Consider the following 142017-nt stretch of genomic DNA (forward strand, 5'->3'; position numbering starts at 1 on the left):
CATTAACATTTAATCAGTATCTTAACTCAGACGTAGTAGCTTATTTGGTATTTGGTCTGTTTCTTTTTTAAACCTAGGTTTAGGACAGGGAAAGGGCTCAAAAGCGACTTTCCTTGGCTCACATAGATCCATTCAGAGCTAGAGCACTATTGGTTCCTAGCTCTTTGCTGTGACAGTCCAGAGATCCCTCAGCTTCCTTGGGGACAGGTTTAACTGTCTGACCACTTGACCAGATTTATAGATAATCCATTGTGAGCTGCAAGCTCATACCTAATTTATTATTTGCATCACATGTCCAGTCCCAGCTTTCCCTAGATCCTTTACATTTCCAGGAGTCTGCTGTTGTTCTGGGGCTGCTGCCATTTTTTTCAGGCAGAGTTGATTGATATAGTCCATGTTACAAAGAAATCCTACACTGTACTCTCTCATCGAGACTATCCAAATGGAGCCATTGTACTGAAAGGACAAAGTTGCTTTAAAGTATTGGGGATGGTGGTAGTTCTCTTTCTACCTATCTCTTGAAGCGGTCTAACGAGCAAGTGCAGGATTTATGTATCACTATGTTCTGCAATACCTGCAGCCATGGCAGAGTACATCTAGGAACAAGGAACCCTAAATGTCTTGTCTACACCTGCATGAAGCTCCAGCTATTCTGGGTGCTTTAATGCAGAGACTCCTGCTGCTCCTGGTTCACTTTATGCCGATTAGAAAGCTCTGTTAAAACTGATAGTCTGAGTAGCATTCATCACAATCACCAACATTACAAACCAGAGCACTTAAGTCAAACACTGATACTGCTAGACAGGCTGCACTCTCATTTGCTTTTTATCTATCTGAACTGCACTGAGAGATCTGGATTCATTAAACAACTTTGGTGTTCTGGCTAGGGGATCAGTGACCAGCCAGTGTGCTAGCCAGAGATGGTCTTACCCTAGCTAGGAATACCAAGAGCTATTTTGCCCAGTACTGACCTCCTTTGTAAAGTGGTTTGAGGTCTCCGAAAGAAGCTAGATATTAGTGATTAGTGGAGCACTGCTGCTTGCTATTCCTTCAGTAGCCCTGGCAATAACAGAAGGGCAGAATAGTGCCCAGAGAGTTATGTTATGATGAGACTTACGCTGGCTAAATCCAGTTTGGGTTAGGAGGGAGCTTTCGTGGCTCATCTAGTCTCATTTGATGCATTATCCCCAAGTCATTCCTAATAATACACGGGTGTCTTGACTAGCCTGGAATATCTCCAGTGACGGGGTCACCAGCTGGACGACAGGATTAGGTTTATCTAGATGGGAGCCCAGGCAAACGCAGCTGAGGGTGGATAAACAAAACAAGCATATGGAATGTCCCATAACACTAGTTTTTACAGCTTCTTGCTATAACTCTGACTTGCAGAATAAGCCTGAAAGTTTACTAGCCAAGACCCAGGAAGCCTCCTTGCCGGCCCTTTACCCTGGTGATTGCTGTTCAAGGGGGGGGGATGGATTCAGTGATTATACTCACCCAGCAAGAACAGTCACTCCGGCTGTGGGTGAGATTTTGCAAGCCTGCTGCAACCAGAATCAAACAGTTCCCCCAGGGAAGTTGTCCAGGAGGAACCAACCCTATTTCTTAAAAAGAACAGGAGGACTGGTGGCACCTTAGAGACTAACCAATTTATCTGAGCATGAGCTTTCAAGAGCTACAGTGAGCTGTAGCTCACGAAAGCTTATGCTCAAATAAATGGGTGAGTCTCTAAGGTGCCACAAGTCCTCCTGTTCTTTTTGTGGATACAGACTAACACGGCTGCTACTCTGAAACCTATTTCTTAAGAGTTTAGTTAATGTTCAAGAGCTGACAACGTGTTTCACCTCAAAGGAAGAAATCTAGGAACACGCTGACCCAGTCCTGCTAGTTACAATCTATGGGCCCAATTTTGCTTCACATCATACTTGCCTTTAACTTCATTGGAAGTAATGTTAGGCATGGAACGTGCCAGCTGAGGTCACTCTACATTGTTGCTCCAGGTTTTCTGTGTATCTTCAGTTATTTAGGAGACCTCTGGTTGGAGCAGTGCCAGTCCGTGGGCTAGTTTGTTGTGTCTAATTACAGCCAGTTGCAGGGCGTGGATGGTGGTCCAGGAAAACAGAGAGCCACACCATCTGCATCAAGCCAGGGGGAGGAAACTACTACCTCACCCTCTCAGGCTTGCCAGGTAAAGGAAGGATCGATGGGCTCAAAGTACATTCCCACCCTCCCACAGCCATCGCACAGCCTCCGTTGGTAGCTGGATTCAGTTGTTTAACTGTTCCTAGAAGCGATGCCTAAGGTAGAGAAGGTTGGCTATGCAAACATGTTTGCAAAGCACTAGACACTTGCAAAGAGCAGTGTAGCAGAGAGCCTGTTTGTCCCCTTGGAGATCTCTCCCCGTTTTTACAGCAGAGAGTTGTCTGGTGTTGCTTTCCCTAGAAATACTAGCTTGCATTCTTTCCAGGTCGCATGCTCACTTCTTTCTGGGGGCCACCTCCCTTCTACTGAATGTGTGTAACAAGGGCCACCTCCCACCCCCTGGAACAGCATGAAACCTGGAAGGACATTCAGAAGCAGGATTTATTAAGTAATAACTCCTGGTTAAGTATGTGCATAGAAAGCTGCTCCCTTTAACTCGCTCGCTGGAGGGTACAGCAGAGGCATGCTACAAAATATGAGTAGAATGTGCTACCAGTATACTCCTTACTGGTTTATTGAAAAGGCACTGAGAAGGAAGTGGGAGTGATACAGACAAGCAAAAGGGGTACTGGGAACTAAGAAGGATTCAAAGAGTTTGGGGAGAATGGTTTGTTTCACAGCTTTGGGCAGAAGGGACCAGGGGCCTGCAGAGCTTGGCACAAGCGAACTCTCTCTAGGCCAGCTTTTAACTAAAAGTCATGCACATTAAAAACAGAACTCTTATAAATGAGGGCAGGAGAAGCAGGGAAGTTTTTAGGAGCAACTAACTAAGGTTGGAGCCAAGCTCCTGGGAAAAACCAGTGAAGCCCCCCAAAGGCAATATCTACAGCACTGGAAAATTCCTAAGACCCTATTTATTTCTTGGCTATCTAGTCATAAAAAAGTCACCTTACCACCAGCTTTGTGGAGAAACACAATACTCTCTTATTACAAAATTGATAAAAATCAAAACCACAGCTCAAGAAACAGATGTAGTAGCACTGACAAAATACTGCACTTACATCTCCCCACCCATGATAACAGTTACTCCATCCACTAGCTAGCCCAGGACTAGTAAAGTTAATATAGGTAAACTGAGGACCCTTTTATATAGGTGAATTTTCCCAGAACCCCCCCAAGGCTTAGACAGCCTCTTTCTGCTGGTTTAACTTTGATTTTAAGACTACATTTCCCAGAACGCTCTCTGGGCTGAGTATCTTCCAATCAGGGATGAATGGGGGCTTTAAATCAAGCTCCTGCAAGGGGGCACTTCCCCTAGAGAGGAAAGCAAGGAAGCTATTCATGAGGGAATCTCTTCTTAACCAATGTTATTTAGCCGGGTGTTACTCCAACCAGGTGAGCTACCACCAGCAAATATCCAGTAGCATTTAAGATCCTGTAATGAAAGGGCTTGCAAAGCATGAGGCTTTTAACAGAAAGAATTGTCTTATTGCCTCCAAAAATTTGCAAGCCCCTCATTTTCCCTCCCATTTGTTTCTTGAGATGAAAGAGCCAAGTTTCTGTAGGAAAGGGGCTAACTTCCTTCAGAGAAAGAAAGCGACCCAATGTCATTCCATTCACACTTTGGTTGCATTATTTGCATCCAGTATGGACTTGATTTTTTCCAGTCCTGTTCTGCCTAAAGTTCTTAGGGCTTTATGGGCAGATGGAGTTTGTCAAACTCTCTCTTTCCCTCTAGAGGGGTCTGTTTTCTCAGTGTGCGTTGTTTTATTTTTCTGCCCCTGTCTGGTGTTCACTCACTTCCTGGTTGTCCAGTAATTGATAAAGTGCTGTAATGAACTTGCTGCTAATTCTGCACCTGGGGTTAGTAATACAATAAAAGCATAATCAGTCCTGAATGCCCACTGTGCCCCTCTCTGCAACCTGCTACATTCCTGCTTAGGTGTGAAAGGTGATTTTGTTAAGGGGCAGAACTAGAAGTTGGGGGAGGAGAGGAATCTAGATTTTATTCCCAGTTCTGTGTAGATTTCCTTTGTGAATTTGAGCACACTTTCAAAGGAGCCTATAATTTTAGTTGCCTCCATTTTTTAGTACTTTACTTTAGAGTCTAAGGTCAGGAGCCTCAGAATTATTTACCCCTTGTTTCAATGGGAGTTACAGAAGGGAATAAATACCTTTGAGGATGTGGCCCTGAAGGCCTGATTTTCAGTGGAAGCTGGAGGTGCTCAGATGTCACTAAGAGCTGTGAGCTGAAGGTAGGGTATGTGTAAGCCCCTTCGTTTTCAGTTTAAATTGATTTTTACAAAAAAAAAAAAAAGAAATCCTGAGTTTTACAGAAAGTATCACTCATTTTTTTCTGATTTTCACCCTACTTTTGTGTCATTTGAATATACAAAAAATAACTTGTTTTATTAGGAAAATACAATACATTAGCCTGTGTAGATGCAAAATTGCCTGTTGAAGTAAGGCTATGTATTAGTGGAAGATACACAGAATAAACAGGCACCAAGCTCTGAAGTGTGTGCGCATTGGAACATACTGATGAATCTCATGCCCTCCACAAACACATTCCAAGCTGTTAGCAGATAACAGTTTAAAGATCTGACACACTAAAATGGAAAGAAAACAAAAATCGGTGTCAGAATATGTTTCAGAACGCAAGGAAGTGTTTGAAAGTTTTAAAAAATAGGAGAAAAGGGTGAAATTGAGTGTATGCTCTGCAAATGGTGTGGCCCAATTATTAAATGTAAATATTTATTGGCTAATAGTTCTAAGTCTAGACAGTAAACTGTTTATTCAAATGCAAAGTTTTATTTAGGGATTAGAGATGTACTGTTTTCTTAAACTCAGAGGTGGTGTTGTGTTTTGAGTTCTTAGTTCTGCAGCAAACCACATTAATGCTTTGATGAATGGAATTCAATCTATTAAATACTTTTCCGCCCTGTCCTTCCATCCACCAGAATAAACCCCAATATTTATCCAGACAAATTATTAATAGTTTTTTTTCCACTTATTTTTACCTGGTTTTTGTTGTTGTAGTAATAAACACTGAAAAGTAAGTAAAATAAAAATGGAAAACAAAGGGCCTTAGGTATGTGTAAGGGCCAGATCAGCTGAGTTCCCAACTAGTCACCTGAATAAGAGCCAGATTTGCAAAAGTGCTCAGCACACAACATGCAGAAAAGCTCTTACGAAAAGCTGGCCTCAGATGTCTAACGTTAGGCCCCCGGGACTGGATGCCAGGTTTGAGAATTTGGGGTTAACCTCTTTGTGCCTCAATTCCCTTATCTAAAAAGCAGGTAGTAGTTATTGGTGCCTCCCTTCCTGCAGTGTTGTGAAGCTCAGTTCATTAACACTAGAAAGTACTTCAAGATCCTCTGATGGCCAGTAGTATAGAATTCCAAGGTGTCTTTATTATAAACCCCGTGTGTCAGTCCATGGGACAATGCTTTTATTCAAGCCCATTGGAACGATCTAGTCTAATGAAATTTCGTGAAGCACTGGAGGTTTCATAGTCTAGTGGATAGAGCATGAAGCTGGAAGATCCAGGTTCTATTCCCATCTCCACCACTGCTCTGCAGTGTGACTTTGGGCAAGTCACTACACCTTTCTATGCCTCAGTTTCCCCCACCGCTCTTTCTTTGTCTTGCCTATATAGATTGCAAACTCAGTGCCTGGCACAATAAGGCCCCAGACCTGGGGCAGGCTTCTGTGGGCTACTATAATGAAAACAATCAATAATTAAAATACCAGTAGCATGTATAATCTGTTCTCTGTATCCACTAATTTTATAGCCGGATAAGAAAAAACATTAACAGTCCTGTTTGACTTTCAGGCTTTGTTCTGTAGAAACCCACGCTGTGTGTTGCTGCTTGATATTCTAGATGTGCACAGAGTTTTTCTTTTATTGCTTGGTCTGGTATTTGAGGATAAAAATGCATTTTGTTTGCGATGCTTCACCGTGTTCCTTGTTGAATTAAATACTGAGCTTGTGTCCCATGCATGGTACCTGACTTAAAGATGCAGTGATGCAAGTTCACCTGGGCGTTGCCTTTGCAACCTTTATGCAGCCAGCCAGCTCTTCTTCTTAACAGCAGTGCTTCTGCTTTATACATTTGGTTCGTGCAGCTCTTTTCTTTGCAGATGTGAATTTGCACCATGATGGATAACGAAGATTTGGCAGAGGAGAGGGCCATTGGGAGCCATCACAAAACTGACCAGACAGCATCTTCATCAGTGAAGACTAAGAATGACAGTAACAAGTAGGTGGTTTCCAGCGACAGCAAAAATACACTGTAACTTCGTGAAAAATGTGTGCATCGAATTGATGGTATTAGAGCTATGGACATCAGCTGTCCAACATCTCATTGGCCCTCTCGACCTTTTTGATGGTGTCATATGTTCATTTAACTGTTATTAATAGTAGGTCTGTGATTTCCAGCGTCACTAGTATAGAATACCCTAGCTCGTGCTACTGTCACCTTCTGCTTAAGAATGTAAATGCTCAAAAAGTAGGAAATGTGAAAAAATTAACGTCGAATGTGCCACCTTGACGCTACCTCTTTGCGCATCTGTGCGGTGGTCCTTAATGCTGTGATCACGCACTGTTCCTCACATACAGGTGTTGCCTGGAAAAAGCATTTTCTGGCCATTTGAAAGGCTCTACTAGCATGAGAGAAACCCTGAACTTCATATAGGTAACATGGATAAGGCTGCTAACATCTTACCAGCCAGTGAAGTGTCTCTGCTGTTATCAACAATATGTAGTATGTAAGGGTCTGTCCAGCAACAAATAGTGTAGAAGGTTGAGAGGGTCACCAGCATGGAAGGATGGTCTGGTGGTTCCAGGAGCAGCCTGGGATTCAGAAGACTCCATTTCCTGCCATGACACAGACTCTTCGTGTGACCTTGGGGAAGTCACTTAGGGTATGTCTTCATTGCCGCTGCAGCTAAAATTTCCAGCTCAGCGCGACATACGTGTGCTAGCTTTGATCAACCTAGTGTGCTAAAAATAGCAATGTGGTGTGGGTGGCGGGCGGGACTAGCCGCCCCAACTATAATGCCATCCGAGACCCTAGGTACATACTCAGGTACTAGCCTGTCCCACCACCCATGCCCATCTGGCTAGCCTGCAGTTTTTAGCAGGTATGTGTGTCAGTAATCCATCTGTTAAAATAGAACATAAGAACGGCCATACTGGATCAAACCAATGGTCCCTCCAGCCCAGTATCATGTCTTCTGACAGTGGCCAATGCCAGGTGCTTCAGGGATAATATTCCCTCCAGAATCCCAGGGGTTTTGTGAGGATTAAAGATTGTGAGGGATTCAGCTACTATGGTAATGGAGCCATTCAAGATGGATATCAAACTTTTACCCAAGGCGTGTTGCTAAAATGGCTCAGAGGCGCTCCAGTTATTTACTGTTTTCTTGCATTCTGGCTGTGTTGGCCTGGCTGGCATGTCTGAGTTTCACTTCTGCTTTCCAAGAAGATAGAATTCATGCCAGAACTGTTGAAATAAATTCCTTCAAGGGTTGTGACCTCCGAGGTACTACCCTCTCTTGAAATGCTTCTGCGTTTACCAGGAGTGGGGCCTGATCCAAAGGCACAGTGAAGTCAACGGGAGGAGAAGGAGGAAATGCACTCTAGGGCTGGACTCCTGACCGTAGGCTGTGCAAACGCATTGAGCCTGTAGCTTAGCATAGCTTGGAAAAGAACATCATGGTTTTATTTCAGTTTTTACTATTACACGTAATGCTGTGAGGTTGAACTTGATATTCCTAACAATTGTCATCTTCAGTGTGCTGTAGAAAATAGCCCCAGGTGAGTTTAGCAGCCATCCACATTGATTGCAATAAATAGGGTCATTTCATTTTCTGGGAGGGTATTTAGCTCACTACAACTTAGGAAGGATAATAATGTGGGGCAAAGGTGCGTATGGTCTTTGTTAGGAAGCTAGCTGGTCGCATTAACCACAAGAAACCTAACTGACTACTTTGATTTGTCCCTTCCCCATCACATGGAGGATTTGTCTTCCTTTCCTAAGGAAAAGGAAGAACGTCTCTGAGCAGAAGGGACAAGAACAAGAGAAGAAACCAAGAGCAGACGCTCTGAACAGCCAGTGGGAGGAAGCTCAGCGAAAGGACCAGGTAGGAGGGAACTGGCCTTTCAAGCAAGAACTGATGCGTGTTTTGTTTTTATGCGAGAAATGGGCAGCCCGAGCTCGTGACCGCTTACAGCTTCTCAGCTGTGCTGCGCCTTCTGCTCTTTGTTTAGTCATCTTTATAAGAGAGGTGATTTCTCCCAAACTATATTTGTTGCCGTTAGACTAAAGCAAGTCACTTAGTCTCTCTGTGCCTCAGTTCCCCATCTGTCATATGGGGGTAACAGAACTGCCGTGCCTCACAGGGGCACTGTGTGGGTGGGGAGTCCAGATAGTTACCTTTGTTCTGTTTGTTTTTTCCCCGACTTAGAACAGGGTAGGGAGCATTAAACAGTGGACTCCAAAAACTCACCCTCCCAGCTGTGGGAGGGAGTGCGGCTTATTGGTTAGCACAGGGAGACTTGGAGATAGGATCTGACTCTGACGCCAGCAGTGTGACTGTGTGAGGGTTATGGGGACTTTGGTGTCAGCTCCCGTGGACTTCACTGAGAGTTTTGGATGCCCAACGCTTCTGAAAAATGGGCCCTAACCTATTGGTGGGTCAGTTTCCCACTCTGTAAAATGTGGATACACCTTAAACCCAGCGGCGCTGAGGCGTTGCATTCCTTTCTGTAGAGGGCTTTGAGATCCTTAGCATGCGAGCGTTACCCTCTGCTCAGCCTGTTGTGGCCTCCTGGTGCAAATTCATAAATTGTAAGGGCAGAAGGGAGCTCAGTGATCAGCCGGTCTGACCTCCTGTACAGCACGGGTTGTAGGACTTCCCCGAATTAATTCCTGTTTGAATGCGAGCAGATCGTTTAGAGCCATGACGAATCTTGATTAAAAAATTGCCAGTGAGGGAGAATCCACCACAGTCCTTGGTACGTTGTTCCAGTGGTTAAGGCACACATTTTAAAGTACTTATTTCTAGTACGAATTTGTCTAGCTTCAACTTCTGGACAATGGAACTTGTTTTACCTTTGTCTGCCAGATTGAAGAAACCCTCTGTTACCACATTTCTGTTCGCCATGTAGATCCGTATAGACTGTGAACGTGTCACCCCTTACCCTTCTCCTTGATGAGCTAAAGAGCTGGAACACCTTGTGTAGTCTGGATGGAGAATAATGCCATTCTGTTCTGCCTCTTCACAGCATCTCCTTGTGGGACAGGGGCAATGTTTAGCTCTGGACACATTTTGCCCTTCTAAACTGGGTGTTGTACCAAGTTGTTTTCATGCTCTTTTTTTCCAACATGTAGCCCCCTGCGTTAAAAGAGAAGACGAGGCCGCCGAGATCCAAGGAGAAGCCGTTGCAAGAAAACGTCATAAGCAGGTAACTTTTTTCTTTTAATTAACTTGTCCTGACCTCCTCTGAGGGCAGGAGATGGAGCTCTTAGACCAATGGAATGCTAGATTTGCTCTGAAGCGGCCTCAATGCTCATCAGTTCTTGCCCTTGTCATATCCTCTCCACCCGCTGCAGTTCCAATGCCCAAGGTCTAACCCAGCAGTTCTCAAACTGTGGGTCGAGACCCCAAAGTGGGTTGTGACCCCATTTTATTGGGGTCACCAGGTCTGGTGTTAGACTTGCTGGGGCCCGGGACTGAAGCTGACGCTCAAGGGCTTCGGCTTTGGGGCTCGGGCTTTGGCTTTGCCCTTCTCCCTGCCCGGAGCAGGTGGGCTCAGGCTTCGGTCCCCCCTCTTGTGGTCATATAGTAAGTTTTGTTGTCAGAAGGGGGTTGCAGTGCAATGAAGCTTGAGAACCACTGGAACCTCTAGCATTCTCCAACCCTGCAGTTTTTTCCTTGCTTTCTCTTGAGCAGAAGGCTACAAGTTGGGCTGAATTTTACGGTGGATTCCGAGATGTGAATTACTTTTCCACAAGGGGCTAGGATGGAAACTAGTTCATTTCTATTTGTGATCTCCGCTGGATTTGAGCCCTCTAGCATTGGGGATGACACCAGCTTTTTCCCTCTCATTGGTTGTGTCAAGGAGCGATCAGCTCAGTTTATCAAGCGCTGCCAGATTCAGAAAATGTCTCTTTGTTTGGCTTATAGGCGAGGTTGTTCTACTAATGAATCTGCAGGTTAGCGATGGGAGGTGGATGCTAGCACAGCTCCAGAGGGTCCTAACCTTTAATCTGGTGGATCAGCAGAGAAGATGACAGATAGTTGGGGAGTTGCCTAGGAGAATAAAAATGTCTCTTTCAATTTCTCTTCTTCATTTATTCAAATGCAAAATGGCCTGCTGGTAAAACCTGCTTTCCCGTCATTCTGTCTCTCTTTTTGCTAAGAAGCTCTCTAAAGCAAGAAGAGGCTGCTGAGAATGAAGCCTCCAGCCAAAAACTGGAAGAAAAGTACAAAGTTCCAGAAGAGGAGAAGACCAAGCACAGACAGGTATGTCTCAAAGACTTTGGGAACCCCACGCCTCTTGACATCTCTTCCTGCCCTACATTTCTCTGATTCTAAGTGCTGCTCTAGGGAAATCGGCAGTATGAGATTCAGGGGAGAAGAGTGACATTCCCAGTGCAAAGCTGGCATCCGCTGGAGGACATGATGTGTGTACATTGATATAAATATACAGTAAGTCCACAATACACAGCGGAATGAGTATGTTAATGAAGTGTATGGAGTTGTATCACCCATGCTGGGATCTTGGCAGATCATAGATGCTTGGCAGGGTTAAGCTGAGCCTGGTCCGTACTTGGAGGGAGACCTGCATGGAAAATATAGGAAGTGACATTAGATGCTAGAGAGGAGAGCACTCTGGGAGGGCTTCCCCTCGCCGTCTCCTGGTTCTTGTCGCGCAGACAGAAAGCAGAAGGTCAGAGTCCAAAGGGCAGGCAATGGGGTGTCTAATCAAGCAAGCAGAGCTATAGCTCTGTACACCAGTAGAGCCTTTTCCCCACCTCCTCCTCCGTATCAGGCCTAATTATACCTGTCGTGCAGGCCCCTGCTCCCATCCCTGACAATTTATGGTCATGTTCTGGTTTGGAGTGTTGAGTCTGGGGGCTTCGGTCCCACCTCTTTTGTATCCCAGGCGAGGGGTAGGGAGTGAGGTTGTGTACTGGCCAAGGCCACCTTTTCTTTGGCTTTTAGTGTTTCTTATACCTCTCCCCCATCCCTCTTGTGCCTCCCAGCTGGTTGCTTGACCTTGTCTTGGGAAAGGAGTTGTCCATTCAGATGTCAAACTGCAGCCATATCCAGCAACACGTTAGCTCTATTCCTTATCTTTCCTCATTATGCTGTAAGCCCTATCTGGCTGTGGGCAGATGGAACACCCAGTGTCTTTGTTCAGACATGTTCGTAAGGATGTAAGAATATCAAAAGTCAAATGGGCAAACAAACCCCACAATTCTGTCTCAGGCAGGCCTGAATGCTATATTCCCATCACTAACACACACTACCTTCTGCTAGTACTGCCCCATGGCCCCAGCGTAGTGATCAATGTTCCCTCTCATTTTTGACAGGCCGCGTGGGCAAAAAATTTCTTCTGTGCAAATTTTTGTGCCCGCGGTGTTTCGCCGTGTGCGTGGGGTTTAGGATCTGGGTGCGCGCGCACAGCTTAGAGGGAACAGTGGCAGTGATCCTCTTCTTTCGCATGGCAGTAGCGGAACGGTGGAAGCAACATGACCGCAGGTGGATCTTAAGGTCTCTGATCCAGTCCGGGGCGGGGGAGCCATTTGAACGGCTGCGACACCTCCAGGATGAGCATAGATTGGGCAGTCGTCTGTGATGTGCCTGAGAGTTTGCACTGCGTCCCAGAGCGGGTAGTGATAAGAAGAGCCGTGCTGCTGGACGTGCCATCTTGCAACTAATAGCTAAACCTAGGATCCTGACCGCTTGTGCCACGAAACTTTTCCTGCTGCATTGGAGTGCCCTCCAAGACCCTAGCCGCATTCCAAACTGGGGTACCTCGCGCGTTGTAAATGTGCCCTGTGCTTGCAAGAGGATGAGCTGTGCGTGGTGAGATAAACGGAGCTGCATCTGGTTCGGGGTGTGGTTCCGAAGCCAATCGGATAAAGGTTTCCTGAGTCTCTGTGTCCAGTGGACACAGTGTGTTCATCTGAAAGCGTGATCACTTGGGGCTTGTCTACCCTTAACATGCTACAGAGGCACAGTTCAGCTACTGCAGCGTAGATAGTGCCTACGCTGATGGGAGGGGTTCTCCCATCTGCCTAGGTAAGCCACCTCCCCGGGAGGCCGTAGCTAGGTTGACGGAGGAATTCTGTCTACATGGGGACTGAGGTCGGCTTAACAATGCTGTTCAGGGGGGTGGGTTTTTCACACCCCTGACCAACGTAGTTAAACCAACCTAATCTTCTGCTGCAGCCCAGGCCTTGGTCACTATTTTTAAGCAGGAGAATCCAGACGCTCCCTGGGTTACGCAAGACCTGACTTACGCGAATTCGCATTTACGGAAAAAGCTCCGTAAGCTAGAAATAGGAGCTTTTTTTTGGTTTGTTTTTGGGGTTTTTTTGCGTAATGGTTGGGTATACGTTTCCGACGTATGCGAAACTCGAGTTACGCAAGGCGTTCTGGAACGGAATGATTGCGTAAGTCGGGGAGTGTCTGTACTAGGCTAATGCAATGTTATGATAATTTGATCTATACAGTGCCAATTGCCAAGTCACCCAGCCTTTGCCTTCCCCCCCCGTTTTTCTCCCCCTAGCGGTATGAAAATGGATACGGATAGTGTTAGTAGCTACACTCACAATTGCGTTAATTGCTGCTTGTCGTCAGCACGTTCAACCTTGTACAGAGTGGACGGGGCCCCTGCCCTGAGGAGCTGACAGCTACAGCTCTGATCCTGCAGTTGGATCAGTGCTGGGGGAGCCTTGTGCCTATGCAGCGTCCTGTTGATGTCAGTAGGGCTTTGTGTGGAGAAGACTGGAGTCTGGTTCGTAATGGTGGTGTTTCCCACGTCAGGGCCTCGGAGGTGCAGCCCATTGCTTCAGAGACATGTGGCGCTGTCAGCTTTCTGGTGTTGCTTTTCCTTCCCTTCCTCAGTGCAACCCCAGGTTGTGGTGTTTGCAGGATTGCCACGGTACGTCAAAATGTCTAAGATCTCTCCTCAGTCAATGTGTTTGACTCCCTGTTTGCACCAGGAGCTGGGCTACAGTCTCTGAAGCATGGTAGTTCATTTTCCCCTTATGAACATTCACCGATAACGTTATTGTATCGATGCTGTCATAAATATAAAGGGAAGGTTTTGTGTCTTTTTATACCTTAAGGTTTTGCCTAGAGGGATTCTCTGTGTTTTGAATCTGATTACCATGTAAGGTATTTACCATCCTGATTTTACAGAGGTGATTTTTTAACTTTTTCTTCAATTAAAATTCTTCTTTTAAGAACCTGATTGCTTTTTCCTTGTTCTTAAGATCCAAGGGTTTGGGTCTGTGTTCACCTATGCAAATTGGTGAGGATTTTTATCAAGCCTTCCCCAGGAAAGGGGGTGTAGGGCTTGGGGGGGATTTTGCGGGGAAAGACGTTTCCATGTGGGCTCTTTCCCTGTTATATTTGTTAGACGCTTGGTGGTGGCAGCAAAAAAGTCCAGAGGCAAAAGGTAAAATAGTTTGTACCTTGGGGAAGTTTTAACCTAAGAAGGTAAAAATAAGCTTAGGGGGGTTTTCATGCAGGTCCCCACATCTGTACCCTAGAGTTCAGAGTGGGGAAGGAACCTTGACAGATGCATATCTGTGTCAGTTGCAAATATCTGTATGACCATAATGCCTAGGGTACCCAGTCCTGGATCAGGACACCATAGTGTTAGGTGCTGTACAAACACAGGACTAAAAGACGGTCCCTGCCCCAAAGAGCAGAGATCTCAGCTGTTCATTCCTCCTGAATTTACCACCATCTGATTGTGATATTACAGACTGAGGAGTGTGAATTCAAGAGTCAGTGTGTTTGTAGGGAATGACTGATCTTGTTTGCCTACAGGTATCTTAACTAATAGGCAGAAATTAAAAATATGGCCAATAAGCAGAGCTGTTTCTAAGGAAAACCATGTTCAGAAACATCTGAGTTTGGCAGCCTGTTCAAGTCTTAAAAGAAAAACATGGATGAGTTGAAATTTGTAATTAAAGACTTCACCTTTGGCAGGTGGTGTGTCAACGGGACTGCTTGCATGACAGTGCCGAGGTGTTTGTTTTGCTATGGCACATTGTGCAGAAATCGGCTTGAGACAAACGAAAGACCAGTTTCTCTCATTGAAATGTTGAATATGAAAATACAACAAAGCTTCATTTTCCCCCAGGGGATAAACGTTTAGGGCCACATTCAAGCTGAGCATCATCAAGTTTTTGTATTCAAGGCCCTAGGCTGCCGTGCCCTGGTTTATGTATCTATTTGTCTCCTTTTGCATCTTCCTCCACCTCTACCTCTGTCCTCCCTAGCTCCTGCTTTGACCGCGTCAATCCCTTTTCATAATCTGTTTCCAAACTCTCACCAAAACCACGGCTCAGGCTCCCAATCCCTGTTCCCCGGGCCAACGCCCTGCTCTCATCCAGATCTCTCCTAGAAGCTCGCTTCATCTCTGTTGCCTACAAGAAGGGTTTGCCTGCCCTTAATGGAACGTCTTAAGATATACATGGACCATAACTCGGTTGCTACATTATCGTATTTCTGTAGCCCTGGAATGTAGCTCATTTCATTCTTGATCGTCTGTCCCTCCGACTCGTTGCATCACCTCTGACATTGGATTGTAAGTTCTTTGGAGCAGGGCCCCATGTATTTGTTCTGGAAAGCATCCAGCACACTTCCAAAGTCTGTATTAGCCAAAATAATCTACATTCCAGGCAGAAACTCTCACACACTGCAGGTGCCTCTGTCCTTTTGAAAATCAGGTCATTTATGTAGGCACCTAAATGTGAACTTTTTAGGTCCCTTTGCTTGAAAATGTTGGCCTGCCTGAGAGTTGAAATGGGTAAACTTGGCTACAGGGTGCGGGGAGTATATTGGGTTCTGTGCCCCAGGCTTTAGCTGAGTGGCATCTCTGGTGCTGGGAACATTGTAGCTAATGGTCTCCTTTTCCAGCTCAAAGAATGTGCATTGCTTGGATCCCAAGGTAATAAAATCTCTTTCAGGTGGAGACTGAGCCCATCCCAACCAAAACTCCAGCTTCAGGGCCAGCGAGCGCTCCCAGGTGAGAAATGAATGGTTCGGCATGTGGAGGGGTGGGGAATAGACCATTGCGCAAGTGGACAGGAGAGGCCGTATGTGCAAACACGCTAAACTCACGGAGCAGCTGTTTGCCACAGATGTGTCTACATGGCTGCTGGGAGTGCACCGCCCAGCCCGGGTAGTCAGACTCACGCTAGCTCAAGGTGAGCTAGCTCGCTAAAAATAGCAGTGTGTCGTTATGGCAGTGGCTCGGGCTAGCCACCTGAGCTCAGATCCTCCTGACTTTCCTTGAAGATTTCTTCCAGTGGTATGCAGGGAAATGCTGGTGTAGATCGAACACTGATTTAACCACCACTCAGAGCAGCGCTGGATAAAACGGTGGTAAAAATGCGACTAGCTACTAGAGCTTGCACCAGTGGTAACAATGATGGGAGATTTTGAGTGGGTGGGGAGGACTCTAGTGTAGACAAAACCTAAGTGTTGATTCCTAGAGGAACGTTGAAAGAAACTTACCCTTTGACAATACTCTGGTTTGTAACCTGGGTTTCACCTACCCAAGCTTCTGATGAGACTTAAGCTTTCCATAATCTCTGCGTATTATTTCCTTTCCTATGTTTTCTGCACTGGGAGATTTTTCATATTCTTTGTGGCCTCAGATTTACCAGGGAAATGTTGGAACTTTGCTGCTCCGCAATTTTTATACAAATTGCAACTGTACTGAATTGATTTTTTTCCTCCCTATGATAAGAAACTCTCACCACTCACTGTGGCATTACTCTGAGTAAAGCAAGGACCTGGCTACTAAATTATCACCTCTCCTTTGCCTAGGAAAGCAGGGCTAAGACATCAATTTTCAATGTAATCTTTACATCCAGCTTGGGACCCGATCCAGCACCCACTTTAGTATCCACTTGATTTCAGTGGGCATTTGATCAAGCCCTTAATCCTTTGCTTCAGAGCAGCGAGGAGTAAATATTGAAGGGGACTGTTGATTGATTACACGTACTTAGTAATTACAGTGATGGGCTTTATAGAAAACACTAAGATAAGACAATACGCATCTGAAGTCCAATAGGTTTGTATTTTCTATACATTGCTACGTATTGAGGTTGCACTGTGATCTGAAAGGAAGGAGTTAATGTGAACTTGGCTAATTTTCACTTCCCTCATTTTAGGGTCAGTGACTTCTCCAATGCCTCTTGCTGGGAATGAGAGAGCTGGTGGAGGGGGAGTTAAACCCCTAAATGTTTGCAGGGGAGTCAAAATGATTTTCTCTACCCCAGCGTGCTCTTATTTTAAGAGGAGGTTGGGTAATGAGTCAACTCTCAGCCGCTCACGTGTTGATTTACACAGACCCCAGCTCCCTTTAGACTTAATCAGATTTTAGGAATTTGACATATTTTACAGAGTATGTCAGTTACTTGCTTAATGAGTTTAGCTGAAATTGTGTAACTCTTGGGAAAAAGTCCAATACATTTCCCCTGTCTTGATCTGCAGAATACGCTGAAGCCCATAAGGGAGCAGGGAACTCCGAACCCAGTGGTGGTGCTGAGGGAAAGTCAATTGTGAATAATTTATTTATATTACCCCAGGGCCGATAGGTTCCAACTGAAATTGGGGCTCTGTTGTGCTTGGCACTGCATGTACATTTAAGAAGAGACAGTCCCTGTCCCAAAGAGCTTATAGTCTAAACAGACACGGCAAGGAAGAATTATCCTCTTTTTACATATGAGAAATGAGAGCAGAGTGACTTCCCTAAGATCACACAGGAAGTCAGTCACAGAGCAAGAGTTTGAACCCAGCTCTCTTGAGAATCGCAATCCATTTCCTTAACCACCAGCCCATTCCTCTTCTGAGTATTAATCCTAGGTTTTACTTACTACAAGTATTTGTCTCTGTTCTGTCTGTGGTGTGGGGAGAGGCCGGAGGGTGGGAGAGGGGAGGGAAATGATGCGCAATGAATTATAGAATACCAGGGTTGGAAGGGACCTCAGGAGGTCATCTAGTCCAACCCCCTGCTCAAAGCAGGACCAATCCCCAACTGAATCATCCCAGCCAGGGCTTTGTCAAGCCTGACCTGAAAAACCTCAAAGGAAGGAGATTCCACCACCTCCCTAGGTAACGCATTCCAGTGTTTCACCACCCTCCTAGTGAAAAAGTTTTTCCTAATATCCAACCTGAACCTCCCTCACTGCAACTTGAGACCATTGTTCCTTGTTCTGTCATCTGCTACCACTGAGAACAGTCTAGATCCATCCCCTTTGAACCCCCCTTTAGGTAGTTGAAAGCAGCTATCAAATCCCCCCTCATTCTTCTCTTCCATAGACTAAACATCCCCAGTTCCCTCAGCCTCTCCTCATAACTCATGTGTTCCAGCCCCCTAATAATTTTTCTTGCCCTTCGCTGGACTCTCTCCAATTTCTCCACATCCTTCTTGTAGTGTGGGGCCCAAAACTGGACACAGTACTCCAGATAAGGCCTCACCAATGCTGAATAGAGGGGAATGATCACGCCCCTTGATCTGCTGGCTATGCTCCTACTTATACAGCCCAAAATGCCGTTAGCCTTCTTGGCAACAAGGGCACACTGCTGTGACTCATATCCAGCTTCTCGTCCACTGTGACCCTTAGATCCTTTTCAGCACTGACCACATCAGACATTATTAGCTGGGAGCTTTAAGGGGACACTTAAAGCCCGTCTCTGGAAGCACAGACGTCACTGAAGGATGTCAGTGTGGCCCACCTTTGTGGCCCACCTGATGATCACTTTAGATAAGCTATTACCAGCTGGACAATGGGGTGGGAGGAGGTATTTTTTCATATTCTCTGTGTATATATAAAGTCTGCTGCAGTTTCCACGGCATACATCTGATGAAGTGAGCTGTAGCTCATGAAAGCTCATGCTCAAATAAATTGGTTAGTCTCTAAGGTGCCACAAGTACTCCTTTTCTTTTTGTCTACACTACGCAGCTTTCAGCGACACACCTGTGTTGCCACAGCTGTGCTGCTAAACGTCATGCCGTCTAACCGCTGTTTGTCGCCGCTCCTGTTGACAAAAAACTTCCACCCCCAAGGAGCGGCGTTTGAGAGCGCTCCTGCCAACAACGAGCTGTTCACACTGGCACTTGTCGAGGCAAAACTTTTGTCTTGGGGGGGGAAACACCTCTGAAAGACAAAAGTTTTGTTGTTCAATTGCCAGCGTAGACAAAGCCTGGGTGACTCCCAGTGCCTCCGAATAACGTACCCCATGCCGTGAACAGCTGTTAAATAGAAAATTAAGCCCTAAGCCCGTGTTCTGGGCTCTTCAGCTCACACTCCCTGCTGCGTTTCTGGAGGAGAAAGAGAGCAGTTACCAATGTGTTGTCATCCTCCCCGCCTCTAGCTTGTCTATACGAGCTAGACCTTGGAGTTGCCAGGACCAGTTCAACAAGTTCTTTGCTGTTATCCTCTCCAAGCCCAGCACGCAGGCAGAGTGAAATCCCGAACTAAACTGGATAGACCTATTGCCTTGGGTGTCAATGTTAACATGTACCAATTGGAACTTCGCTTGCGGCCTCTAAGCATTAGTCAATATACGGAGATAGCAGACACGTGACCGCCTTGCTTCCTTTGCTTGAGAGAATCAAGCGTGTCACTGATGGATTTTGTTATGATCATCTAATTTGACCCTCTTGTATAACACAGGCAATAGAGCCTCACCCGGTGACTCCTGTAGGGGGTGGCGTTCTCCTTCTTTGTTATGGGACAATATTGAACCCAGTAACTCATGACTAACTCAATTATACCTGCTTATGTGATGCCAGTGAGCCCAATAATGCATATGACCAATTAGAGCATATCTTTTAGCAAAACGCCTAAAATCCCTTGTTCCAGGCAGAAAACATCCAGGCCAATGGGGCTTTTGTTAAAGACCGAGCATTTTCTGTTCTCCCGCAGCACACGATTATGCCAGCGTGAGTAATGTCCAGCAACACTGGCTTTGTCCCTTTGAATAGCCAGCTGTAATTGAAACCCCTTGAGTGAAACTGATCTATTTTCAGAGCTGCTTCTGTATTTGTTTTTCCAAAATTTTGGTGGCATCAGGTAACCTGGCAACACTTCACAACCCCCTTGCACCCAACCCCCTTGCATCCAACCTCCTCGCTTTGGAAAGCAGTTTGTTCCGAGACTGGAATTCTGGCCCGGGGTATCTCCGCTTGTGACCCTACTTAATTTGTTTGTGGTTGCTGCAAAGGCTGCTAATATTCAGTGTGGATGTTTGTAAAGCTTTCTCCCTGCCCTCCCTGGTGAGAGTTCAGATTTAACAGATCCCACTAATCTGTATTTGACCTGCATGTGCTCTGGGAATTGATGTCAGAGAGAGAAGTGGCAGTCACTGTATCAAATAAGCAGAGGGGAACCAATCCAAAGGGAAACAGCTCCGCTAAGCACAGTTATAAGCTCTTATCCTGTGTCCTAAGAGAAGCTAAATAATTGCTGAAGGATAATTGCAACTGAAGTTGTGCTTGCATCTCTTTCAATACTGGGGATGAAATTGCATCAAGCCTTAAGCAGCAGGGGACGGTTGTCTGCTCTCTGACATTTCAGTGTGGCACGTGCTGCAAGTTAACCTTATGCAAGAACTTTTGGCTCTTTCCAAAGTGACTAGTATTTAATTACTTGGTGCCCAGCCTGACACCTTAAAGAGGCTGATTTCCAGAGGGCAGGAGCTTGGGACATTCCAAAAACCAGACCTCTTAATGTGCCCCCTGCAAATCAGTTATCACTCTTGAAATCTTCTCCCCTGCATGCAGCAGGCCCTGTTGGCAGCGGGGATTCTGTGAAACTGCAATGATAAGGAATTTGAATGAAGACACTTTATTGTTTCTCTGCCGATTCCTTTTCTCATACGGTGAAGCCCTGCCGATGATTTTCTGGATGGAGAGCGGACTTTAAGAAGACTGCATTGAGATCCACAGTGCTTCTTGGCATACTGGAGTTAGTGAGGCAGGCAGACGTTGCTTGCTTTTGGGTTTGTAACTTAATTACAGACCGGTTGCTTGCCTTTAGGGCAAGGTTAGAACGAGATCAGCCCTGGGGCATGCTGGGTATATATCTGTAGTGAGATCCCATCGAGAGTTGCTGTAGGCAGTCATGTGGGTTAAAGACCCATTGTCCGGATGGTAGCTCCCCAGTGACACCTGCAGGCCAGGAATATGGCATGCTTACTCCTTAAAGCTATATCACATCTTCTTTCCCCGCTGCCCATTTGGGAGTGACTCCCTTTTTTTGCAGGAACGGTAGTTAACTCTAGTGACTAATGTATCTGATCTAATATTAGACTACAGACTAGGGACCGAATGGCTCGGCAGCAGTTCTGCAGAAAAGGACCTAGGGGTTACAGTGGACGAGAAGCTGGATATGAGTCAACAGTGTGCCCTTGTTGCCAAGAAGGCCAATGGCATTTTGGGATGTATAAGTAGGGGCATTACCAGCAGATCGAGGGACGTGATCGTTCCCCTCTATTCAACATTGGTGAGGCCTCATCTGGAGTACTGTGTCCAGTTTTGGGCCCCACACTGCAAGAAGGATGTGGAAAAATTGGAAAGAGTCCAGCGGAGGGCAACAAAAATGATTAGGGGACTGGAACACATGAGTTATGAGGAGAGGCTGAGGGAACTGGGGATGTTTAGTCTATGGAAGAGAAGAATGAGGGGGGATTTGATAGCTGCTTTCAACTACCTGAAAAGGGGTTCCAAAGAGGATGGATCTAGACTGTTCTCAGTGGTAGCAGATGACAAAACAAGGAGTAATGGTCTCAAGCTGCAGTGGGGGAGATTTAGGTTGTATATTAGGAAAAAAATTTTCACTATGAGGGTGGTGAAACACTGGAATGCGTTACCTAGGGAGGTGGTGGAATCTCCTTCCTTAGATATTTTTAAGGTCAGGCTTGACAAAGCCCTGGCTGGGATGATTTAGTCGGGGATCGGTCCTGCTTTGAGCAGGGGGTTGGACTAGATGACCTCCTGGGGTCCTTTCCAACCCTGATATTCTATGATTAGTCCTGACAAATCTTAAGAGCGGCCAGCTCTATGTTAACCCTGTTCCCTCCACTTCTAACGTGCTTCCAATACCAGTTGCAGCAATGAACCTTCGGAAGCACTCGTTGCTGTAAAGTATCCCCACTCCCACCCCAGGTGAGTAAATCAAAGCCGAGCAGGGGATTCATCTACACGACTTCCATTGAAATTAACGGGCGTTGCATGGCTCACTCCCCTGGAAAGCCACACTGGTTAGAAGGCCAGATGGCAGTGCGATGGCCCCGTCAAGTTTCGGAGGAGCTGATCTGGTGTCATTCTGTGCACACCAAAAGAATGTTGATCTGTTGCTGCTTGGCCAGCTGCCCAGACCTGTGGGCCTGGATAAGTCTGTTTCCTGTCACAGGCCCTGTGTCCTACACCATCAGGTTCTCTTGTTTTGAGCGGCTGGATCAGAGTTTCAGGGCTGAGCTGGGTCCTGAGTTTAGGGCCCTTGGGTCTATCCCATTGCTGGGAGCCTCGCTGTTGATACGCCCCAGCGAGTTGGATCAGCAGACTCCTGCTGCAGCCCCTCGCTGGTTTAATCTGGTCCTTCAGTCTCCAGAGATTCCAACGGGTCCATCTCCCTTCCCATCTGTGATCACTCTGCATCCTTGGGGCAAGTGCAGCGATAGGCTCTAGGGAAAAGCAGTCTTAGGAAAGCATTTGAGTCTATTTACCTGCCTCTAATGTAATAAGCACGGCTTTAAAAAATCACCAGCCTGCAAGCCAGAATGAAAAATAACTGCTCCCCAGCTCCCACAAACTCACCCCCAGCAGTTTCAGGAATAAGCCAGCAGTGCAAGCTTTATTAGCTGCTGTATTTAATTACAACATATTGTCAATCAACTTGACAGTGATTACACTTAATCTCTCTTGCTTCTGTTACACCTCTTTATCTTTTCTGGCTTCACTCCTTTCTTTTGTGTTATGGATAACGATGCATCTTTCCTGCACTGTCTCGAGCGTCTGTCTCATCTCCTCTTTCTCTCTGTGTCTACACCCTCCATCTCTCATGCCATGGTGATCTAATAGATGAGCACTGGACTGGGACTCAGGAGAACTGGACTCTGTTCCTGGGTCTGCCACTGATTTTCTGAGTGACCTTGGGCAAGTCACTTCCCCTCTCTGTGCCTGTTTTCTCGCCAGCCCTTTGTCTATTTAGACTGTGAGCTCTTAGGGCAGGGACTGCCTCTTACTAGTGTGAATACAGTACCGAGCACTGCAGGGCCCCGGTCTCAGCTGGGTTTCTAGCCAATGCCATAATACAAGTAAATTATATTTCTCTTTTCTAATTGCACACATCAGTCTGTCCCACCCCCACTTCCCTCTGTAGCTGCCGTAAGCAAATCCATTCTCATAAGGTGAGATTCAACAGTGCAGGTATGCAGTTTTTGTCCAGCCCTTTAAAAACAGAGACACAGGTAGTGGGTCTGCCCTAGTGCTGAAGCTGCAGTGTGAAGCTGTGAGATTGTGGCATATAGTCTCTTGTTGCGTTGAAAAGGGGTTAGCCCTCCGCTTGTTGCTTTGGCAAGGGATCAGTTTATAACACATCCTGATTGAGATTCAAATTGGCCGCGCCGACTTTGTTTCAGAGTCCTTGAGATGGCAGCCGACAGTCCGGACTGCAACAGCCAGGAAGCTTCTCATCCGGGGGAGCAGGAGGGTGAAGAGGGCCAGCCCAGGGAGGGGAGCACTGAAAGGTTTATACGCTGCAGGTTTTGTAGCATTTGGAGGAGCATGTTAATTTTCATTGAGGGCATTGTCTTGCCCTTGCTCTCAATTTGCATCAGGGCTGTCTTGCAACCTCAGCTGGCTACAGAGATAGGAGGATTTTACGTGAGTCTTGGGTTTAAGATTCATACCCTGTCATTTCAACTCCTATTAGAAGTGTGGGGGAGGAATCGGTGTTCTTCAGACATCTCTAATCCAGGTGACCAGTGCTTGGTCCCAGCCACAGCCGCCCCTGCACCCGCAGCTTGATTCCACGTCTCGCTGGTCCACTTTGTAGCAGTGCGACAGCCTCGTTGAAATGGCTGGGAAGGCCCAGGATGGTCCCTGTGTGGACGAAGCCACCTGTATGTCTTTCTCAGTGAGCCTGTAGCATCAGGGTGGAAGCAGAGTGCTGGGCTGCAGTGGGGAAGCTTGTGTTGTTGTTGAGTGGAGAAACCAGAGGGCTGTAGTCTCCAAGCGGACCCTGTCTGCTTTGCACCAGCTTGCAGAACCTCTTACTGAGGTTCTCGCTGCACTTCTCCCCACACCCGTCCCTCTACCCATTCCCTGCTCATGGCCCCACGCAGCCCTGAGACCATCTCACCAACTTCTTCCTAGCCCTGGCCGAGGTGGCTGTGAGGCAGTTCAGGACGATGCTAGATGGGAGATTCTCTGACTGTGGGGCCTCTTTCTAGTCTCTGGTCCCCGGGCAGAGTTCCCTCGGGCAGCGTCCAGTGACTCCTTCTCGGAGCTGTGGGCACTGTCTGGGATTCTCTGCTCAGTGTCACCACCTGAATCCCTTGTTTTCATCCTGTGACCTGCACCCCTGTCCCTTTGGTTCATGTTTTTGTCCTCCGCACTCAGTTGCTGTCTGGGTTCTGTGGCTCCTCCCTCACCTGGCGGGGGCGGAGTCTCCATTGCTTTGATGGGCTCTGCTCACCGATCCCAGTCATCAGATAGGTTGCCCGTCACCCCCTTTGAAGCACCAGAAGCAAGGCTCCATGGAAGGGGAGGGCAGCTGGTACCCAGATCGTGGCCCCGCCTGTGCCCTGCCTCACCCCCACTCGGCCTCTTCCCCGAGGCCATGCCCTCACTCTGCCCCACCTCCGCCCCGCCGCTTCCCCGCCCTCCGCTTGTTCCTCTCTGCCCCCTCCCCCCCAGTTGCTCGCCTAAGGCAGGAAAAAGTGATGGGGCCATGGCACCACATTCCGCCCCTGCACCCCCGTTCCGGGAAGGGGGCAGAGAGAAGCAGGGTGGGCCTCGGGGGAAGAGATAGGGTTGCCATTTTGGGTTGGACGTATTCCTGGAGGTTTCATCACCTGACATAATCTTTAACTGAAGATTAACCTTCAATTCCTGGAGACTCCAGGACAAGCCTGGAGGGTTGGCAACCCGAGGAAGAGGCAGAGCTGAGCGAGGGGGGTCTTGGAGGGGGCAGGAAGAGATGGAGCGGTGGCGGGGCCATGGTTCAGGCGCTGATGAGCCTCCCCACTTCTAGGTTGCTGTTGGCGCTCCCCAAACAGAGGACTCCCGCGCTGTCTGGGAGCATGTTCAAAGGCCCAGCTAAATAGGGCCGGTCATCACACAGGCTGGTGTGTTTAAAGGGAATGTGGTGGTTGTCTGAGGAGAGCTAGGCAGGATCTGGCGGTGATCCTTGTAGTGCACATTGATAAGTAATAAAAGGTGCTGTTCGTTCTAGATCAGAGCACGCCCCGAAGAAAGTGAGAACTGGCCCTGAAGGGAAACTCCTGGTGACCGACGACAGAGACCTGGTAAGAAGCATCTTGAAGTACCTGGAGCTGCTGTAGCCTCTGTAAATGATTCAGTGTTTAAACGGTTGTGAGAGGAGATGCCTGGGCACTTCAGTTTCTAAGAGTTATGTGTTCCTGGAAGGTGAACTCGTTATAAGGCAGTTATGGCCTATCCAGCAAGTCTTGATGGATTGGAAAAAATGGGCTGGACTTTCAGCTGGTATAAATCCATGTAGCTCTACCGTTATCGGTGAAGCTGTGCTGATCTACCTTAGCTCCGGAGCGAGCCTTATATTGGTACAGTCCCCTTTGACTCTCACCATAGATTCAAGGACTTGAAGGGACCATCTAGTCTGACCTCCTGCACATCGCAGACCACAGAACCTCACCTGCCCGCTCCTGTCATAGGCCTATAACCTCTGGCTGAGTTACTGACACCCTCAATTCTTGGTTTAAAGACTTTGTTACAGAGAATCTGCCAGTCACTCTATTTCAAACCAGCAAGTGACCCGTGCCCTGTCCCCTTTCTCAGCCTCTCCACTGACTTCCTTCTGTGCATCGCACAACTTCTCGCCCTCATCGCCAAGGCCAAATGTAATCCCATCCCTTTCTGCTTACCTAGCTTAGTTTCTAACCACTTCATCTGCCACTGATGCCACCCTGCCTGCCCCATTCATCCATTTCTCCCACAAGCATCTCTGTCTCATTTTTCATGCCACCCCTGTGCCTGGGACCCCCAGGCCATTCTGCTGTGACACCCACAATGAGCAAGTCAGTTACATGGAATCATGGAAATGTAGGGTTGGAAAGGACTTCCAGAGGTCATCTAGTCTGGCCCCCTGTGCTGAGGCAGAACCAACTATAAATAGACCATCGCTGACGGGTGTTTGTCCAACTTGTTCTTACAAACCTCCAGTGATGGGGATTCCACAGCCGCCCTTGGAAACCTAGTCCAGAGCTTAACTCCCTTTATAGTTCAAAAGTTTTTCCTAATATCTAACCTAAACCGCCCTTGCTGCAGATTAAGCCTGTTAACTTCTTGTTCTATCTGCTGTGGTCATGGAGAACAATTGATCCCCATCCTCCTTTTAACAGCCCTTAACGTATTTGAAGACTGTTATCAGGTGCCCCCTTCATCTTCTTTTCTCAAGCCTAAACATGCCCAGTTTTATTCAGCTTTTCTCATTGGTCAGATTTTTCTAAACCTTTTTATCATTTTTGTTGCTGTCCTGTGGACTCTCTCCAGTTTTTCCATATCATTCTCAAAATGTGGCACCCAGAACTGGGCACAGTACTCCAGCTGCGGCCTCACCAATGCCGAGTATAGTGGGACAATGACCACCCATGTCTTGACATATGACACTCCTGTTAATACCATTGCATCACATTATTAACTCCTATCCAGTTTGTGAGCCACTACAACTCCTAAATCCTGTTCAGTACCACCACCACCTAGCCAGTTATTCCCTATTTTGTAGTTGTGCGTTTGATTTTTCCTTTTGAAGTGCAGTACTTTGCACTTGTCTTTATTATTTCATCTTGTTGATTTCAGACCGATTCTCCAATTTGTCAAGGTTGTTTTGAATCCTGATCTTATCCTCCAAAGTGCTTGCAACCCCTCCCAGTTTTGTGTCATCAACAAATTTTATAAGCACGCTCTCCATGCCATTATCCAAGTCATTAATAAATATATTGAACAATACCGGACCTAGGACTGACCCCTGCAGGACTCCACCGGACACACTCCCCCAGTTTGACAGTGAACCATTGATAACTATGCTTTGAGTACGGTCTTTCAACCAGTTGTATGCTCACTTTGTAGTAATTTCATCTAGACCACATTTCCATATTTTGATTGAGACTGTCTCGTGAGACTGTGTCAAAGGCCTTACTAAAAATCAAGCTATATCATGTCTACAGATTCTCCCCATCCACTAGACCAGTAACCCTAACTAAAAAGGAAATTAGGTGAGTTTGGCATGATTCGTTCTTGATAAATCCATGTTGGCTATTACTTATCTCCCTACTATCTTCTAGGTGCCTATAAATTGATTGTTTAGTTACTTATTCCAGTGTCTTTCTGGGCATTAAAGTTAGGCTGACTGGTCTATAATACCCCAGATTCTCTTTATGCCCCTTTTGAAAGACGGGTACTAGGTTTGCCCTTCTCCAGACCCCTGTCCTACATAAGTTCTCGAAGATAATTGCTAATGGTTCTGAAATTGTTTCAGCTAGTTCCTTAAGTACCTTAGGGTGCATTTCATCAGGACCGGCTGACTTGAATACATCTATTTAAATATTTTTAACCTGTTCTTTCCCTATTTTGGCTTGCATTCCTTCCCCCTTCTTAATATTAATTGTGTTAAGTATTTGGTCACAATTTGCCTTTTTAGCAAAGACTGATGCAAAATAGGCATTAAACACCTCAGCCTTCTTGATGTCATCCATTATTAGCTCTCCCTCCCTGCTAAGTAGAGGGACCTACACTTCCCTTCATCTTTCTCTTGCTCCTAATGTGTTTAAAGAACCTCTTCTTCTTGCCTTTTACATCCCTTGCTCTGTGAAACTCATTGTGTGCCTCAGCCTATATGCTTGTGCTATTCTTTTGTACTCCTCCTTAGCAATTTGTCCAGGTGTCCACTTTTTGTAGGATTCCTTTTAGATTTTGCAGGTCATTAAAGAGTTCCTGATGAAGCCACATGGGCCTCTTACTATTCTTCCTTTCTTTCTTTCGCAGCAGAATAGTTTGCTGTTGCACCTTTACTATTGTCTATGGGAAACTGCCAGCTTTCCTGAACTACTTTTTCCCTTACATTTTCTACCCAGGCGGTTACTAGTTATTTGAGTTTGTTTAAGTCTGCTTTTTTGAAATCCGTTGTCCTTATAACGCTCCTCTCAGTTCTTCCTTCCCTAAGAAGCATGAAATTTATCATTTCATGAGCACTGTCACCTAAATTGCCTTTAACCTTCAGAATTACAACCCGTTCCTCCCTCTTAGTCGAATCCATTCTAAAATGGTTGCCCCCTGGTTGCTTCTTCCACTTTCCAAAACAAAAAGTTGTCCTCAGTACCTTCCAAGAACTTACGGGACATTTTGTGTTTTGCCATATTATATTCCCACAGATCTCTGTGTCTTTGAAGTCCCCCGTTACTAACAGGTCTTGTGTCTTGGATATTTCTGTTTGTTCTAGAAAGGCCTCAGAATCATAGGACTGGAGGGGACCTCGAGAAGTTGTCTAGTCCAGTCTCCTGCACTCATGGTAGGACTAAGTATTATCTAGACCATCCTTCTTCCTGACTTGGTGGTCTACTATGACATCATGTTTGGTGTTTTCCCCCTTTTTGGCTTCGCCCAGCGATTTTCATCTGCTCTGCCTCTCACCTGTTTATGGACCTCAAAACAAGTATCTATTCTTCATGTGTAATGCAACATCTCCTCCCTTTTTTCCCTGCCTGACAAGCTATACGCCTCTGTGGTCCTTGCAAATAATGACACAACTGATTTGCCACACTGACATTATTTATTCTGAATAATTAGTCACAGGTTCTTTCCCAAAACGGGCTCCACACAAGTTTCCCTTAGAAACTTGTCTCTGTCTCTCTGGGATTGAAGTGACTGGCAGTAGATAGTGTAGATTCCACTGTAACCTTACAAAGAAAAGGAATAATTGTAATACCCATAATCATTAAACAGCTTAAACCTATCCAAATAGACAGCCCATGCACCCATTAGGGCCAGGCTAATGGATGCATTTTGTACTTATGCTCTAAAAGATTAGAAGAATTCAGGGATGAAGAATTAGTGAGTGGAGAACCTAAGAAGGCCACAAATCAGTTGACACCCAGTGCAGAGCCAAAGAGATTCTGAGAAAATGGAAATACGTGGTGGTGTCTTATACCCCACATTATGCAGATGTCAGGGATGTATATCCATATTTGTTTTGGTACCCCAATTACCATAAGGTCAGTGCCTGCCCCCGTTCCATCTGTGACATTCTGGATGTCCATAATTAACCATAATCATTTATATTAACAAACCACGTCAATACTGCCTCAATCTTTCTTAATTCTTATGCGTCAGTGCAGTCTAATTGCCTAGGAACCTAACTGCAACCTCCCCAAACCCTCCCATTTTACAGAATCTTGCAGTGGTCCCTCACAAGAACATAGGAACGTCCCTACTGGGTCAAACCAAAGGTCCATCTAGCCCAGTATCCTGTCTTCTGACAGTGGCCAATGCCAGGTGCCCCAGAGGGAATGAACAGAACAGGGAATCGTCAAGTGATCCATCCCCTTTCTCTCTTCCTTAGCTTCTGGCAAACAGAGTCTAGGGACACCATCCCTGCCCATCCTGGCTAATAGCCATTGATGGACCTATCCTCCATGAATTTATCTAGTTCTTTTTTGAACCATGTTATAGTCTTGGCCTTCTCAACATCCTCTGGCAAAGAGTTTCACAGGTTGACTGTGCGTTGTGTGAAGAAATACTTCCTTTTGTTTGTTTTAAACCTGCTGCCCATTAATGGTTCATTTGGTGACCCCTAGATCTTGTGTTATGAGAAGGAGTAAACAACACTTCCTTATTTACTTTCTCCACATCAGTCATGATTTTACAGAACTCTATCATATCCCCCCTTAGCCAAGATGAAAAGTCTCAATCGTATTAATCTCTCCTCATACTGAAGCCATTCCATACCCCTAATCATTTTTGTTGCCCTTTTCTGAACCTTTTCCAATTCCAATATATCTCTTTTGAGATGGGGTGACCACATCTGTACGCAGTATTCAAGAAGTGGGTGTATCATGGATTTATATCGAGGCAATAGGATATTTTCTCTGTTATGATCTATCCCTTTCTTAATGGTTCCCAACATTCTGTTCGCTTTTTTGACTGCTGCTGCACACTGAATGGATGTTTTCAGAGAATTATCCACAATGACGCCACGATCTCTCTCTGGAGTGGTAACAGCTAATTTAGACCCCATCATTTTATATGTATAGTTGGGATTATGTTTCCCAATGTGCATTACTTTGTATTTATCAACATTGAATTTCATCTGTCATTTTGTTGCCCAGTCACCCAGTTTTGAGAGACCCTTTTATAGCTCTTTGCAGTCTGCCTGGGGCTTAACTATCTTGAGTAGTTTTGTATCACCTTCCTGTTTACCCCTTTTCCCAGATCATTTATAAATATGTTGAATAGGTCTGGTCCCAGTACAGAGCCCTAAGGCTTGGCAGTGCTACCCTGTGTGCTTTTGTCACCTGGCCTCTTTGAACCTGATCTTTATATAAAACTTCCCTGAGCCACCAGTGCATGCGCCTGGTTATCTGTGGTTAGACTGAGAAGCACCTGCCATGTGTGTGGGTACCAGAGCATGCCCGTGAAGATGCACTGACAAAATCTAGGCTTCGGTCTGCTAATTTTACCCCCCCCCCTTTTTTTTGTTGGTAAGGTTCCAAGACACCATGGAACAGAAACCAATGGGGTTGGTGATGAGAACGCGGCCTTCTCTGGAGAGCTGGATGGTTCAGCTGAGGAAGTGGACATTATAGCCAAAGGCAGAACAAAAGGGGAAGAGGGGGAGAAAAATACTGAGAGGGAGTCAGGTTCATTCATCCCTGAGGGGCAAAGAGGGGAGAAACGAGTCAAAGACAGGAAAAGAAAAAGGGAAGAGGAAACGGAGAGAGGGAGCAGGGACCAGAAGGAAACTGAGCGGAGGAAGAAAGAGATCATAGAGCAGGGGAAACATGAACTAAAGGAAAGTCAAGGGGGTATGAGTAAGAAAGAGAAACCTAAGAAGGAAAGTGCTTATGGGGAGGGAAAGGATGAGGAGAAGAGAGATGGTTCAGAGCCCAGTAAAGCCAAGAGGGAGAAGGGCATCACTGAAGCCATCTATGGAAAGGCCGAAGGGCTAAAAGAGATGGGAAGGCAAGAGGATCACCCTAGGTTGGAAAGAGCAAAGGAGTCCAAGCAGATGAAGAGTGAGGATGATGCAGAGGGATTGGATGGGGGCGCTGGTGATCGAAGGGAAAAGGAAAAGCGAGGGAGTGAGGCAGCAGGGGAGGTGGAGAACAGGGCCAATACAGGGGAGGATGAAATACAGACAGAAAGAGGAAAGAACAGAATGGAAGAGAGAGAAAGGGCAGAGGGAGAAGAGAAGCCTGCACAACGGCCAGCAAGAGCAGCAGAGGATGAGGAGAAAAGGGAAGGTAAAGACATAGAGGGAGAGAAAAAGAATGTCAAAGCAAATAAGGAAGTGAAGGCAGGAAAGAACCAGAAAGAGAAAAGGCAGGAAAAGAGGGAAGAAAAGATAAAGGAAGCAAAAAACAAGAGGGAGAAAAGGGAAGGAGAGAAGAACAAAGAAAGTGAAGAAAAGACCAGAAGGAAAAAAACACAGAAGGATAAAAAGGTGGAAGATGAGAAAGAAATGGAAAAGGCAGAAGATGGGGCAATAGACGAACAAGAGGGAAGGGATGAGAAAAAGACTGAGAAAAGAGATGATGTGGAGGAAGAGAGGAAAAGAGAGGACAAAAGAATGAAGGATGAAAAAGAAATTAAGGAAGAGGAGGAGGAGGAGGAACAAGAGGGAGAAGGATGGGAAAGGAATGAAAGAATGGGAAGTGAACAGGAAATGGAGGAAAATAGCATTAGAGAGGAAAAGGAAGATCAGATGGAGAAAGATGAGATGAGGGAAACAAAGGAGAAACAAGGAAATGAGACGAACCAGGCCAAGAAAAAAAACAAGGAGAGAACAGCGAAGGATAAAAATAAAGGCACAGAAGAGAAGGGAAGAAAGAGCAAAGAGAAATCCAAGGAGGTGGAGAATGAGGGGGGATCAAGGAAAAGGAAAAGCAAAGAGGAAGGAGACAAGAAGAAACACAAGAAATTAAAGAAGGAGGAAGATGAGAAGGAAAAGAAGAAAGAGGAAAACAAGTGGAAGTGGTAAGCTTTCTGTGGGTTACCAGAGTGTGCTGGTGTTTGACCTGGGGGGAGATGTCAGGGATTATAGAGCCAATGGAATTTTATACTGATATTTTAAAATGTCAAAATATCAAATCTTATTAACTTTTTTTGTGGAATTTTTCCCGTTTTCCAACCAGCTACAGAGGAGGTCACATATTTTTGGAAATCTCAAAACTTTTTGGGGTGGGGAGGGACAAAACAGGAAAAATGCATGGAATTTTTTTGCTACATTTTTCCTTTTTTCTAACCAGCTTTAGCAAAATATACCCATGCATGTGCATTATAGAGCAGTGGGTGTAATTTCAATGCATGGGCATCATCTCATGTATTAATGCTGGCGTGTTTGCCTCACTGCTTTAAGAGAAAAGAAAATGGTTAAAAATAAAAGGGCGTGTGCAAGATAGAGAGATCCTTATACTGTACCATATACACAGGTTTCAGAATAGCAGCCGTGTTAGTCTGTATTCGCAAAAAGAACAGGAGGACTTGTGGCACCTTAGAGACTAACCAATTTATTTGAGCATGAGCTTAAGTGAGCTGTAGCTCGTGAAAGCTCATGCTCAAATAAATTGGTTAGTCTCTAAGGTGCCACAAGTCCTCCTTTTCTTTGTACTTTTCCATTATGTTTAAAAAGCACCTGCTATTATTGGTGTAGCCAGCAGATGTCACTGTATGTTGGAGTTTTGTCACAGGTGGCTAGAATTCAGATAGTAGATCAGTGGTTTTCAACCGGGGGTCCGCAGAGCATGTCTAAGGGGTCCCACGAAAGGTGGTGGTTACCATAGAACAGTGATTTTCAATCTGTGGCTCGGGTCCACAGACACTGTCTAAGATTTCCAAAGGGGTCCGCACCTCCATTTGAAAATGTTTAGGGGTTGGCAAATGAGAAAACCGCTGGGTTAGAAGATAGAGCCATCAGTTGGATGTTGTCAGGGAATTTTTAACAAGTCCCATCTGCATGATGGTCCACTGCTTTCCTTGCAGAGCTGACCAGTACTTCCCTCAGCAATAATTTTGCTGCAGTTCTTAAATTATCTGGAGTCCAACCCTGTTTTAAATGGTATAATTTGCATTCCCCCTTGGTATGGGGAATCTTATTTAGTGATCCTACCTCCTTGAGCGGAGTGTATCTTTTGATTACTCACTGGACAAGTGTGGCTTGGCTGAATGAGGTGGTTGCATAGTAACTAGTTAGCTTGCACCATGTGGTCCCCATGCTGACACATGTCTGTGACTACATTTCCCAGGATGCTGTGCTGCCCTGGCATTGAATGAAGTCCAGCGACCTGCAAATTGTTTGGATAGGAATTGCATTTCTTAACTTTTTTTTATAGCAAGTGCCATTCTCTCAAAAGCAATGCCACGCTGGAGTGACCGGCCTTTGCAGCTCAGCCCAGAGGGAGCTGTGGAGGAAGGTGATGAAACACTTCCACGTGAAAGGTCATGGGATGCAACCCAGCTGAGACTGCTGTTAGCATGTGGCTGGCTGCAGAGTGCCTGGCTCTTGCATGTGGTCGCTCTTACCCATGGAGGTGTCATAGCAGCTTCTGCCATGTGACATGACTGGATTTCGGGCATGTTCCAGCGTGGTGGGGGGCTGGTTAGCCAAGCCCTGGGTCATTTTCACCCCAGTCCTGGCCGGGGCTGGCTCAGCAGCCTCCAGTCTTTGATACGCTTGCAGGTCAGTGCCGCTCGCAAGGGAGTGGTGAGTGGCAAAGCCAGGTAAGGTGGGTGAGGTGAGATCTTTCATTGGACCAAGTTTCTGTTGGGGAGAGAGGCCAGTTTTCGAGCTACCCCGAGCTCTGCTCCAGGTCTGGGCACTGTCCTCAGCGTCACTGCTAAATACAAAGTGTGGGACAGATTGTTTAGCATAAATATGTATTTCCAGGGACCATTCAAGGTGAAATGGCCTGTTCATACCCCTCCAGTCATAGGGGGGCAGGAGGTGGCGAGAAACAGCTGGGGTTATAGATTGTTGTAATAAATTGAGTCTCTCTGTTCGGTCCATGATTTTTAGTGTTTAGCAAAGTTATGAATGCAGGTTTCCTTGGAGGATGAGGGACTGACGGGTCAGATATGGACTGATCGCTTTGGAAAAGTGTTCCCCCACAGGTGATGTGGTATTCTATCATTTGCCTGTGGGCGTTCATTCGAAAGCGTAGCGATTGTCTGGTTTCACCCACATAGTTGCTATTTGGGTCCGTGCCAATTTGGGGGGCCCTGCAGGAGCGCTGAAACCTGGGTAGAAGTGGGGGACCGCCGGCACCGGAACGGTGACCCTGCCCCCTGCTTCTCTTCCCCCTGGAGCCCTGCCCCCCTGGCCAAACCAGGCAGAGATAAGAGCCGCTCAGGGTGCCCGGGCCAATGTGGGGAGCCCTGGACCCTCCCCCTGCCCTGTGAGGGGACTCCAGGGGCCCGAGAGCAGCCCCCAGCCTGTGTCCCTGCCTCGCGGGGCGTGCCGCCCAGGGCAGGTGGAGGGTCTGGGGCTCCCCCACAGCAGCCCGGGCTCCTTGGGCGGCTCTTAGCATGGCCCGGCTCCAGCTTCTGGCCTGGCCAGGGGTGAGGCCTCATGGGGAAGAGGAGGAGCAGGGGGCAGGGCCCCTTGGCAAGGGGGGGCTAAGGCCCACCTTAGCCCCCGCCACTGGGAAGAGTCTGGTGCCACTAGCAGGGGCTGCGCTTCACGGCAGGGGAGCTCATCATGTGAATGTGGTCCTCCTGCCCCCCAAAGTATGCCCATGTTAAAAAGTGGGCAAGCGTGGCCCTCCCACTTTTAAAAGCGGGGGAAGGGCATGGCCCCTTGGCTCCCTGGTTCTGGTGCCCCTGGGCTCCCAGGGTGTGGGGGGCCCTAATGTTCTTTGTGCCCAGGGCCCCACTAAATCTTTATCAGCCTCTGTACGTGGGGCATTTAGTGCACGTGTGTGATAGGCGTGTGTAGGACCCCTGGATCCTGAAAGGTGCTTGTGGAAAGTGTTGATCATTGTAGCAGCGGAGGTATGTCTGCAGGTTTTGCATCTGTGGTTCTGGCAGGGCCTGGTGCCGCTTTGAGTTGGTGGGTCCTGGTCTGTGGGGAGCTTGCTTCTGATGATGAGGTTGAGCGGGGTTGAAGGCCAGAAGAGGGGGTTCAGGACAGATTTCATTCAGGAGGAGGTCCCCATTGCGTGTGGGTTGCATTACAACAATACTGCGTGCAAAGGCAGGTCAGGCATTGGTGATACTGTCAGTCTGGGGTAAATTAAACATCTGTGCAGTGTCTGTCTGTATCATGTGAATTGTCGCAGAGCACAGCTATCGAAGGCTCAGTCACAGAGCTGCTTTGGGCCAGCTTCTCAGCTGGTGTAACTCAGTGTAGTCCCATAGTTCCTGGATTCTTTAGCCAGATTTTTGCCTTGATTGTCTTTCTGCAGACAGCAAACCTGCTGGTCTGATGTGTTCTTCCTGTTCCATATTACACCCCCCAAGGGAGGGGAAAAGCTAAACTACTTTCTACTCCCACCCAAAAAGGCGTGGAAGTTCTCAGCAGGCTTCGGGGGCCTCCTTAGTCATTTTGCTTATTGTGCCAGGGTTTGGCAGGGCAGCGCGGCACATGCTTCGGATTTGCCAGTTTGCCTTGCGCGTGGCAGTGTTTTGGCATGACGGGATGATGTGAGAGCTTGGTGTGTCTAGGTCAAAGTCCAAGGGCACAAAATGTATCTGTTATCTAGATCGTCCTCACCCCCAAACTCCCCTCAATTAATTTTTTTCCATCACAGATGTTTGTTGAAGGATCCTCATTCCACAGCTAGGGTTGCAGCGATCTTAGAATCCTAGCTGATCAGCTGGGGTGGGGGGGCAAACTTTGTTAGCGTGAGGATCACACATGTGAGCAATAGTGATCAGGGTGTCCTTGCCTTGGCTCCTGCTCTTGAGCATAGGTGTGTCATCTGTTTCAGTCCCACAAAAATGAAGCCGGCTGGGGGTGGGAGGGGAGCATAGCAGACGGCATAACCTCCCTCCCTTCACAGCCACTGTGCAAGCCTGAGTCTATGTCCCAGCTTATCAGCTGGGATTTTCAGTCCCCTTCCCAAGCCCTTGCTTGGAGGCTAATGCATTAGGGCGTAAATAAAAGGTGAGTGGACAAATATCCTCCTGCAAGTGCTGCTGTTAGAGGAAACTGCATCACGAAAGGAGCCGTAAGGGTTATGCCGTGGCATTTAGGGACTCTGCATAAAACCAACACTGCGGCTCTGGTTTTTAGTTATGTTAAATGTGGGGGTCTAGAAGTGATTATAACACAGCTGGGTTGTCTGACACTCTCCACCGTATTGTGGTCAAGCCCCACACTGCTTATCCGCCCTTGTCTCCTACCATGCACCTGCTTCACTCTGCTCACCCTCCATTCGACTGCTTCTCCCATCTCCATGCCTTCTATCTAGATGCTTGTGTCACAGCATGTCACCATTACTAACGGATTTTAGACTCACCACACTCCTGTGAGGGAGGGCAGTATTATCCCCATTGTACAGATGGGGAAACTGAGGCATGGGGTGGCTTAAGTGACTTGCCCAAGGTCATATAGGGAGTCAGTGGCTGAGCTGGGAATTGGACTCAAGTCTCCTGAGTACCAGTGCAGCACCCTGTCCGCTAGAGCTAGACCATCCTCCCTAGCCTGGTTCCTTCCACACCATCCCCCTACCCATGGGGTACCCTCCTCAGCTGATCCACAAGCCCTCTGCTCCAAATCTTTTCCTAAGACCCATTTCTCCCACGATGCCTACAGGAAGCTCACCGACTGGGTCCCCACTGTGTCCTGGGCTGGTGGTATCCCAAACGGAGCAGTAGGGAATTGAGGATCTGAGTAATGTAAGTGCTGAGACGCTCCCCAACCTTTCCCGATGTTTATCTCTATAAGGTGGGAAGAGGAGAAGACAGACGATGGGGTGAAATGGAAACAGCTGGAGCACAAAGGCCCCTACTTCGCCCCTCTCTACGAGCCACTCCCTGACGATGTCAAGTTCTATTATGACGGTGCGTCCTGTTTTATCACTGATGCTGCAAAACGTAGCAATATTCATGACACGGCACAGCTCGTAAAATGGGCTGAACAAAGAATACGGTTCATCTGAAGCAGACTGTCGCTTGCTCTGAGATGAGAGCCCCCGTTAACCAGTCAGTTCAGGTCCACGGGCCTGGCAAGAGGCTAATTTTGCAGCCTCTCTGATTGCAGAACGTGGTGTTAAACATTGACTGTTTTTTAAAAGCCAATGCATTTAGAGTAATCCCGGGCATTCAGAAATCATGAGATTGTTCTCCCCCCCCCCCAAGTTGGTTTGCAAATTGTAGAAGAAAAAAATTTTTTTAAAAGAAAATAATAAATGGTGAGGTTAGGGGAGGGGTAATTGCCTTACAGTATGCGAGCCTTTAGGGTTAATTCGCTTCACGCTTTCAAGTGTTTCTCTGCAGCCAGCTTGGATGGAGGGGGGATTCGAGCAGGCAGGTGGCCGATGATGAAGCACACTGTGTTCCTGTACAGGCAAACCCATGAAGCTGAATGTGGCCACGGAGGAAATTGCCACCTTCTATGCAAAAATGCTAGATCACGAATATACAACCAAGGAGATTTTCCAGAACAATTTCTTCCACGACTGGAGAAAGGTACCTGCTTTGTGGGCCCGTAGTCACTGCTCCTTGGCCATAAGAACGCACGTGTGGGGGGCGGAAGGCTATGTCTCTAGGGGGCGGAGCTGAGCTTGCGGTGCATGGCCTGTGCTGGGAACGGTAAGGGGTGTGTTTATGGGTGGAGCAGGAGAGGGGATGTACCGTGAGGAGGCTTAGCATTTTCACGTCATTGCTTTTGTGGGTTTGAGTCAAGAGGTGTTTGTAGCATCCCGGCCCGGACTGCTTCACGTTAGTTTTTGGGTATTAATTGCCTAGGTTTTTTAAAAAAATGTTTAATAGGAGGTGGGGTTAGATGAGAAGGGGGAGGGTAGGGGGGTGTGTGTGTGAGTGAGAGAGAGACAGAGAGAGAGCCGTGGTGGGGGTATGAGCTGGGTTAAGCCTTGTCATGGGTTGAGTTAAACCTCATTGGAACCGGTGTGTGAATGTGTCCTTCACTTAAGAGACAGTTAAGGGACCATGCCTAAAACAAGGCTTAACAGACTGCCCAGAAGCTCGCACCATGTGGGCATGGGGTTCACTGTGTTTTGTTCTGCCTAGTTGCGTGTCTGTGAGTGTGGGAAAACGTTGAGCTGGGGGCAAACGAGGACCAGATTGATTGAGGCAAAGAAAGAAAGCTTAGCAAGAGCCTATAACCTCAGTGTAACCCTGGGAGAAGCGCAGAGAGAGAGTTTGGGGGTCTGGTGCTGGCTAAAGGGGTGTAGGGCTGTAAGCAGAGAAACTAGCCCCTGATTTTGGTTCCTCCTGCGTTTGGAGAAGCAGGACTTTGAGCATTCCTTGTCAATAAACCAGATGGCATCAAATAAAATACCAGATTCCATCCACAGTTTCTGCTCTCAACTGGAACACCACCATGTCTCTGAACTCTGACTAGCCGCTCAGGGGCAACCGTATTTTATCATTCAGCAGCTACACGTAAGCGATTCTATGTTGCAGGAGAAAATCTCACAGAACAGTGACTCCTCTCAGAGCAGGTTTTATGTGCACCTGGCCACTGGCGATAACGTATCCATGCCCAGCAACCCCATGTAGATCGGGCTTGTCTGCGCCTGGCTTGGAATTTCTTCCCTGTCTGCTCTGAGCTGTGGTTTAGTGCTGCTGTTCCACCCCAGAGGTGGTTGCATTGCACGGCTGTATGAAGTGATCCCCATACACAGACTTTGAAGTATTCAGTTTTGATCGGTAAGTGTGGATTTCACCAAACACGCGCAATCCAAAGCAAAAAGGTTCCCACCAGTAATTGAAATTTACAGATAGGCGAAGTAAGAAAAATGGTGTTTGAGAACTTAGTAGAGTTTGGTTTAAGGATATTCACTGGGTAAGTTTTGACATGGAGTGTTGACAGGTTTTGTTTGAACGGTTATAAAGCTTCAACTTTTTGAATCTCAGCAGCAGCTGTCATTAAATAAACATTGTTTGACTCGCCCCCGCCCCAACCGTGAAAGTTTAAATCAAGAAAAAATTGGACAGAATGATTGCAAATAAACATGGATATTATCCACTGAAATTATAAACAAATAAACATTGAATTCTGTTAACCCTGCCTGTACACAGGCCCAGGCTTTCAAAAGCGGCCACTCGTTTAGAAAATAAACGTTTCTGACGCAGCGAAGCCTAGCCTAGCACAGCTGCCAGCCTGCTGCTCGGCAGACCCTCCGGACAGTAAGCTTATTTTCCCCCCATGTGGCTTATCCCCCGTCGAAAATGAGATTTTGCCTGCCTATTCTCCAAGTCTCTTCTGGCTTTTGCTCAGGAAATGACCTCGGAGGAGCAGAAGAGGATAAAGCACCTGGAGAAGTGCGACTTCAAAGAGATGCACAAGTACTTTGTGGACAAAAATGAGGCCCGGAAAGCTTTGTCCAAAGAGGAGAAGCAGGTTAGGAGGCTGTTTCTAATGACTCCTGTGGATGGTTGGTAGATATTTAGTCTGGGTGTGGGGGGCTTAATTTCCCTTATGTCAGCTGGTGTGTTTCACTGTATGCAATTGGAAAATTAATACTTCTGATTCAAAATCCTAAATCTGTTCTCTGTGTCTGGGTAGTCGTCGATAACCTCTTCCTGTTACCCTCCTCCATCCCTGCCCATTTCTCACACTCATTTGCTGCATCTTGTCTTAAAATAGGGCAGGGAAAAACTTATTTTTCAAACCTTTCTGGGTAGAGACATGGAAGCAAAGTCAGACTCCAGTAGGTTTCAATTCTCATCCCTCAAACGCCCATAACATTTGCCTTTTTGGATTTGTGTCTATGGAGTTACCGGCCAATTCTCCAGAAGAAAGAATTTGTTTCTGATGCAACTGCTCAGACTTAGGCTCCTGTCCTGTTGACTTCACTGTGACTCCACACAAGCCTCAAGTTCTGCGAATGTGGATCATCTGGCAGGGTCGTGACTGTTCGAATTCTGTGAGGACACATTAAGCCATTAGTCACATCCTTATCACTGAGCGTACTTAGGCTACCTGTGGGTGTGGGTAATGTAGTGGCTTTAGAGGATGTAATCCTGTCTCTCTCCTAACGGCTCTCCCCAGCAATGATAAAATCCACGCTAATTACGGGCAATCCGTGAAATTGCTCGTTTAGCTCCAGTGCACTGGGGCTTGTGCTTTTCCTGTCCAGGCTTGATCCGTGATCACAGGTGCTGACTTTTATTTCTCCTGGTGGGTGCTCCACCCGTGCTCTGCCTGGAGACCCCGTCCCTACCCCTTCCCCGAGGCTCCACCCATGCCCCGCCTCTTCCCACCCCCATTACGCCCCTGAGTCTGCTCGCTGCTCTCCGCCCTTCCCAGAGTGCCTCCTGCCGGTCACCAAACAGCTGATTGTTGGCCCTGCCGAACAGCTGTGGCTGGCGGGTGCGGTGCACCCTCTATTTTTTGGTCTGTGGTTGCTTGACCCCCGGAGCGCCCACGGAGTCGGCGCCTACCTTCTGTATCTATACAGCCAGGGATCATTTAACAATGTACCGATTAATACTGGTTCTGCCTCTTCCAGTCCCCCTGCTTCCGAAAAGACTTATTGACTTATTTCCAGCCATTGGGTGTCCACTCACTGCCAGTGCTGGTGATTGCTGGCAGTCGGTTTGAAACGCCGTGGGAAGGGGCTTAGGTTTCTGATTCTTAAAGCTCTTGAATTTGTGAACCAGCTTTCTCCTGGAAGACCCGTGGGCAGTGGTAGGCGCAGCACCCGGGGTAGCGCTTTGGACTGGTGTTTTCTCCATTGATTGTTTTTTAAATCAGAAACTGAAGGAGGAGGCAGATAAGATCCAGGAGGAGTATGGGTACTGCATCCTCGACGGGCACCGGGAGAAAATAGGCAACTTCAAAACCGAGCCCCCCGGGCTGTTCCGTGGGCGCGGGGACCACCCTAAAATGGGCATGCTGAAGAAGAGGATCATGCCGGAGGACGTCATCATAAACTGCAGCAAGTGAGTGAGTTCCCATTAGCTAGAACGTAGCTCTTCTGGCCAGCTCCTCAGCTGGCGTCAATGGACTTTGCTCCATTAAAGGCCAACATTTTCTCCCCGGCGTTATCCCTGGCTTTATTCAAGTCACTCTGCAGCCCGCCTGCTTCCAGCAGGGCTAAGTCACTGCTTTGCTCTACTGTTACTCGTGAGATTTAAATTCACATGGGACATCTTGAGCCACCTTCTGAGGAGTTTTCCCCTTTCTACACGACGGGTACATTTCACAGTCAGATCCTTTGTAGATACAGATGGAGTGGCCCAGGAGTAGCTAGTCAACTCCAATTTCACATCTGACCAGGGATTTCTTATTAAAGCTTTGCAAAGGAGAAACACGTGTTGCGATGCCCTCATTGCTGCTTTGGGAGGTCTGAAGAAAGCCCAAGAGATTCTCTCCCTACCCTGCCCTTCCTGCCCCGAATCCTGCTTGTTTCTACCTCAGAAATATCAGGGACGCAGTTGTCAACGTTTTGCTTGTTGGAGGACTGCATGGAGGGCTGTGAGCTGCGGCTTGGAAACTTTCTGAGCCCTTCGTTAAAGAGGGCAGGGTTAGCAAAGAGCGTTTCTTCCTTGGATTTGAGTCAAATAAGTGTTAATCCGATATTATGAAGTTTGGGTAAAAAAGTCACGTCCCCACTCAATGAGTTTCAATTGCTTGGCGTACCCAGTGCTATCAAACCCACTACTTCTCCAGTTGTCTCTGGTCTTCTGGGTAAAAGACTTGGATGTTTAATATTATAACTCAGCAGAAAGTCTCTTTACTCCTTTACAAGAACAAACCTGGCCCATCCAAAAAGAAGCCATCGGGGCTCAAGTCCATTTTTTCCCCTTGGTTGGCGTTTTGTGTCATTAGCTTTGGGTTGGTTTCGGTTGGTCTTTGAATAGAAGGGCCCAGGGGAGTGGTTGTAATTTTGCTTTGTATCCTCTCCACCCACCAGGGACTCTGAAACCCCCAAGCCCCCATCGGGTCACAAGTGGAAGGAAGTGCGCTGTGACAACACCGTCACGTGGCTGGCTTCGTGGACTGAGAACATCCAGAACTCGATTAAGTACATCATGCTGAACCCTAGTTCCAAGCTAAAGGTGGGGTGTGCTGTTCCCTGTCAGCCCATCTGTTTGCCATTTGATTGACCCCTTTTATGCCACAGTCCACGTACATGCCCGTGGAGGAGCAGTCGGCACAATCTTCTGTGTGCCGCGTCTTTGTGTATTTGTCTGGTGGGACTGTCGGTGTGTCGTACGGCTACCCCAGTAACATCACACGCCTTGCGAGAGAAGCTAGAGTCTCTCGAAAGTGGAGGCTTTTGCAGTTATGCCTCTGACTTTGGATTTGTATGGAAAGACCTTTCTGGCTTAAAGAGAGGCCAGGTGGGCTAATGGATAGAGCATTGGATGGGTCTCAGGAGACGCGGGTTCTATCCCCGTCTCTGCCGGGTAAGCCCCTGTGAAATCTGTTCCTTTGTGTGCTTTTACCCTATACTATACTGATTTCACAGGGGGAGACCAGTGTTTCTCAAATCGAGGGTCCTGACCCAAAAGGGAGTTGCAAGGGAGGTCACAAGGTTATTTTAGGGGGCTCGCAGTATTGCCACCCTGACTTCTGCGCTGCTGCCTTCTGGAGCTGGACAGCTGGAGAGCGGCAGCTGCTGACTGAGGGCCCAGCTCTGCAGGCAGCGGTGCAGAAGTAAGGGTGGAAACACCACACCAGGCCACCCTGACTTCTCCGCTGGTGCTGGCGGTGGCTCTGCCTTCAGCTCCGGGCTCCCAACCAGCAGCCGCCGCTCTCCAGCTGCCCAGCTCTGAAGGCAGCATCGCCGCCAGCAGCAGCACAGAAGTAAGGGTAGCCGTACTGCAGCCCCCCCCACAATACCCTTGCACCCCCCCCACACACACAACTTCCTTTTGGATTAGGACCCCCTACAATTACAATACCATGAAATTTCAGATTTCAATAGCTGAAATCATGAAATTTACCATTTTTAAATCCTATGACCGTTAAATTGACCAAAATGGACTGTGAATTTGATAGGCCCTAGTTATAATGATTCACTAAGATGGGTAGAACATGGCTGGGGAGACTGTTCTGTTTTACAGTAACCCAGGCGGTGGTGGTTTTGAAAGTCTAAATGGGCCCGTATTGGGCTTAATATTAGCAACATGCTTTGTTCTCCCTTTTTACTTTAAAAAAGGCAGTTTAAATCCAGAAATGTTCTACAGATACAACAGGGAGGTTAATAAACGTGCAAAAGTCAGGGCACAATGTCAAAGCTTTCATTGTAGCGTTAACTCAGCTACGTTGCATTTAGGTTCACATTGAACAATCTGTTAGTAATCAAATATTATAGATGTGCAAAAATGGAGAGTTAGTGCTTTATCATTGCTTGATTTATATTCTTAATCTAACAATGAGACGCACGTTAGAATGATCTTCTTACAATAAGTACAGTGAAGTCAGTGCTGGTTCAGTGCTTCTGCACAGCCATCAGGGGGCGCCGAAACCATTCTTCCAAAAATTGTCGTTATTCCTCTTTAATTTGAGTGACATGGATCGGTTGATTTTTTTTTAAAAAAATCACCTAACACTGAACAGTATTTAGAACCTGGACAGCGTTCTTAATGATTTTCTATCTTCAAAGTAGGTCCAATCTGGAACCAGGCACTTTCCTTGTACAGGGTTTTATTCCTGGAGCAGATTAGGACTTGTTTGACACAACGGTTTTGGCTGGAAAAGGCTGCTTTGTCAAAGTCAAACGGTTTCCATGGGAAAGGGTCTGCTTTGGTTGATTTTCCTACACCAAAAAATTTTTAAAAAAATCTTTTTTTTTTTTTTTTTAATTGTTGAAATGAAAAACTCTGGTTTTCTGGCTCAAAATAACTTTTCACTTAGAAATTTAAGCTAACTCTAGTTGGGAAACAATGGTCAAAATCCAAACAAAATGTTTTGAAATGATTGAAAGGAAGTGGTTTGATTGACCTGAACCAGTTATATTTTAAGATGTTTGATTGGTGAAAATTTTAGATGTCGACTTTTTGCCCCAAACCCAGGATGGGAAATTTTTTGCTTGATCTCGAAATGTTTTGCAGGATGGGAAAGCAGTATCTTGCCTAGCTCTGTTTATTACCTGTGACAGTGGCCGGGTGGCAGCGGATGCTGTTCAGGGCAAGTAGAAACATCCATTTTTCCTTCCAGGGGGAGAAGGACTGGCAGAAATATGAAGTAGCCAGACGTTTAAAAGGTGTAGTTGACAAGATCCGCTCTCAGTATCGTGCAGACTGGAAATCCAGGGAGATGAAGAAACGGCAAAGATCTGTGGCCCTTTACTTCATTGACAAGGTGCCGGCTTGCTTCTCTGTCTTGTTGGGCTTGTTGCTTGTAAAATTACTTTATCTGAGGTACAGTCACACTTGCTGGTAGCTGCGAGTCATGGGTTAGCCCACGAGTGGAAGCCACTCGTGGTCACAGAGAGCGTGGGAGTGCATTGCGATGGGAAGTGTCCAGAGCTGTCCGTGAAAGCATGCTGGTGATACAGCATCATATGGACTGTTACACACATTTCCTAGAAAAAAACAGCCCTGCCTTTGCTACCCCCCAACACACACTGATTTCCAGCATGCGCGCGATGCTTGTCTAACCTGCTGCCGCTTGCACAGACGAAGAAGGGACACTGCATCCGCTGACAACAGAGTTCTGTGTTGTGAGGGTTATTTCAATGCTGCTGCTTGTTGCAGGGAATTCTCCGACTGAAAATAGGGCTGTATTATCCTTGCTGCATGTAAATGCAACTGAGTCTGTGTCCTCTTCTGATATCCCTCCCCTGGGCCATCTAATTCCTGAACTATTTCCTGCCTCTCTCCGGCCTAGCTGAAGGCATAAGCATAATGATACATGCGTAGCAAGGGCCCTTGAGATGCTTTCCTGCCAGGGCATTTCTTCACAGCTGTTCGAAGGGGTGTAAACATGAGCATAAAGATGAACGATGGAGCAAAGAAACTCAAGATGCTAATGGGGCATTTAGAGTCTGTGGTGATTGGGACTGTGCCGACCCCGCGGTGGAAAGAAGTATACAGTGTGTTTCTCACAGCATCGTGGCCTCTTTAGCGCTGTTTTTGGGGGGAGGTGTATAATGGAAGATTAGGGGTTTCCATCCCTCCTCTGCTGTGTTCCTCCCAGCTGGCCCTGAGAGCCGGTAACGAGAAGGAAGAAGGGGAGACTGCGGACACAGTTGGCTGCTGCTCCCTGCGTGTTGAGCACATTAAGCTGCACCCAGAGCTGGACGGGCAGGAGCACGTTGTGGAGTTTGACTTCCTGGGGAAAGACTCGATCCGGTATTACAACAAAGTGCCTGTGGAGAAACCGGTGAGCAGGGCTGGAGGGAGGTTCGCACGCACTCCCACAGATAGCTAATCGATTCACAGTGCCTGTCCATTTCCCTAGTACCTAAGCGTCTCACAATCTTTAATGCATGTATTCTCCCAACCCCCATGTGAGGTAGGATAGGGTTATTATCTCCATTGTACAGATGGGGAAACTGAGTCATGGTGGGAATAAGTGACTCACCCCTGAATGTACAGGGAGGCTGTGTCAAAGCAGAGACATGAACCCAGGTCTCTCAACTCCCAGACTAGTGCCCTAACCACTTGGCCATCCTTCCTATAAGAGCATAAGAACGCCTGTGCTGGGTCAGAGCAATGGTCCATCTAGCCCAACATCCTGTCTTCCGACAGTGGTCAGTGCCAGGTGCTTCTGCGGAATGAACAGAACCGGACAGTTTATCAAGTGATCCTGCTGCCTATTAATTTCATTGGATGACCCCTAAGTCTTGTATTATTTGAAGGGGTAAAAAACACTTCCCTATTAACCCCCCCTTCCCCCTTCATGTTTTTATAAACCTCTGTCATATGCCCCCTTGGTCATCCCTTTTCCAAGCTGAACGGTCCCAGTCTTATTAATCTCTCCTCATACGGAAGCCATTCCATACCCCTCATCATTTTTGTTGCCCTTTTCTGTACCTTTTCCGATACCAATATATCTTTTTTGAGATGGGATGACCAGAACTGCACACAGTATTCCAGGCATGGACATACCAGGGATTTATATAGTGGCATTATGATATTTTCTATCTTATTATGGTCTCATTTCCTCAAGAAAATTGAAACGAAATATTGACACTGGTCTGATTGTCAACTCCAGCCTGTCGTGTGCCGTCATCAAGGGCCGGGCCCTCAGCTGGTGGAAATCAGTGTAGTTCTGTTGACTTGAGATTCACACCCGCTGGAGACCTGGTCCAACTTTTCTCCTAGGAAAATGGACTCGAGCTCTTCTGTGTCTTAACACTTCTGAGCTCAGAGGCTTTATTTTCGGTCGCCACACCTTCTCCCCCCCGCTTTGTAGTTATTGTCACCATACTGGGTGGAGTCAGTGTAGTTATTTGTACCACATACATGCGGATCTTAGTTTCCCCAGACCATCCAACGTCATTGGGTTTGCACTTGTAAGTTGGTGAAAGATGCTGAAATACACTTGAGTGACAAGCTTTTTAAATCACAAGTTACAGTATAGAGAGAAAAAATGTACTGGGCCATATGTCACTGGCCTTTGCGTATTTAGGGTAATGCTTTTCTGTCCTCATTGACTTCAGCCTAAATTAGCAAACGATTCAAATGCATCGTTATCTACCTGGGGTCTACACTCTATGCTGCCACGCTGTCAATTGGCAAGAGCGTTACCTCTGTGTCCCTTTTCCTGATCTATAACATAGTGTGATACGCACCTCACAAGAATGGTAATGCTAAATGCAGGTGGGTAATCTTGTGTCTGAGGTAAAAACATTTGCCCAAGGTCACAAGAAGACAGTGGATAATCTGGGGATTAAATCTAGGAGCCCCAGCCTTCAGATGGTGTGATATATCCATCACGAGGGTATTGAGGCTTAGCTAACGTTGCTTTGGGATTCTGGGATGAAGAATCCAGTGGAGGGTAGCATCCGTGAGAGCTGCCACCTCACTTTTGCATGGCCCTTTGATGTAATTCTTCGTGTCGTTGCAGGTGTTCAAGAACTTACAGTTATTCATGGAGAACAAAGACCCAGGGGACGACCTCTTTGACAGGCTGAATGTAAGCTGGAATCGTCTTGCTCTTGAAACCGAAGGGCCAGTCGTGCCGACTTGAGCTAGGCAGATAGTGCAAACAGTTGCCCCAGTCTTGCCTGCAGCACCCCAAGCTAGTTCAGTTCCATACTTCCCTTGAGCAGAGAGGCTGCCAGACCCGGCAATATGGTGTTTGCATAAGGGGGTCAGTTGGGTGAGGCCCCTCGTTTCATTTTTACCCATGACCTTGATTTTTAATGCCCATCTTCTCCCGTGATTAGCTAGTGCGACCAGCTGTGTCCCCCAGCACCCCACTGTAATCTTTGATTTCTCAGTCCAGTTGCTGCGTGAGTAGTAACTCGGCAGCTGGGCTTTCTGGACCTCGCACCACGATGGTAGACCCGCTGTCTCCAGCAGGTTATAAAACTGCCTGCAGCAGCTTAGGACAGCTCCAAATGGTCCAGGGGTTCAAAGTCTGCAGCAGACCCACAGTCTTGAGGCCGTATTTAAACAGAGCCAAACCTTTCCCTCACCGACAGGGCAAGTCGCTATTTCCTGAGGGCAGCCATGCTGTCAGAAATGGCCTACATCCACCAGTTTCTGTGGGGATAGCCTGAGCCACCCTTCAGAAAAGAGGCTAAGCAAGGCTGGGTCTTGAGATTGAGGGCCTGCTTCTCTGGTGCCCTTCACCTGTGCAGAGTGGGGGTTTAACCTGACCTTTCTGACGTGTGAGAGGTTTTAACACCTCTCAAGGTGCAGGGCAATTTAGAGCCTGGCCCAGAGCCTTCTGTGGTTTCTCTCCTGGAATCTGGCCTCCTGCCGAGTTGTGTTAGCCACCAGCCCATAAATACACGCTAACGAATCGTTTCCATTTCTGTGGGCACTTCAAAGACTTGTGAGCCGCCCTCTCCCAGGCCACCTCAGCTTTTGTACCCAGTCTGCTCCCCTATGCTGCATTCACACCCCCCAAAACATTGTGTCTTCAAATGCATGTTGTTTCTATGGGAGGGCTCTTATCTGTGAGGCCAAGGATGCCTAGCTAAGTAATTGGGTCCTGCGACAGTTTTTGCCCCCCCCCCAAGCACAAACACCGGTGGTCTTGGTGTTTAGTATCTGCGTCTTTTGATGGGACTGTGACTCCATGTGGCTCAGCAGTATAAATTCAAGCCGATGTTGGATCTGATCATTAGCTAGTGCAGATCCATTGAGTTCAATGGAGCTATGCCAGTATATGCCATCCCGTATACTCACCAATTTCAGAGCTAATGTGCAAAATAACAAGAAATCTATGCACTTCTCTGCTCCTCATCACTGTAGTTTTCTGTGCCTAAAGTCTGCCCGCTTACAAATAAAAGGGAAATTGAAAACCAAGCACTTTGTTTTCCCGCTTTTTACTAATTTTCCCCTCTGCCTTGTCTCTTTTTTTCAGACAACGGTCTTGAACAAACATCTTCAGGATTTGATGGACGGGCTGACAGCCAAGGTGTTCAGAACTTACAATGCTTCCATCACTCTGCAGGAGCAGCTGAAAGCACTCACGAACGGTAAGAGAACGTTTCCTTCAGCAGCTTGTGGAATTCATGGCCACACGAGGCAGTGGAATCAAATGCCACATGCCCATAGCAACATGCAGTTAATGTGAGTTAGGCTGAAAGTTATCAAAGCCTCCGAGATACCAAATGAGTGTAGTAATAGTCAGGAAGGGAATATTTTTTGCCTTTGCTGCACAGTGGATTAGCGGTATTATCTTGGGCCTATTGTTTTGCCTTGCTCTGGAACATGAGTTGTTAGCTATCTCTGGAGGCAAGATAATGGGCAAACCCTATGCACCTCTGGGCCCTCTTTCCTTCTTCCGACCTCTGATACATCATAGGGTAGCCCGTGATTTTAGTTTATTGTTCATTTATTATGTGATGTTATGATTAACATGTCATATTTTATATAATTATTGTATGTTAAATAGAGTTAAGTTGTAGGATTATAGAGGTATAAGATTGATCTTACTAAACTGGGAGGAGTGGTAGATACGCTGGAGGGGAGGGATAGGATACAGAAGGACCTAGACAAATTGGAGGATTGGGCCAAAAGAAATCTGATGAGGTTCAACAAGGATAAGTGCAGGGTCCTGCACTTAGGACTGAAGAACCCAATGCACAGCTACAGACTAGGGACCGAATGGCTAGGCAGCAGTTCTGCGGAAAAGGACCTAGGGGTGACAGTGGACGAGAAGCTGGATATGAGTCAGCAGTGTGCCCTTGTTGCCAAGAAGGCCAATGGCATTTTGGGATGTATAAGTAGGGGCATAGCGAGCAGATCGAGGGACGTGATCGTTCCCCTCTATTCGACATTGGTGAGGCCTCATCTGGAGTACTGTGTCCAGTTTTGGGCCCCACACTACAAGAAGGATGTGGATAATTGGAGAGAGTCCAGCGAAGGGCAACAAAAATGATTAGGGGTCTGGAACACATGACTTATGAGGAGAGGCTGAGGGAGCTGGGATTGTTTAGCCTGCAGAAGAGAAGAATGAGGGGGGATTTGATAGCTGCTTTCAACTACCTGAAAGGGGGTTCCAAAGAGGGTGGCTCTAGACTGTTCTCAATGGTAGCAGATGACAGAACGAGGAGTAATGGTCTCAAGTTGCAGTGGGGGAGGTTTAGATTGGATATTAGGAAAAACTTTTTCACTAAGAGGGTGGTGAAACACTGGAATGCGTTACCTAGGGAGGTGGTCCTCTTCCTTAGAGGTTTTTAAGGTCAGGCTTGACAAAGCCCTGGCTGGGATGATTTAACTGGGAATTGGTCCTGCTTTGAGCAGGGGGTTGGACTAGATGACCTTCTGGGGTCCCTTCCAACCCTGATATTCTATGATTCTATGATCAGTGTGTCGTTGATTGATTTCTGTAGTTATAACTGGTACATTGATGTGTATGGGAGCCGGGTATGCTGTGACATTCATAACTTTGTTGGCAACTTCAGTACAGTGGATAGAAGATAGTGGGCCTTGTGATCGTCTGTGTTACTTGCCTGTGGTTTCATCTGTTCCGATGAGCTCTAGATCTAAAACAAGCGGAGATAATTCTGTTTAACTTGAGGCTGTAGCTACCAGAGCTTAACCCTCAATGGTGTCACATAACACTGCTAAAATGAACCTCCAATAAAAATAAAGGCTGCAGATAAATAGGGGAGGGATAGCTCAGTGGTTTGAGCATTGGCCTGCTAAACCCAGGGTTGTGAGTTCAATCCTTGAGGGGGCCATTTAGGGATCTGGGGAAAAAATTGGGGATTGGTCCTGCTTTGAACAGGGGGTTGGACTAGATGATCTCCTGAGGTCCCTTCCAACTCTGATATTCTATGATTCTAAATAGGTATATCCTGTAAATCAGTTAAATTTTTTCCCATCTTGAAAGCCTGTAATTTTTACCCTCTTTCCATTTCCTTTACCGGGTGCTTAACAATTACATTGTGTTTTTCCAGCTGAGGACAACGTAGCAGCAAAACTCCTCTCCTACAACCGAGCCAACCGAGCAGTGGCCATTCTGTGCAACCATCAGAGAGCCACGCCCAAGAGCTTTGAGAAGTCGATGCAGAACCTCCAGGCCAAGGTAACAGAGGAAGGATGCTGATAACAGCCTGAAGAGTTATTGCTTCTGTGTATCAGATGCGTTTCAGGGTTGCTAATCCGGACTTTGACCAGGTGCTGCGTGGTTTGGGAGAGTTTTTGTTTTGAAATTACTTACCGGGCATCAAAAATGATTTGAGGGCTGGAAAAAATGCCTCGCGGAGAAACTTAAGGAGTCATTCTGTTTAGCTTATGAGAAAGGAAGTCAAGAGGTGGCTTGATTACAGCGTAATGGCGGGAAAATCCTGGGTACTAACCAGCTCTTTAATCAGAACAAGAGCCGGTGGCAGGAAGCTGAAGCCAGCCCAATTCAAATTAAAAACTGGACACACATTTTGACTAGTGAGGATGACGGAACTCAAACACTGGAGCAAACTCCAATGGGAAGCGCTGGGTTCTCCATCTCTTGATGTCTTCAGATCCAGACTGGCTGCTTTTCTGGATGCTTTGGCCACGCACGAGCGATTGGATTTGGTACATGGGGTAACTGGCTGAAATTCTATGGCCTCTTGTGCAGGAGGTTGGATTAGATCTGTGAATTCAGGGTGCTTTTCCTTAGCCCCGCCAGACAGTCCTATTGATGTATCCCTTACATTTCTATCGCTTAATTATTTCAGTGTCTGAGCTCATTATCAGCTGTCTTTATTTGTTACACTTAGATTAGATTAGAGTTGAAGGCCAAAAGGAACCACCAGATCATTCAGTCCAACCTCCTGTATCTCGCAGGCCACAAGCAGCACCCAGCACCCACACACCAAACCCAACAACCAGAATTAGACCAAAGTATCACAGCCCTCAGGAAAGCCAACTAGTGCATGTCACAAGCAGAGAACAGGAGGGACTGAGGTGCACCAGTGCCCGAAGCTCCTGCAGTGGTCACAGCAGGAGTCGTGAGCTCTCTGAGCAGCGAGGCTGCTTTCTGAGACCAGCTCTGTCCGTCTTTTTACGATGCGAAATGCCTAAAACCAGGTCAGCAAAAAGGGACTGGCCTGTGGGACATGCAAAATTCTGGAGCAGGTGTGATAGGAAACCCAGGGTGGAGGTGACAAGGAAACCCAGTAGTGCGTATGATGGAGACGAGATGGTGGCACTGGGTCGCCGTTGGGGTGGAAGCGATGTCAGGTCTTCTCCGGGAAGAAGGGACGTTCAGGGTAGTTTGTGTTTGTTTTCCCAGATCGACGCCAAGAAGGATCAGCTGGCCGAGGCGCAGATTGAGTTGAAAAGAGCCAAGGCTGATCTCAAAGCCAAAAAGGATGTGAAATCTAAAGCGTGAGGATCTCGTTTATTACAGTCTTTGTTAGCAGAGGGAAGCGGGCAGGACTGGGGACATGGCTAGACTATACGATTCAGCTGATTTAAGTTAAGTCGACATACAGCCACCGCAGTAATTAAGTTGATTTTTAATGTCCACACTATGCTCTTTCTGTCGGCGGTGAGCATCCTGACCAAGAGCACTTGCAGCATTTTAACTGGCATTTTGGGGCCCTTGCAGCCAGAGCCCCGCTGCCTGGGCCTGACAGCCGGAGCCCCACTACCCAGGCTCAGGCTCTCCTCTCTCTTTTGCCCCCCACCCCCACCAATCCCTCACCAGGCAATGGGGCTCCGGCTGTCAGCCCCGGGTGGCAACAGTCAGTGTAAGCACAACCCAGTGTCTGCCCGGACATTGCGTTGATCTAACTACATCGACCTGAGCGCTATGCCTCTCGCGGCAGTGGAGTGAAGTCCGTGTAGCGGGAGAGTTACATCAGCGGGAGCGATGTTTTAGTGTAGATGCTTGCAGAGTTAGATCGAGGTCAGCTGCCTTATGGCGACCTAACTCTGTAGTAAGAAGAAAAGGAGGACTTGTGGCACCTTAGAGACTAACCAATTTATTAGAGCATAAGCTTTCGTGAGCTACAGCTCACTTCCTCAGATGCATATCGTGGAAACTGCAGCAGGCTTTATATATACACAGAGAATATGAAACAATACCTACTCCCACCCCACTGTCCTGCTGGTAATAGCTTATCTAAAGTGATTTCCAGCACAAATCCAGGTTTTCTCACCCTCCACCAAAACCTGGATTTGTGCTGGAAATCACTTTAGATAAGCTATTACCAGCAGGACAGTGGGGTGGGAATAGGTATTGTTTCATATTCTCTGTGTATATATAAAGCCTGCTGCAGTTTCCACGATATGCATCTGAGGAAGTGAGCTGTAGCTCACGAAAGCTTATGCTCTAATAAATTGGTTAGTCTCTAAGGTGCCACAAGTCCTCCTTTTCTTTTTGCGAATACAGACTAACACGGCTGCTACTCTGAAACCTGTAACTCTGTAGTGTACACCAGGCCTGGGTGATACGGGATCCATGGACTGGGGAGAGGGATCGGGCTTGGTAGTTTTTCTTAGCCTTGTTTTCAGTTTCTCCTGCCACTCCGAACTTAGAAAACCCTTGCTGTGAAGCATCAGTGTGGGAGTCACTGGGGGCCATCATGACTTTGAGGATGTTCCTTACTAGCATGGCCTGCTGGTTAAAAATGAGCTTCTGACCTGGCTCTTAGGCCTGGAGCCTGCAAGAGTGGAGGGTGAGGGGGTTTCTTTATGGGAAATCATCTGTATAAAGGCAGGTTTTGGACACCACGAGCTGCCCACCTTTATCGATGCTCCTGCTAAAGTACTGCCCAGACAAGTGGCACATGCTTCAAGCTTCTTGTGGATAGAGACATTTGATCTGGCACAAAGCTGTGCCCTTGGCCGGAATAGGGGGGGAGGAGGAGGAGGAGCACTGGCATTGATAGAAGGCACCTTTGCCATCCAGCAATGGTTTCAGAGCTCTTAATCGCTTCACTGATTTCCCTTCTGGGGACTGGTTGTCATGGTGACCCTACTCTTGAAGGTCACATAAAAACCCAGGTGTTTTGGTCTGTTGAGTCTGTCTTTTGAGATCCACCTTAGTGCCCTAACCAAATCCTCCTCGTCGCTATCTTAGGAACATCTCTAGGCTTCATGCCATGCGGTCTCATCCTCTCGATGCTAATCTATGCAGCGATTGGCCCTAAAATGGGTTATTGGTTGCTTCATGGACTAGCAAATTGGATGCTGTGTAGGTCTAACAGGCTTGTGCACAATGCTGAAGCCAAAGACTCTTTCCAAGCAGTCGAGTCTTTCAATCTACTTCTCCAACATCATTGTTACCAAATTTCCTTGCAAATGATGGAACACTCTCCATCAAACGAATCCCATATATCCATGACCTTGTGCCGCCTTTATCCTGTAGCCTTTTATTTTATTTAAAGTGAATGTAGTCATGGGGTATTACACCACCGTGGGTTTGGCTCTGGCGGCTAGTTTCAAGTTCAATAGAGTGCAAGTCACCTCTGCTACTTGCTTCAGATATAGAGTCTCTAGGACACATAAAGACCCAGGATAGTGACCACACAGACATGCAAGTACAAGGTCTAGTCTGTTTTACAAGTTTTATTAAAGTTATGATTACCCAAGCATGTAGAAATGCTATACAGACCTATGCACAAGTTACAACTATAGTTATACTCACATCCTTAACTATAATGTTAGGGTCTGATGGGTCTCTCATGGCTTGATCGTCAGTAGAGGAATGGTTCCTGCTGGAGTTTCCCATAGGGAGCTCAATTTTCCCAGTCTGGCCACTTTTGTATAATGTGGTTCTGTATAAACCTACATTCTGCGCATGTCCATAAAAGGGTCAACCCTCTTTTTCCTTATTGGTCTGATGTCCCCATGAAACTTAAGGGACCCCAATTTCTATAGGTTGTGTAGATTCTCTTTATTCTCATTAGCACTGATGCCCCCTGCGGTTAGGACATGTGTTAGAACAATGTGATTACCGGGTATCTTGTAAGCAAAAAAACTTTTACTGTTAATTTTTTGCGATATCACCCATTGGTGCATCTTTTCCCTTAATTTTAGGGCATCGGGTTATTCAGTCACTTATTTATGTCAGCATATCTTATCGAAAGGCCTAGTATGGCTAAGCTAAACCTGTAGGCCTTGCGTTTCAGCTGTACTTACTTAGATGCCTAATGCATGATTAGTCCCTTCTAACTACCGATCAATCTTATACTTCAAGAATCTTACAACATAATTCTATTTAGCATACATTGATTATATATAAGATAATTAGGAGGCTGGAGCACACGACTTATGAGGAGAGGCTGAGGGAACTGGGATTGTTTAGTCTGCAGAATGAGGGGGGATTTGATAGCTGCTTTCAATCACCTGAAAGGGGGTTCCAAAGAGGATGGCTCTAGACTGTTCTCAATGGTAGCAGATGACAGAACGAGGAGTAATGGTCTCAAGTTGCAGTGGGGGAGGTCTAGATTGAATATTAGGAAAAACTTTTTCACTAGGAGGGTGGTGAAGCACTGGAAGGGGTTACGTAGGGAGGTGGTGGAATCTCCTTCCTTTGAAGTTTTTAAGGTCAGGCTTGACAAAGCCCTGGCTGGGATGATTTAGTTGGGGGTGGGTCCTGCTTTGAGCAGGGGGTTGGACTGGATGACCTCCTGAGGTCCCTTCCAACCTGGATATCCTATGATTCTATGATAACGTTAGTTAACTATAACATCATACAATAAATGAACAATAAACTAAAATCCTTGGCTACAATCCCTAGCATTTATAGTTGACACCAATGGGAGCCTTTCCACTCACTTTAATGGATCACCGCCTCAGGTCTTAGTGACTGTTAAACAAAACCTCTGGGACTTGACCCTCGTGGCTGTGGCAAACCGGGGGTCTTGGCTCCTTCTCCTGGCTTGGTCAGAGCGGCAGGCTCCGTCTCTGTTGTTGAAGCTAGGTGTACGGCAAGTTTGCTTGCCGTGCCGTACGTAGGACGGCTAGAGCGCTGAGGGGCTGCACTGCAGTGTATCGCTCTGTATTTCAGCCCTGCTTTGTTTCCCTTTTTTAACGTCCCGTCTGCCTTGTCCCTGCTCTTCCGCCAGCGCCGTGGAGAAGAAAAAGAAGCTGCTGGAGAAGATCCAAGAACAGCTGCTGAAGCTGAACGTTCAAGCCACAGACAAAGAGGAAAACAAGCAGATTGCTCTGGGCACATCCAAGCTGAACTATCTGGATCCCAGGATTAGTGTGGCCTGGTAGGCTGCTGGCTCTCTTCAGAGCTGTTCCTTTACCCTCCTATGTGCCTATCCCATTGACGCAGAGCAAGCGCTGCCCATGCCGAATGAAATATCCACTTGCCCCCTCAAACATAGGCGCCGACTCCGCGAGTGCTCTGGGGCTGGAGCCACCCACGGGGAAAAAAGTGAGTGCTCAGCACCCACTGGCAGCCCCACTAATCAGCTCCTGCCCCCCACCCCCAGCCCTCCCGCCAATCAGCTCCTTCCCCTCCCTCCAGCCCCTCCCACCTGCCACGATCAGCTGTTCAGCAGCAAGCAGGAGGCAGCTGGGTGCATTTGGGGAATGTGGCGGAGCAGAGGCAGAACAGGGGCGGGGAAGGGGTGGTGTGGGGGCGGGGCCTGGGGCGGAGCAGGGGTTGAGCATCCCCCGGGAAACGACAAAGTCGGTGCCTGTGGCCTCAAGTCTCTGGATCTGGGGGAAAGGGGGCGTTTTGCAGACAAAACCAGGCTTGGCAGGGCCAAGGCTGCCAGGAGAGGGGCAGAGTTGCAAAGCTGCGCATCCCTCACAGGGAATGTCCTGCAAGCAGCTCTTCTTGTGTATGACAAGGGAGCTTCAGCTAAGGCAGCTCTGCTCTCCTCCTCTGTGGCAGGATGGCCCCGGGCACAAAGGCGATCCCTCAGGAAACTGGGTCCCAAACCAGCCTCTGAGGGCTCGTCTGTACAGCGAGCCAGCGTGCGGCAAACTGGGGTGGGAATCTACAGTGCTGTAGCCTGCAGCCCCCGACTGGCCTTATGGACCTGCTCCCATGCGCTAGAAATTGTGTAGCGTGGCACCGGGGTCCCTACCGAATGGTCAGTGTGCAGCGCCCTGCCCTAAGTTAAAACCAACACCTTGAGTTGCACCCATTGGAAGCTAGTGCAGATCCTAGGGCACCTGGTGTCTTGCACTGCTAGTGGGAAACTCGGCTTTCCTTATCTTTCTAGCCCTGTGGTATCTGAGCACTTCACAGTCGTTAATGGTTTTATTCCTCCCAGCACCCCTGAGAGGTAGGGAAGGGGTATCCGCCTTCTACAGATGATTAGACGGTGATGTGGCCAAAGTCAGACAAGGAACCAGGCTGAACTGGGAATTGAACCCACATCTTTTGAATCCCAAGCCAGTCTCTCATAGGCCAGAAGGGACCATCATGACCATTTAGTCTGAGCTCCTGCACATTTTAGGCCACAGACCCTCACCGGCCGTCGCCCGCAATAGGCCCCTGCTGAGTTATTGATGTCCTCATGGTTTAAAGACTTCACGTTACAGAGAATCCACCATTTACACTAATTCATACCAGCAAGTGACCCTGGGGAAAATTCCTTCCCACCCTCAAATATGGCAGTCACTTAGACCCTGAGCATGTGGGTGAGACCCACCAGCCAGACACCCGGGAAAGAATTCTCTGTAGTAACTCAGAGCCCTTCCCATCCAGTTCCTGTCTCCAGCCGTTGGGGATTTTTGCTCCTGGCAGTTGCAGATCGGCTCTATGGCATTGTAGGCTGTCCCCTCGTACCATCCCCTCCATAGATTTATCAAGCTCCGTCTTATCCACTGGCCACCCTTCCTCCCTCCATTAGTGTGTAACAGAAGACTAAAAAGCTGTATAGTGCTGTGAGTGGGGAAGTGATGCATGCCACTCACAAAACTGCGGTTCCATACCTCTGTTATCTCAAAGCCTTTATGTAAAGCTAGAGAAAACCTACAGAATCTGACAACATTAGCAAATGCCCAGTGGGTAAGAATCCTTCCCTGACAGGGTGTTGAACTGGCGGATCTAATAGCAACTGCCTGCTGCTGCCGACACCTTCTGCTACCATTCAGCGTCTGCCCTGTGCTTGCCCGCAGGTGTAAGAAGTTTGGAGTGCCCATCGAGAAGATTTACAATAAGACCCAGAGAGAGAAGTTTGCCTGGGCGATTGACATGGCTGATGAAGACTTTGAGTTCTGAGAATGGGGCTTCCCACTGAGAAACGGAAACCCGTGTTACCTCTTGTTCTTCTGGCAGCTTTGGAAGTTTTTATGTATTGGGGAAAATACGTGTAATGGAAGAATTTGATACATGTATATCATGTCTTTTTTTGTATAAAAAGAACCCCCGAGTTTAAATCGGAAACACAGGTACCACTCCCAGTGGTACTAATCCTGACTATAGTGGCCTTATATATGAACTTTCAGTTCCTTCTCTCTGCTCCCAAGTGCTTCATGTCTTCTTTCCCCTTCAGTTCTGAGATGATGGAGGTTAGGTACGAGTCTTAAGTATACAGTATAAAACTACATTAGATTATCTAATCCCATCTCCATTCTCTGTATCAGGGTGTCTGTACCCTTGCACTCTGCCTGAGAATTAGCTTGACAAGAAACACTAAGGAATGATAGTGCTGGAACCAAGCGATTGGGGAGACTGAAAGCAGCTGTAACATGACTGAAGGGCTGTAGCAGGAGTCCTGGGTATACTGTGAGAAGGGATAGTCTACAGATTTCTAACCCTGTCTGAGCTGGAGTAAGAATTACAGGATATTTTATTTTCTCTATTCTTTGGAAGGGGAAACTGGTTCAGATGCACACAGATAGTCATGGTGATCTATAGGAAACATTCGGTTTATGGAGGGAGGAAATGATTGAAAAGGCCAACCAGCACTTAGGGTTGTTATACAATAGATGGTTGAAACCCAAAATGAAAATCCTATTGATTTGAGCAAAGCCTGCTCAAATGCACCTTCACTGTATAACCTTGGTCTAGCAGAACCGTTCTCTGTGGCCCTGATCCAAAACCCACTGAAGTCAATAGATGTTTTCCCATTGACTTCAGTGGGCTTGGGATCAAGCCGCAGATATCTTTAGACACCATATCAGTTGATGCAAATCTCACCACACCCGTTCACTTTCATATTGTGGAAAGGTGTCAGGTCCATGGCAGGGGTTGGAAATGTTAGGTAGGGGTCATGGTTTTGCTGTAGAAACGACAGTAAGTGGCATGTGACTTCACTGACTGAGTCCATGTTTCTCACTGCTCTGGTGACATAGGGCAGCAAGCTGCCCTCATCACAAACCAGATGGGGATCTACTGTAGGCAAAATACAGTAAAATGAAGATATTTGCCATATCACTATTGATCACTTGTTTTGATACAAAGCACAAAGTTTTTTATGGATCTTGCAAGCAATAAGCCTGAAAATACTTTTGTCAGTAAACCTTTGTATGCACATTAAGGGTTAATCCTTACCATTCAGTGGATAAAGTCCATGTCACTGCGGTCTGGAGGTCCTTTTCTGCATGTTGATTTTCAGACCATCGCTCATGTGTTAACTTATTTAAGTTCTCATTTCTGTTTGAAGTTAGGTGCTTGAAACATTTCATTAAAATCTGAAATATTTTTGGGTACATTGGTCCTCTCGTTTATCCAGATAATCCAGTCACAGAACCTTGCACTGGAAGTTGGTCTCTGGGGTGGTGATGAAAGGGCTGCCTGCAAAAGCGATGCACATGCAAGTTTTTGTGAGGACATATTTGGAAACAGGGCTCTAAAATGTTAACTTTAAGAGAGGGCGTTGGACAGCGGTAAAAGCAGGAGAGAGGACTTGTGTGCAATTGACCGCCATCTATTAGGAAGCAGGGACTTTGGGTTTCTAATCTGATTGTTGGATGGGTCCCAAAGTGATTTTGCTAGTTCGTGTCTGGTGGATACATGTCTCCTAGTAATATAAATAGGACCTTACCAAATTCACAGTCCATTTTGGTCAATGTCTTTGTTTAAAAAATCGTAAATTTCACGATTTCAGATATTTAAATCTGAAATTTCACAGTGTTGTAATTGTAGGGGTCCTGACCCAAAAAGGAGTTGTAGGGGGAGGCTTCCAGTGTTGTTATGGGGGGGTTGCGGTGCTGCTATCCTTACTTCTGCGGCTGGCAGCAACGCTGCCTTCAGAGCTGGGCGGCCAGAAATAAAAGGAGGCGTCAGCTGCTTATGTCGTGACACTTCCTGGGCATGCCAAGGGCTGGGATGCACCTCGCTACCACCTGTCCTCTGCATGAGGGTGTCTTGTCTGTGCCTGCCAGAGGTCAGCTCGCTGACACCCCCAGCCACAGACACGCACTCCTCCCCCCTCAGCCTACGCAGGCTCCGCTGTCCCTCGGCAGGTTAGCAATAGGCACACGCCAACCCCCGAGCCCTCTGAGCATCCGCCTGCAGCGTCCAGCCTCAGAGCCGCTGGACGCTCCCAGAATTCCCAGCGCCACAGCTCCCAAAGGAGCAGCCCATGCCGCTGACCAGTGTCACAGCTGGACCCCGCAGCCCTGAACCCGCAGCACGTAGATGGGCTCATGGTAAAAGCCCTGACGACGTTTATGTAACAAAGGAAGAAACTGGAGAAGACGCGAAGGGGACTAGTGGCCTCAGAGGGTTACAGACAAAGTCAAACCAGAACACACATGCAAGAGCCGAAACGCCGCAAAGAAGCTGCCTTCTCGTCTAATACAGGCTTCTTCCCCAAAGTGCTCCTCGGGGGGCTTTTCACCCAGGCTGGCTTAGACCAGAAGAGCCAACTCTCGAATGTGGTGGGAGGGGGGCTCCCCCCAGCTTTGCCCCAGGCCCTGCCCCGACTCCGCCCCTTCCCCCAAGGCCCCACCCCACCTCTTCCCGACCTTGCTCCCTCCCCCCCACCCCCCAGTGCCTCCTGTGTGGGCGGGCAGGAGGGGCTGATGGTGGGTGCTAAGCCCTGGAGCACCCGTGGGGTCGGCGCCTATGGCTCAGACCCTCCTTTCATGAGACCAAGCCTGCCGGCAGCTTGTCTTCTCAGATGCAGCATGCCAGGGCATTCCTCTGCACCCCTAGGTATGTCAGGCCATGTCTACACTAGCGAGCGCATGGCTGTACCAATGCAAGTAACCGCGCTCCTGTAGCCGCACTGTGCCGGTGGGAGAGAGCTCTCCCGCAGGCAGAATTAAATCACCGCCAGTGAGTGGCGGTAGCTATGTCCGTGTGAGAGCTGTGCAGAGGAGCGCTTATGCCAGTGAAACGTATGTGGCTCAGGGGGGTGTTTTTTTACACCCCTGAGTGACACAAGTTTTGCCAGCATAAGCAGTAGTGTAGACATGCCCTTAGACCAGTCCTTTGTTCTTCTGTAGGCTTGCCCCACCTTCCCCCGCTGCTCACCTCTCCCTGTTAATGTCTTCTCCAGGAGTCCCCACAATTGCGTCACTTGACTCCGCGTTCAAGTAGATTTCCATTGTAAGCCACACGGTACACAGTGGACAGCCAGGGAGCTGTGTGTGTCCCACCTCCTGCCTGGTGGGACCTGTCGTAAGGCATGTACCTCTGGCAGACCTGCCCTTTAATTCAAGGCTCTAAGAACATGATTTCCAGAATATGTGCATAGCTCCTTCCATATTCTCTGCGCACACATCTGGCAATGTGTATGATACCCACTGTGACACAGGCGTTTGGTAGACACCTTACATGACACTCTTTGGTGACCTAGTACGAAGATACAGTATCAGACCCAGGGGATCCCTGTAACTATTATGTAGCCCTCTGCCAGCTGGCATTCTGAGGGCCTTTGGTCACATATGTCAATCATCTTTCTTGTGTGCTTTGATTAGCAGTGAAATAATTGACAAGACTGACATTTTACACACTCATCATTAGGTTTCAGAGTCAACGTGCTGAGTGGCACCTCACTCTGGCATCACGAGTAAATGGAATTTAAGTTGTGAGTAGAGAGTGACTTTACCATCAGTCATTTTCCAGTCCAAAGCCTGTTAAAAATAGCTAGTGATTGCTTCATTATTACCGGGCCATGGGAACTTCCCTGTACCTAAGCCACAGGAGACAGGTCTCTTGAGACACCTATTGCACTTCCTAATAACTTTCTAAATAGAGAACTGGAACTGTAGGGTGAGGTTTCTCCTTTGACATTGCTGAAGTGAAGCTGTTGCCCTGGGAAAACAGCCGTGGATAATTCACGTTTGTTCTCCAGCTAGAACCTGTTCGGGGTGGGGCTAAGAAGTGATTTCAGTCATGATGGGCTGCGATACGTCAACTGTAAGCCCCTTGGGGGCAGTCTGTGTTTGTACAGCACCTTGCACGGTGCGGTTCCTGGTCCATGATTGGAGCTGCTAGCTGCTACCACAATCTAAATAACAACAGGCAAGTTGGTTTCATTCTGGAATGCTGAAAATCTCAGCCCTCTTGCCCTGGCTGTTCACAGTCAGAGGATGGTGATATACATGGCACGTTCTCCTGGGCCACCCCTTGTGCATGAGAGGCGGGCCTGTACAAACCTCCAAAGCCTCCACCATCCTCCTTCAAACTCACTTCTGTGGCGACGCCCAAACCCCCTCGACAACGGCTAGGCAGTTGTGCGGTAGCTGCCCCTCACGGCAAACTGGCTTGTCTCCCTGTTAGCTTGTCCTCCGCCCCTTTTATGTCCACCTGTTGTTCTCTCATCATAGGCTGGGCCTGTGAGCTCTTCGGAACAGGGGCTGTCTTTTTAGCTACATGTGTGTACAGTGCCTAGCACAATGGGGCCTCAGTCCCTGACTGGGGCCTCGAGGTTGTACGGCAATACAAATAATCAATAGATTATAAATGCCCTATGCAGGCCTTGCAGTGGGGTTGGGGTGTGTTACTCCTTTAGGCAGTCCGTGTGTTTTTCTTTTGGAACGTACTAACATGTGAAGCCAGGCGGGCTGTGAACCCCAGTGTGTACAGACCCAAAATAATTCCTCACAGCTCGGGGGCGTGGGCCTGAAGTGCCCCCACATTGACAAATGCCAACATTCCCCTTGGCGTTCTCAATCTAATGTTCAGAAATAGTTCTTGTGCCCATAGTACTTACGTGGCTCTTTGCTCTGCATTACCTGAGTGCCTCATTGTCTTGAGTGTATTAACCCCAATGACCCTCCTGTGAGGCAGGGCAGGACTATTAACTTCATTGCTGAGATGGGAAACTGAGGCACGGACCTGCTAAGTGACTTGCCCAAGGGCACACAGGCAGCCTGTGGGAGAAGCAAGGACTTCTCCCAAGCCTTAGGTGAGTGCCTTTAATCATTGATCATTCCCATTTTGTGGTCTGTGGGGCACTTGTTGGTTCTGGCTTCTCCCCCTGTGTCACCTGCTAAAACACATTAATAGAAGCTAAAACCACACTTAATACTTTCCTAGTTTCACCTTGCCACGTCAGCAATTGCTATACTTGCAGAGGGATATTAGCTGGATGCAAACAGGAGAGGAGGGTCTTGTGGTTAAAGGGCAGGCCCAGGCCTCAGGAGACTGGGATTCAGTCTTCGGTCTGACACAGACTTGCGGCATGACCTTGGGTAAGTCACTTAACCTCTCTGCATCTGCAGAGTGTGACTGGTAACCCTGTCCTGCCTCACAGGGGGGTTGTGCGGGTAAATTCATGAGCAAAGGTAACAGGCTCAGATCCTGCAGTCATGAGCATCGGCGCAATGCCTGCGAATAAAAGAGGAGGTGTCTGGGGCAATCTCGGCATTAAGATCATAGGATGGAAGGGACCTCGAGAGGTCACCTAGTGCAGGTGAGGCAGGACCAAGTAAATCTAGACCATCCCTAACAGGGTTTTGTCCAACCTGTTCTTCAAAACCACCTATGATGGGGATTCCCCAACCTCCCTTGGCAGCCTATTCCAGAGCGTGACTACTCTAAGTTTGTTCCTTATATCTAAGATGTGGGTCGCACTGTGGAAGAGTTTGAGAACCGCTGGCTAACGTGAGCAGACACAATTTGGTGGGTTGCATCTCTTGCTATCCTCGCACGCAATGAGCCTGGGAGCAAACTTCTCCAGGGAGTTATTTCAAGTGAACATGTCTGAGAGCCTTGCCCAGGTCATTGCAATGAAGGTGCAAGGTCTCGGCAGAAACACACAAAGACAGTCACAGTCTGCAAGGTCTCTGGCGCAAGGGGTAATGTTTGCATTGAGAAATCAAGATAAATTCAGAGAAGCGGCAACCAAGAGTCACCAGAACACCTCGACTTGGGGCTCAACCCAGTTCTGTGACCTGGGGTGGAGACCCTGACCCTCCCAAAGGGAATTCTATCCCCTCTGTTGCCCCAGCAGCCATGCCCTGTGCAAAGCCATGCTGACGCTTCTCTCCCAGGGGACCGTGTCAGTTGACATGGGTGGTCATTTGTTTTGCTTTGAGAATTTGGGCTCGATAACTATTGCTCCGTGCTGGTGTTCTGATGCAATGCCAGAACATCTGCCCATTGCTGACCATGTGCGGGGCTGGGTGTGTATTAATTGCAGTGCATAGAAAACTGCCTACGGACAGCACTTAATTAGAAGGCTGTCCCTCGTGGCTTACATGATGTTTTACCTATTACCAGCTACACCCACACACTCCCCGCAGCGTGAGATCGCACCAGGTAGGAACATGCATTTTCTTACCCACAGCACGTGGTAGGCCACGTTACTCCAGTCATTTGCCTCTCCTAGCTGTCTGCAGAGATGTCATGTTTCTTGCTTTTAATAGTGTGCTCGCCCTGAGGCAGTCGCAACTTCCATACAGGGACCGAGTGCCCTGGAGCTGTCTGTACAGAGCCATCAAAATGACACTCCAGATTCTGGAGGGATGTAGCTTGGCTCTTCAGGGGTCAGTGGTCGTAGGATTTGGATGGATTTGATTGACAGGATGCACGGATCTGGATGTCATTCTACTCCCTCAAACAATCTCTGCTCCCATTTCTCAGAGAGATTTTCTGCATCCACCAGCCGTGTCCCCTCCCAGGCTCTTCCCACGCGTAGTGTGGCTCGACTCACTCAGTTCTACAGCCTCCCTGTTTTGTAAAGATAGAAAAGGAGACACCAAGGGGTAAATGGCTTTTCCAAGGTCACATGTGGAGATTGCAAACACGGCCCAGCTCCTGTGACTCCCAGTCGTGTGCATTAGCCCCTCATTTCGTTGGTTGCCAGCTGTGAAACACTAGGCATTAGATCTCCCTTGTTGTCTCAGTTACCGTCTGACACGGCCACCTGGAAATGAACCATACGTGTCCCTGCCTGCATCAGCTACTGTAGTTACACCATTGTCACAAGAACATAAGAACGGCCACACTGGGTCAGACCGAAGGTCCATCCAGCCCAGTGTCCTGTCTGCCAACAGGGGCCAATGCCAGGTGCCCCAGAGGGAATGAACAGAACAGGGAATCATCAAGTGATCCATCCTCTGCCGCCCATTCCCAGCTTCTGGCAAACAGAGGTTAGAGACACCATCCCTGCCCATCCTGGCTAATAGCCATTGATGGACTTATCCTCCATGAACTTATTCAGTTCTTTTTTGAACACTGTTATAGTCTCGGCCTTCACAACATCCTCTGGCAAGGAGTTCCACAGGTTGGCTGTGCGTTGTGTGAAGAAATACTTCCTTTTGTTTGTTTTAAACCTGCTGCCTATTTTTTAAAAAAAGTCACCTATCCGTTCCCGAGCTGTGGAGAGCTCAAAGATCTTGAACACCTCACTGGTGGACAGTATCTTCTTGTTGCTCAGGCAAATTTCCCTGACTCTGGTATCGTGACAACTTCAGAGTCCTAGCATGGTTGGGGGAGGGGGGGCCATCTACAGCTATTACAACATCGCTGCTCAGGAAGTGACGTTCGCTCCCTCGTGCCATATGCATTGGACTCAATCTTACAGGTGCCTCCTTCTCCTCTGTTTGCTCTGCCAGACTCTCATGCATTGCTGACCTGCCTTGGCAGAAGGTCTTCCCATGTGCCTGGGCTTTGTGGGATACCCCGGGGATGCCCTGGTCTGGTCCCGCACACAGCGGCTCTGCACCCAGCACTTGATTGGTGAGGTTTGATCTGGACAGTTGAGTCACCACCAGACACTGTTCTGTGCCCCAGATGAAACTCTATTCTTTTTGCCCCTCATTTGGAATCAGAGGAGGAGACAAAGATTCATAATACGGATCATGAACAATAACCCTACGCGGCTGACTATGGTGATGCTTCCTTAGAAGAGGCCCTAGGTTTACTGTCAGGGACGTGACCTAATCCCTAACCTCTCCCAACTGCCCCCAGACAGTCAGCCCCCTAGAATCCAAGACCAATGCAAGCTGGGGACAAGGCTGGGCATGAAAAGCCAGTACTTGGTTCCCATGCGGATTCAGTGCCCAGTAAACCATGCGGCAGCTCTTCAGCACAGCTGCCACGTGAATCAGAGTGTGTTGTCATGAGTGACCCAGCCCACTTCAGAAATGGACCTTTAAAATTCCAGCCTTCGTAGTCACAAGAACCCCGGGGAGGTATATAACCCACCCCTGCGGTGCAGGCTGAGGAATGCAAAGCAAGATGAGGACCTGCCTGACTATATTGCTGGCTGTTGTCCTGTGTGCTGAACAAGGTGAGGTTCCCAGTGATTCTCTTGGGCTGCACGGTATTACAACATGCTCAGAAAGGAGGGGGACATGGGGAGGTAGCTGACGTTATTCTGAAATGACCTGCCTTGTGGTTTGGAGACCAGCATTTCTGTAGAGGGCACGATGGTCGGAGCTATTAAGCATCAGAAGGTGGGAATCCCAGAGTCTTCCCCCCTCCCCCCCATGATGTCTCTCAGCTGAAAGTGAAATTATTCTTTGTGGACCTGTCAAGTCTGAATTCCCACTCTGGCACTTCGAGTGCAGGAGGTGGGGGCCCACAAGGATTCTAAAAATTACTGGCCACTCCAGGCTTGTATTAAACGCTCAAGGTTACAGCTTAAAGGTTACAAGCAAACAAAAGCATCTGGGGTTAGCACAGAGGAGATCCACAAGCCAAAATAAGAAATAAACCTGATCGCATCTAACTAAACATTCCCGATCCAAATGATTTCTTCTAGGTATGGAAGGTAATTTTTCATACCTGATTCAAACCTTACACAGCATTCTTGCCTATAGCATTGCTGCTCCGTGTCCTGCAGCCCGGAGAACAACAGACAAAGGGAAAGTTTCTTTCCAAATTTTAAAATTTCTTGCCTTCCCATTGGCTCTTTTGGTCAGGTGCCCACTCCTTTTCTTTTACCTGGGGGCTTGTTAACCCTTTACAGGTAAAGCAAGCAAAGAACAGCTACCAAGAGGGATTTTACAGCTAACTGGCTGGCTGGCTGTCCATCAAAGGGAGCTATCCCCCCACTTTATTTATCAGAGGATCCATTCTGTATAATTTATTTCACCCATTTCTTGCATTGTTGCCGACCTATCCTAATCCCTAAAGATGGGTTTTCAAACATCAGTGTGCTTCACTTTGCCCAATGTAAGTAAATGGAAATGTAATTGGCCAAACTGAGGGCAATTACATTTCCCCATCTGAATGGGGTGCCTTCAACCCGAACTAGCTGAGGGTGTGCTATCTGGCAAACCCCTCGCTCAAATTCTTCAAATTTTACCCACAAACTCTACCCTGGTCCCTGGCTTGACCTACCAATTTTCAGGCCAATCTGTCGTTTCTTGGGGGAGTATAGAGAGGGTGCAAAATTCAGCCATAAACAGAGACTGCAAGCTTCGTTCTGGAGAGACTACTGCCATGTTACTGTTTGCAGAGTGCTCTAAATGTGCAGAGTATTATTAAAGCCAATCTTGCAGGTATAGAATTGCATAAGTATCCCAGTGCTTTAGTTGTGGGAAGGGTTTCCTGGTAGGAAGCATTAGTGTTGATCACTATTGGCAGTAAACAAAGTAGAGGGATCTGGCTTAGAAATCCCTATGTCATCTTAATTATTTTCTGATGTGTGTTGAAAAGTGAGACAAATCTATTAGAAAGTGTTTTTTACTATTGTAATGGGGGTTAGGTGTTTATCAGCAGATGGATTGGGGGATGGAGGGACAGGATGGTGGTGTCATGTATTGCAAACCTTGGTGTCATGTATTGCAAACATCTCTGTGATCTGCATGGTGTTTCCCTTCCTTAGCTCACTCGCTGAAGTGCTACACCTGCATCGCCCAGTCCAGCAACGACCAGTGCATGATCCCCACTGACTGTACCGATGGTGACAAATACTGTGCAACAATAATCGGGACTGACAAATCTAGTAAGTTTCAGCATTAGTGACTAGCAGAGAGAGTCTGTCTACTAGTCTGGGCACATCACGGAGAACAGAGAACTCCTGCTTTCTAATGCCACATGCTACATGACACTGACTCTTTCTCTGAGCTTGGCCACATCACTTACACTCCCTCTGCCCCACTTTCCCCAGCTTTGAAATGGAGATAATCAAATTCACTCAACCTACCTCACTGGGATATTGTGAGGCTTAATTAATGTTGTTCACAGGTATAGCCCCATATAATTGCTAATTATTCTCCTTATTACTGACCAGTGAACACATTATTAAAAGGTCACTGCACTCATTTGGCTCAGCCATGGCAGCCTGGGACTTCAAAAGTGCTCACCTGCTTCTTACCAAGGATATCATAGAATCATAAAATATCAGGGTTAGAAGGGACCTCAGGAGGTCATCTAGTCCAACCCCCTTTGCAGTGAAACCCGGGTCCTCTGCAAGCACTGGGAGTCCTGTTATGGTTATGACCCGGCTCTTGGTCACTCCTTGTTATTACAGCGGTGGCAGAACAGACACCAACTCCATGTGCTTCAGTAGGGCGCTAAATACTCCTGCAGGTGGTGCTTATCTGGCCCCCACTGCTGTTGTACCTGAGCATCTCCCAGTCTTTAACCTGGCCTCACCCCGGTGAGATAGGGCAGTGCCATTGTCCCCATTGTACAGATGGGGAACTGAGGCACTGATCCTCAAAGGTATTTAAGTGCCTAGCTCCCACTGATTTCAATGATTCTTGAATCTGGGCCTAAGCAACCTGCCCAAGGTCCCACAGGAAGGCTGTGGCAGAGCAGAGAAGTGACTGTCCTCTCTCAAGCCTTAGAGCAATGCCCTGAGTACTTGGCTATGCCGCAATGCTGGAGCTCCCTCGCTTTACTGAGACCCCCCACCCCGAACACCACATCCTTGTCCTCTCTAGCAAGTGGACGTGTGGGTTTGTCTTAACTCCACGTGCAGCATTCCACATTAGAATAGAATAGACTATCAGGGTTGGAAGAGACTTCAGGAGGTCATCCAGTCCAACCCCCTGCTCAAAGCAGGACCAATCCCCAACTAAATCATCCCAGCCAGGGCTTTGTCAAGCTGGGCCTTAGAAACCACTAAGGAAGGAGATTCCACCACCTCCCTAGGGAGCCCATTCCAGTGCTTCACCACCCTCCTAGTGAAAAAGTTTTTCCTAACATCCAACCTAGACCTCCCCCACTGCAACTTGAGACCATTACTCCTTGTTCTGTCATCTGCTGCCACTGAGAACAGCCGAGCTCCATCCTCTTTGGAACCCCTCTTCAGGTAGTTGAAAGCAGCTATCAAATTCCCCCTCACTCTTCTCTTCTGCAGACTAAACAAGCCCAGTTCCCTCAACCTCTCCTCATGAGTCATGTGCCCCAGCCCCCTAATCATTTTTGTTGTCCTCCGCTGGACTCTCTCCAATTTGTCCACATCTCTTCTGTAGTGGGGGGACCAAAACTGGACGCAGTACTCCAGGAGTGGCCTCACCAGTACCAAATAGAGGGGAATGATCACATGAGCTCCCTGTTCAAAGAGGTGGCCACTACCAGTGGGATGGCTGTAGATCATGAAGATTTCTCAGCCCTTGATTGCCAGATGAGCTAGTCCATGAGGCTGCTCTCCCCTCCGGGCCAGGCTGCAGTACGCTTTGTTTCTCTTTTGATTTAGGCTCTTCCGGTGCAGTGCGCATCACCAAGCTGTGCCTGCCTATGTGTACAGCAGCCAGCCAGCACGCCGGCCTGGGAGACGTGTCTACCTCCTGCTGCCAGAGGGACTATTGCAACCGCAGCGGGGCGGCCAGCTTGAGAATCAGCTACGCAACGCTGGAGGTTGGGATTTTGGCCAGTTTTGTCTGTCTCCTTGTCTGGAGCGGACTGTGATGTGTTGGGAAATCAGGGGTTTGTCTTGAAGAACCCATGCTGGTGCCCTAAGCACTAGCTCTCGTACGCAACTCGTGTATCGCCCTTCCCGCCATGGTTCTGTTCCCAGCCGCAGCTCGGCATGTCCAGTACGTTCACTGCCATGTTCGTGGGGTTGAAAGCACAAGAAGCTCAGTTGAATAGTGCTGCCCTCTCCGGACAAGCCTGCCTGGGCTCTAGCTTGTGAGCTCTCTGGAGCAGGGACTCCGTTTGATTTATCTCTATAGTGCCTAGCAGAGTGGGGCCTTGATCCCTGAATGGGGCCCACTGGTGCTACCCTAGTAATAAATCATCACAATGCCTGTTCTGGCCGGAGATGCCAACACACATTGACTGACGTTCTGTAGACTGGGGATTGCGGCGTGCCCCTGTATTTCCTGCTGAACGTGCGGGTGCCATGGAGGTCAGGGGCTCTCTAGGGAGGAATTATGTCAGGAGAGCAGAGGTTTTCAATTCCTCAGGATGAGATTTGTGTGGATCCTGAGACCCCCACCCTTACCCAACAGGTAGTCTCTGGCCTTACATGGGAAACAAACACCTCGAATGAGTTATCTTTCCTCATTGTCTGTTCCAAATGCACCATGGGAATGAAGAAACTAAGGTTACCCCTGAGTGGAGGGCAGCTGGGTAGAGCCCTCCAAGGAACTGGAGGATCCTGGACAAGCCCTTGCAAAGACTGTTTGCTGCTCCACCCTTAAATTTTATAAATCCATGGTATGCCCACACCTTGAATATACTGTGTGTAATTCTGGTTGCCCCATCTCAAGAAAGATATATTAGAACTGGGAAAGGTGCGGAGAAGGGCAATGAAAATTATTAAGGGTATGGAACATGTGAGGAGAGATTTAATAAGACTGGGAATTTTCAGCTTGGAAAAGAGGAGACTAAGGGGGGGGATACGATCAAGGTCTATAAAATCATGACTGCTGTGGAGAAAGTGAATGGGGAAGTGTTATTTACTCTTTCTCATAACATAAGAACCAGGGGCCATCCAATTAAATTAATAGGCAGCAGGTTTAAAACGAACAGAAGGAAGTACTTCACACAATGAACTGTCAGCCTGTGGAACTCATTGACATGGGATGTTGTGAAGGCCAAAAGTATAACTAGGTTCAGAAAAAAACTAGATAAATTCCTGGAGGATAGGTCCAGCAATTAGCTATTAGCCAGGATGGACAGGGATGCAACCCCATGCTCCACGTGTCCCCAAACCTCTGACTGCCAGAAGCTGGCACTGGATGACAGAGGATGGATCACTCGACAATTACAGTTCTGCTTATTCTCTTTGAGGCATCTGATATTGGCCACCGCCAGAAGACAGGATACTGGGCTAGATGGACTTTTGTCTAACCCGGTATGGCCATTCTTATGTTCTAGCCTGAGCTACATTAATGACCATGAGACCATGCAGATCAGCAAGCCCAGGTTGACCAGCATGAGAACTGGGAACAAAGTGTTCTCAGCTGAGGGGTTGTGGCTATGAACCAATCTGCCAGAGGAGATCAGGCAGCCCCAGAGCTTGGCCATTTTTAGGAACCACTGCAAAGCCCTCCCCTTCGAAAAGGCCTTCCCACCAGCAGAATGACACTCCCCACCCTGACATCCCTTTCTACCCCCAAATTCCCAACTAATCCCCCCAAAGCCCTAAACAAATCAACCTAAAAATAAGTAAATTAATAAAATGTACAAAATCAAACTCAAAGCAGAGTTTTTACTGGGGAAAAAAGAGAAATGGCATCAACTCCATGGACCACACTAGGGATTTGACTCTTGCTGTTGATTTTACATGGAAGGTTCCCAGATGCCACAGTGATGGGCGGCAGGACAACCCCTAAGATGGATGAATAACATTGTCGCATAGCCACCCTCTCCTGGATGCCAGGTTAGGAACAGGAGAGCTGGGAAGTTGATCTTGGTTGCACCAACTCACTGGCTGCAATATAGAGGAGAGACCTGTCACCATCTCGCCTAAAGATAATTACCCTGGAGTGGGTGGTACTGTGGTTATATAAGGCCCAGGACAGAGCCCATGTGGGATACTGTGTGCTAGGCTAATCACTGCTACATGGGAAAGGCAGAGTTGTGGTCAGTTATCTGCTCTTGTCTCTTATCATACCACCTTCAGTCACCTCCACGGTCTTCACCCTGGGTACGTCTACTTCCATAGCAGCTTCCCAATTGCCAGCATCTAGCACGTCGGCCATTCCTGCCCTCTCAACCATATTTGGTGGCTGCAGTTGCAAGATGGATGGAGTTTTTGTTCACCCATGAAAAGGAGAGTTGGAGCCTCACCCAGCACTATGTCCTCTTGGACAACGTATTAAAAGAGGGACTTGCTGTGAGACCTGAGATCAATCTGATGAACATACGGTAACACTGGGCTCAGCCAGGCTGCAGATGGGAGAGAGACATGCCAGGCATGGGAGAGCCCAAAAGGTGACTCAAAGCTGCAGAGATGTTTGCCAAGAGAAGATCCCTCCTGCAGTATTTAAGTAGGACAGTACATCTCCTAACTGCTATGTGGGCGTTCCAAGAACTAATCAGAACATGCTGCAGAACTTCCTGCAGTGCCCGTGAAATGCAGGCATTGGATTTTATGTTGTTATTCTCTTGATGATATCTGTTGAGACTATAAACCACAAGGGACAACACCCCCTATGCTGCATGATAGATGCACCTTCCAGTTAAGCACTGGATCCTACACTGCTCAGATACCTGTGCAGTGTTAAAATGGGCTAAAATCCATTCTTGCAATCCTGGCGCTATTGTTCCAGCAGCTGAACCAGGAACAACGGCACCCTGCAGATCTTCGGCATCTGGGTTGGGGCTGTTCCGTCACCAACAAACTTCTCCCATGCCCAGAGCATGTGTTCATGCGAAGAGCAGGATTTTCAATTATCCCATCAATAAGGGGCATATGGACTAAGCACTGTCGTTACCCTGCTTCTGTCCAGGTCTTTGTGTGGTCTCGAAGTCACATTCCTGCAATGTCTACAGTTTTCCGATGAGCTCCCTTACTGTCCCTCCATCTGACCAGCACCCTCCAGTCTTCCTCCTCTTTCTTGAATCTAAAGATCCTAGTGACTCTAATGTCAACTAAATACAGACTCAACCCCAAAAGCCAAACAACAGGAGCAGATCTCCCCCACCATTACCCTGATGGGTTAAAGCCTGAGGGAGAAAATGGGCTTTACATCACTGGGGAAAGGTCAGCAAGCTTGAATTACACTGGACCACCCAGGGAAGCAAATTCCAGAAATGCAAGTGCTTCACTGAGAACTGCCAGCATCCAGGCATCCAATCTGGGGGAAGGAAAGTATGAAAATCATTGGCTTTTTGCAGCTTTTGTGCTGACTGAAGGATGAAGCCATAAGAACATAAAAGTGGCCATATTGGGTCAGACCACTGGTCCATCTAGCCCAGTATTGTGCCTCTGACAGTGTCCAGTACCAGAGCTTCAGAGAGGCTGTACAGAACAGGTCAATTTTGGGGTGCTTCACCCCTGTCTTCCACTCCTAGCGTCTATCAGTCAGAAGTTTAGGGTCAGCCAGAGCATAGGGTTTGACCATGTTGGCTAATAGCCATGAGTGGATCTATCCTCCATGAACTTATCTAGCTCTTTTTTTGAACCCAGTTATACTTTGGGCCTTCACAATATCCCCCGGCAATGAATTGTGCAGGATAATTGTGCATTGTGTAAAAAGTACTTTCTTTTGTTTGTATTAAACCTGCTGTCTATTAATTTAATTGGTTAACCCCCGGTTTTTGTATTGAGAAAAAGGGAAATAATGCTTCTCTAGTCACTTTTCCCACACCATTCATGATTTTGTAGATTTTTTTCATATTCCCCTCCCACCCCCCGCCACATGTCTCTTTTCTAAACAGAACAGCCCTAATCTTTTTAGTCTCTCCTCATATGGAAGCCGTTCCAAACCCTTGATCATCTTTGTGCCTTTCTTTGAACCTTTTCCAGTTCCGCTACATCCTTTCTGAGATGAGGACACCAGAAATGGACACAGTATTAAAGGTGTGGGTGCACCATGGATTCATATAGTGGCATTATGATATTTTCTGTCTGATTTTCTATCCCTTTCCTAATAGATCCTAACATTCTGTTAGCCTTTTGGACACAGCTGTGCACTGAGCTGAAGTTTTTGGAGAACTATCTCAGAATCATAGGGTTAGAAGGGACTGCAAGGGTCATCTAGTCTAACCCCTGCCAAGATTCAGGATTTGTTGTGTCTAAACCATCCAAGACAAATGGCTCTCCAGCCTCCTTTTGGAAACTTCCAGTAAAGGAGCTTCCATGACCTCCCAAGCTCTCTGTTCCGCTGTTCTTATTGTTAGGAAGTTTTCCCTGAGATTTCATCTAAATTTGCTCTGCTGGAGTTTGAACCCATGGCCTCTTCTTGGCCTGCCCTCTCTGACAAGAGAGAACAACTTTTCTCCATCTTTTTTATGGCAGGCTTTCAAGTATTTGAAGAGCACTGTCATGTCCCCTTTTAATCTCCTCTCTTCCAAACTAAACACACCCAGTTCCTTCAGCCTTTGCTCATCTGGCTTGTGTTCCAGCCCTTTGATCATCTTTGTCGCTCACCTCTGGATCCTCTCCAGTTTCTCTACATCCTTTCTGTACATTGGTGACCACAACTGGACACAGTTCTCCAGCTGAGGCCTAACCAGTGCCGAGTAGCGAGGTACTGTCACCTCCCGTGATTTGCACGCTGTGCCTCTGTTAACGCAACCTAAAATAGCAATTTCTTTTTTTGCAACAGCAGCACATTGCTGACTCGTGTTGAGTCACGCTGACTTCCAGTTCCTTAGCAGTGCTGCTGCCAAGCCAGTTTCCCTCATTCTGTATTTGTGCATTTGGGTTTTCTCCCGTAGGTGTAGCACCTTACATTCGTCTTTGTTGAATTCCACTTTGTTGTCTGTAGCCCAGTTCTTCAATTTATCAAGATCCCTCTGACTTTTAGCTCCATCCTCCAAAATGTTTGCAACCTCCCCCTGCTCCAGTATTGTGCCACCTGCAAATCTGATCAGTGTGCTCTCAGTTCCTACATCCAAGTCATTAATAAAGATGGTAAATAACATGAACCCAGAACAGATCCCTGTGGAACCCCACGAGACCTCCTTCCAATCCGACATCATTCCATTCAGAGTTACTCTTTGTTTGCGCTTGTTTAAGCAATTATGTATCCATTAATGGTAGTTCTGCCGAGCCCCCATTTCTCCAGTTTACTGATCAGAACGTCATATGGGACTGTGTCACAAGCCTTGCTAAAGTCTAGGTACATTAATAGTCAATTGCTGCAACCAGTTTTAATTAGGACTAAAAATTCCTTCCTGGTGGTGCAATAATTTATCTTTGGAGAACTGTGTAATCACTTCCAAGAGTCCCTCCCTGGTGGTGTAATTGTTCTCTCCACAGAATCCAGAGTCTGGATGCAAGCTACCCCACCCTTTCAATTGCTGCTTGTCCTGGGGTCAAAGCTGCTCCCAGTGTATAAGCACCTGTTTCTCTAGCTAATATGAAACTGGGCGATGGGTAAATTGCGAGACAGCTTGCTCTTGGGAGGATTCTAACTCAATATGACGGATTTAAATGGGTGGGAAAATCTCTCAGATGCCTAATCTGACCCACAAGAGATTTGTGCATTGCTAAGCCCATGTTCCAGGTGTAAGACCAGCAGGAGTCCACAGAGGTAAAGGTATCTGGGCAGCACCTGCCTATCTTCTTGGAATACTGGCAGTCCCTAACGCATTCAGCTCTTTCTTCCTAAGGAACACAGCACCTTCACAACTAACCCCCTGCTTCTCCAGCCAGGGGCGGTCACATTTCTAGCCCTCCTGGCTGTGCAGAAAAGCTAGAAAACACAAGCCAAGCGTAACCTCAAGGTAAAGAAAAAGACGCCCCTGCCCGCTTTTTAAAAATCTCATGATTTTTAAGCCAATCTCAGGATTTTGGGGGGTCTACCCCAGCACCCCTGCTCTTTGTACCCCTCACCTCCCTCGCCTTCTCTGTCCCCCTCTCCCTTTACCACTCCCCTTTCTTTGCCCCACTTCCACCTCAAATGGCCCACTCAAATCCCACTCCAGCTAAGCATTTATAATACAAATCAGACCATTATGTTAGAAAGCTAATTCATGAAACATACAAGCCAGAAATCACAGAATCATAGACTATCAGGGTTGGAAGGGACCTCAGGAGGTCATCTAGTCCAACCCCCTGCTCAAAGCAGGACCAATCCCCAACTAAATCATCCCAGCCAGGGCTTTGTCAAGCCTGACCTTAAAAACCTCAAAGGAAGGAGATTCCACCACCTCCCTAGGTAACCCATTCCAGTGCTTCACCACCCTCCTAGTGAAAAAGTTTTTCCTAATGTCTAAACCTCCCCCACTGCAACTTGAGACCATTACTCCTTGTTCTGTCATCAGCTACCACTGAGAACAGTCTAGCTCCATCCTCTTTGGAACCCCCTTTCAGGTAGTTGAAAGCAGCTATCAAATCCCCCCTCATTCTTCTCTTCTGCAGACTAAACAATCCCAGTTCCTTCAGCCTCTCCTCATAAGTCATGTGCTCCAGCCCCCTAATGATTTTTGTGCCCTCCGCTGGATTCTTTCCAATTTTTCCACATCCTTCTTGTAGTGTGGAGCCCAAAACTGGACACAGTACTCCAGAAATGAGGCCTCACCAATGTCAAATAGTGAGCAACACGGGGCATGGACCATGCCTTCCTCTGCATGTATGCAGCACTCAGCCCAATGGGGCCATTCTCCTGACCGGGGCAATAGAGATAAGTAATAAAGAACAATAATTCATTTCCCCATAGTAATATCGACTATTTGGGGTGATTGCATCATGCTAGTCATGTAAGCTCCTGCCTCCTGCCTTAGCAGCCCTGTGAGGCAAGATGGCCTCCCATCAGGACATTGTGTGGTGCCTCATTGCCCCGTTTTTACACACATATCCCAAATTTTCATTGGCTACACACTGAAACATGTCCATGGTTTTTCATTGTTGGTTTTTTTTGTATGCCCAGGAGTGATGATTAGTGGAATACATAACCAAATTTTTTGTTAATTGGATTCCCACAGATTCAGTTACTACATATGCTTGTAGAACCATTTGATCTTTATTTAGGGTAAAATTTACCAATTTCCACCATGCCATTAATTGTTTTTTCCCTTCTGTAACATTTTCCAACAACTTTTTTATTTTCAAAGGAAAATTTTCTTGCATGCCTTTCCACACAGGTTGACTGTGTTGTGTGAAGAAATACTTCCTTCTATTTGTTTTAAACCTGCTGCCTATTAATTAAACCTGCTGCCTATTAAAACATGCTACTTAATTAAAATCCTATTAGGGCTCCAAAAGGAGCCACAGTAGGTTGTGTTTTCTTTTTCAGATTGCTGTGTGTTTTGGAAGCAGGAGTTGAAAGTGGAAAGAAATCAAAACTCTGGTGGAAATTGATTGTGTCCCTTTTAAGACAGAGTCTCTGAGATCTGCTGATCGCTTTGGATCCAAAAGCAAGCCAAAAAGCATCCCTGTCAATGCAAATTACCTAGCTGATACAGGAAGCAGAGTACTGCCCATAAATGGCAGCACAAAGGGGCTGCAGATAATGAACATACCTGGTCAGCAAACAAACTACCTGAAACAAAAAGGCTCAAATTATGACCCTCGAGAGGAAGGTGGAAAAAGAAGTCAAACCTAAAAATAAGAGAGGAACAGGTTAACCCTAAGTAGAAAAAAATATACTTTTTTGTGTGCGTATGCAGTGCTGAAATCTGAAGACAGGTACCAAAGGAGTCTGCTTATACACATGACACACCTACCTTTTAATTCACCAAAACCCCAAGGATATAATTAAATTAAAAAGCCTATGCAAAAATTTCAAGAGAACATTAAACACACTGGCCTTAAAAACAAATCTCTAAATAAAAGGCACAGTATAACAAGATACTTTTAATGGATTGGATGTTAATATTAAACATTGGGTTAAATTTAATGTTAATAAGTACCCCTGTAACAACATATAGTGTGTATAATTTTTAAAAAAAAATCTTTAAGGTCATATGGTAATGATGCTTCTCAGCTATTACCTGTGAATAAACTTGAAGCTTAGCACGGCAGAAAAAACATTACAAACTTGGTCTGCTGTATAAGAAGGAAAACTGAGGTACTCCACCTCATAAATTTAATAACTGAACAGTGGGATAATTTCCCCTAAACCCTTAAAGGGTAGAAGCCATTGAAACCTGGCCTGCCTATAAAACAAAAACACAGAAAAGGTGGCGGTGTCTAAATTAACCGGGTTATGCCTGAAGCCCTACAGCCTGGGAAAAGGTGAGGTGCCCCAATGGGTGCAGGTAACACCATCACCCCTTTGCTTTGCACAACGTTGCCCGCTGGGCTCGTTAGTGAGGTTCACAGCAATGTTACACGCCTTTCCACACCTCCAGGGCGGGCCAGGGAGAGGTGCTGTGGAGAAGTGCAGCACGTTGCTACGGTGTTGGCAGGGCCTGATTCACCGTTGTGTTATCCCAGCTGTCTGCCTGCTGGACTGCCTGCACCGAAGGTTCAAACATCATGAGTCAGACCCTCAAAATCAGGAGATTTGGGGGCCAAAAAGACTATCTGGTATTTTTGTTTGATCTGTCTTTTGATTTTGAACTCCCCTGCTCATCCCCAGTGAATGAGTGTGTGTGTGTGTGTGTGTAAGACAGGGAGAGACAATGAATGCTGCCAACACTCCCACATTCATTGGGCAAGGGGATTCGGGCCTCCCACTGTAGGAGCTCTCACCCCATATCTGCCCATCCCCCTGCCCAGCAATTAATTCTGCCTCAATCGCGAAATCAATCCCACCTCCCGAGCCCAGCCCCCCACAGCCTCAACTCTGCTTCTCCTGCAGTTCCTGGGGTTCATCTCCCTTTTCCAGGCCAGGGGGTGGGGCTGCAGCAGGGTCCCCATTCCAGCCTGGGTGTTGCAGGGAGGGAGAGTAGGGCATGGGGCCTCCCTGAGCTGATGGGCTCGTTCTGCTCTCTCCTTCACTCCTCCAAGAATAGCTGCAGCTCCTGGGGATTGGAACTACCTGCTTCCTGCAGCAGCCCTGATTGGCTGCTCTTCCCAAGACGGCAGGCAAGTGGGGAAGGCAACCAATCAAAGGGTCGCCCCGCCCCCCCCAAGGTAGGGGTTGAAATTCCTGAGGGGGGCTAGAGCTTCATCCTCCACCTGGAGATGGGCTCCAGTTAGTGATGTGACTCCTGAGGAAACCATGAGAGCTGGCATCACTTTTCTGTCATGCCAGAGATATCACCGGAGAGACCCCAGGATGCAAGTGTTTCATGAACTGCATTCTGGGTAATAACACATGAGGCCTTCATTCCTATGAAACTGAACCTGTTCTTTACTAAAGCAGCTATTTACAGAGCTACTCCACTTGCAGCTTAGCATTCCAGCCATGTGCACACAGACAGACTTCTTGGTGCCTCTTCCAAACCCTTCCCTCCAGCAATCTGTGCTCCTCTCTCCAAGTTCCACACTGATTGCTACCAAAGCTGGAGTAAAGCAGTGGGGAATTGGGCCACAGTTTTCTTGTTCAGTGTCCCAGTCATCAAATGTCCATTGGCACAGCAGATTGCACAGGTGAGTGTTGGCCACACCAGGTGTTCAAAAATCATGAGTCAGGCCCCAAAGATCATGAGATCAGCTTATAAAATCATATATTTTGAAAAATAAAAATAAGAGGTTCGTTATATTTGCCTTCTGGTGATTGAGCCTTTAGGGTGAACTTCATTCAAGTTTCAAGCTTCTCTCTGCAGCTGTGACGGCTATACGCTTCCTTTTCTCCCCCCAAGAAAGCAGAGGCTTTCATGAAATAACATGAATCCAAGAGCAGGGGCTTTAATAAAAATACCAAATAGCACTAGATGTGCAATAAAACTGTTAGGGTTGGAGACTCTATATTTTTTCTTGCATTTCCTAGTGGATGGGACAATATTGATTTTGTGAATATTTAAGGCTTCTAAAATATACCCCAAGATGATGTGTGTTACTGAAACGTGATATTCACGCACGCAGACAGAAAAAGAAATGCCACCAGAAAACACTAAGACCACACCCACCTTGCCCTTTTTTCTACATGTCTCAAGTCTAGCCGGTCAAGTCTAGCCCACACTTGCTCAATAAAGATGGACTCTGGCTGGACCTATTGTTGGGGTGGAAATTCCTGAGCTGAGGGGCTTCTATTGAGAATGCCCTGACTCCAGCAGCGAAATCTAGAAACTGTTCTTATTGCCATAATTTATGAGTATTATGGTAGTGTCTAGAGGTTCCGGCTGAGCTTAGGGCCACCGCAGTGATAGGTGCTATACAGACACATAGTGAGAGACAGTCCCTACCTACAATAGTGTCCAATCGAGTGGCCTGCTTCACAGCCGCATAGAAATCAATGGAAGGAATTCTGTTGGCTTGAATCAGACCCTGTACAAACCATTTAGGGCTTTGTGAAGCCACGTGAACGCCTGAATTCTGGGGCTTTGCTGACTTTGGACAAACAACGGGGAGTGGGGTGTAACGGAGGGAAAGGGGAGTGGCATTTGTTTGTCAGACTTTCATACTGCAAGGTGGGAAACTGAGGCAAAGGACGCTGACCAGCGTACTGTGGGTGGGTGTTTACTTATGGTTTGCATGCTTCGGAGTTGTGGTGGTGATGTTTTCCCACATTAATACCGGATTCCCTCTGCCTTTTAATACGTTTTCTTTCATTATACCTAGACTCTGTGCTCGCGAGTGGGGCAAAATGGCTTCCTAGAAGCGCCTAGGGGTGGGGCTTTGTTTTCCCAGATTGCTGGGTTTGAGCCCGACCCAATTCTCTTTTGTAATTCTCACAGGAACCCCTGCACGCTGAACCCAGCCCTGGTTGCTGCTCATGCCTCCCAGCAGAATGGCGACATATAGAAACAAAAGCAATCAGGGTCAGGACCTTTCACTCTGCACCGGGTCCCTCACACCACCCTGCCAGCACAGGGCGAGCCGGATCTGAGCTTCCCACACACATTCCACCCCTCCCAACCCGAGCATTGCCCCAGCGGGACCCAGCCTTCTAAATTGCTGTTTCCCTCGTCACTGAATCCAACCAGGGAGATTTATATCCCGCCCTGGGAGAAGCTGTTCACACCAGGACATGACCAAGATCCAGGGAAGATGAAGGTTGTCCTGGCTGTCTTGTTGGCCGTCATTCTGTGCGCAGAGCAAGGTGAGACGTCGAGAGAGGCTCCCTGTGCTGCTAGACAAACAAGATGCAGATCGGGGCTGAGCAACGGGGGGTCCAGGGGATGATGCCAGCCCACCAGACCCAGCCTGGCCCAGCTAGGGGTGCTGACAGCACCAGGGCAAGGAAGGGGGCAGGGCAGCATGGTGGCAGGGCCCCATGGGTGTGCTGTGGTGAGAGCCAGTGGGTTGGAGCCGCACAAGATAAGCTCCTGTGATCTCTCACACCCCAGGGGCAGCACCCATCTCCCCTGCACCTCCGTTACACCTCTGGGGGCAGGAGCTGCTTCTCCAGGGGCACCTATCCCACCGGGGCAGGACCCAAATCCCCAAGGTGGTCACATCCCCCAGCCCAGCAAAGGGTTTCCGTGGATTTTGTGGCCCCCGTACGACTTCATCCAGAAGATGGGGAATCAGGGGAGCATCTTCCCCTCTGGGCTAGCAACAAAAGTATGAAGCGCTGCCATAGTGTTTGCGGCAGAGATGCGGCGGGCGACGGGAGGTGCTGTGGGAAAGCCCTGCTCTCAGTTGTCTCCACTCATTTGCCTGCGAGCCGACGGGGGCTCCGATGCTTGAGCTCAGCCCAGAAGTGAGTATGTTTTTGATGGGGGAAAAGAGGAAGAAGTTTCCACCCTCATTCCCGAAAAGGGCATTTTTCAGGGAGGTTTCTGGGCTCCGATAAGTCAAACCCAGCATTGTTTAAAAGTTTCTGTGGGCTGAGAGCGGGGCACAAAGCCAGGAGTTGCTGCATAATTAATTCTGGCTTGGAGGCTGACTCTTTTTCTGTTCAAGTCATTGACAAATCTTCTGTTGACTTCAGTGTGTGGCCCTGGGCACATGCGGCGGTCTGGTTAGTTCACATCAGTTCTGTGTCCTGTCGGTTTGGTGATTTTTAAGGGGGTTTGGCTCCATGCCTGCGAGTGGTTTGGTTCGCTGTCCGAGCGAGTTTGTGTTGGTATTTTTATTATTTCTGCTATACAATCGCACCTAGAGGCGCCAACCTGGGTCAGGGCCCCCTCGTGCCAGGCGTTGCACAGGTACATAGTGAGAGTGTGGAGGGGGTCGCTCACCAGAGAGTGCGCCCCCCCCCTTGTGGCTAGCTGGGGGTAAGGCAGCCTCTTTGATTCAGAGCCCCCCGTTGAAAGCCCCTCAGAGCCTGCAGTGATTTGCCCCTTCTCATGACTCAGCCTTCCAGCCAGGTCACTATATTCCTCACCTCCCTCCAGCCTACTTTCGCAGACCAACTCCTTGAGCTCCTTCCTGCCGGTTTGAGCTGATACAGTGTCCCCTCAGATTCCCTGGCAGACCCCTTCTGCCTGGGCCGCAAGCTCTCACCCAGCTGTTGGTGGCTCGCCAATAAGACGCAGCTGAGGAGGTGTCTACTCCATCTCTGAATCCCTTATTGCCATGGCAGGATGGGGTTTATAAACCCCCTCACAGACAGACAGTCCCTGCCCGGATGAGCTTACAATCTAAACTGGGAAGCCAGGCAATGGGTGGGTGAAAATTGGGTGAGCATTATTAGCCTTATTTTACAGCTGGCCAACTGGGAGGCAGAGAAATTAAAGGCCTGATCCAAAGCCCATGGGCATCAACGGAAAGACGCCCATGGTCCTCACTGAGCTTCTGATCAGCCCTTAATGCTTTAGCGATGGTCACAAAGTTCATGGAAGAACCTGACTCTCCTGGCTTCCTCTGCCTTTAACCACAAGGACATCTTTTCTCTCTAAGCTTTGCTCCGGTGGTGCAATGCACTGAATGCTTTCCCCACCCCCGATCCAGTGTGAGAGGGAGCATGGGCGAAGGGCAGTTGTTGCAGGGTGGGTGGATTGATTTAGACCATGGGCTTGGTTCTCCTCTCACCCCAGTGTCTCACTGCACTGGCGTCAGTGGGCTAACTCCTCGCTGACACTACAGTAAAGGAGAGGACTTGGCTGCTGGAGTGGCCACACCATTTTACATGTCTAACGCCTCCATGTCTCCCTTCCACAGCTGACTCACTGTGGTGCTTCACTTGTGAAAACCAGTCCAGCAACTGGCACTGTCTGAAGATCACAAAGTGCTCGGATGCGGACAAGCACTGCCTGACGACTGTTGGTTTTTTGGGGTTTGGTACGTGCCAGGATTGCTGACTAGGGAATGACTCCCGGAGCATGGAGAACAGTGGGGTTTTGCTAGGGGACGGGTCCAGGATTTATTTACCTCACAGGAGACGCATGTTAGGAAGGTGGAGAACCTTACGGGGCTGAAGGAGCACCCCTGGCTCAAATACCCCAACCTTTGTGGGGTGTGAAATCCAGATCCCAGTGTTACATCTTGAACCCATCCCCAGAGGGGTCAGTTCAGCCCCTTTGTCTTCTTGTTAAATCTGTCTGGAGAAGGGAGGGGATGCCAGAGATTGGAAGAAGAGGCAAAAGCCAGGGCCTTGGAAAGAGAAGAAGAGGAAGGAGTGGAGAGAGAGGGGGATTGGAAGGTTTAGAGTGAGGTGAATGGAGGGATAATTTTACTGTAGTCTCCTAGAGACTCCTGGAGATTAGATCTAAATTCTTTCCTGCAAAGGCTCTGAGACCTCAGGGAGAGACCTTTTAATAATAGTTTTCTCTTTCTTCTCCTTGGTTAAGGCATGTGGGCAGCCAGGAGGCAAATCACCAAGAAATGCTCCCCAATCTGCCCGCACTTCAATATCAACCTGGGCTTAGCCTCCTATTCCACTACCTGCTGCCAGAGCACCTTGTGCAACCTGAGTGGGAAGCCGCCACCCAAACCAGGTCCCCAGTGATGTGGTAAGAGGATCTTAGAGCTGGACTGTGATGTGCTGGGAAAAGAGGGGCTTTAACCCTGAAGAACCTGCTCAGATTTCCCCAGCAAGAGACCGACACCTTGTGTGCATTGGGTTTAACGATGTATCCTAACAGCCAGGCCTTGCCTCAAAACTTCTGAACAAATAGCTTCTCTGTTGCCTTTCACACTGGGGTTCTGTCACCTGGCATGTCTCTTGGAAGATGCGGAGTCTTCTATTGTGAGGTCTTAGGCGTTGGACTGGGCTGAACGGAGCTGCCGCCTGGGGCCAGGCGGGGCAGGAGGATGCTGAGTGGTATTCTGCAGAAAGGGGATCTGGTGCAATCCCAGCCAGTTTCTATAATATTTCCTTTTCTACAGACATTTCTAGTCAGTGTCACACTATGATAACGCAGGCCAGAGAATTGCCCCCCAAATAATTCCTAGAGCAAATCTTTTAGAATAACCTTCCCTCTTGATTTAAAACTTGCTGCTGATGGAAAATCCACCATGACCCTTGGTAAATTGATCCAATGATTAATTACTCTCATTGTTAAAAATTTACACCTTGTTTCCAGTCTGAATTGGTCTAGCTTCAACTTCCAGCCACTGGCTCATGTTAGACCCTTCTCTCCTAGATCGATGATCCCATTATTATATATTTGCTCCCCATGCAGGAACTTTTAGACTGTGATCAAGTCACCCCTGAACCTTCTCTTCGTTAAGCTACCTAGCTTGAGCTCTTTGAATCCATCGCGATGGATTGTGAACTCAATGGTGAAAAAGGAAGCAAAATTCGTAGGCAAAATCATAAGACTCTCCCCATCCTTTCACTGTCTGCAGCTGGTGACGGGAGCATCCCCCCGCCCCGATTTTGAAATCCTGACCCCGGGTTGATTGTAGCAGGAGGGGCAGTGTGGCCTTCTAGAAGGCTCTGGGCTGGGACTCAGAAACCCTGGCTTCTGTTCTGTAAACAGGGGACAATAGGACCGAGTTCCTTTGCAAGGCGCTTTGAGATGGACGGATGGAAAGCATGGGATAAGCACTAGGGATGGTTATTATTATTACAACCAAGTGGCTGGGCCTCAGACTTCATCTCAGGGCAGCTTCCAGCCCTGGGGATCGTTCGACCTCTTCCTACCCCATTGCCTTAGCCGGGCGGCCATCCCTGGCTCTCTTCTGTCAGAGAGCCGCTGCCCGCTATCACACCTCTCTCACCAAATCCCGTTGCTCCTCTTCCTCTGGGCCAAGCTCCCCCTCCCTCTCAGCCACTTCCTGTTTAGCTGTGGTGACATTCTTTATATAGATGCACTTCTCTGCATGCATTTTTAACCCCTCCATCATCCCCCTCTCTGCGTGCCTTGAGCGGGCAGACTCCCAGATTCAGCACCATGTCCGGGACTGAAGGGGCCTCCAAGACAGCTGTGCGAGAGCGGCATTGCCAAGCCAAGCTCTGCTCCTCTCGCTCCTTCTTTGACCCACACCTCTCTTTTGTCTCTGCTGTTCATAGCCATGATCCTGGACCCTGGGCCCCCCTTCTCTTCCCAGAGCTGCAGATCTTCCCACTGCCACCCTGCTGCTGCCTTGGCCCCTCCTCTGCTGAAATCCCACCTCCTCTTTTGCCTGGACTCGTACAATTCCCCCTCCTCCCCAGATCCAAGCTGCCAGGACTCCAAGATGTGCTGGCTTCTCCTCTGCAAGATGTGTGAGCTCACCGTCTGCATTCTCAAACAACTCCCTGGGCTCCCCATTCATTTCAGGACCCAGTTCAAAACTGCCCTCCCGGTGGGTAAAAAAAACCCACCTGTAACATGTTTTCATCCAATATGTTATTCTGCCACTAGATGTCTCTCTGTGTTGTGTAGAGTTGCAAACTGAGGGTGGGCCCCTGGTAAACAAGGGAGACAAAGAGAGGACCTGAGTTGTGTGGAAGCCTATTTCTTTGTGTCTGGGATTGTAGCTCTCTACTTTAATACATGACTCCTGGTTAGGATGGATTGTGATTCTGTATAGCAGGAATCTTCCAGGATTTGCCCTCTCTCATCAGTCTGCTACCCATTTGGCTCCCTCCATTCCCCTAACCCTGGCCTTTCTGGTCCTTGTCACCTTCACACAGCTGTTGGCGTGAGTGCCTTCTTCTCCGCAGCTCCTGCCATGTGGAACAGCCATCTTTTACCAGTGCACATTTTTCTCCCTTCCCTGAAGCAGTTAACCTCCTTCTCCCTCTGGCATTGCTCTTCGTGATTGAATGTTTTAATTCAGTCACGTGTGTCAGGTGTTTTCTGTACCTTTTACAGCATACCATTTGTATCCTTGCACTGTGAAGCTCTGCAAAAGCTCTGTGGAATCCCATGTGTGTGACAGATAATAAATGCAGCCAACATTTGATTGCACTGGAGGATACTTGTCCTAGAATTATAACTGGTCAGGTTTTGTTCTGTAGATTGCAATTAAAAATCATTTTTTGCTTTGCTGTTAAGAAGTTTCTCTGTGATTCTTTTATGCCGTCATCAGTGTCATATAAAGAAAACAGGTATGGGCATATTTAAAGACAAAAGGCCAGGATCTCTTCTGAATATTGGCTCCTATGTACCGCTTAAGCAGCTCAAAGGAGCCAGAATCTGATTGCGATGGTCCACCTGAAAACTAGCTGGGCATCATAGGCAGCTCTTATATTGTCTGCCCCTCACCAGTGTAATTGGTGTGTTGGGGGCAAGAAGGGGCAACTAGAGTCCACCAATCTTCACCTGCTGTATGATCCCATAGGCACCACAGCTAGCTGGCATAAATTAGAGCAGCCACTAAGCTGCTCTAGCTCACACAAAGGCCCAGGCCAATGCCAGTGCAGATTGGTCCATGAAATCAGAGAATTGTAACTGGCTCCTTGCCAGTATATCCCTCCCCCCTTCCACCACCTGCAACAAGTGGCTCTCAGCCTCGGAGAGACACTAGCTCTAACTGCTGAATTTAAACTGGAATCGAAGTGGTTGAGGAACAGGCGAAGGAGCCAGGAGATCTGGGTTCTGTTATGGGGTAAAGCTCTATGCCTCCATTTCCCCATTTATAAAATGCCTATTTTGAAGGCTTAAGTGGGACTGAAGTGGTGCCAAGGCTTTTTGCCGCCTTCCTGCATAAGGCTGAATTCGCCCTGATGTTTGCAAAGTGCTCGGAGATCACAAGATGTAAAGTAGCTGTCCACTGAACGGAAAAGTACAGGGTATTGTTCTTCTAGCCTGCCAGGCCTGGGACAGAGTGGAGATCAAGCACCCCTAGGCACATTAGAAAGTTGGTGCCTCTGGGCTGGAGGTTGGGTTATATGAGGAGTGAAGTTCTGGAGCAGCTTTCCACGGGAAGCTGGCGGGGCAAAAAAAAGGAATGTGTTTCAAGACTGAGTTTGATAAGTTTATGAAGGGGAGGGGATGATGGGACTGCCTACAATGGCGTGGAGCCGATCTGCAACTGCTAGCAAAAAATATCTCCAACGGCCGGTGATGGGACACTAGATGGGGAGGGCTCTGAGGGCTCTGAGTTACACCTGAGAATTCTTTCCCAGGTCTCTGGCTGGTGGGTCTTGCGCACATGCTCAGGGTCTTACTGATCGCCACATTTGGGGTCAAGAAGGAATTTTCCCCATGTCAGTTTGCTAGACACCCTGGAAAGGGGTTTCCCTTTCTCTGCAGCATGGGACATGGGTCACTTGCTGGTTTGAACTGGAGTAAATGGTGAATTCTCTGGAACTTGAAGTCTTTAAGTCAAGCTTTGAGGATGTCAGTAACACAGCCAGAGGTTCTGGGCTGATTACAGGAGCGGGTGGATGAGGTCGTGTGTCCTGCGATGTGCAGGAGGTCAGACTAGCTGATCACGATGGTCCCTTGGGGGCTTAAAGTCTATGAGTCTATGAGAAAGATGGCTTTAAGGGCCACGCTGCATCTGACAGCTCAGGGACATGCAATGGGAACACAGATTGAAGGACCTGTCTGATCAGGGAAGAGAGACTTTCCCCTCCAGAGCAGAACTGGTCCGGAACCAGAGTTTGTGTTCTGCAGGATATCCTGACATCTTGAAAAAAAATTCATTCCGAACTGGAGCACAAAAACCAAGACGTCCCACTAAACACAAGATTTGAAAAAAATTCATTTGGGATCAAGTGAAAGGTTTTGCTTTGATCCGGCAAAAGGGCTGGATTTTGACCTTTTAAAACATTTCTAATTTTATAAACAAATTTCAAACCCAAAAGCCAAATATTCCATTCCCAAAATGTCAACCATGAAATGGTTTGACATACCCTGAATGCTTTGTTTGCATTGTTCCCCTCAAAATTAAATGAGGTCAAAATGGACATGTTCCAGCGGAAAGTTTCAATTTCAACAAGGTGGCATTTTCCAGGAGAAAAACCTTCCCCTTGGAAATCGAGATTAGCTGGAGCCAAAGTGTAACTAAAAAGCAAGCAGAACTCCACGGGGGGGAGCTAATGCTACCAAACAGTGACTGGTTGGTAAAACAATGCTTGTTAATACGGGCTGTTTGCAGACGGAACCCTAAACTGACTCACGGGGCGTTCCACAAGGCAAAGGCAGCAGGACCAGCCAGGGACCAGAGTAGCAGAAATGGCACAAGGAAAGGCTCCTGGAGCATGCGTGAAGCCAGCAGAGACCTGCAGCAGCCAGAAGAAGGCCTGCCAGGCTAGGAGAATCATTTGATCCATTTGTGTGGCAGACCTGAGGCTGATGTTTGTTATGTCCACACAGGAACAGTGGAAGCTCCCTAAAAGTATGTGTGTGGGGGAAGATAGGCATCCGAACCATGGCCCTGCCTTCCCATGTCACCCCTTCTCTCAGAGCCCCTGCTCTTGTGCCCTTTTAAAAGTGATGGGGACATGGCCTCCTGTCCTTCCCACCCCCGCCAGTCCGGGCGCCCTTGTGTTCACATCATCCACACAGACAGTTAGACAACCCCTCTCCCCAAAGATCTTCTTCCTATAAGTACCTACATGGGGAACAAATATTTAATAATTGGCTCTTCAATCTAGCTGAGAAAGGTCTAACACAGTCCAAAGACTGGAAATTGAAGCTCGACCTATTCAGATTGGAAATAAGGTTACGTTTTTAACAGTGAGGTAATTAACCATTGGAACAATTTACCACGGGTCCTTCCTGGTGGATTCCCCGTCACCGACAATTTTTACATAAGAACGTAAGAACGGCCATACTGGGTCAGAGCAAAGGTCCATCTAGCCCAGTATCCTGTCTTCCAACAGTGGCCAGTGCCAGATGCCCCAGAGGGAATGAACAGAACAGGGAATCATCAAGTGATCCATCCCCTGTGGCTCATTCCCAGCTTCTGGCAAACAGAGGCTAGGGACACCATCCCTGCCCATCCTGGCTAATAGCCATTGATGGACCTATCCTCCATGAACTTATCTAGTTTTTTCGTAACCCCGTTATAGTCTTGGCCTTTACAACATCCTCTGGGAAGGAGTTTCACAAGTTGACTGTGCGTTGTGTGAAGAAATACTTCCTTTTGTTTTTTTAAACCTGCTGCCTACTAATTTCATTTGGTGACCCCTAGTTCTTGTGTTATGAGAAGTAGTAAACAACACTTCCTTATCTACTTTCTGTACCCCAGTCATGATTTTATAGACCTCAAACATATCTCCCCTTAGCCGTCTCTTTTCCAAGCTGAAAAGTCCAAGTCTTTTTTAAATCATGTTTGGATGTCTTTCTAAAAGGTCTGCTGCAGGAATTGTTTTGGGGAAGTTCTCTGGACTGTGTTATAGAGGCGATTAGGGCCCCTTCTGGCCTTGGAATCTATGAATCTATGAATTCCTGAAAGGTTGCAACTAGGGCTGTCGATTAATCGCAGTTAACTCATGCAATTAACTCAAAAATTTTAATTGCGATTTAAAAAATTAATCAGGATTAATCACAGTTTTAATCACACTGTTAAACAATAGAATACCAATTGAAATTTATTAAATATTTTGGATGTTTTTCTGTATTTTCAAATATATTGATTTTGATTACAACACAGAATACAAAGTATACAGTGCTCACTTTATATTATTTGTATTACAAATATTTGCATTGTCAAAATGCAATATATTTGAAAATGTGGAAAACATCCAAAAATATTTATATAAATGGTATTCCATTCTTAACAGCACGATTAATTGTGATTAATTTTTTTAATCACTTGACAGTCTTAGTTGCAATGCAACACGACTTTATTTCTTAGAATCCAGAAATCTAACACACTGCAACCAAATACAGAGAGAAACAAAGCAGGCTGCTCCCTAAGGCAGTAAGGCACGACTCCTCCCACCTTGCTCCAGACTGCTGTTTTGCAGACTGTTGAGGACCCAGATCGCATGCTTCCCTCTGAGCCCCCTAGCCTACAAGGAAACCCTTTCCAATGTAAAGTGATTGCTTGTAATTTTAACACGGTTTTCAATACAGCACAATGATGAACATGTGCCGACCCCCTTGATACTCCTTGAAAACGCCACCTGACCATCCAATAAAGTGAGCTGTAGCTCACGAAAGCTTATGCTCAAATAAATTTGTTAGTCTCTAAGGTGCCACAAGTCCTCCTTTTCTTTTTGCTGACCACAATGGCACCCCATGCTGCACTTAGGGGAGAGCCCATGGCCTTGCATAGGCCTTCCGCAGAGCAGCAGGGGACACAGCTGGCTGAGTGGATCAGGAGGAGGAGTTTACTACAGGCCAGGTGGACAAATGGTCCCTTTTTTCTGCTGTTTGGGGCCGTCTGGCAACTGAGGCAGAGCCCGGTAGGCTGGCCGGTGGCTGAGGCCCTGCACCAGGATTCAGAAGCCAGGCAGCTGGCAGCAAGGCGGCAGATTTCGCTGCTAAAACACGAGATTCCAGCAAAATAGTCAACTCCGCTAAGTAGAGAGGCAGAACGTGCAGGGCTCAGCCTTCAGGCTGGCGCTCGGGCGGGTCTCCACCGTCTGCGCACTTGCATGCCTTTTAGCAAAGGGGATCTTTTACTGCAGCGGGTGGCAAAATGTCTTGGTCCGGCTGCACGGCCCCCGCTTTGCTGATCTAGCCCAACCAGCTGCTGGGGGGCTAGGGGGCTCTGCATGCAGCAGCGCAATCTGGGGCTGGGTTGGTACACAGGCCTGTTTGCTAGCCTGAGAGAGAATTTTGGGTCTGACTCTTACATCCCTGCTAATCTGTGTGAACAAAGAACAAAGACAGTGCCTTGCTTCTGCCCAGCCAGAGGGGTTTGTTAGTACAATGAGAAGAGCTAAGGGATAGAGTTAAAAGTGCCACAGGGCCTGGTGGGAGTGTAGTATGTGAGCATACACTGGAAGGCTGCCTGGCTCCTTTCTCAAGCTGATGTCCAGCAACCAGGCAGGAGAGGCAAGAGGGTGGGTGGGTGCGCATAAGAAACAGTAAAAGCCTGGCCTTGGCCAGTACATAACCACACTCCTTACCCCTCCCATGGGATACAACAGTGGTGGGACCCAGGCTCACGACCCTCCGAAATGGACCATGACCATAAGCTGTAAGCGGTTGGACCAGGGGTGTGCACTACAGGTATATTTGGGCCTGCTAAGAAGGACGAGGTGGGACTAGGGAACGGGAACATGGGTAAAGGCTCTGTGATGTCAGAGCCATGGATATGCTTGCTTGAAACTAACCCCAATAAACATTGCATTGCCTGCACTTCGGATTTCCAGTCTGCTTTCTGTCTGCGTGAAAAGAACCAGGGGAGGGGGTGAAGGGAAAGCCCCTAACATGCTACTGCCCCTTTAAGAGCAGAGCGCCTGCAACCTTGCTCCAGAGAGCTGGTTCCAGGCCCTCAGCTTTCCACCCAGGATGCCTGACTGCAGCCACATGGCTGCTCCAAAGTGGGGCATGGACCCTCTCCACTGCAACCACCAAGATGGATACTTGCCTGTTTCTTGCATCCAAGCTACAGGCCAACACAAGGTTCTTGGGAGCTGCTAGCTGCCCCAGCCTGAGAATCAAAGACTCAAACCAGATACCTTCACACCTGTCACCAATGCTTTTACACATGGAGAGAGTCTCTCCTCTCCCAGCCATCTGGCAACCACAGTTCTCGCTCTTTAAAACTCACTTCTTTCATTTAGCCGCTGAAGGCCACTAACTCCAGCGATGGCCTCTGTCAGCCAGTGCACGTAGGTTATATACACTCTCACACCCAGGAATAGGTGTTAGGGGTAGGGTACTAATATGGGATAGATTATATTGAACATGGGCATTGGGTAGCCGTGCTAAATTGTAATATGCTCCTGCTTGCTGTCTTAGGCTAAGGTGTGAATCCCTTAATACCCAGCATTGCATAACTCAGCATTTGGCAGAGGCAGATAGGAAACCTGTCAAAGGCAAGATACATGGATGTTCTGCCCTGGTACAAGCTAGGGAGGGACTTTCACAGGCAACTGGTTTGGAATGTAGCGTGCAAATCCGAGATAAGGACTGGGTTGCCGTGGGACCAGGAAAACAAGCTAAAAAGCTGATGGATAAATGTCAGTCGTAGGCGGCATACAGAGTGCTTTTAGCTCATCAACCACTGATATAAATCTAGGTAATTTGGGGGTGTACTTCGAAGCTCACCTGGATAAGGTGAATGCATCGTTGCAGACACAAGCTTCCCAGAAGGATTGGCATGGCTTTAACTCTTTCTTTTCTGCATTGTGCTGCTTTGTCTTTAGACAACACGGTGACTGAGCTTGGTTATTTGATCTCTTGAACATTTTTCATATCAAACCACAAGCATTGGCAAAACCAACCGGCTCTGCTTTTAGCAGTTCCTCCATTGCTGTGTCCGCACCTGACCATTGCAGCGACCAAAAAGCCAGTTAATGAGTAATGCAACAAGACAAGTTAAAAAAAGGAGGGGAATCCCTAGCACATTTCCTCCTGGCCCCTTGGGGTTGAATCCCTGCTCTCCATCCCCTCCGGTTCCCCATGATCTGGTGCATTTACTGGCTGTGTTTCCTTTCTTAGCCAGAATACGGCAGAGGTTTTGTTTTCTTATATCTATAAAGCACCCAGAGGGGAAGGATGATCTTTCGATTACAGCACTAGGCTGGGACTCAGGATCCCTGGGTTCAATTCCTGGCTCTGCCACAGACTCCCTGGCTGACCTTGGTCAAGTCACTTAGATCTAGATCAATGGTCCCCAAATTTTTCAGGGTCATGCCTCCCGTACCCCCGTCTGCACTCCCCCTGGGGTTGGAGTGGGGATGTGGCTCCAGGGAGGGGGGAAGGACAGGAGTAAGGGGGCCGAGGCTGGGGCCACAGCGGGAGGCTGGGCCAGGGCTGGGAGTGGAGCCCTGACTGGGGCTGAGGTTGACAGCCAGAGCTCCGGGAGTGGAGTCATAGGTGCAGTGCCGGTATCCGGGACCCCGGGAATGGAGCCTCTGGCGTGGGGCTGGCAGCCAGGTCTGGGAGCAGAGCTCTGGGCCTGTGGCTGGCAGCTGGGACTGGGGCCAGGAGCAGAGCTGGGTGGTGCTCCCTTCCCACCCCCTGTGCGGCTGGCTCGGGCCTTAGCTGTGCCCCCTCAAACATTCCTCCATGCCCCCCCCAACAGTTTGGGGACCTCTGGTCTAGATCCTCAGAGATATTTATGCACCTAAGTCCCACTGAAATCAATGGGGGTAAAATATCTAAATATCTTTGAGGGTCTGGGTCTTAGTCTCTCTGTGCCTCATGTCCCCATCTATAAAATGAGGATTATAATCCACCCTCAGTCAGTTGTACTGATTTCGTTTATAAGCTTTTCGGGGAAGGGACCGTGGCTCACTACAATGTATTTGTACGGTATCTAACACAAAGATGCCTCGAAGCTTTCGAGTAATGTAAATGCGTGTCACCTTGGACCCTCTGTGGTGCAATACGAAAGGACTTGTGTTAATGGAATGCTGATGTGGTAAGATCTAGGCCATTCTGGTGGTTGAGGGGACTCCCACAATATTGACCCAGCCAGAGTGGGCGTATGGAATTGTTTCTGTTCCTGTTTTCGTTGCTATGGCTTCAGCCTGGAAGAATTATAATTTGTTAGCTAATGAAAACACAATAATCACAAGCAAATAGGTTGTGCTCCCTTAACCAGATCCTGGACCCTGCTACAGTTGACTTGTGCTGCTTTGGGTGGTGTAAAGCAGCTGGAAAGGATCTGTCCCATGGAGGATTCCTTCTGGGTGTGGGGAGGAGGATCCCAGGTGACTCAGAGATGCCATAGTGACTTGTATGGCACTTCCCTCCTGATTTCCAGGGGATCCCAGGGGGAGAGGAGCGTGGCTGGAGAGTGCCTACATGGCTATGTGGAACAGCCCCTTAAGGCCATTGACAGTCAGGCATAATCTAGAGCAGCTCTGAGGCTGCTCTAACTCACAGGCAGATGAGCCCAGCCCCAGGGGATCTGAGTACGGTGGGTCATGGACCCAAGGTAGCTGTGGCAAATGGCTTATTTGCAGCAAGAGGGGACGCACAGCGGGCACTACGAGCAGCAGAGAGATGCAAAGCAATTGATGCAATGCTGCTGAACTGCCCCTCAGACCTGCTGGGATACTTCAGACTTGCCCGCAGGCCCTAGGTGACCTGGCCAGAGCCATGCTGCTCCCCTCGCCCCGGGATGATGATCTGTGTTCAGCTTCCGGGGTGGAGTGATCCTGTCATTAGCCCTCCCTCTGCCGGTAGACAGAACTTCCGATCACCTGCTCTTGGGCCCCTGAACATATATGTGTGTGCGTGCGGGGGGGGGCGGGTTGAATGAATCTGGCTTAGGGGCTGATCCTGAGTGGCGCTGAACACTTACTAAGAGGTTCTGAGTCTCCTCGGCTCCCAAGGAAATCACCAAAGGTCACGGGCGCCAAGCTAACTGCTGAAGCTACTATCTTACAGGAGACAGGCCTGTAGGTTCCTTGGATTACTGCTGAATATAATGAAGGCAAGCGTGTCCTGTGGGCTACACAGAAGCACTCCCCAGGCTGTATAGAATTGATCCCACTTTGGAAAGGAGCTACTTGTGTATGAATCACAGCTCCGTATGGCATCTATAGACACCAGGGTTATCAAGGGACTTGAACCTGGGACGCTCTGCATTCACAGTACAAGCCCCTTCAGCTGTGTTAAATCGCAGGTAGTGATTGTTACCAGAGGGCCAAACACTGGAGGGGCACATGACAGGACATACTAAGCCAGGCTCTTATACTGGGTGTGCTGATCCACATCCTTTGCCCATCATAGATTATAGACAATGGCCTTCTATCTATTTATTGGCTGGCTAGTTCCTCAGTCCCCCATAGCATCTCTGTTGCTTATGCAACATATTCAGTTATTTATGTTGCTTTGCAATATATTCAGTTATTCAGTTCCTCTGGAAGCTCTTCGAGATACTGTTCTCTGCCCACAGTTTCCAAGAATCCGCTAAACCAGCTGTTTGCTTATGATAATCAGTTTTTGTCTGGACAGAGTCAGGGTAGTTTGTCAGGGCCCTTCCCCTCCTGCCTAAGTTTTCGCCAAAACCAACCATGTTCAGCTCAAATCCCGGTAACAAAAGAGGTGTAAGCCTACGGTAACTCACAGCAACATGGCATGACAGCTTTCTGTATTCAAAGGTTTCAGGCGCCAGGGAGGTTACAATGGGGAAACGCTGAGATGGCCTATGTTGTCCCTGAACTGCCAGATGTCACCCTTTGGAAAGGGCTTCCCAGCGTAATCACATAGAGAAATACTCTGAAGGCACCTACCACCCATCAGAATTAGGTACAGCTGAAACTCAGGAACAGCCGGGGTCTACAAATTAATCCATCAGGGAAATGGAACTACACTGGAAAGGTTTTGAGTGGGTGGGGTAGCCGTGCAGGTTCATTACACTGGAGGGCCCTGCTGCTGCTCATAAAAGGAAGAAATGGAAAGGAGTGGCCAGTGCCATGTACATTGAAAGGTTGCTGCCTTTGGTTTCCTATGTGAAGAATCCAGCCATTTTGTCTGCAGAGTTGCTGCAGCCTGTTCCAGAGGTGACGCACACAGTGCTTTCTTCTGGAGAAGCCCTTCCTGTTGTGATTTCCTTCCTCTTAAACTCTTCTCAGATTGAAGTCAGACGGATTTTGCTCTGTGTGAAGAAGCACAACAACCAGCTGACACTGTGCTGACTGGCTTGTTTACCACAATGGAAAGAAGAGGACATTCCTTTGGGCCTAGTTTGGACCCAGGAAGGAGGAGGAGAACTTTGTGGGCTTCTCTCTCCATCAGAGAGAGAAATTCCCTGTCCATCCCCCCAACGCCCTGCCTCCCCTGTGACAATAGGAAACGTAAGAAACCCCTTCTAGAAATAAACTTTTAGGGCTCCATCTTCATTACAAATACAAATGCAGTTGTCTCCAACATGGCTTAAACATTTCAGTCCTGTAGCAGATCAACCAGGGTCAGACTACGGCCCTGCCGCATGCTAACATCCTGCACGTATCTGAGGTCAGATCTAGGTGAATAGGTCACAACTCCTCCTTTGGTTGGGTGAGTTCAGAGTTGTTTGCACACAGACTGTGATTTTTTTTTAACTCATTCTTCTGCTGTTTGCAGAGGCTCAATGAATCTCTGTGGGGAATTTCAGCCCATGGATCACTCCATCCCACATTGTCCGCCTCTACTATTCAAACTCAGCGCTTGTGTTGAGTGATTGGTCACCTAAAATCACATTGTATTATTTCCGGCCCCTGATTGGACAGCCTTCTGGCTCGCAACCGACTCTCAAGACAACCACATGCTATGTGGCTTCATCTGCATGAATATTCGCAACAACTTCCCTTTCTGTGAACGTTGTTGAGAAACAAATTGTATGAATAGTCACAGAAAGTGAATGAAAGGGCTGTAAATCCATCAGCGCAGATCTGAGGGGGAATTTTCGACAGGATATTTGGGAATATATGACTCAGGCCCTGGTGCTATAAGGAGGGCTTTTGGATGTGCAACCACTGGGATGCATTCACGGACAGAGGACTGTTCTCATGGGATGGACTCCACCTGAGTAGGGAGCGAAACAGACTTCTTGGATACATGTTGGTAAAATCAATTAAAAGTGCTTTAAACTAGGAATTTGGGGGAGATGGCTGGGAGATGCTCATGCAATTTCCATGCCTGATTCTAATATTGAGAGGGAGGAAAACCAAGGAAAAGAGGCTACAGTAATGGAGAAAGGAACAATAGAGGATAGAAGAATGGACAATGAGAGGAAAGATAGCACCAATACCAATGACAGTAACCATCAGGTAGGTGATACAGGCAGTAAATCTGGTGAGAAACTGGGGCAAGGCCAAGCAGAAACAACTAAAATATCTGCACACCAATGCAAGGAGCCTTGGTAACAAAATGGAGGAACTGGAAGTATTGGTGGAGGTGGTGAAACCAGATATTATCGGGATAATGGAACCATGGTGGAATAGTCGTCTCGACTGGGGTACAGGGATTGAAGGGTATGTACTGTTCAGAAAAGACAGAAATAAAGGTAAAAGGCGGTGAAGTAGCATGGTACATTAATTATGGGGTAAATTAAAGAAATCAGAAGTGATGGAATGGATAAAATGGAATCTGTCTGGGGCAAAATCACTTCAGGGAAGAATGGTAACAGCAGCTCCACTGGGATAGTGCTTAGGGTTTGCTACAGACCTCCAAGGTCCGATGTGGATATAGATAGAGAGCTCTTTAATATTTTTAATGAAATAAATACTGCTGGGAATTATGTGTTTATGGGAGACCTTAATTTCTCAGCTATAGACTGGAGGACAAGTTCTACTAATAATGGTAGGGCTCAAATATCCCTGGATGTGATAGCTGACAGATTTCTTCACTAAATAGTCACTAAATCAACAAGAGGGGATGTCTTTTCAGATTTAGTATTGGTAAGTAGCGCAGACCTCATAGAAGAACTGGTTCTAGAAATCACCCTTGGTTCAAGTGATCATGAACTAATTCAGTTTAAACTAAATGGAAGGATAATCAAAAACAGGTCACAAACTAGGGTCCTTGATTTCAAAAATTAAGGGAATTAGCTAGAGGAAGCTGACTGGACTGAAGAAGTCAAATATCTGAAAGTGGAGGAGACTTGGAATTACTTTAAGTCAAAATTACAGAAATTAACTGGACCCCAGATCTGAAGCAAAGGGAAATACTCCCAGGGAAGGGTTGCAGACCAAACGGGATGAACAAGCAGCTCAAACAGGCTATTAAGAGAAAGCAAAGGCCTATAAGGAATGGGAAAAGGGATGGATCCGCAGAAAAAGGTACCTCTTGGATGTCTGAAAGTGTAGCGGAAAAGTGAGAACTGCCAAAAAGCCAAGCAGAGCTGTACCTTGCAAAAGAAAATAAAACCAATAGTAAAAGGTTCTTTGGCCATATAAATAAAAGAAAACAGGGAAAGAAGAAGTGGGACAGCTAAATACTGAGGACAAGGGTGGAGATTAAATATAATCTAGGTATGGCCCAACACCTAAATGAATATTTTGCCTCAGTTTTTAATAAGGCTAATGAGGAGACTGGGGGCTGTGGCAGGGTGGCTAATGGAAACACGGGTATGGAAGTGGAAATGATCACATCCAATGTGGAAGTCAAACTCAAACAGTTTTAATGAGACCAAATCAGGGTCGACTGGATAATCTCCATCCGAGAATATTAAAGGACCTGGCCCATGAAATTGCAAGCCCTAAAGCAAAGATTTTTAATGAATCCATAAACTTGGGAGTTGTACCCAATGACTGGAGAATGGCACCTACAGCATCTATATTTAAGGGGGGAAAAGTGACCCAAGAAACTACAGGCCCATTCGTTTGACCTCAATTGTAAGCAAGGTCTGAGAACAAATTGTAAAAAAGAGAGTAATTAAAGACATAGAGCTAAATGGTAATTGGGATGAAATACATCATGGCTTTACATACATAGAATCATAGAATATCAGGGTTGGAAGGGACCCCCGAAGGTCATCTAGTCCAACCCCCTGCTCAAAGCAGGACCAATTCCCAGTTAAATCATCCCAGCCAGGGCTTTGTCAAGCCTGACCTTAAAAACCTCTAAGGAAGGAGATTCTACCACCTCCCTAGGTAACGCATTCCAGTGTTTCACCACCCTCTTAGTGAAAAAGTTTTTCCTAATATCCAATCTAAACCTCCCCCACTGCAACTTGAGACCATTACTCCTCGTTCTGTCATCTGCTACCATTGAGAACAGTCTAGAGCCATCCTCTTTGGAACCCCCTTTCAGGTAGTTGAAAGCAGCTATCAAATTCCCCCTCATTCTTCTCTTCTGCAGGCTAAACAATCCCAGCTCCCTCAGCCTCTCCTCATAAGTCATGTGTTCCAGTCCCCTAATCATTTTTGTTGCCCTTCGCTGGACTCTCTCCAATTTATCCACATCCTTCTTGAAGTGTGGGGCCCAAAACTGGACACAGTACTCCAGATGAGGCCTCACCAATGTCGAATAGAGGGGAACGATCACGTCCCTTGATCTGCTCGCTATGCCCCTACTTATACATCCCAAAATGCCATTGGCCTTCTTGGCAACAAGGGCACACCGCTGACTCATATCCAGCTTCTCGTCCACTGTCACCCCTAGGTCCTTTTCCGCAGAACTGCTGCCTAGCCATTCGGTCCCTAGTCTGTAGCTGTGCATTGGGTTCTTCCGTCCTAAGTGCAGGACCCTGCACTTATCCTTATTGAACCTCATCAGATTTCTTTTGGCCCAATCCTCCAATTTGTCTAGGTCTTTCTGTATTCTATCCCTCCCCTCCAGCGTATCTACCACTCCTCCCAGTTTAGTATCATCTGCAAATTTGCTGAGAGTGCAATCCACACCATCCTCCAGATCATTTATGAAGATATTGAACAAAACTGGCCCCAGGACCGACCCTTGGGGTACTCCACTTGATACCGGCTGCCAACTAGATATGGAGCCATTGATCACTACCCGTTGAGCCCGACAATCTAGCCAGCTTTCTACCCACCTTGTAGTGCATTCATCCAGCCCATACTTCCTTAACTTGCTGACAAGAATACTGTGGGAGACCGTGTCAAAAGCTTTGCTAAAGTCAAGAAACAATACATCCACTGCTTTCCCTTCATCCACAGAACCAGTAATCTCATCATAAAAGGCAATTAGATTAGTCAGGCATGACCTTCCCTTGGTGAATCCATGCTGGCTGTTCCTGATCACTTTCCTCTCATGCAAGTGCTTCAGGATTGATTCTTTGAGGACCTGCTCCATGATTTTTCCAGGGACTGAAGTGAGGCTGACTGGCCTGTAGTTCCCAGGATCCTCCTTCTTCCCTTTTTTAAAGATTGGCACTACATTAGCCTTTTTCCAGTCATCCGGGACTTCCCCGGTTCGCCACGAGTTTTCAAAGATAATGACCAATGGCTCTGCAATCACAGCCGCCAATTCCTTCAGCACTCTCGGATGCAACTCGTCCGGCCCCATGGACTTGTGCACGTCCAGCTTTTCTAAATAGTCCCTAACCACCTCTATCTCCACAGAGGGCTGGCCATCTCTTCCCCATTTTGTGATGCCCAGCGCAGCAGTCTGGGAGCTGACCTTGTTAGTGAAAACAGAGGCAAAAAAAGCATTGAGTACATTAGCTTTTTCCACATCCTCTGTCACTAGGTTGCCTCCCTCATTCAGTAAGGGGCCCACACATTCCTTGGCTTTCTTCTTGTTGCCAACATACCTGAAGAAACCCTTCTTGTTACTCTTGACATCTCTGGCTAGCTGCAGCTCCAGGTGCGATTTGGCCCTCCTGATAACATTCCTACATGCCCGAGCAATATTTTTATACTCTTCCCTGGTCATATGTCCAACCTTCCACTTCTTGTAAGCTTCTTTTTTATGTTTAAGATCCGCTAGGATTTCACCATTAAGCCAAGCTGGTCGCCTGCCATATTTACTATTCTTTCGACTCATTGGGATGGTTTGTCCCTGTAACCTCAACAGGGATTCCTTGAAATACAGCCAGCTCTCCTGGACTCCTTTCCCCTTCATGTTAGTCCCCCAGGGGATCCTGGCCATCCGTTCCCTGAGGGAGTCGAAGTCTGCTTTCCTGAAGTCCAGGGTCCGTATCCTGCTGCTTACCTTTCTTCCCTGCGTCAGGATCCTGAACTCAACCAACTCATGGTCACTGCCTCCCAGATTCCCATCCACTTTTGCTTCCCCCACTAATTCTACCCGGTTTGTGAGCAGCAGGTCAAGAAAAGCGCCCCCCCTAGTTGGCTCCTCTAGCACTTGCGCCAGGAAATTGTCCCCTACGCTTTCCAAAAACTTCCTGGATTGTCTATGCACCGCTGTATTGCTCTCCCAGCAGATATCAGGAAAATTAAAGTCACCCATGAGAATCAGGGCATGCGATCTAGTAGCTTCCGTGAGCTGCCGGAAGAAAGCCTCATCTACCTCATCCCCCTGGTCCGGTGGTCTATAGCAGACTCCCACCACTACATCACTCTTGTTGCTCACACTTCTAAACTTAATCCAGAGACACTCAGGTTTTTCTGCAGTTTCGTACCGGAGCTCTGAGCAGTCATACTGCTCCCTTACATACAGTGCTACTCCCCCACCTTTTCTGCCCTGCCTGTCCTTCCTGAACAGTTTATAACCATCCATGACAGTACTCCAGTCATGTGAGTTATCCCACCAAGTCTCTGTGATACAATGAATTGTGTCAGAGCAACCTGGTCTTTTTCTTTGAGAAAATAACCAACTTTCTAGACAAAGGAAATGCAGTAGATCTTAGGACCAATCTTAATTAACATTTTGATTGATGACCTTGTCACAAAAAGTGGGAGTGTGCTAATAAAATTTGCAGATGACACAAAGTTGCCAATACACAAGAGATCCAGAATATCATGCAAGAAGATGTGGACAACGTTGAAAGATGGAGGAATAGAAACGGGTTGAAATGTAATAGTACAAAGCGCAAGATAATGCACTTAGGGACTAACATCACATTTTTTTTCCTATAAACTGGGGAAGTATCAGTGGAAAGCGACAGAGGAGGAGAAAGACCTGGGTGTATTGGTCAATCACAGGATGACAAAGAGCTGTCAATGTGATGCAGCCATGAAAAAAGTTAATGTAATCCTGGGATACATCAGGCAAGGAATTTCCAGTAGAGACAGGGAAGTGTTATTGCCATTTTACAAGGCACTGGTGAGACCTCATCTGGAATAATTGTGCAATTCTGATCTCCCATGTTTAAGAAACATGAATTCAAACTGGAACAAGTGCAGAGACGGGCTACTAGGACGATCAGAGGAATGGAGAACCTGCCATATGAGAGGAGACTTAAGGAGCTTGGCTTGTTTAGCCTAACACAAGGAAGGCTGAGGAGAGATAAGATTGCTCTATATAAATACATCAGAGGGATATACCGGGGAGGGGCAGGGATTATTTAAATTAAGGCCAGTTAAGTTCTTGGTACAAGAACACATGGATATAAACTGGCCAACCATCAGAGGAGTGAAGTTCTGGAACAGCCTTCCAAGAGGAGCAGCAGGGGCAAAAAGCCTAACGGACTTCAAGACTGAGCTGGATAGGTTTATGGAGGGGAATAGTCTTTGGCTATCCCCCGATGCGAGGATGAGGTCTGCCAAGCGGGTTCATTGGTAGGTTTTTAAGTGGCTGAGGAGCCCAATTCGTGCCCTGCAGATTTCCCCACAGAAGTGACAGGTGTAATCTTGGAGGAGACATAGTTGTTGGCTAGACTGTTGTGTGCTTTCTTTCCTCCTTTGTCGCTTCTCTGTCTCGTGAGCACATCTGTTCTCCTCAAAGTGAGCTGTGGTTTGATGTATGGGGTGGCGCCGCTGTGTTCTGTTCAGGTCCGAGTCCTCCCAGTTTGTTGGGTTGATGCCTCCCTTTTTTAGATGTACTTTCAGTATGCCTTTGTAGTGCTTTCACTGCCCTCCACGAGCCCTTCTTCCCTGACTTAACTGAGAGCATAGCATTTGCTTCGGGAGGCAAGTGTCAGGCATTCATACACAGTGGCCAGCCCAGCGGAGTTGGTGTTCCATGACCTGCTCTTCTTTATACTGCTGATGTTGGCTGCAGAGAAAACGCTGATGTCGGTGTGTTGGTCTTCCCAGCGGATCCTGAGAATACTCCTGAGGCAGCTCTGTTGGAACCACTCCAGCTGCTTGAGATGTCATCTGTAAGTTACCCAGGTCTCACACCTATAGAGAAGGGTGGGGATGACAACTGCTTTGTAAACCAAGATCTTGGTGCCCGTTTGCAGATCCCTATCATTGAAGACTCCTTTGAGTAGTCTTCCAAAGAATATGCTGGCATAGTGGATCCGGTATTTAATTTCTGTGTTGGTGTTGGCTGTTTGGGAGCGGTGGCTGCTAAGGTATGGAAAATGGTCCACATTTTCCAACGGTTCTCCGCTGATGGTGATTTGTGGAGTACGAAGAGTAGTTTGTGCAGGTGAGGGCTGGTAGAGTACTTTGGTTTTCCCAATGTTGAGAGACAGACCAGGCTGTGATAGGCATCTGCAAAGAGATTTAGGGTACTTTGCAGGTCGGCTTCTGTGTTTGTGAGAATGACACAGTCATCTGCATGCTGAAGGTCAAGTCTCTTGGTCTTAGATTTTGTTTGGAGATGTCAGAGATTGAGGAGTTGACCATCCATATGATACTCAATCCCGATTCCATCAGGAAGGCGGTCACGGATGAGAATCAGAATCACGGCAAGATAAATGGAGAAGAGTGTTGGACCAGTGACGCAACCCTGCTTGACACCGGTGCGAATGATGAGTGGTTTGGTCCCTGAGCTGTTGCACAGAATGGTGGCGGTCTTCCCATCATGGAGTAGTCAGATGATGGAAATGAATTTCTGTGAACAGCCAAACCTCACAGCACCTTCCATAGAGCATCGCGATTGATAGAGTCAAAGGCCTTGGTTAGATCAATGAATGCCATGAACAGTTCCTGGTGTTGCTCTCTGCACTTCTCCTGAAACTGTCGTGCCATGAACATCATGTCAGTTGTGCCTCGGGATGGCCTGAACCCACACTGTGATTTGGAGAAAAGTTCCTCGGCAAGGGTGAAAAGGCAGTTTAGTAGGATTCGAGCAAGGATCTTCCCTGCGATGGAGAGGAGGGCAATACCTCTGTAGTCCCTGCACAAAGATTTGTCCCCTTTCTTGCATATTGTAACAATGTTGGCATTGTTAAAGTCAGGTGGAATTTCTTCACAGATCCAGATTTTGTCAAGGAGTTTGCAAAGTTTGTGCTGGAGCATTGTTCCACCAGCTTTAAAAACCTCAGCTGGGATGCCGTCTGGGCCTGGTGCCTTGTGATTTTTTTGTCTGGGTGACGGCATGCCGGACTTCCTCAGAAAATGGGGGATTAGCACGGTGTTCCATTGCTGAGCATTGTGGAGTAGATTCGGTGTTTTCAGAGATTGTGGCTTCGTGGTTTAGTAGGATCTCAACGTGCTCCTTCCAGCATTTGTGACAAAGCTCTGTCCTTGCCTCCGTGGGTCCCGCGTTTCCTGGTGGATTTCGCTAGCCTCAGAGGCTCACTGTGACCCTCCATGTAACCCTTCTCTCTCTAGAGACAAGGGTCACAGTCTACTGAGCTATTTTCATCATAAGCCAGCGAGGGAGGTGAGGAGAAGCTATCCTTCCTTGCACAGTCTCTGTTGTCCCCCAGTCTCAGTGATTAATCAGGGGGCAAAGGTGGTGGGGGGGGAGCCCAGGCCCACCCTCTACTCCAGGCTCCAGCCCACGGACCCTAATAGTATCAGCTATGGTAGCTGACCTTTTAGAAACATGACATGTACAATTCCCTGGGCTACTTCCCCCACAGCAGCCCTCACTTCCTCAAGCTCCACTTCACCCTTACCTCAGGGCCTCCTTCCTTGTGCCTGATATGGTGTGTACTACTCAGCCTCTCCAACAGCGCAACTTCCTCCCACAGCTCCTGACATGCACACCCACCTGACTGACTGAGAGGCTTTTAACTAGTTTCAGCCAGCCCCTGATTGGCTTCAGGTGTCCCTAGCCTTTTCCCTGCCTTCTGGAAAGTTCTTAATTGGCCCCAGGTGTCTTAATTGACCTGGAGCAGCTGCCATTTCACTTATCCTGGCACCAGGGATTTGTTTAGCCTGGAGCTAATATATCTATCTCCCACTACTTTTCCATAGCCATCTGGCCTTGCCCCGTCACACATTGTTTAATGGCTGCATTGTCCTTGAGGAGGGTGGAGAAAATAGTATGGTAAAGTTGTCTACAATGGCATATCCACATCTGCTATGAGCAAATATCCTCAACAGCCAGTGAAGGGACACTAGATGGGAAGGGCTCTGAGTTACTACAGATAATTATTTCCCAGGTATCTGGCTGGTGGGTCTCAACCACATGCTCAGGGTCTAACTGATTGCCATATTTGAGGTCGGGAAGGAAATTTTCCCTGGGTTAGGTTGGCAGAGAACCTGGGGTTTTTTTTGGTTTCTTCTGCAGCATGGGGCACGGGTTACTTACTGGTTTGAACTGGAGTAAATGGTGAATTCTCTGTAACTTAAAGTCTTTAAATCAAGAGCCGAGGATGTCAGTAACTCATCCAGAGGTGAGGGGTCTATTACAGGAGTGGGTGGGTGAGGTTCTGTGACCTTCGATGTGCAGGAGATCAGACTAGATGATCATGATGGTCCCTTCTGGCCTTAAAGTCTTCTCAGTGCCAAGTCCCATTGTGCTTTCTGAGATCCTCCTTCATTCATTAACTCTGCCGGCTTGCTGGAAATTCACTGCCTAGAAACACCCATCAGAAATTGTTTGGTGGGGCTGGGATGGTTTCAACCTAGCAGTTACTGGAATGACCACCTCTTCCACACCCTGTGGGCTTGTGCATCAAAGAACAACAAAGTCTTATGCAACCAGACCAAACTAACACCCATGTCTTGTGAGGATGTTTGTTCCACACCTCAGGATTGAGATTTCATTACCTTTCCTCTCCTCCCGAGGACTTTGTTCATGCTATTGCTCAGGTCTATTGCTGTATGTGTGACAGGTTTCTGGATCCAAACCGGGCTGGTCCCAGGTTCCACTGGGACACATCCAGCTCCCTTCCCATTTGAAACCAGGTTCTGACTTGTTATTCCAACATGAGCCATGGGTGCGGTGGGAAGTGATGGGGTGGGGTGGGGAAGCCTGGAATAGTCATAGAGGACATATGGCCAGGTGTGAGTTTCACCCACTCTCATCTAGGAAGAAGGCCATAATTATTACAGCCCATGCTCATAAAAATCAGCCACAGAGACTACAAAGATGGAAACGGATAGTTTAGTTAGATGAACGATCACAACTTCTCCACAGTAAAGGTTGAAGCTAGCTTCTCATTATAAAACCAACTGTCCCTCCTGAAAATTCACCTACCATGTCTCATCCCATAGCACAGGTTTCAGCTGTGCCGCCAACCCCAAGCATTCAAAACCATCATGAGTCAGGCACCCTAACAAATCTTGAGAATGGCTTAAAAATCATGAGATTTTACAAATAATAAATGCTGGGATGTTTTCATTTGACCTCTGTTTTTTGAGACATTAGGGAATCACCGTTTCAAGCTTTTCTCCCTAACCATGAGGGTGAGAAACTTACTTTTTTTCCAGACCAAAGTTGAGATTGTCTCACAATCACATGCCTCCAGGAGCTGGGGCTTGAAGAAAAGTACCAAACATTGCAAAACTCATGATAAAATTGTGTGGGCTACACTGAATATTTCTGGGCAGGTGGGGCAGGACCTCCTTTGGCAAAGCTAAAATTTTAATTTTAGCGAGCCTTTATGCTGGTATTATTCATATGTGGACAAACTGGAGAAAAGGTCTGAAGAAAATAAGATGAAATTCAATAAGGATGAATGCAAAGTACTCCACTTGGGAAGGAACAATCAGTTGCACACATGCAAAATGGAAAGTGACTGCCTATGGAGTATTGTGGAAAGGGATCTGGGGGTCATAGTGGATCACAAGCTAAATATGAGGCAACAGTGTAACACTGTTGCAAAAAAAGCAAACATCATTCTGGGATGTATTAGCAGGAGTGTTGTAAGCAAGACAAAAGAAGTAATTCTTCTGCTCTAGTCCGTGCTGATTAGGTCTCAACTGGAGTGTTGTGTCCACGTCTGGGCACCACATTTCTGGAAAGATGTGGACAAATTGGAGAAAGTCCAGAGAAGAGCAACATGACCTAAGAGGGAAGATTGAAAAAATTGGGTTTGTTTAGTCTGGGGAAGAGAAGCCTGAGAGGGGACATGAGAACAGTTTTCAAGTACATAAAAGGTTGTTATAAGGAGGAGAGAGAAAAATTGTTCTTCTTCACCTCTAAGGACAGGACAGGAAGCAATGGGCTTAAATTGCAGCAAGGGCAGTTTAGGTTGGACATTAGAAAAAACTTCTTAACTGTCAGGGTGGTTAAGCACTGGCATAAATTGCCTAGGGAGGTTGTGGAATCTCCATCATTGGAGATTTTTAAGAGCAGGTTAGACAAACACCTGTTAGGGATGGTCTAGATAATACTTAGTCCTGCCATCAGTGCAGGGGACCGGACTAGATGACCTCTCGAGGTACCTTCCAGTCCTACCATTCTATGATTATTTGCATTATGGTAATACCTGGAGCTTCGACACAGGGATCAGGCCCTCAATGTGCTAGGTGCTGCACAAACATGCAGCAAAGAGACAAACCCTGCCGTCAAGTGCGAAACATGAACGAAACGTGAATACCAAAAGGTCGCAGATCTGATCCAAGGGGAATTCATTGCCAGATTAGAATGAAAAGGGCCGGACAATTTTTTGTGCGATCTGCTCAGTTCTGTTAAAGATGAGATGATCCCAATGCAGGGGTGGGCAAACTTTTTGGCCTGAGGGCCACATCTCAGTATGGAAATTGTATGGAGGGCCGGCTGGGGCAGGGGATTGGAGCACATGGTGGGGATGAGGGCTCCGGCTGGGGGTGCAGACTCTGGGGTGGGGCTGGGGATGAGGGGTTTGGGGTGCAGGAGGGTGCTCTGGGCTGGAATCAAATGGTTTGGAGGATGATCAGGGCTGGGGTAGAGGGTTGGGGCGTGGGGGGCGGCTCAGGGGTGCAGGATCCAGGTGGCGCTTACCTGAAGCAGCTCCTGGAAACAGCGGCCCCGTCCCCCCTCCGGCTTCCATGCGGAGGTGGGGCCACGCCACTGTGCGCACTGCCTTGTCCGCAGGCACCGCCCCTGCAGCTCCCATTGGCCGTGATTCCTGGCCAATGGAAGCTGCAGAGCTGGCACTTGGGGCAGGGGCAGCGTGTGGAGCCCCCTAGTGGCCCCTGTTTCCAGGAGCCAGGCGGAGCTGCTGCATGTGCAGAGCAGAGCAAGGCAAGCCCCCGACGCTGCTCCCCGGCTGAAGCAACCCAGTGGGGAAAGCTCCCAACCCCGCTCCCTGGTGGGAGCTCGGGGGCCGGATTAAAACATCTGCAGGCCGTAGTTTTCCCACCCCTGTCCCAATGATACCTGCCAGCCATGAGATCTATGGAATGATGAAAAAAAGCAATTTAAATAAAACTGGGCTCGCTAAAAAATTAATTCTGCAAAAATGGACAAGTCGATTCCCCCCAGGTATTGATGCCTGGCTCAGCGATGTGGCTGACCTCGGCACTAACGAACAACTGGCGTTCTGCAGAAAGGCAATTCCTGAAAAATTCAAAGCAATTTTTAGAGGTCTCTGATTAACATAGGCCCTGAAGATAGATATGTTGCTTCCCTCCCCTCCCTTTGTCCTACCCCTCTTTATTTACTTTGTGCATGATGATGAATCTGGTATTTTGGTATATTTGGAAAATTAATAAAAATTATAAATAAAAAATAAAAATAAAACTGTACTGGTCCTTCAAATATAAATCTTATTAAATATAGTGCATGGTTTCACAGGGAGAAAAGGAGTTTCAGGATATAATTAAGGGCACAAGATAGATCGGAGCTTCCTTTCATATGCTGCCTTGAAGGGGCTGGATTTTGTATCTGGGCCGCTTGTTCCTACTCCGAAGGCAAGAGAGCGAGCAATGCAATTACTGGCCAGGTTTCAATGGGTGCTGAGCTCTTTTGAAAAATCTGCCCGGTATTCATGAGCAGTAATCCAGCATCATTGCCTGAAGGTAGATGCCTGAAAATACAGGCTTCACCCCTGTAACAGAAGCTCCGTGGGCAGCCTGGAGGCCTTCCAATGTGTGAGAAGACCCAATAATGACGGTTAAAGTGAGTATGTATGTGAGGAAGTATGATAACAGTCTTCCACTATGTAAAAGGCTGTCAGAAAGAGGATGGTGATCAATTGTTCCCCATGTCCACCGGGGGTAGGACATTCTAAAGGTAGTTACGCTCTGGAAGAGGCTTCCAAGGGAGGTTGGGGAATCCCCATCGCTGGAGGTTTTTAAGAACAGGTTGGACAAACACCTGTAAGGGCTGGTCTAGGTTTACTTGGGTCCTGCCTGAGCACCACGGGCTGAACTAGATGACCTCTCGAGGTTCTTTGCAACCCTGCATTTCCATGATCCTAAGATTCAAAGGGACAAATTCGCTGTGATGCAAATGAACCTTAAACCTGACCTAACGGGGTTCACCCGAGTAGTGCAAAGCAGCTGCAGCATCCTGGTGAATGGGACCCCGAAACCTTGCCTTGTGAGTGACGTGTGTGTGAAACACCACTGTATTCTACAGCCTCTTTGCACTCCTCTTGCACAGGGATAAGCAAGAACACAAGGTGACGAGCAGAGGGCAATCAGGCCTCTTATCTGATTATTCCTCACCCAGTGGACCCTTTTCATTTTTTGACAACTTTGCCTGTTGGGCTTGTTTGATTTATTTTTTTCCTTTGCCTTGTTATTTCTTAACCCCAGCCCATTCTCTTTCTGACCACCATTGGTTAGCAACCCTGGCTGAATTTTAATCATTTCCCTCATCTATTTTTAGACATTTTAATCTTTTCTTGCCTTCCTATTACGTTTGTAAGATCTGTTCTCATCATTCTATTTGCAATCTCTCATTTCCTGGTTTTAAAGCCTCTATTTAGTTAGGTTTTTTTTGTTTTTTGTTTTAAATTTTGCAACACCGTTGATGCCTACAACTGCATGGAGCTTAAAAACAATAAAATGCTTTGTTTTCCCTCCTCTGCACCCCCAGCTGTGTTTTGTTTTCCTCTGTATTTTGTCAGTTTTATTTCATCGCTAATAGTAAATTTCATTTCTCAGATTAGCTGGCAGGAGAATCTGTTTCAGTTCTGTACTGAAGTTAAAGTTTTGTTTCTTGGACTCAGATGCACTGGGGAGTTTGTTTCACTTTCCAGTCTTCAGGGCGAGGCAGCTCTGTTACTGTGTGTCAGTGAAGCCTCTGACACAACGGGGCCTTGATCTGATTAGGGCATTTTTGCAATCCAAACAAATAATAGCCAAGGTTCACAGTTTTCTCACACATTTCTCTGGCAGCTCACACGCCCTGCCCGCGGTTCATAGAATCATAGAATCATAGAATATCAGGGTTGGAAGGGACCCCAGAAGGTCATCTAGTCCAACCCCCTGCTCGAAGCAGGACCAATTCCCAGTTAAATCATCCCAGCCAGGGCTTTGTCAAGCCGGGCCTTAAAAACCTCTAAGGAAGGAGATTCTACCACCTCCCTAGGTAACGCATTCCAGTGTTTCACCACCCTCTTAGTGAAAAAGTTTTTCCTAATATCCAATCTAAACCTCCCCCACTGCAACTTGAGACCATTACTCCTCGTTCTGTCATCTGCTACCATTGAGAACAGTCTAGAGCCATCCTCTTTGGAACCCCCTTTCAGGTAGTTGAAAGCAGCTATCAAATCCCCCCTCATTCTTCTCTTCTGCAGGCTAAACAATCCCAGCTCCCTCAGCCTCTCCTCATAAGTCATGTGTTCCAGTCCCCTAATCATTTTTGTTGCCCTTCGCTGGACTCTCTCCAATTTATCCACATCCTTCTTGAAGTGTGGGGCCCAAAACTGGACACAGTACTCCAGATGAGGCCTCACCAATGTCGAATAGGTTGTTTGTGTACTGCGGCCAGGGCCCTGCTTGCAGGGCTAGTTCTCATTTGGACAGTGCCACTCTTCTGCAGAGTAATTTTGACAAATGATCACTGCATTCATTGCGGAGGGGAGCCTGTTTGTCTCTTAAAATCCTGAATGGGATTTTAGATGGAATGGGAACTTAGCTCACACTCTCTTTGTTATGGATCAAGGCAACTAAACTGATCAGACAGGGCATATGAGTTATCCCCAGAGTCTTGATTCACCCGGAGGGCAAACAGTGGCAGAGTGCAGGCCACTGTCAGGGAGAAGGGACGTCTCTGGTGTTGTGAGGGGTCTCTGGTGTTGTGTGCAGACATACCCGGAGAGAAGTTAGATTAAAAACCAGAAAACCACTTGCTGGACTGTTTCAATGCACCACTACTTTATTTCTTAGAATCCAAAGCCCTGACACACAAGAACCAAAGACAAACAAACGAAGAGAGAGAGAGAGATGAAGCAGGCTGCTCCATATAGTAGCGAGGCACTAATCTGTCCCTTTGCACTAATCTGTCCCTTTGCAAACTGGCTGTTAGATCCTATGGTTCCCTGCAGAGCACCCTAGCCTACAAGCATGAGCAGGAAACCTCTCACTCTTAAAGTGGTAGCTTCTCATTTTAACACAGTTTTCAATACATCACAACTGGAAGCTCGGGGAGGTGGGCTTGGGAAGGAATATGTGCGGGTGAGAGGGTCAGTCCTGAGAGCAGGGTGGGTGCTGGGTGCATGGTCTCTGGGGACGGAGTGATGGAAGGAAACAGGTGGGAGATCTCTGGGCATGGGCCGAGGGTGGAGGCAGGCAGTAGGAAGGAAGGCAGCTGGGAGGAGCGTGGCAGGAAGGAAGCCAGGGTGATGGGCAGAGGGGGAGGGGTGAGAACTGTGGCAGGGCACGGTGATGCGGGTGAAACGGTGGGGCCCAAGCCCTCTGTCGGCCCTTATTTCTAGAATGAGGTAGGAAAAAGGAACAGGAGCAACAGACCCTCCCTCACTGACCCCTACAAACAGCCACGGAGGGGAACAGGGGATCAACAGGGAGGGCACCTCTTTCCTCCAGAGCACGGCAGGAGCCAAAGGGATGTGGAGGGCAGCCTGCAGGCCCTAGGAAGGGAAGTGGGGGGCAGCAGGGATGAGCCCTCTATGGGGCAGGAGGAAGGAGGCTAGGCTGACCAGAGAGCAAGTGTCAAAAATCGGGATAGGAGATGCCTATGTGAAAAAAAGACCCAAAAATCAGGACTGTCCCTATAAAATCAGAACATCTGGTCACCCTAAAGGAGGCAGCGGGGTGGTCTGCTGGCTTCCCTGGAGGCTGGTAGAAGCAGTGGCTGGGAATAGGAGATCCTCTCGTGGGCACATCCCAACTGCAACTCAGCTCCCTTCCTGCAGCAATTAGAGGCTCGGTTTCATGAAATCCACTTGCGTCAGCGGAGCTGCCGGGCTTCCACCAGTACTGAGTGGTTCCCTTCCTCTCCTTGAATGGTGTGATTTGCTTCCATTGGTGCAGATTGTCCCCGCTGCCCCTCCACTCTCATCTCCCCAGGTCTCTGCGCCATTTGGTTCCCTCCTCTTGTACGGTTCCTCCCCATGCCAGTCTGGGCTTCAGCAGCAAATCTGATCATGTTTGAATTCTTGCCCATGAAACACCTGACCAAGCCAGAGGCGAAGCAGCTACTCAGGGAGCCAAGGGCGGCTTGGATGGGCATGAAAGGCTGGAAAACCCGCCCAGAGCCCAGCGCTGGGCCACAGCCAACCACAAGCACCATACTTTGGAACATGATAGATGCTTCTCCCTTGAGACAGATGCAGGTCTGGGGAGCACAAACAGCCTCACTGCCCAGTCCCACAGGTTCACACTCACCAACCAAAAGTAGGATTATAATTTTTCAGCGCATGTTTAATTTAAACCACTTTCGATCAGGAACTATTTTTCTTGGAGTAATCATATGAAAATAAGAACAGCCATACTGGGTCAAACCAAAGGTCCATCTAGCCCAGTGTCCTGTCTTCCAACAGTGGCCAATGTCAGGTGCCCCAGAGGGAATGAACAGAACAGGGAATCATCAAGTGATCCATCCTCTGTTGCCCAATCCCAGCTTCTGGCAAACAGAGGCTAGGGACACCGTCCCTGCCCATCCTGGCTAATAGCCATTGATGGACCTATCCTCCATGAACTTATTCAGTTTGTTTTTTAAGCATGTTATAGTCTTGGCCTTCACAACATCCTCTGGCAAGGAGTTCCACAGGTTGACTGTGCATTGTGTGAAGAAATACTTCCTTTTGTTTGTTTTAAACCTGCTGCCTATTAATTTCATTTGGTGACCCCTAGTTTTTGTGTTTTGAGAAGGAGTACATAACACTTCCATATTTACTTTCTCCACACCAATCATGATTTTATAGACCTCAATCATATATCCCTTAGTCGTCTCTTTTCCAAACTGAAAAGTCCCAATTCTATTTCTCTCTCCTCACACGGCAGCCATTCCATATCCCTAATAATTTTTGTTGCCCTTTTCTGAACCTTTTCCAATTCCAATATATCTTGTTTGAGACGGGGCGACCACATCTGCATGCAGTATTCAAGGTGCGGGCGTACCATGGATTTATATAGAGGCATTATGATATTTTCTGTCTGATTATCTATCCCCTTCTTAATGATGCCCAACATTCTGTTCACCTTTTTGACTGCTATTTTGACTGCACATTGAGTAGATGTTTTCAGAGAACTATCCACAGTGACTCCAAGATCTCTTTCTTGAGTGGTAGCAGCTAATTTAGACCCCATCATTTAATATGTATGGTTGGGATTATATTTTCCAATGTGCATTACTTTGCAATTATCAACATTGAATTTCAGCTGCCATTTTGTTGCCCAGTCACCCAGTTTTGAGAGATCCTTTTGTAGCTCTTCACAGTCTGCCTGAGACTTAACTATCTTGAGTGGTTTTGTATCATCTGCAAATTTTGCCACCTCACTGTTTACCCCTTTTTCCAGATCATTTATGAAGATGTTGAACAGCACTGATATGATATGTTCTGATCAGCAGTAAGACACCCAGTAAAGAACACCTTTCTTCTGATTCTACCCACACCTCCAATATTATCGACATGGTGCTGTTTTGTAATCCCAGCAAGACAAGACAGGACATGGCATGCCATGTCAACTTGCTGCCTTCTGCCTCGCACTTGATATCACGCTGAAGGCCTGGAAGGTTTTCAGACTGACACACCCTTGTGAGGTTTGGTTATTTAATTCTTGCCTCTGTTTGCTTCAAGTTTCATCACTCGACCCGATGAGAAAGCAGAGACGCCCAAGCTTGAGTCACACGGGGCTCCAAATTAGCAAGATTTATGTGCCTAAGAAGAGTGGGTGCTGGAAAAATGACATTACCTTTGAATGACATCTGACTGGACACCACAGAGCATGCAAAACCATGCCCTTCTTGGTCATTACATTGATTGCTTCAGGGAAAAAGTTGACTGTGAAACCCTTAACAAACATCACATCCACCACAATCTCTCCACTGCCGAGAGGACAGCTGTACAGTCCCGGAAATCTAAGGACCAGATAGCCATCAAATCAGCAGACAAAGGGGCCGCCACTGTAATCCTCAGTTGTGATGACTACGTTAATGAGGCCAACCGACAACCCTCCAACACCACCGACTATAAAGAACTCAGAGACGACTCCATACCAGAATTTACCCAGAAAAAGAAGTTGGTCCCATGAAAGATATTACCTCACCCACCTTATCTCTTTAATCGCCTTTAGGTGACAAGCATATTTTCCAAGTGAGCTAATGGCTCTATGTGGAAAATCATCAGAAACATGGATATTCAGTGGGAGAGAGAAATAGGCGATGATGGAGAACAGCAAGTTAGATGGTCATTTGCAAAAGAATAGGGCATGAAAATTTGCCAGAGCATTTTTGGGCTGTATGTGCAGTGGCATCTGGAGAAACTACTGCTGATATCATGATTCCATCTCAGAAAGACAGAGCAGAAACAGAAGGGTGAAGGGACAGGCCAAGAAAATTATTAGAGGCTTGTGATGACTGAGTAGCTGCTCCTCAGCTGGCGTAAACTGGCGTAGCTCCACTGACTTTACTGAAATTATGACAATTTACACCTATTGAGGATCTGGCCCTTGGGCCTTGCAGTTCATTGAGAAGGGCTGATATGATAGAGTTATACAAAAGAATACCTAAGACATAGAAGGTCAGTGAAGAACTTCTATGTACCGTCTGGCATACTCAGAGCTGGCGAATATTTTGCCAATAAAAATGTGTTTTGTCTAAATTTGGTCCTTTTTTCTGCAAACACATTTCATTTTTTTGAAATTTGCAAACAAAAGTTTCAGAGTAACAGCCGTGTTAGTCTGTATTCGCAAAAAGAAAAGGAGTACTTGTGGCACCTTAGAGACTAACCAATTTATTAGAGCATAAGCTTTCGTGAGCTACAGCTCACTTCCTCAGATGCATATCGTGGAAACTGCAGCAGACTTTATATATACACAGAGAATATGAAACAATACCTCCTCCCACCCCACTGTCCTGCTGGTAATAGCTTATCTAAAGTGATCATCAGGTGGGCCATTTCCAGCACAAATCCAGGTTTTCTCACCCTCCACCCCCCCACACAAATTCACTCTCCTGCTGGTGATAGCCCATCCAAAGTGACAACTCTTTACACAATGTGCATGACAATCAAGTTGGGCTATTTCCTGCACAAATCCAGGTTTTCTCACATCCCCCCCCACCCCCATACACACACAAACTCACTCTCCTGCTGGTAATAGCTCATCCAAACTGACCACTCTTCAAGTTAAAATCCAAGTTAAACCAGAAAATCTGGGGGGGGGGTAGGAAAAAACAAGAGGAAACAGGCTACCTTGCATAATGACTTAGCCACTCTCAGTCTCTATTTAAGCCTAAATTAATAGTATCCAATTTGCAAATGAATTCCAATTCAGCAGTTTCTCGCTGGAGTCTGGATTTGAAGTCAGGAGAGTGAATTTGTGTGGGGGGGGTGGAGGGTGAGAAAACCTGGATTTGTGCTGGAAATGGCCCACCTGATGATCACTTTAGATAAGCTATTACCAGCAGGACAGTGGGGTGGGAGGAGGTATTGTTTCATATTCTCTGTGTATATATAAAGTCTGCTGCAGTTTCCACGATATGCATCTGAGGAAGTGAGCTGTAGCTCACGAAAGCTTATGCTCTAATAAATTGGTTAGTCTCTAAGGTGCCACAAGTACTCCTTTTCTTTTTGCAAACAAAAGTGTATCCATTCACTGTTCTCCAGAAGTGTTTTCTTTTGATTTCAAATTGTTGGCACTCAGTTTTGATTGGTCAGTTCGGTCACATGGCAGGATTTTTCTTTCTTTAATCAACACAATTTAGTCTTCAAAAGTTGAAAGAGAAACACGTAGTGTTTGGAAATGTCTGATTGTGAAAGCAAGGTTTTTCATTAAAAACAAAAGTCACTGAAAAGTCAGAAAATGCAAAAAACAGATTGTCAGATACCCAATGGGAAAACGCATGCTTTCAAATTGTCCACATTTCTTTAAAAAAAAATCTATATTTTCTACTTAATTCCTTCACTCCTTGCATTTCCCTCAATGGCTGTGAGCATGCTGACACAAGAATGGTTTGAAGAAAATGTAACAAAAGAATGAAACCCTAAACTCCCCGCCTAATTAAAAACAAATTCTCATGAGCCTTCCCTAGTCTGAGATCCAAACCTTTCATGTTGTAGGACATAAGCCAAACACTAACTGAAGGGATCAGGCAGAAACTTCCCTTAGGGGGAGGTTATTTTTGTCTGCTATAGGTTTATTTGCCCCTTCCTCTGAAGCAGTGAGAAGTGACCACTGTTGGACCCAGGAGGATGTTGGCTACACCACTGGGCAGAGTCAGTCTGGCAAGTCACATGCTCCTTTGTAAAACAGGAAAATCAGGGAGGGGAAATTCCAGCTGTATTCTTAACATGACCAGACTCCTTCCCACACACCCACACTCATCAGCCTTGTGTTGTGCTCCATGTGACACCCCAAACCCTAAAATTACCATTGCCATAGTAACCTAAAACAAACACCACCGAGCTATAAAACCTGCCCTGGTGCTGGTGGTGTGGCTGCCCTTGTGCGAAGACTGTAGTGAAGATGAAGGCTTTTCTTTTCACCCTGCTGGCTGCAGTCCTGTGCGTGGAGCGAGGTGAGCTAATAATTCTTCTATGCTAGAGAAAGAATATGCAGATGAGAGAGAACCCAGTTTAGACATGGCAGGGACACAGGGAGATTTTACAGTATCGGTGGTAAAGATTCTACAGTTAATGCACTGACACGGCCTTATCTCTTGGGTTGGATCCCTCCTATATCCCAAGGCGTTCTGTCCACCCCCCCCCGTCCCCCCGCTTGCAGGACTGAGCCATTACACAGTAACTTATCAAATTTAATAAACCAAAAAATAAATGCATGCAATGATTAAGCAGTTGAAGATGAGTAATTTACACAATCAGCTATAACTTCTAGCTGCCTGGCTAAAGGTTGGATGCTTTCAAGGGGACTGTTGTTCTGCACCACCTGTTCTGATCTCATCTGCTTTTAAAAGCTAAAGCCCTGACCCTGCAAACACGTGCACATGTGAGACGCTGTATGCGTGTGAGTCAACCCATTGCAATCATCAGGACTATTTACACCCTAAGGTTACTCCAAGTAGTTCTCCTGCTGATAATCGCTCACCGTAATTGATCACTCTCATTCTAGTGTGTATGGCAACACCCACTTTTTCGTGTTCTCTGTGTATATCTATCTTCCCACTGTATTTTCCACTGCATGCCTCCGATGAAGTGGGTTTTAGCCCACGAAAGCTTATGCTCAAATAAATTTGTTAGTCTCTAAGGTGCCACGAGTCCTCAACGTAGTGTATTTGCAGAATGGGAACCAAGGCTGGGCTGAGTCTGCTCAATGCCTGGATAGGGGGAAAAGGGGCCTCTGCAACATGTTTATATGTTATAGCCCATCTGGAGCAACCTGTGAAGAAGATGCTCTGGCGGCTGCTAACCCAAGAGAGTTGCAATTTAAAGGGACATCATCAACGAAAATGGTCTGACCTGTTTCTACAGCTGTTATCGGTGACCCCTGGGGTTACTGTAGCTGCGATTAGACAGAAAAAAAACTGTCCCTGTGTTTTTCAGTTTGTTTACTTTGCACCTTTGACAGCGCTTTATGTAGTGCCAGATTCACTCTTTCACTACTGGGGTCAGCCAGTTTGCCCTGTTCTATTGTGAGTCTTTCACATCTACGAGGAGAGAAAACATGTTAAAAGGTAGCAAAATGTCATTATAAACCCACAGATTTTGATAGACTGGATTCAGGTACAGGGATAGGACCAGAAATGAATTTTAACTCCCTTTAAAAATGGACTCTGGGTTCGTCTTCAGAGAAAGCTGCATTGGTTTAATTAAAGGTGTGAATTTCAACCAATTTATTTAAACTGCTGCAAACCCCTATATGGCTGCCTTCATTCTGGTATAAGAAAGACTTATATTTCAATGCAGCTTAGGTTGATTAGGAACAGGTTTAAACTACCCTGAAATAAGCCCCTCTTAAACCAAAATAAAAGCATCCACTCAGGGGTTTGCAACTGGCTTAAATAATTCAGTTGCAAAGCCCTGAGCAGGGGGTTGGACTAGAAGACCTCCAGAGGTCCCTTCCAACCCTGATATTCTATGATTCTATGACTCAATTTAAAACCAATTTAAGTTAAACTGGTGCAGCTTTCTCATGTAGACAAGCCGCTAAGGTTCAGGTTAATGATGCCCCTTACACTAACTTACTAAGCACATCATGTGTATTGTCTCAGGTATAGTAGATGATCCTCTATGGGTCACACAGATGTGTCACTACAAATGCCTCTACTCGCACATGGTAGCAAATGTTTAGAAAACGTCTTACCATTCTTGCCCCCAGCCCTTCACCTGATGAGATGAGAAAGCAGAACAGGCTAAGACAAACAGTCCCTCAAGTTGCTCTCAGTTAGCTGAGGTTCTGGCCCAGACATCAGGAGCGGTTCCAGTCTCTTGGGAACCTCAGTGGGAGGCAGCCAGGTGGTGTCTCTCAAGTAGGAATTCACTTGCCAGCAAACAGGTTGCTCTTAACCAAGCCCCAGTGTCTATTTCAGCAGATTCCTGGCCAGGCTGTGAGTTGAATGTGTTGTTACCAGGGCTTAAATTCAGCCAGAGCTGTCCGGAGCAGAGATCCAGTAAATATTTTCAAATATTGACTCCAGCCTGAGGCTGTTGCGATTCTCAACCAGAGGTCTGCAGCCCTCTGGTGGTCCGTGAGACAGTTTCAGGGGATCGACGGGGCCCTGTGGCTGAAGCCCGGAGCCCCAAGCTCCAGCACTCCCCACAGAGCAGAAGCCCCGAGCCCCAGCGTGCTTTGTGGGGTATGGGGTGGGGGCATGATGGGCTCCGGAAAATACTCTATGGCAGCATTTCTCAAACTGGGGTCCACGGACCCCTGGGGGTCCACAAGGTTACTCCAGGGGCCCCGTTGGCCCCACTATCATAGAATCATAGAATCATAGAATATCAGGGTTGGAAGGGACCCCAGAAGGTCATCTAGTCCAACCCCCTGCTCAAAGCAGGACCAATTCCCAGTTAAATCATCCCAGCCAGGGCTTTGTCAAGCCTGACCTTAAAAACCTCTAAGGAAGGAGATTCTACCACCTCCCTAGGTAACGCATTCCAGTGTTTCACCACCCTCTTAGTGAAAAAGTTTTTCCTAATATCCAATCTAAACCTCCCCCACTGCAACTTGAGACCATTACTCCTCGTTCTGTCATCTGCTACCATTGAGAACAGTCTAGAGCCATCCTCTTTGGAACCCCCTTTCAGGTAGTTGAAAGCAGCTATCAAATCCCCCCTCATTCTTCTCTTCTGCAGGCTAAACAATCCCAGCTCCCTCAGCCTCTCCTCATAACTCATGTGTTCCAGTCCCCTAATCATTTTTGTTGCCCTTTGCTGGACTCTCTCCAATTTATCCACATCCTTCTTGAAGTGTGGGGCCCAAAACTGGACACAGTACTCCAGATGAGGCCTCACCAATGTCGAATAGAGGGGAACGATCACGTCCCTCGATCTGCTCGCTATGCCCCTACTTATACATCCCAAAATGCCATTGGCCTTCTTGGCAACAAGGGCACACTGCTGACTCATATCCAGCTTCTCGTCCACTGTCACCCCTAGGTCCTTTTCTGCAGAACTGCTGCCTAGCCATTCGGTCCCTAGTCTGTAGCTGTGCATTGGGTTCTTCCGTCCTAAGTGCAGGACCCTGCACTTATCCTTATTGAACCTCATCAGATTCCTTTTGGCCCAATCTTCCAATTGGTCTAGGTCCTTCTGTATCCTATCCCTCCCCTCCAGCGTATCTACCACTCCTCCCAGTTTAGTATCATCCGCAAATTTGCTGAGAGTGCAATCCACACCATCCTCCAGATCATTTATGAAGATATTGAATAAAACCGGCCCCAGGACCGACCCTTGGGGCACTCCACTTGATACCGGCTGCCAACTAGACATGGAGCCATTGATCACTACCCGTTGAGCCCGACAATTTAGCCAGCTTTCTACCCACCTTATAGTGCATTCATCCAGCCCATACTTCCTTAACTTACTGACAAGAATACTATGGGAGACCGTGTCAAAAGCTTTGCTAAAGTCAAGAAACAATACATCCACTGCTTTCCCTTCATCCACAGAACCAGTAATCTCATCATAAAAGGCGATTAGATTAGTCAGGCATGAACTGATCAACTCCTCCCCCTCCCTCCCAGTGCCTCCTGCATGCTGGGCAACAGCTGTTCAGCAGCATGCAGGAGGCACTGGGAGGGAGGGGGAGGAGCGGGTTGGGGACGCGCTTAGGGGAGGGGGTGGAAAGAGGCGGGGAAGAGGAGGGACAGGGGCGGAGTGGGGATGGGAAGAGATGGGGCAGGTTGGGGCCTTGGGGGAAAGGGTAGAGTGGGGGCAGGGTCTGGGGTTGAGCGGGGAGTTTGGGGGTCCCCAAAATTTTTTAAATCAAAATGGGAGTCTTTGGGTTGCTAAAGTTTGAGAACCGTTGCTCTATGAGAATTTTAAGCCCTGGTTGTTACCCTTGCTTGGCCACACACACTGCAAATGCCCTTTGACCTCACAGTAAGTCTCCCTTAATCCTTTTAATGGGATTGTTGCAAGACTGCCTTGTTCCAGACAGCACCAGGAATATTCCTTTTATCCTCTAGCATAGGGGCGGGCAAACTTTTTGGCCCGAGGGCCACATCTGGGTGGGGAAATTGCATGCAGGGTCATGAACGTAGGGTTGGGGCAGGGGTTTGGGGTGCGGGAGGGAGTGCGGGGTGTGGGAGGGGGTACAGTGTGCAGGAAGGGGCTCAAGGCAAGGGGTTGGGTACCTCCCCCAAAGTTCCCATTGGCCATGGTGAGGGCAGCGTGCGGAGACCTCTGCCTCCCCTCCTCCCCCAGGGCCCGCAGGGAGCGGCGCAGGGCCCATGGCACGCAGGGGGTGGTGGGCCCGGGAGCTCGATCCAAAGCCCTGACGAGCTGGATCTGGCCCACGGGCCATAGTTTGCCCACCCCTGCTCTAGCGACACCTCTCCCAAGGAACTCCCTTCAGTTTGACTCTCTAATCACACATCTAATTTTCTGGGCTATATTAAGAGTCATTCATGTCCCTACAATGCTTTGCAGATGCACTGCCCTATATAATGCTAACCGTGATGCTCTCACAGGAGGAGAAAGCTAATTAGCTTTCCCCAAGGAAAGACAATTAATAATCGGCAAGGAGCTGGGAAATAAGGGCCTCACTGAGCTCTGCTTTCTACAGACTTGGGAGCTGCACTTGGGAGGTCAGTCATTCCTGGCAGAGAAAGAGAGATTGTTGTGGGATGGAGGCAGAGATGGGTCTGAAAAGAGGGTCATCTGAGATGCAGAGTTAGATCATTGGCTTGTGTGAGTCAAGGACGTAGATGGAGAAGGCAGGGCGGGTAGAAACATGGTAAGTAATTGGGGCATATATTTGCAAATTTTCCTTCTGGTTGAAATTGTTCCTAGAATTCCCTGACCAGACAAATTAAAACCAAAATTTCTCGTGCATTTAATTTCAAATAGAAAAAGTTTGCTCTATTTTGGTCCCTCTCCCCCCCTCCTCCTTCCCCCACCTTTTTTCTTTCCCTTTTCCAAAAATGGAAACATTTTGGATCCTCTCCTCTGAAGAGGACGTTTCCGCAAGCAGCTAAGCTGGGTTGTGTGCTCCTTTTTCAGCGGCCTCCTTGTGGTGCTACACATGTAGCGACGAGCCCTCCAACTGGAATTGTGTTACAGCGACTAAGTGTGCAGACACTGACAAATACTGTCTCACAATATACGCAACTGGAGGGATTGGTGAGTACCCGGAATTACCTCAATGCGGTTTTCCCTCAGTCTCTGCTCACCACGGTGTCTGAGTGACAGGTTATCAGTTTATTTAGGATGCAGGTCACTCTGTCTCACCCCCATGCCAGCGAGCTGGATTCTTTCGTCCTGCTTCTGAAAGGATGAATAATCACTCAGGAGTGATGAGCATAGCACATGGCCTGGGCCTTAGGAAACTGTAAATGATCCAAGAACCTAAAAATCCACAAAAACCTTGAGGGCTGGTGTCCCTTTAATCCGCCTGGGACGTTGCCAACGAATCCTTGCTCCCTGGTCTGCTACAGGTGCTGTGCCTTGTCTCAGCTACAGGTCAAACCTATGGGGGTGAAGCACATGACAGATCAGCTCTACTGACCAGCTCTGCCCTGCACGGGTATCCACACAACAGGCCTCAAACCCCTGCTCCCCCCACATGCAGTGGGCTCAGTTTGAATCCCGGGAAGGAGTCTCTGCCTTGGGGGTGGCCTTTCTTTTGGCTGTTCCGCAGCCATAGTCAGGGCTCTGGAGAGGATGTTCCCAGGCAGGTCTGTGACTGCTAGCCAGAGACGGGCGATTGCTGTGCTGACTGTCCCCAGGGCACGGAAGAGCAACAATGAGCGCGAGGCCGGGCACTTCCTAGCAGATAAACACTGGTTGGGTTAAAAGCTGGAGGCAAAACTACCAATCATGCCCTCTCCATTGGCGCTTGTTGCTTAGCTACTTTAAGACCATTCTCTCCTCTGCTGGAACTCTGGGGGGGCTCTTTGATAACAATTCTCTTCTCTGGTTTTCTTTCCCCTTCAGGTGATAAAAAGGGGCATCGCATCACCAAGAAATGCTCCACGGTGTGTCCCCAAACAAACCTGAACCTCGGGGTAGCCGCCATCTCTACCTCCTGCTGTGAGCATTCCTTGTGCAACATCAGCGGGGCCAGCAGTGTGAAAACCAGCTACAGAGTGATGGCCACAGGCATCCTGGCCAGTCTCATCTACGTCCTCAGAACAGGACTGTGATGGGGCCAGAAAAAAAAAGAGGACTTGCCATCCCAAAGAACCAACTTGGGCTTCCTCAGAGAGATACCAAAAGCCTTCTGTGCAAAGTTGCCATCCGAGTTAACACTGCCCTGTCTCTTCTGTGTCACCTCAGATCCCCTCAGCATAGGGTGACCAGATGTTCCGTTTTTATATGGACAGTCTCGTTTTTTGAGACTTTTTCTTATATAGGCGCCTATTACCCCCCACCCCCTATCCTGTTTTTTCACAGTTGCTATCTGGTCACCCTACCTCAGCAAGTAGTTTCTGTCTAATTTTCTGCAGTGCTGTACCCTGGGGATAAGAGCACTGCCCTCCCTCACCAGGGGGTTGTGAGGATAAGTGCATTAAAGAGGTTACGCTGATGGAGGCTAGATACACACTGAAGATTTTATCTATCTATAGCTAGTAGCTCCGCCTCCACCTTTTGTTTAGCAGAGCCAGAGTCACCTCCCACACACTTGGTGTTGATGACTTGGGATGCTCAGCAGAATGGTGCTGCCTGGATGGATGTGCCGGCTCAGGGGAAAGGCACCATATAGCGCAAAGTACTAACACTTGTTCCATCCTCTGTCACAGGCCCTGTGTCATTTCACTCCTCATTCCCCCAGCACTGTCTCTTTACTGCCTCTCCTCACACTCACACCACGGACAGCTCGAGAGCCCTCTCCTCTGCAGCGCACTCACCAGAGCAGCCTCTCTGTGTCTCTGAACAGACCTTTACTCCCACGTCTGTCCCCTTACTACCTTTCTAATATTAGCCCCAATGAATGAATGAGTGAATGAATGCATGCTTGGCTGTATTCACCTACACTTTGTTCCCATTTCTTGTTCCTGTAATTTTTCCCATATAAGCATTTACTGTCTTGTATTGCTTCACCCTGTGAAAGCCCATTTCGATACATTTTGTAGGACAAATGCTGGACAAAATAAAGTGTTTTTTTATTCTACCATGGAAGCATCAGTTGTGTTAACTCTGGGATAGCTGGAGAAAACAGCCCTGCCCGGTTGGGAGCAAAAAGATCCGTGGTCTAAGTCTGTGCATGACATTTCGGCTTGGAAGAATTCGATTTTTATTGAGCAATGTGGGTAAACATCTATTGCACTGTCCATACATAAACCGACAAAAATGATTTCCATTGATAATAATAGACATTTACAGACAGGCAAAGCAAAACAAATGCTGCTTGAGAACTTAGTTTTTGAATTCGGGCTATTTAGGTTGTATATTTTGACAGGGGATGTTGACGATTTGTGTTCTAATGGTTATAAAGCTCTAATTTTTTTGAATCTCAGCATCTCCTGTCATTAAATAATTGTTCTCTGAACCCGTCCCATTACCTGACCCTCCCCCCATAATTCCCTGCAACTGTGAACATGTAAATAGATAAAAATCGGGGGGGAAATGCTTAAAAATAAATGTTGATATCATCCATCCAAATGATAAAAAACACAAATCCAGTGCCGCCCAGCCTAGTTAGAGTGCAACTTTTCTGAATTAGCTGAACAGCAACTTGTCTCAGAATCGGTGAGCCCCTGGGTGCCAGCTGAGGTGGCATCGCATAGCTATATTTTTAAAAACTGGTTTTTCTGACCGTTCAAAAGTGATGTCAGAAGGAACACAGCCTCCCAGGCTCTTCCTGAGCCATCCAAGAAGTAGAGTGGTGAGGCCTGAAGGAGTTCAGACTCCATAGGTTTGTCTCCAGTGCATTGGGAGGTCTGATTGCCGCTTGATTCTAGGTAGCCGGACTAAAAACAGCAGAGAAGACGCAGCAGCACATAGGTACGTACCCACAGGCTCTGGGCAGGCTAGTACAATTTGTGCTGATGCCTGGGATAGCACATCTTCACTGCTATTTTTTAGCTTGGCTAGAGTAAATCTAGTGCAGGTCTGCCGAGCTGAGCGGCAATCACACGTTCGCTTGCAGCGAAGCCATGTCCTAAGAGTTACAGGTGGAAGTAGGCCGGATGGCTTTGTGACTGAAGCACAGGCCTGGGAGTCTGCAGATCTAGGCGCTATTCCTGGCTCTGCCACAACCTCCCTCTGTGACCTCCGGCAAATCACTGCACCGCGCCGAGCCTCTGTTTCCCCATCTGCAAAATGGGGATATTGCTACTTCCCTACCTCACAAGGGGGCAGGGACGCCTAGTTCATCACTGTGTATAAAGGGAGTTCAGAGCCTCCAGTGGAAGTTGCTGAATAAACAGAAAGGCTCATTTTAAGGAGGAAGAAGGGCCTGTCCTTGCACTCAAAGGACAAATAGTCCGGAGTGTTTGAGTGTACCTTGTAGGCTGCCCTGTGTTTTCAGTGGCAATGGAATTACCCACAGGACCCCTCCCTTGCAGCAGAAGTTTGCTCCAGAGCTTTAAGCTTCCATTAAAAATAATTAACATTCTAGGCTACATTGTGGTGGAGAAGGTCTTGAAAGCATGAACTGAGTGAATGTGAATTGATGGAGGGAGGTCTGCCTGAGTCTGCAGACAGCCTGAAAAAACCTGCTCATGGAGGATGTGAGCTTCAGGGTGTGGACTCGGAAATGTAGGAATCACTGTGTAAATGTCAACACTGTTAACGCTTTCACTGCTGATGACTTTACCAGGAACATCCAGCTAATGTGCTTATCCACCTCCCACCCCACCAAGTGCCAGGTTCCCTGACAACTGCCTCCTACCTAGCTTCTTGCTGAGAGCTGGCTCACTCGCCTCTCACTGGGGAAACCTCCCAAGGCGCTGCAGGGCCATGGCCCAGCTCCTATTACAGGGCCGGGTAAGAGGTAACCGGCCCCCAGTTCTATACAGCAGTGGATGGTGAACGCTCTCCTACTGCAGGGGATATATACACACACATATCGTTCAGGCCGACTTTTTGCTTCATAAAAAAGTAAACAGGGCACAGTGCTGTTTTTCCTTTGCTGGTCTCTGTTACTTCCTCACGTTTCCCCAAATGCTTGTGCGCCCCTGAGGTGAGATCCTGTCCGAACTGGGGGTGTGGGAGGAGTTTGTGGCCAAATTCACCCCAACGAAGAAAATCTCCTGTGTGGATCGGGACGGGGGAGGGGGGACGCAGCAAGCGGACGGGAGATCGGGGTCTCTTGATTTCTTGAATGAGAAGTTTTCTTACTGGAAGCCTAGATCGGGTATTTGGAGGCAGTGCACAGGAGTTGGGCCTACAGAAGTCTCTGGGCCTTAATGAAGGAGGAGCTGTGGCCCACGACCAGAAGAAGGGGTCGAGTGCTTCCCATCATGGGTTCTACTCTTGGTGCTGCCCTTACTGGCTCTTTGCGTTCACAAACAGCAGCAGCAGCATGGGGGATGGGCAGAAGAAGCCATTACAACCCCCCCTTCCACTCCCAAAACACAGACCAGAAGACTTCCCCAAAAACAAGAGCAATGCGAGCAGCATTGTCAACCCCAAGCGCTGGAAACTCATGACTCAGTCCTATGAGATAATGAAAAGGGCTTAAAAATAATAATAAATGTTGGCAAGAAAACTGGGCAGAGAAACTGGATTAGCCTAAACCAAAAAGGCCACATTGATCTAATCCAAGAAATGTTGAATTACGTTTGTTCAGAACAGAAAGTGGAAATGGAAATTAATGAACCAAAAGAGCTGTGTCAGATATGAGGCCTAATTGGTGGACAAAATAGTGAGGGGGTGGTCTCTGCCTCCTATCACTCCCTTTCTGGGTCCATAAAGAAAGAGACTTTGGTGGGGAGTGGGGTGGGAATATGGAAGAGGAGATCGAGACTATTGAAGCCAGATTCACCATCATGGCTGCCATCCCCACCATCTCCTGGGCCTTCCTCAGCCTGATCCTGAGAGGTGTCCTGACCAGAATGGGCTAGAGAGAGGGACCAGGTGGCCTACAGGCGATACATCCAAAAATCCAGTTGATAAAGTTTCAGTTGGTACATTTTAAACAGCTCTAGTGTCAAGGAGCACCTAGAGCAAGTGATGGGCACTTCTTTCTACTCACTGTGTCTACAATGAAACATCCATAAATAGCTTCCCCCTTTCTCTAACTCCTCCCATTTTCCCTATTTAAATCCCGTTTTTCTCCCTAATTAATCCCACACTCCTGGATGAACATATCTTCCAAATATTTGTAGACTGGTATCATTCCCACCCCTTCCGCTTATAGATCCCCTAGTCTCTTTAACTAGCCTCATTAGTCTTTTCGATCTTTCTTCCTTGGTCAATCCCACTCCCTCCGATCATTTGTGTCCCTCTTTTCTGAATGCCTTCCAATTTATCTACATCGTTCTGGTGTTGGAAAAGTGAAGATAATATTAAGATCACAGAAACATACAGGAATTGCCAGATGAGTCCAGACCAATTTAACTGCCCGAAATCCAGCTAAGAATCATTTACACACAGCAAAGTTGTCATCTCTAAACTCCCACAGTGTGCAGGAGACAAAAGCTGTCTAATGGGTATTTTAAGTTTTAACGCCTGAGCTGAGTCAGGCAATAAGACGCTTTTGCCGAAATGGCACCTGCTATTTCTGTAACTGCCAATGGATGATGCTAACTGAATGAAATGTGAAATGCTCCATTATCAGAGTGTTGGCTGGTTTTGCAGGGCAACATATGGACTGCAGAATGGCAGTGGGTGGCGATTTGACCTTCTTTTTTGATTTCTTGCTCTGAATAGCGAGCAATAAAAGGAGAATTTAATTTGTTGTCAGTGTGGAGGCCCGAGGGCTTTGTCTTAGGTGATCCCAAATATACCGACACTGGGTGGAGGAATCTGCATTCATTGACATTGACTGTCCCTTTGCTACGTGCAGCCCTCACCCCTCATCTCCCCAGATCACTGTGTAGTTTGATTCTTTCCGCTCGTGTGTTTCCTCCCCACTCCAATCTTGCAGCAAATTTGAACACATTTATCCCCAAGAAATATCTGACCAAACAAGAGGCGAAACAGCCAAGAAAGGAGCAGAAGGCGGCTTGGATTGGAATTAATTAATAGGCAGCAGGTTTAAAACAAACAAAAGGAAGTATTTCTTCACACAACGCAAAGTCAACCTGTGGAACTCCTTCCCAGAGGATACTGTGAAGGCCAAGACTATAACAGGGTTTAAAAAAGAACTAGATAAGTTCATGGAGGATAGGTCCACCAATGGCTATTAGCCAGGATGGGCAGGGATGGTGTCCCTAGCCTCTGTTTGCCAGAAGCTGGGAATGGGTGACAGGTGATGGATCACTTGATGATTCCCTGTTCTGTTCATTCCCTCTGGGGCACCTGGCATTGGCCGCTGTCGGAAGACAGGATACTGGGCTAGATGGATCTTTGGTCTGACCCAGTATGAATGTTCTTATTTTCTTATGGATGGGCATGAAAGGCTGGAAAACCCTCCCAGAGCCCAGCGCTGGGCCACAGCCAACCACAAGCATCATTCTTTGGAGTGTGATAGATGCTTCTCCCTTGAGACAGATGTGGGTCTGAGGAGCACAAGCAGCCTCGCTGCCATGTCCCCAAAAGCCACTGGTTCACACTCACCAACCAAAAGTACAATTATTATTTTTCAGCGAATATTTAGTTAAATTTAAATAGCTTTCCATCGGGAACTATTTTTCTTGGTGTAATATGTTTCTGATCATCAGGAAAATACCCAATAAAGACTCTTTTTTTTTTTTTGGATCCCCACCCCCAATAATATTGACATGGGGCTGTTTTATAATCCCAACAAAACAAGACAGGACATGGCATGCTGGGTCAGAGGTCCTGCTACCTTCTGCCTCGTGCCTGATACCACCCTGAAGGCCTGGAAAGTTTCCCAACACACATACTCTTTTGAGGTTTGGTTGTTTAATTGGTGCCTATCCTTGCTCCAAGTTTCACAGTCGGAGCTGTTGGGAAACAAGAGATGTCCATGCCTGAGTCACACAGGGCCCAAATTTGGCATTATTAATTAATGTAAGAGTGTGTGCTGGAAAAAGGGCATCACTGCTAAATGGCTCACTCACATATTCCGCAAGTGAACTCATGGCTGTAGGTGGAAAATATTCAGAAACATGAATATTCAGTGGGAGAGAGAAACCTGAGGTCAAGACTTAACAGAGGCATTGGGGATGGAGAACAGCAAGTTAGACAGTCCTTTGCAAAGGGATAGGGCACGAAAAATTTCCAGTGCAGTTTTGGGTTGTATGTGCATTGACATTTCAACCATGGGGCCATGACTCCACCTCAAAGAAGAGATAAGAGAATCAGAAGAGTGAAGGGGCAAGCAAAGAAAATCATAAAGGCCCAGAAAGATTCGGATGTTTTAGTTTAGAGAGAAGAGAGACAAGAGGGGCTGTAACAGGGGTGAACACAATATTGAACTACTCATAGACGGTCAGTCAGGTGCTTCCATTTACCCTGTCACAAATATTTTTCCTGTGTAATTATTCTTCTAAACGTTGTTTTTATTTTCATGTTGATTGGTCATCTTAATCACATGGCAGGATGCTTTAAAAATCAAACCAATTGTGTCTTCAAAATGACCAGTTTTGAAACTGAAAAATTTCGTTGATGAAAATGAGACCATGGGAAAATAAATGCTTTTAGATCAGACAACATTTCAAAAAAGTTTTCTTTCCCGGTGGTTTTAAACCTAATTCTCCCATTCCCCCTTGCATTTCCCTCACTGGCTGTGTGGTGTGGATGCTATCAGCAGAAAGCTTTGAAGAAAATGCAAAAAACAAAACCAGCCATTTCCCCCAAAGGCACCTTCTAAAACAAAGCATAAGGAAGAAACATTCTCACAGGCATTCCCTACTCTTTCGTGGGGCATAAGCCAAACACTAACTGAAAGAATCAGGCAGAAGCTTTCCGTAGGGAGAGGTTATTCCCTGTCTCTCACACAGACACACACCCATCAATCTTGTGTCCTATGCTATGGCTCACACCCCACCCCCTCAAATCATCATCATCTTAGTAATGAAATGCAAACACCACACAGCTATAAAACCTGCCCTGGTTGGAACTGCCCTGATTGCAAAGGCTGCGAAGACGTAGCGAAGATGAAGGCTTTGCTTTTCGCCCTGTTGGCTGCAGTCCTGTGTGCGGAGCAAGGTGAGATGCTAATGATTCTTCTCTGCTAGACAAAGAATGTGCAGATGAGAGAGAACCAGCCTAGAAATGGCAGGGACACAGGGAGATTTTACAGCCTCAGTGGTGAAGATGTGACAGTCAACAGTGAATTGACACTGGTGCTGTCCCCTTTGCTGTCTTTGAGCCCCAGCTTGTGACTGGGGTATTTCAGAGCGCCTTCAGAGAGTTAGTTTCATTCCATTCCATTCAGAGAGCCATGCCAGGTGCAAAGCTTTGTACTCTTGAATACTGGGCTATACAAAGGACCACAGTCCCATGCCCCTAAACTAGGTGACCGGTCTACCAGCTGCATATTATGAGGGCCCGAGGGAGAGGACAATACAGGACGAGGCTAGTTCTGGAGACCTACCTAGACATTGGACAAAGATCATTTATACACTCTGCAATCTTGAGCCTTTTACTCAGATGACCAGTGCTGGCCAGCACCATTTCCTTACAGAAATAACCTTCCATAACTATCCTGTCGCATGGGGTTTGATCCTGCCCAGTGCTGTTCATGCTGCTTCCTATCCAGCAAAGCACGTAATCACATTCTTAGTGGTAAGCACGTGAATACTCTTGTTGAAGTCAATAGGATTACTCCCATGTAGAAAGTTCAGCAGGTGATAAAGTGTTTTGCTGGCTGGGGACCGCGGTGCTCAGCACCATGCTGGGTGGAGCCCTTGGGCAAGAGTTTAACAAATGTGATCAAATACAAAATAAATTTGTACAATGATATAGCAGATATTTGCTAGAGGATCTAATGATACGCAATCAGAGCGATAAGTTCTAGCTGAAAGGCCAGCGGCTGGATCCTTTCAAGGAGATAGTTGTTCTTCTCCAAGGATTCCTGATCTCAATCTGCTTTTCAAAACTACCTCCCTGACCTTGTAAACAACTGCACAGGTGAGTCATGGTCTGCCTATAAGTAATCCTGTCAAACTCACTGGGACGATTTGCATGTGTCAGGTTAGACAAAGTATTTGAAGCACTGGAGCCAAGGTAGGTCTGAGTTTGCTCAGTGTATTGTGGGGAGACCTTCAGAAAGAAAAGCTGTGTGTGCTATATGTTTATCTTTTGTTCCCTGTCTGGAGCCGTCTATCATGGAGAAGCTCTGGCTATTAACCAATGAGCATTACTGTTCAATTGTCATGTAAACGGACATCAACAATCATTGTCTGAAACATTTCTACTGCTGTTAGATGTAACATCTGCGGTTATTGTGCCTGAGATTAGAGAAAAACCATCTGTCCCTATTTTTCCAGTCTGTTCAACTCCGTACATTTGATAGCACTTTATACTATTTCCCTAGTAGGATCAGCCGGTTTTCTCAGTGCTGTTCTAAAGAGGAGTGTTCTGCAAGGGTCTAAACTGTGTTGTGTCTTCCTTTTGCAGTTTACTCATTGCGGTGCTTCACTTGTAATGATGAGCCCTCCAACTGGAATTGTATTAAAATAACTAGCTGTGCAGAGAACGACAAATACTGTCTAACAACCTACACGAAAACAGGGCTTGGTGAGTACGTGCAATATCTCAGTAAGGTTTGTCTAAGGCTGTGATCACCAGGATGTCTGAGTATCAGTTTATTGATGATGCAATACGTCCTCTGCCTCACCCCCATGCCAGGGAGCTGGACTCTTTCTTCCCTCTCCTGGGAGGATGAATAATTACTCAGGAGTAATGAGCATAGCATATGAAGAGCAAACTGCACAGCAGTAAGGCACTTCAAATGTCCTGTATCCCTTCTCATGGGGATAGATCCTCACTAATCACGCTCCAGGGAGGGACCTATTTGGAGAAATAGAATTTACATGCAAAATCCCATTACCAGATCTTGATGCTCAAAAATATATCTGCATTGTGCTGTGCATGCACAAAAGGATTGAGAACCCTAGGGAACGTGGCCCTATAATAACCCTAATGGCACGCTGGCAGTGAATCCTCACTCTCTCCTACTGCTCTAGGTGCTGGGCACTGACCCAGGTTACTAGTGGGAGTGAGGCGCATAGCTGTGAACCATATTGATAGTATCTGCACTGCACCGGTGTCCGCAAAAGCCTCAAACTCCCCAGTCCTCCTCCCCGCACATTCCATGGGCTCCGTTTGAATCCTGGGAAGGATTCTCTAGGGTGTGGTCTCTCCTTTGGCTGTTCCAAAGTCACGGTCAGGAATCTGGAGAGGATGTTCATCGCTTCATAGAATCCAAGGCCGGAAGGGACCATGGGGGTGATCTAGACTGACCTCCTGTATAGCACAGGCCAGAGAACTGCCCCAGAACAATTCCTAGAGCAGATTTTTTTTAGAAAAAAACCCATCCAATCTTGACTGAAAAATTGCCAGTGATGGAGAATCCACCATGACCCCTGCTAAATTCTTCCAATGGTTAATTACCCTCTGTGTTAAAAATGTAAGCCCGCTTCTTTCCAGTCGGAATTTGTCTAGATTCAGCTTCCAGCCACTGGATGATATTAGACCTTTCTCTGCTAGATCGAAGAACCCATTATCAAATATTTGTTCCTCATGTATGTTCTTATAGACTGTGATCAAAAGTCACCCCTTAACCATCTCTTTGCTAAACTACATAGAATCATAGAAGATTAGGGTTGGAAGAGACCTCAGGAGGTCATCTAGTCCAACCCCCTGCTCAAAGCAGGACCAATCCCCAACTAACTTAAATACATAGATTGAGCTCCTTTAGTCTATCACTATAATGATTAAAGGAATTAGAAAACATATCTAAACATTCCCATGCTGCTGCATACTGGTCCGTAACTGCTATCAAGAGACCGGTGCTGTGACGATTGCTGTGCCGAGTGTCTCCAGAGTATGGAATAGCAACGAGTGTTAGGTCGGGCACGGCCTAGCAGATGGACTGGCTGGGTTAAAAGCCTGAGGCAAATCAACCAGTTATAACTGCTGAGAAATGCCCTTCCCTTTGGCTCTTGTTGATTAGCTGCTTTAGTACCATTATCTCCTTGATAAGCAGAGTTGCCAGAACTCAGGGGGACTCCTGAATAAGGATTCTTGGCTCTGTTTTTCTTTCCCCATGAAGGTGAGAAAGCTGAGTACCGCATCACCAAGGCATGTTCTGCTGAGTGTCCTCAAACAAAGTGGAACCTAGGCATAGCAGCCATGTCTACATCCTGCTGTCAGCATTCCTTGTGCAACATCAGCGGGGCCAGCAGCGTGAAAACCAGCTACACAGTGATGGCCATGGGGATCCTGGCCAGTCTCATCTATGTCCTCAGATCCGGGCTGTGAAGGGGCCAGGAAAAGGAGGACGTGATGTCCCAAAGAACCGGCTCGAGCTTCCCCAGTGAGACACCAAACATCCTCTGTGCAAAGGTTTCACCCGGGTTAACACTGCCCTATGCCCGTCAAGGCTATGTCTACCCTAAAGCTAGGGGTGTGATTCCCAGCTCACATAGATGTCCTCGCGCTCTAGCTCTCACTGAGCGAGCACGCTAAAAGTACGAGTGTAGCCATGGTAACACGGAGCCGCAGCAAGCAGCAGCAGGGCCTAGTTGCCCCAAGTGCGCGTCCGCTGCCCGCGTTGCCGTGACTACACTTCTATTGTTAGCATCCTGCTCGATGAGAGTTGGTGCTAGTATGTCTACATGGGCTGGGAGTCATACCACTAGCTAGACTTGGCCTCAGAGTCACTTCAGATTCCATCAGCAAGTCATTCCTCTCTCCGTTTTCGCGCCGTGGTTCTGTCTCTGACCCAACCACACCTCCATGCTTGGCGTTGGTGACCTGGGACGCTCAGCTGAACGGCGCTGCCTGATGAGAAGGGCACCATATCGCGCAAAGTACTAACACTGTTAGAGTTACTTGTTCCAACCTCTGCCCCAGGCCATGTGTAATTCTCCCGGCGACAGTCTCCTCTCTGCCTCCCTTCACCACCGACAGCAAGAGAGCCTTCTCCTCCCCGGCTCACTCACCAGCAGCCTCCCTGTGTTTCTGAACAGACCTTTACTCCCAGGTCTGTCCCCCTTCTGCCCCGCTAACATCAGCCCTGGTGAAAGAAAGAAGAGTTGAGTTTATTCACCTATATTTTGTTCCCACCACTGATTTCTGTCTTTTTTCCCCATATACCAGGCATGGCCAAACCATGGCTTGTCACCCACCCCAGGCTTTTTTACAGTTAGTGTGGATCACGGAGCACCCCCACCCCATTCTCCACCTACCAGCCTGGGGTGGAGGAGCTCAGGGCTTGTGTCCTGCGGCAGGGTGGTGGGGCTCCAGGCTTCTGCCCTGCTGGGAGGGGGGTCTTGGGCCTTCAGCCCCACGGGAGGTGCCTGCTGGGGCTCGGGGCTTCAGCAGGAGAGGGGCTGAAGCCCCGAGCTCCGGCAGGCACCCTGGGCTCTCGAACTTCTGAAGATTATCACATACAGCTCAGAGGGTCAGTAAGTTTGGCCATATACCAGTTGCTGGCTTGTATTGTTTCACTCTGTGAAAAGCCCTTTTCGAAACACTCTGTCGGACAGATGCTGGACAAAATAAAGTGTCATTTTATTCCATTGCGTACGCGTCTGATGCGTCAGCTCTGGGCTAGCTGGAGAAAACAGCCCTGCCAAATTGGGAACAAGAACACGGGAGGTCTGAGTCTGTATGGTACTGAAACTATAGTTACCGGTGACAGTATTTACTCCAGATTGCTCTATTCCATGGCACACACTAGCTGGGGCTGTCTAGTGTGTTTATATATAAAAATCTGCCTCCATTTGATCTCATGCCGCAGAGGCAGTGCCATGAAGTGAAGTGGCCTTTTAAGGGGTGCCCAGAAGTGGGGTGCTGCTCCCAGCAAGGTGCCACAAGCCCACAGGTGGCAATGGGATGCCACACGGCGGGGAGGGGTGCACGCTCAGGAAAATTATGTCGCATTTCTGCACCTCCATCTCCCCATCTGCAAGGAATGGGATAATGAGACTTCCCTGCCTCGTCATCGGTGTAGTGAGGCTTAATCCATCATCGGGGGGTATGAAGTGATTTAAGAGCTTCCAGTGGAAGGTGCTCTATAAGCAGCAAGGACTATTATAAAGGGGAAGAAAGGCCCCTTCTTGCACTTAAAGGGAAAGTAGTCAGGAATATCTGAGTGCCTTGTGAATACTGGGGTCAGGCAATCAGCCACAGAACCCACTCCGTCCAGCAGAATTTTTTTCCGGAAACTAAGCTTCCATTCAGATAAAATCTAAATGTTCTAGACCTCTTGGTTGCTGTGGCAGATGACAGAACAAGGAGCAATGGTCTCAAGTTGCAGTGGGGGAGGTCTAGGTTGGATATCAGGAAACACTATTTCACCAGGAGGGTGGGGAAGCACTAGAATAGATTCCCTAGGGAGGTAGTGGTATCTCCATCCTTAGAGGTTTTTAAGGCCTGGCTTGACAAGGCCCTGGCTGGGATGATTTAGCTGGGGATGGTCCTGCTTCGAGCAGGGGGTTGGACTAGATGACCTCCTGAGGTCCCTTCCAACCCTGATCTTCTATGACAGCCTTGAAAACATCAGCTGAGTGAATGTAAGGTAAGGCAGGGATGTCTTACTTATTAGTGACGCTTATTGCAGTAGTGCCTAAAGGGTATGTCTACACTACAACGTGTCCTGGTCTGTTGGGTGGTAGGTGACAAGTAGGGGTATACACCTTAACTCACTTAAAACCACCTTCACTAAATAAGGAGTCTCCACTAGAGAAGTAGATCACATCATGGAAATACCCTGAGAGAACCTGCTTCAACACAAAATAAAACCCCTCTGACTGCACACTGCTAGTTGTCACCTACCACCCCACATTGGAACCCAACTGGGGTGTCAAACAACTACAACACATACTCAATGGGGACCACATCCTGAAAGAAATCTTTCCTGAACCCCCTCTTCTGGCCTTCAAACCCTCCCCCCAACCTCATCATCAGAAGTGAGCTCCCCACAGATCAGGACCCACCAACTCAAAGCGGCACCAGACCCTGCCAGAACAGCAGATGCAAAACCTGCAGACATACCTCCGCTGCTACAATGACCAATGCCCTTGACAACACACCTTTCAGGATCCTGCACATGCCTATCATGACATGTGGTATATCTCATCCAGTGCACTAAATGCCCCACTAATAACTATGTGGGTGAAACCAGACAATCACTACGCTCTAGAGTGAACTCACACAGGAAAATGATGAAAGACGAAAACACCCCATGACATCACCTGTAGGTGAGCATTTTTCCCAAAGCAATCACTCCATAGCTGACCTCTCAGTCCTCATCCTCAAAGGAAACCTGCACAATACTTTCAAAAGATGATCTTGGGAGCTTGAATTCATCACTCTGCTAGACACCAAAAATCTCGGACTGACCAGAGACACTGGATTTATGGCTTATTACATCCTATAATTTACTAACCCCCAAGTTTTGTCCCATGACTGCAAAGGTGTTAATGGGCCACTCTACCATGAATGGTCCCTTAGAATATGTGCTAAACAATCTGTTCCACCTTGCATTTTGCTCCGATTCTGGGAGCCCCTTTCCCAAACCTGAAGAGCTCTGTGCTCTTCTTCATCAAAAGCTTGTCTCTTTTTCATCAACAGAAGTTGGTCCAATAAAAGATGTTACCTCTCCTTCCTTGTGTCTCTGAGGCTATGTACACACTACAGCTTACGTCAGTATAAGTTATGTCGCTCAGGGGTGTGAATAGGCCATTGCCCTGACATATGTTATGTGACATATGTTAGACTGACCTAAGCACTGGGGCGGACGGTGCTATGTCAGTGGGAGAGATTCTCCAGCCAACAGCGACCGCCGCTCGTGGGGGCTGGAGTAATTCAGTCGACGGGTGAGCACTATCCCAGCAGTTTAGAGAGTCTGCATTAGCAGCATTACAGCAGCACTGGTGCAGCTGTGTGCTGTGAACTCTGGAGTATAGTCGTTGGCCGATACCCTAAAGTTACTCTATCTGGTAGCATCCTTCTATTCAAGGTGACCAACAAAGCTGTCCAGGGCTTGCTGTATCACTCCCCACATCTGCTAACTAGCCACTTAGCTGTTACCACCCGACCTTCACCTCTTCCTTGGTTTATTTCCTCTTTGATGACTGTTCAGTTGGCACACTGTATTCTGCCCCTCTTGCTCCTGTAAGGAATTTGGGTAGCTGTGTCAAGGTTCCTTCCCCACTCTGAACTCTAGGGTACTCTGCATGAAAACCTCCTAAGCTTACTTTCACAGCTTAGGTTAAAACTTCCCCAAGGTACAAATTAAATTTTATCCTTTGCCCCTGGATTTCCACTGCCACCACCAAACTTTAACTGGGTTTACTGGGAAACGTAGTTTGGACACGTCTTTCCCCCCCAAAATCCTCCCAAACCTTGCACCCCACTTCCTGGGGAAGGTTTGGTAAAAATCCTCACCAATTTGCATAGGTGACCACAGACCCAAACCCTTGGCTCTTAGGACAATGAAAAAGCATTCAGTTTTCTTATAAGAAGACTTTTAATAGAAGTAAAGGAATCACCTCTGTAAAATCAGGATGGTAGATACCTTACAGGGTAATTAGATTCAAAACAGAGAATCCCTCTAGGCAAAACCTTAAGTTACAAAAAAGACACACAGACAGGGATAGTCATTCTATTCAGCACAGTTCTTTTCTCAGCCATTTAAAGAAATCTTAATCTAACACATACCTAGCTAGATTACTTACTAAAAGTTCTAAGACTCCATTCCTGTTCTGTCCCTGGCAAAAGCAGCATACAGACAGACACAGACCCTTTGTTTCTCTCCCTCCTCCCAGCTTTTGAAAATATCTTGTCTCCTCATTGGTCATTTTGGTCAGGTGCCAGCGAGGTTACCTTTAGCTTCTTAACCCTTTACAGGTGAGAGGATTTTTCCTCTGGCTAGGAGGGATTTTAAAGTGGTTTACCCTTCCCTTTATATTTATGACAAGCTGACAGCTTTTTTTCATTTTACCTAGTCCCTTTGTCTTACGGAGTTCCCTACTTATTCTTTGTTTTTACATTCCACTAACCAGTTTCCTCCGGGTAGTTTTTTAGCTCTTACCATATCTCCAGCACTTGTTCTGATCCACACTGCCATCCTCAGGGGGTTGATATCCCCTGTCCTTATGTCCTCATCTAAGGAATTTACAATTCTGTAATTTTTGCCATTTCCCTTCCTTGCCCTTCTCCTTGCAGGTCCTTCTTCTGGTGCCAGAGAATCTACCCTTTTCTTTTTCCTCATTTGCCTCCAGTCTTCCTTCATGCTTTCCCTAGCCTCAGTGTCTGTCCTGGTGTCAGTGTTGTTTGTTGTCTCTTCCATCTCACTCTGCCTGGCTTCTCAGCCAGCCACAGCTCAGCAGGCCGGCAGCCTTCTGAACCCTATTTCAGCAGCCCCAGCCCCAGCCCTGTCACAACTCCTCCCAGCCAGCCTCTTCCCTCCCAGCTCTCTCAAGCCAGCCCAGCCCCCTTCTGCTCCAGACCTCCTGCCTTTATACCACCCAGCTCCTTCCCCAGCTGGGCTTCATCTGTAATTAAATCTGGGGCACCCCACAGGTGCAGCCTGGGGGCTTAATTGGCCTCTTTGCCTGCGTGGGGTACAAAATCCCATGTGCCTTGTTGATTTCTTGTGGTGCTATGGCTCTACTCTGTATTGCCTGACTTTTGTCAGTTTCAGTTGGGCATTATTTCCCCTTAGCAACCTTAACTATAGCTAACATGTTTTTTTCAGTTGGTCTGACATGTCAAGAACAAATTCTGGCTCCCCGGACTAGTTAATGGCCCGTGTTGTTTCCCCCGATCACGAGCAGCCCTGTAGAGAAATGCACATCTGTACCACATGGGTTTCCACACTGAACTCCCCAAACTGCCATGGTCCCATCCTTCTATGTGCAGGGCTAAGTGTAAAACCCAGAATGGATTCTCTAACATGCCTGCTTGGCTGTTTGAAGATCCTAGCCAGGAGTCTGGGAGCAGAGGTTCTCTGGACATTGACTACTGCCCGGTACCTGCCAGTGCTGTAAAGTGAATGCCATGCTCAATGGTTTCAGGGGTTCCTAGTACCAGTAATGACCTCTGGGTTGTGTATTGAGGACTGTGGTGGAATTCCAAGCTATTGGCGGAGTGCAAGGTAGGGGCTCCCCACCAAAGCCTGAGATAACAGTTTGTTTGCAGCCAGCCAGCGTAAAGCAAAGTGTGGTGAGTTGTGCCTCTCTGTTTTAGGGAGCAGCCCGTTGTTTTCTCTCTGTTTTGTGGTTTGCATGTTCTGACTTCTAAGAAAGTCAATTTCTAAGAAATCAATTTGCGTTTGTACCTAACTTCTCTGTGTGAATGCTGAGAGCACAACAGAGAAACCAGTGCCAAGGACGGGATTATACAAAAATAAAGAAAAGGGAGAGCAAGGATAAAATGGCTGCATGGACTACAGATGCACAGTTCCAATTTAATGAAACAGAGGACAATTTTGCAACCTATTCTGTCCTCAAAGACTTAACCAGTGGTTTTAGACCAATGTTCTAGAAGATACTGCTACACAGAGGGCTGGCTTCCTAACATTGGTGGGTTAAGCCACATCTGCAGTGCCAAAAGCGGGGAGCATGGATCAGCATTCATGTCACGCTCCCCGGCAATACCTGGCCCGGGAAAGCTAATGAGCCAACCATCAGACCAAATTCGGCGATGAACCCTGGTCACCTGCCACCTGAGGCTAAGAGGAAGTGCCTAAAGCCACAGGTTTGCCACAAGAACATGGTAAAATGGAAATTAAGGACGTAACAGAGATTAGAAGGATACATTATGTGCCTTCTACCATTTTTTTTTAACAGAGTGATGTAAGTTTCATCGAAGAAAGCCAACAGAAGGAGAACGAATCTCTGAATTTTTGGCAAGCCTGAAAAACCTGTCTGCCACTCCTTGCTTTGGGAATTTTCTGAAAGAGGCTCTCAGAGATTAATTTGGTTTCGGACTTAAACATGGGAGAGGCTTTTGAATGGTGTCCATGACATGGCACTGCAATTATGTGGAGCTGTGGAGACTGCTTTGTGGTTTGCCCCTTTACACAGGGAAACAGAGAGAGGGAAATTCTGTGTATAGAATCTCTTTCCTAGATGACCTCCCTATTACAGCTAAGGAAATTGCTCTGGAAACAAGAAATGAGCCAACTTTGATTATGCTTCCAGAGTGGCCATTTTTCATAACCAAGAAGCCACATGGCCCTTACAGGAATCTGGAGTTCTCCGTGGAAGATGGTGGTTTTCTATAGGGACTACAAGCACTAATACCTAAAGGCTTACAGAGAAGAATGCTAGCAGAATTACCTGAGTAGCACCCCGGAGTAGTAAAAATGAAGGGGGTGGCCAGAAGTTATTTCTGGTGGCTAGTGTTAGATCGAGATATAGAAATGGAAAGTAGCCAGTGTGACTCCTGTAAAAGGCATTGAAACATGCCATTAAAGGTACTAGGTCACACATGGATGTGGGCCATGGCAATGTGTTCAGCGGTGGTTGATGCTTGTTCCGGGTGTGCAGAGGCGGTGCAGGTGACAACAACCTCTTCTGTCAAAAGAGCCGAAGTACTTCACAGTACGTTTGCCGCCTGTGGGTTACCTGAGGCATTCGTTTCAGGTAACGGCCCACAATTTATTTGGGAGGCTTTTCAGACATGACTATGGCAAAACTCTGTGAAACATACGAGCTTGGCTCCTTGCCACCCAGCCTCAAATGGATCGGCAGAGCATTTTGGGTAGACACGGACACAGGCTTAAATTGGAAATGATGAGAGACCCTGCCACACTGCATTGCAAAGTTTCTGTTCACATATAAGTCTACTGCATCGTCTGCCACTTCGAAGACTCCAGCAAAGTGCTTTTTAAGACATCGGCTACGTACCAGATTTGGTTTATTTAGACCAGAATTACCGAGAGCACAAGATGAAAGACAGCAAACTGCAAAAACCTCACCATACAAACCTCCCAGGGTTTTCTGCCTATGGCAAACGGTGTGCGTTCAAAATTACGGTGGCGCGATGGAATGGGGAAAAAGGATGGCAGATACTGGGACCGGTAGCATATTTGCTACCCCCTGCATCTGAGCTCAGATGGCTAGTCCAAGCCACTGCCGGTGCTGTAACGTCCACGCTGCTGTTCTTTAGTGTGGTCGCTCAAGCCAAGCTGTGTACCTGTGTGGGGGGAGGGATAGCTCAGTGGTTTGAGCATTGGCCTGCTAAACCCAGGGTTGTGATCTCAATCCTTGAGGGGGCCATTTAGGGATATGGGGCAAAAATCTGTTGGATGATTTAATTGGGGATTGACCCTGCTTTGAGCAGGGGGTTGGACTAGATGATCTCCTGAGATCCCTTCCAATCTTGATATTCTATAGTACCTGGCCTAAGAGGCACACTCCCAGCCAGGTGGAGTGACTTGTGCAGCTCTATTCTAGGGAGCTTTGCCTCTCTCGGTTTTGTGGGTTCTTGTGTTCTGAATTCTATGAAATGAAGTTACATTTTTTATCTAACTTCTCTGCATGTAAGTGGTGAACACAGCACGGTTGGGGCATTTCCTGGCAGATC

The 142017-nt window shown here is 47.5% G+C and overlaps 4 protein-coding genes and 1 pseudogene across 7 annotated transcripts; all 5 read left to right on the forward strand.

Annotated features, from left to right (window-relative positions):
• Positions 1 to 3465: 3465 nt before the first annotated feature.
• TOP1MT (DNA topoisomerase I mitochondrial) lies at positions 3466 to 59209 on the forward strand. Of its 3 annotated transcripts, XM_084618507.1 has the most exons (22): positions 3466 to 3537; positions 6286 to 6404; positions 8187 to 8289; positions 9540 to 9613; positions 10572 to 10674; positions 15366 to 15424; positions 24870 to 24942; positions 28113 to 28181; positions 30375 to 31864; positions 36774 to 36889; positions 37395 to 37516; positions 39291 to 39413; positions 40770 to 40957; positions 41932 to 42076; positions 44184 to 44327; positions 45165 to 45350; positions 47040 to 47108; positions 48510 to 48624; positions 50554 to 50681; positions 51873 to 51967; positions 55657 to 55806; positions 57674 to 59209. In XM_084618507.1, the coding sequence occupies exons 2-22, from the start codon at positions 6301 to 6303 to the stop codon at positions 57774 to 57776; spliced, it is 3759 nt and encodes a 1252-aa protein (XP_084474633.1). In that variant the 5' UTR covers positions 3466 to 3537; positions 6286 to 6300; the 3' UTR covers positions 57777 to 59209. The 3 variants fall into 3 exon arrangements, with proteins under 3 accessions (XP_084474633.1, XP_084474634.1, XP_084474635.1); XM_084618508.1 differs by lacking the exons at positions 3466 to 3537; positions 6286 to 6404; positions 8187 to 8289; ... (4 more) ...; positions 28113 to 28181; positions 30375 to 31864 and adding an exon at positions 33310 to 33607; XM_084618509.1 differs by lacking the exons at positions 3466 to 3537; positions 6286 to 6404; positions 8187 to 8289; ... (4 more) ...; positions 28113 to 28181; positions 30375 to 31864 and adding an exon at positions 33310 to 33566.
• Positions 59210 to 66137: 6928 nt separating this feature from the next.
• On the forward strand, positions 66138 to 70028 carry LOC311515699 (lymphocyte antigen 6E pseudogene; annotated as a pseudogene). Its single transcript, XR_014714602.1, has 3 exons — positions 66138 to 66189; positions 67732 to 67851; positions 69553 to 70028. The product of XR_014714602.1 is annotated as a lymphocyte antigen 6E pseudogene (transcript).
• A 10928-nt stretch (positions 70029 to 80956) lies between these two features.
• On the forward strand, positions 80957 to 86341 carry LOC311516480 (lymphocyte antigen 6E-like). The gene is made up of 3 exons (XM_084620584.1): positions 80957 to 81067; positions 83074 to 83193; positions 83703 to 86341. The coding sequence occupies exons 1-3, from the start codon at positions 81016 to 81018 to the stop codon at positions 83858 to 83860; spliced, it is 330 nt and encodes a 109-aa protein (XP_084476710.1). The 5' UTR covers positions 80957 to 81015; the 3' UTR covers positions 83861 to 86341.
• A 30637-nt stretch (positions 86342 to 116978) lies between these two features.
• LOC311515408 (lymphocyte antigen 6E-like) lies at positions 116979 to 124348 on the forward strand. Its single transcript, XM_084618419.1, has 3 exons — positions 116979 to 117134; positions 122239 to 122358; positions 123172 to 124348. The coding sequence occupies exons 1-3, from the start codon at positions 117083 to 117085 to the stop codon at positions 123378 to 123380; spliced, it is 381 nt and encodes a 126-aa protein (XP_084474545.1). The 5' UTR covers positions 116979 to 117082; the 3' UTR covers positions 123381 to 124348.
• Positions 124349 to 130352: 6004 nt separating this feature from the next.
• On the forward strand, positions 130353 to 134997 carry LOC311517294 (lymphocyte antigen 6E-like). The gene is made up of 3 exons (XM_084622023.1): positions 130353 to 130458; positions 131872 to 131991; positions 133529 to 134997. The coding sequence occupies exons 1-3, from the start codon at positions 130407 to 130409 to the stop codon at positions 133735 to 133737; spliced, it is 381 nt and encodes a 126-aa protein (XP_084478149.1). The 5' UTR covers positions 130353 to 130406; the 3' UTR covers positions 133738 to 134997.
• The last annotated feature ends 7020 nt before the right edge of the window (positions 134998 to 142017 follow it).

Source organism: Lepidochelys olivacea (genome assembly GCF_965140295.1).
Source record: "Lepidochelys olivacea isolate rLepOli2 genome assembly, chromosome: 2".
Taxonomy (NCBI): Eukaryota; Metazoa; Chordata; order Testudines; family Cheloniidae; genus Lepidochelys; species Lepidochelys olivacea.

Bases quoted from the DNA above. Each gene is read 5' to 3' on its own strand.
- LOC311515408 (XM_084618419.1), top strand. From the start codon at position 117,083: ATGAAGGCTTTTCTTTTCACCCTGCTGGCTGCAGTCCTGTGCGTGGAG. The intron at 117,135-122,238 runs GTGAGCTAATAA...CTCCTTTTTCAG, and splicing joins AGTCCTGTGCGTGGAGCGAG to CGGCCTCCTTGTGGTGCTAC. The intron at 122,359-123,171 runs GTGAGTACCCGG...TTTCCCCTTCAG, and splicing joins ATACGCAACTGGAGGGATTG to GTGATAAAAAGGGGCATCGC.
- LOC311517294 (XM_084622023.1), top strand. From the start codon at position 130,407: ATGAAGGCTTTGCTTTTCGCCCTGTTGGCTGCAGTCCTGTGTGCGGAG. The intron at 130,459-131,871 runs GTGAGATGCTAA...TTCCTTTTGCAG, and splicing joins AGTCCTGTGTGCGGAGCAAG to TTTACTCATTGCGGTGCTTC. The intron at 131,992-133,528 runs GTGAGTACGTGC...TTCCCCATGAAG, and splicing joins CTACACGAAAACAGGGCTTG to GTGAGAAAGCTGAGTACCGC.
- TOP1MT (XM_084618507.1), top strand. From the start codon at position 6,301: ATGATGGATAACGAAGATTTGGCAGAGGAGAGGGCCATTGGGAGCCAT. The intron at 37,517-39,290 runs GTACCTGCTTTG...GCTTTTGCTCAG, and splicing joins TCTTCCACGACTGGAGAAAG to GAAATGACCTCGGAGGAGCA. The intron at 40,958-41,931 runs GTGAGTGAGTTC...TCCACCCACCAG, and splicing joins GTCATCATAAACTGCAGCAA to GGACTCTGAAACCCCCAAGC.
- LOC311516480 (XM_084620584.1), top strand. From the start codon at position 81,016: ATGAAGGTTGTCCTGGCTGTCTTGTTGGCCGTCATTCTGTGCGCAGAG. The intron at 81,068-83,073 runs GTGAGACGTCGA...TCCCTTCCACAG, and splicing joins CATTCTGTGCGCAGAGCAAG to CTGACTCACTGTGGTGCTTC. The intron at 83,194-83,702 runs GTACGTGCCAGG...TCCTTGGTTAAG, and splicing joins TGTTGGTTTTTTGGGGTTTG to GCATGTGGGCAGCCAGGAGG.